This window comes from Meleagris gallopavo, chromosome 5, assembly GCF_905368555.1.
Source record: "Meleagris gallopavo chromosome 5, MGAL_WU_HG_1.1, whole genome shotgun sequence".
NCBI lineage: Eukaryota > Metazoa > Chordata > Aves > Galliformes > Phasianidae > Meleagris > Meleagris gallopavo.
This window is the reverse complement of record NC_139408.1, coordinates 13458619-13580514: the sequence shown is the minus strand read 5'-3', so window position 1 is coordinate 13580514 and position 121896 is coordinate 13458619. Positions and strand designations below refer to the sequence as shown.

General features: G+C 45.5%; 6 protein-coding genes across 40 annotated transcripts; 5 read left to right on the top strand and 1 right to left on the bottom strand.

The window, feature by feature from the left end:
* The first annotated feature begins 521 nt into the window (after nt 1–521).
* On the top strand, nt 522–9145 carry LOC116216647 (uncharacterized). Of its 2 annotated transcripts, XM_085224313.1 has the most exons (7): nt 535–610; nt 1599–1790; nt 1877–1975; nt 2794–2883; nt 3562–3740; nt 3936–5524; nt 9111–9145. In XM_085224313.1, exons 2-6 carry the CDS (start codon nt 1781–1783, stop codon nt 4734–4736), a joined length of 1179 nt encoding a protein of 392 aa, XP_085080439.1. In that variant the 5' UTR covers nt 535–610; nt 1599–1780; the 3' UTR covers nt 4737–5524; nt 9111–9145. The 2 variants fall into 2 exon arrangements, with proteins under 2 accessions (XP_031409297.1, XP_085080439.1); XM_031553437.2 differs by lacking the exon at nt 1599–1790 and having other exon boundaries at nt 522–610; nt 9111–9140.
* TNNI2 (troponin I2, fast skeletal type) lies at nt 7448–11842 on the top strand. 2 transcript variants are annotated; one of them, XM_085224317.1, is made up of 7 exons: nt 7448–7515; nt 9111–9140; nt 9930–9971; nt 10288–10416; nt 10827–10916; nt 11038–11214; nt 11542–11842. In XM_085224317.1, the coding sequence occupies exons 4-7, from the start codon at nt 10294–10296 to the stop codon at nt 11638–11640; spliced, it is 489 nt and encodes a 162-aa protein (XP_085080443.1). In that variant the 5' UTR covers nt 7448–7515; nt 9111–9140; nt 9930–9971; nt 10288–10293; the 3' UTR covers nt 11641–11842. The 2 variants fall into 2 exon arrangements, with proteins under 2 accessions (XP_085080443.1, XP_085080442.1); XM_085224316.1 differs by lacking the exons at nt 7448–7515; nt 9111–9140 and having other exon boundaries at nt 9910–9971.
* A 1539-nt stretch (nt 11843–13381) lies between these two features.
* LSP1 (lymphocyte specific protein 1) lies at nt 13382–52929 on the top strand. Of its 2 annotated transcripts, none has more exons than XM_085224314.1 (11): nt 13382–13544; nt 33556–33708; nt 35613–35702; nt 38175–38376; nt 38958–39080; nt 41326–41369; nt 41489–41570; nt 41938–42078; nt 42719–42799; nt 43502–43616; nt 52049–52929. In XM_085224314.1, the coding sequence occupies exons 1-10, from the start codon at nt 13465–13467 to the stop codon at nt 43589–43591; spliced, it is 1086 nt and encodes a 361-aa protein (XP_085080440.1). In that variant the 5' UTR covers nt 13382–13464; the 3' UTR covers nt 43592–43616; nt 52049–52929. The 2 variants fall into 2 exon arrangements, with proteins under 2 accessions (XP_085080440.1, XP_085080441.1); XM_085224315.1 differs by lacking the exon at nt 13382–13544 and adding an exon at nt 23305–23484.
* On the bottom strand, nt 44481–61273 carry PRR33 (proline rich 33). 2 transcript variants are annotated; one of them, XM_085224311.1, is made up of 3 exons: nt 61073–61273; nt 55802–55929; nt 44481–48588 (listed from the first exon to the last, which is right to left on the bottom strand). In XM_085224311.1, exons 2-3 carry the CDS (start codon nt 55820–55822, stop codon nt 46966–46968), a joined length of 1644 nt encoding a protein of 547 aa, XP_085080437.1. In that variant the 5' UTR covers nt 55823–55929; nt 61073–61273; the 3' UTR covers nt 44481–46965. The 2 variants fall into 2 exon arrangements, with proteins under 2 accessions (XP_085080437.1, XP_085080438.1); XM_085224312.1 differs by lacking the exon at nt 61073–61273 and having other exon boundaries at nt 55802–55995.
* Nucleotides 61274–62201: 928 nt separating this feature from the next.
* Nucleotides 62202–97689, top strand: TNNT3 (troponin T3, fast skeletal type). Of its 31 annotated transcripts, none has more exons than XM_085223788.1 (27): nt 62202–62334; nt 66490–66524; nt 67604–67617; nt 68340–68357; nt 69773–69784; nt 70608–70625; nt 71872–71886; nt 72662–72676; nt 73477–73491; nt 74019–74033; nt 74825–74839; nt 75642–75656; nt 76345–76359; nt 77235–77249; nt 78134–78151; nt 79529–79543; nt 83034–83048; nt 84230–84256; nt 88027–88045; nt 88909–88954; nt 89762–89878; nt 90169–90246; nt 90494–90607; nt 90796–90905; nt 91733–91823; nt 94819–94859; nt 97293–97689. In XM_085223788.1, the coding sequence occupies exons 2-27, from the start codon at nt 66505–66507 to the stop codon at nt 97339–97341; spliced, it is 942 nt and encodes a 313-aa protein (XP_085079914.1). In that variant the 5' UTR covers nt 62202–62334; nt 66490–66504; the 3' UTR covers nt 97342–97689.
* A 1138-nt stretch (nt 97690–98827) lies between these two features.
* On the top strand, nt 98828–110300 carry MRPL23 (mitochondrial ribosomal protein L23). Its single transcript, XM_010711006.4, has 5 exons — nt 98828–98868; nt 98953–99075; nt 100251–100333; nt 102087–102160; nt 109955–110300. The coding sequence occupies exons 1-5, from the start codon at nt 98843–98845 to the stop codon at nt 110114–110116; spliced, it is 468 nt and encodes a 155-aa protein (XP_010709308.2). The 5' UTR covers nt 98828–98842; the 3' UTR covers nt 110117–110300.
* The last annotated feature ends 11596 nt before the right edge of the window (nt 110301–121896 follow it).

Below are 121896 nucleotides of genomic sequence, written 5' to 3'. Positions count from 1 at the left end.
CCAGCTCAGATTTTTTGGCTAGTCTCACAATTTTTGAGCACTGGAGACTATCTAAGCTTCCCTCACAAGGAACAAGCCTGCCTGTTTTATAATGATGCTAGTTAATGAATATTTATCTCACCATTTTATTGTGAAACTTTGCCATGTGACGTGTTTCTTTTTTAAAACTTCTCAGCTCGAGGACTTGCAGGATCTTATGCCAATTGCAGCTTTTTCTTTTAAGGAATATTTTTAATGTGGTTGCAGAGAGAGAAAGGGGAACAAAATACTCAGAGCAGGATGCCTTCTGGCTTGAAACCTGGAGGCAAAGCACAGTTTGCTTGTTTGCCTGGAAAAGCAGCGAGGGCTTGTGGGATGGGTGGGCTCGGAGCAAGGGGCAGGAGTGAAAGGCAGGAGTTGGGAAGTCAGTGCCCCCATATGGAGGGGAAGTGGAGGGCTGACTCCCCTCTGGGCCATGCTTAGCACCGAAACTACGTCTCCCAGGCTGCCCTGCTGCTGCTGCTCCCGGGAGGGGTGCCGGGGGGGGGGAGGGGAGGGGAGGGATGGGGGAGGTTGCATGGGGGGACGAGGGTCCCGGCCCTACAGTGCTGGCTGCGTGCCCCTGCCCACGGTAAAACCCGCCTAGGGGGGATGCTTTGGGGCAGGGTCCTGCGCGGTGTGGGGGTGGCTGCCCTGGGGAGGGGGAGAGGGAAGAGCGTGGGGTCCCGGTGGGAGTCGTTGTGCTGCAGCTGTGGGTGAGTGGGGAGAGGACTGCTGCGGGTGCGCCTGTTGGTTTCTCACACAGGCAAGGAGCCCCTTTCCGTCCCCCCTATTTCCAGATCCCCTTCTCTTTTTCCCATCCCTCGCCCCTTCCCCCATCGCCTTCCCTTCCGGGTGCCTCCATAACCGGGATGCTGCGCTCTCGGCGCCATGCGTGACTCGCACTTTGTACTTCGAGGGAAGTGGGCGTCTGGAGAAAGCGATTCGTGGATGTGTGATCCATAAAGATTTTGAGCTCAGATTCTAAGGGACAGATAGGCTGAGCCCTGTATGTGGTTTCTCTGAGGATGTATGTTCAAGGGAATTAAAAGACTGAGTGCTAGGACAACAAATTTTTATGGGTAAATAAAACTAACCTCTGTGCAGGTGCACTGATCTGGATTCTGTTAGCCGTCACCTTCTTGCCTAGTTACAGAAATACTGTTCAATTGCAGATAATGAACATTTAAAAAACAATTCTTACTTAAAAATAAAAATTCTACCCCCTGCCACTTCTTCTACCCCCATTCCTACCCTTTTTCTTATCTCTTGCCCTCTCCATTGCAGTCTAGCTGCTGCTGTTCCAGCCCTAGCAGGGTTTATGCAGAGGGCTATAAGAAAGTAGGGGACAGACTCTTTAGCAGGGTCTGTTGTGACAGGACAAGAGGGAATGGTTTCAAACCAAAAGAGGGGAGATTTAGAATGGGTATAAGCAAGAAGTTTTTCACAATAAGGACGGTGAGGCACTGGTGTGGGTTGCCCAGAGAGGTGGTGGGTGCCCCATCACTGGAGATGTTCAAGTTCAGGCAGGATGGGGCTCTGAGCATTTGATCTAGTGTAGGTGTCCCTGTTCATTGCAGGGGAGTTGGACCAGATGGCCTATAAGGGTCCCTTCCAGCACAAACAATTCCATCATTCAGTTTGCTTCTGGATCAGTCTCACGACATGGAGGTGTCTTCAGGACCCCTTTACTTTGGGATCACTTCCATATCTACAGGCTGGAGAAAACCTCCTTCCCCAAACAACCCATGACTGATAATGGATGCAAAGAGGTTGTTCCTGTTCCTGAAAAGCTCCTTTGGTTCTAACCTTGTAGTCCAACAGAAAAACCTAGACCTCTGATTTTTATATATCTCAGGCCTCAGAAGGATGGAACCATCAGAGAAGCAGCATGAGGATGCAGTGGCTTTCATGCTGCAGGGCAAAAAGTGCCCCCCAAAGAAGAATGGTGTCACAGGTGGGTGAGTGCCTGCATGCCAACAAGGGGGGGATTTCTTATCAAGCCATGCTAGTTTCACACAAAATGGGCACTCACTGGAGTTCAGTTTGAACAGATCTGACACCTTGAAGTTAATTGGGAACAACTGTTTTGAAATGAGGCCTCAAGCTGTAAAAAACAAAACAAAAACAAAACAAAATGAAAAGCAAACAAAGAAAAACCCAGGCCCATGTTTTATTTGAAATTCCGTGAATGGTATCTGGGAAGATGGTGGGTTTCCATACAAGTGTGAAGCTGAGTCAGGGCTCCATCATCCTGCCTGTAACTGTGGACATTGCAGACATCCCTGTCTGAGCCAGCTGGCTGGTGGCAACAAGCATGGGCACCTCAAGACATGAACCCTTCAGCATTTGTTTGGAATGAGGAAAACTGCACATTTTGATCCCCCTTCCCACTGCCTGAGGCGAGTATGGAGTTTACTGGCCCAGATGGAGACCCAGCCAATGCCTGAGCTTACCTGGACTGAGGAGTATTTTTCTCTTCACTTGCTTAAAATTCAGAGCACAGGAGCCACAATTTTGGCAGCCCGGTTAAAATACTTGGCCTTGATTTTACGAAAAGCCAGTGGGCAACTTTACTCTGGGTATGACAAAGGACAGGTTTGCATTTGCAAAGTCCAGAAGAAAATTCCTGAAGGTCTCTGTGCTGTGTTGCTATGATTGCACTCGTGCCAAACCACCTATGACTTTTGGATATGGGCAGTGTTCTTGAAAGGTGCTCACTGGGGCTGGGTGCTGGGTTGTACTCCAGTCTGAGATCATTTCTTCCCTTCCCAGGCTGGATTCTGAGGAACCTCCAGAAGACCTTTCAGAGGCCGACCTCCCTGCAGCTCTCTTCTCCCATGGCTTTTTCTCAGTGTTGCACAGGTAGGTGAGGCCATTGAATGTCTCCATGGCTGCCAATACAATGAGGTTTCTTGAGTTCTGTTTTTTTTCTGTTCTTTGTTTTTTGAGCCTTATGGTCACTTTTTTCTTCTTTTTTTTTTTTTTCTCCCTTAACACAGTATTCTCTGTGCTGCTTTGTTTTGGCACAGTCCACCTAAAAGACATTTTGAGAGCAGAGATGTGTTGAAATCGTACTCATTTAAGCACACGACTGTCTCAGTCTGTTCTTCAGACATGTTCTGGCTCTCATTCTGGTCTTCAGCAATGTGTGAAGTTGCCCAGATCCAGGAAGGACTGTGATCAGGTGTCAGGTCACTGCAGTAATTCTATCCCAAGGGAATGCTGGATGGATCACCTCCCAGGCACATCAGCTGCTCACGGCATCACTTCAGTGTTGGGCAGAGGTGTTAGCTGTTGGCTTTTCCAAGGGTAGGGACTAAGGTACATTCTGTGTTACGTGCCTGTGATGGAAGTGGGAGAAGTCCTTGTGAGAAGTGAGATCTGAGCTTAGGGCTCCTCACTCATGAGTACGACTTCTCATCAATGGAGGCTGAGGTTCAGGAAGTAGATGTTCCTGCTGCTCATGAAAGCACTCAAGTGTGTATGCCTATACTATATGTATAGTGTGTATGCCTATACTAACTTGTATTATTCCTACAGCCTCTTGTCCAAACCTGATAGTAAGTAGAAGTGAGGCCCATGAAGAGAAGCACGGGGATGTGGTATCTGTTGCCCTTCAGCGTGGTGGGACTCGCTGCTCCTTATTGCCAGCATCAGCAGGAGATGGCTGCTCCGACAACACAGCACTCCGGGGCTGGTGGAGCAGTCTGCAGGTCCAGGTGAACACTTAAAGTGTATTTGTGCTTCCATCCATGGGAATGGGCTGGGTGTCTGGGATGATGATGTGCAAGGCCTTTGGAGTCTCTATTATCTACTGATGCGTTGGAGTCTAAATGCCAGCTCATGTCTCCTTGCCCCCTTGCAGCTGGAGAAATGAGTTTCTGCTGACTCACCCATCCTTTCCTGTTTTGCAGATGGCATCCTGTTCCTGTGCCTTCAGACCCAGTCTCACATCTCCTTCTCCTCTGCCTTGTTCGGCAGGCTCCCCTTCCAAGGCCAAGCTCTCCAGCCTCTTCTCCCTCTTCTCACCACCATCGCGAATCTCTGAGCCTGATTACAGCTCTCTGCCTTGTGCTGGCTCCAAGAAGTCTAGCAGAGGGAGCTGGAAGAAGAGCTCTCATTGTGAAGAGCCCCCTGGTCCCAAATTAGAAGAATCTGCACATTTCCCCTTCACAGGACCCATAATTGCTCAGATAACTGACTACATCTACTTGGGGAACCTCAATGCAGCCTACAGCGGCCGGGCGCTGTGCACAAATGGCATTGACAGCATCATTGACATGAGCAGCCTGCCCAGTGACCACAGCCTGAGCATCATCCCCTGCACCTGTGGGAGGGGAGGATTCAGGCACAACTGGTCACGCCTCAGGGTTGACATCCAGGCTTTCCTGCATGGAAATCTTCGTGAAATAAGACAGCCATGCTTCCTGGTCATCAACGAGTGCATTGAAGCCTTGATGGAGAAAGGGAAGCGTGTTCTCATTCACTGCAGGGATGGTTACTCCTTAGGCCCTACCTGTGTCATCCAATACCTGATGGTCAAGCACAGCATGAGATTGCTAGCAGCCTATGAGCTTGTGAGGGCACGGTACCTACTGAAAATCCAAGAGTGCCATCAGGACCTACTGGTGGGTTTGGAGATGTCCCTGCAGCCTGGTGGTGTCAATGTAGCATGCCTGAAGCACTCCCTGTCAAGAAAGATGGCATGGAGCTAAACAGGCATAGTGGCTGAAGAAGAAAAGCCAAAAGGAAAATAGCCTTAACTCCATCTCATGAGTAAATTAGATGATTGTCAGTGTGGGGTCTGTAGGACAGTGCTGACAAGATGCATAGGTGGTGGCCTTTCTTTGCAGTTCTTAGAGGCTGGTACTGGCAGAAGTATAGCATGGGAGCTCTTAGGGACACATTAGAGGGAAAGGGAAAAAGATTCATTTAAGCATAGGCTGAAGGTTCTTCAGGAAATCCCCTGTGCTCCAGGTTGAAGAAAACTTTTCTTGGGAACTTTTGTTCCTAAGGTGCAAGTACATATCACCTCCGTGTCAGGGGGTTAGAACTGCATGATCTTTTAAGGTCCCTAACCCTAACCCAAGCCATTTTATAATTCTATGTGCCTCAGTCTCATATTCTTTTTGGGAAAGAGGAACCAGCCACTGGATTGCTCAGTTGTTCTGTCTGAGCTTTTACTGTGAGCACAGTTGCTGTTGGGCTGCTGGGCTTGGTTTTTTGTTTTTTTTTTTTTTTTTTTTTTGCCAACAGTATCTTCCATGGAAATTAGACGTAGTCATCTGGTGTCATGTTGGACTAGTCACTGCATAGTCCCTGTCCACTTGGTGCTAGTAGGATGCCGAAGGGAAGAAAATCAGTGTAAAGGTGGGGAGATGGCTATGAGAGGCAGCTTGCATGGATCCATCAGCCCAGTGCTTCCATCATGTGGTGGTTCTCTGGAGGAACCTGGTCCAGAAGTGTCACACTTGAGTGTCTACAACACAGTGCAGAACCTCCTGTAAGTGCGAACCTTTGTTTCTGAGCAGCTTTGCAGGCTGGTGGAAGTGCTCTGAGATTGGTGGCCCATGTCCCCGGTGCATTGCTCTAGCATGAGGGGAGGGGAGCAAGGGATTGAGTCTAGTCATCTACTCCTTGGGAAAGGTACCCAAACTTGAACACTGTGTCCACTCTTGGTTCCCATGCAACGCTCGTGTTCGTGTTTCATGTTCACAGAGCTAAGACAGCTGATTGCTCCCAGTCTTCCCTGAAGGACTTGCCTGAAGTTTGCTTATGCTCTCCTTGGGTTTTTCTGCAAGGAACTCATTCATCTGTCACTCAAGCACCTGCATTACTTCACTTGGAAACCTCTGTTTCTCTTCATGTTAACTATTGCTTTGTGTTTTTTCATTTTTTTATTTTTCTTCCTGCTGCTCACTGGGTTTCTTCCTCATTCTAGGTCTAGGGCCCCTTTCTTTTTTTGGAGGACTGCTGCCCTGTGGTTTAACCTCTTTGCAAGGCAGCTCCAGGGAAATGTGTTTGCAGACTGAGAGGTTCAGCCCTTTGCTCACCCTATTACCACATCGCACCTCTAGGACTCCTGTATCTTACAGACAAATCTGCTAACCAACATTTGGTTCATGGGACTTTTCTTTATGTTCTTTCAACCCACTCTCTGCACTGACCTGAAGCAATGAAGTGAAAGGAGAGCTGCAATCTGGAGGACTCGGTGGTAGACAGCAGTGCATGTAGTTCTGTAGAGAGCTGGGGAAAATGACTGGAGAATCTTTGGAAAGGGTAATAAAGAGATGGTTTAACTTTAGAGCCAAATGTGGCCTATGGATTTGGTACTGAAGTAAAAGTGAAGTGGCTGAATTTCTCCTCAGTGGGTGGATGCTGCTCCTGGCTGCTGAGGGTGGCTGCTGTCTGTTTCTGAATGTACTTTAATCTCTATTTTTCTGAGAAACTGGCTTGAACTGGGAGAGGCAGGCAACTTAAGAGGATCTGCAGGGTGATACCTCTCATCTACAGGCTGTGAAGTGAAACCAAGAGTCCTGATGTAGCGGAGTTGTGATTTCACTACCCAAACCATCTAGCTCTCAACATTTCAGCGTGGCTAATCCTGAGCAGACCCAGCCTTGCCCAAACAGGTCACCAGTTCCCATCTCGAGCTTAGTTTTTTTTTACAGTATCTGCTGTGCTGTGTGCATGATGCTACAGGAAGTTTGCAGCAGCATGTTTGCTGCTATCTGTAACATCCAAGAAAAAAATTTGTCGCAGCCACATCTGAATTAGCTTAAAACCCTTTGGCTGACAGGGGAGGGAGCGCCTGGGCTGTGGGAGGAGGACAAGAGCTGTTTGGGCTCTTGTCTCCATGGGATCCCCTACACACACACGCTACATCTGCTGTGGATAGGGCTGGTGAATATTTCCAGTGCCATTTCCATCCGCCTCTCGTTTTTGCCGTGGGTATGTGGGTCTGGGGTGCACCTCAGCAGCTTTGGGGTTGCTTCACTTGCTGGTAGCATGGGGCTACCCAGCAGCAGCTCCATAGCTTTGAGCGGTTTTGTTTTTTCTTAATAAAAACTTAACATCTAATGTTAAAATATTTTACGTGGGGAGAAGCTGCAAATATTTTCCTGTATGGTGACTGAGGTTAAAAGAAGATGCTAGCACTGAATGGCTTGCTCAGGGATGGCTCTCCTACATGCTGCTGATGGCTGAATGCTGGTGGGGTGATGCGTATGCTGCGGGTTCCTTCCAGCCAGCGCTCCCCAAGGGCAGAGCTGCTCCTCTCCTGCAGTGCTGCCTGGTCTGTCCCAGCCAAGGGAGGTGCATGGGGGCTCTTGCACACCATTGGTCTGAGAAGGTCTCCATGCCCTTAAAGAGAAGGTGGATTTTCTGCTGAGCCACCCGAGAAGCCCTTTTATACCTCCTTCCCGGCCAGCTGCTTGCGGCTTGCCAGTCAGTCCTGGCCGGCCAGCGGGGCTCTCTTTCCTTCTCCGGATTTGGGTGAGCCCTTATGCATGTCTCTTACTGACCAGCTTGCTCTTACTGGGGTGGCAGGGAGGCAGATTTGCTCACCTGAATGTTGGGGAGGTAAATGCTGGGTGAGATGAGCTGCTTGGAGAGATGGGGGTGCTGATAAATCCACCTCTGTCCTGTGCCGGTCAGAGGGTCTGTGCATCGGGAGCTCTCCCTCTGCCTTTCCCAGCTGCCTTCTTTCCCTTTGGTTTATCCTCACTTGGTTTTGCGCTCTGCTTTCATCTCCCTAACTGCTCCCCAGTAGGAAAAAGCATCCTCCACTGTAGCAACTTCAATTCTCCCCATTTGCACCCCTCCCTCTGCCTGCTGCGTGCAGCTCCTTCCTCCCCAGATTGCTCCTCAGCACCCGAGTTTCCGTAATTCAAAGGCTGGAGTCCCTGTTACTGACCATACCTTGCTATGGGGCTGATCTGGCATTGCTCCCCCATGCCCTTTGCGCTTTCAGTGTGGGTACGCAGATATGGGAATGCCAGCAAAAATAGCTCCTGCTCCTTATCCACCTGTGGTGACTTTTGCCTCGCGCCGCACCAACCTCCCTGAGTCATGGGGCCTGGCTGCATCTGAGGAGACAGCTGCAGCTCCTTGTGCAGCTCCCCAGCCATTTTTAGAAGCACTTTTCCTCCCCCCGCTCTTCCCAGCAATGTGTTGTGCCCGCACATTTTCCAGGATAAGGTTTCCTCGGGGAGCTTGGCCCTGCAGTCTTTACCTCCTCCTTGGCCAACGACCGCCGTTAACATTTTGCCTCCCAGGTCTGCAGATTGCTGTCTATTAGGGCGTTCACTTCTCTATAAAGGACTGGCTTCATTTGGGTTTGGCCAGTGCTCCTGCTGTACCCATCGGTGGGTATGAGCAGGAAACACTGCTCTGATAAGTAAAGCTGCATTTATGGGGAAGAATTGGCATCAAAAGGAACCTTTCCCTGAGAAATCTCTCCATGCTTTTGCCAACTCAGCAATAGCTTTCAGCACCGTGTTTCATTATCTGTGCTGAGCTTTCTCCCCTGCCCCATGCAACGTACACATGTGCTGGCAATCCTTGTCACCTATGGTCACTGCCTGGCTCTGTTCCCTATGCCAGAAGCTTCCCCAGTCTTTGGGATGATTCTTGACCATGACGGTGTCAGTGCAGTTCTCCTCCGTTGGTAGACAACAAGATAGAAGCCTAAAATATTTGTGTTGAGTTTGCTACAGGCCTTTAACGTGAGGACTGTATGAAAGAACAACAGATGTATAATAGCTTTTTTCCTCCTTCTTCATTGTGTAAAGTGGCATATTGTCGAGTCAAGGAAAAAACAAGCCTATAGGGAGCACTATCACAATCTCTCTTTTTCCAGCCACGTGCACTTGTCCCAGTGCACGTCTGGCTGTGAGCTGGCACATGTTTACCTTTCATCCACTGACTGCAGCTCAGTTTCCTCTGTGATGGAAATTTGAAGAAGTTGGGAAATACAAGCAAAGCTGTTGTTCCTCTTTTTGGTGTCTGGGGAATCTTGTTTTGTTCTTAAACCCAAGAAAACCAATGCTAGCATGAATAATTGTGAATTATTTTGGTTCTTGTTGCAGGTTCACAACCATCTAAAGCAAGATGTCTGAGTAAGTTCCCATTTTCTGTCTCCAGTATGTTGCTGGTGTTCAAACTTTTGTTCAGCTGCCAACTTTTACATACATACTCCTCTGCTTGTTTCCAATGAGGATGCTAACTGCCTTCTTCTCCCCTTTCTCTTCCTTCCCTTTCTCGCCCATCTGCTCTCCCTGCACAGTGAAGAGGTAAGTGTGTCCTGATGGGCTTTTCCCTTTCACAGAGCTCATAGCATTGATCCTCGCTTTGTAGTTCCTCTGTAGCAAAAGCAGTTGTAGAGTGGTGGGAGGAAAGAATGTCCCATGACCTGGCTTTCTGATGCCTTTTGGAGAAGAAGGGAAGGACGAGCAAAATCCCTTTTGAAGGGTCTTTTTTGGCACTTGGATGCTTTCCCCCTTTCCTGCTTCCCTAGCTGGCCACGAGATGGTGCTGGGAAGCGCTGCCCAAACAACTCGAGGGCCGCATCTCGTTTGTCAGCAGCGGGGATGCAAAAAATCCCACCTATGGTGCTGATATTCAATGGATGCACTGGGTGCCCACTAGCTCAGTGACCCAGGGAAGGCTAGGAAGGCACTCTGAGACAAGGTAGCACTTTTCAGAAGGAGAACAAGCCCTGGGCTTGGAGACCTCGAGGAATCTGAGCAAGATTCCTCTGGTTAATGGTGCATGATGTCTCTAAGCTAGACAAAGATGAAGCTGGTTTGGGGACCAAATGTGTGACAAGCTGTGGGATTGTGTAGGCAAGAGGAAAAGATGAAGGAATGCATCATAACTTACCTTGTTCTCATTTTTCCCTGCTGCAGAAAAAGAGGAGGGCAGCCACTGCCCGGCGGCAGCACCTGAAGGTACGTGGCACTGCTGGGGCTGGGCAAGGTATGTCCCAACCATCCCATCTCTCATCCAGCCATTGACACTCTCCTGTCTGGGAAAGGCCATGATGCACAATGTGGAGTTTCCCATACCCCTTTCTGCACCTTACCAGGTCGCACAGCAAGACTCTGGTGTGGGGGGAGGCTGGGGTCAGCATCATCCTGAGTTTCCCAGAAGTCCCCATGAATCCCCTTTGCTCAGAGATGCTGGTATTTTGGACATGGAGAGCTCCCATCCTGTTCTTCTCCTTTGCCCCAAACCCATGTTGATCTCCCTCCTGCTGCTTTCCAGAGTGCTATGCTCCAGCTTGCTGCCACTGAAATAGAGAAGGAAGCAGCTGCTAAAGAAGTGGAAAAACAAAACTATCTGGCAGAGCATTGCCCTCCTCTGTCCCTCCCAGGATCCATGCAGGAACTTCAGGTAAAGATTTCTTTCTCCAGTTCAGAATGTATAGGGCTCCACCCCACAGACTGCTGCATTTAGATTGTCCTTCCCATCTTGGCCATTTCCCATCCCTGGGTGCCTTCCTTCACTGTGGAGGCAGAGACAGGGATTGGCATCTCTGGGATGTGTTGGGTGGTAGATGGCAGTACAAGGACACCAGGGCAGTATTTGTGTGAAGGTGGTTGCTCAAAGACCAGAAGCTGGGTTGCAAAATACCTTTCATCATCTGCAATTGGTTGGTATTGAGTGGTGGTTTGATCCTTTTTTAGCCTTTGAGATTAACAGAGAGATAGAGGGGTCTTTCAGAGACAGAGAAGGAAGTGGTCAGGAGAGAGGAATTGCATGGCGTGCTCTATTACTTAACATCTGTCTACTTTTCCTCCCAGGAACTGTGCAAAAAGCTTCATGCCAAGATAGATTCAGTGGATGAGGAAAGGTATGACACAGAGGTGAAGCTGCAGAAGACTAACAAGGAGGTGAGCATCCACTGGGGTGTCCGGCTCATCCTTCATTCCTCTCCATGCTGCTCACTGGTGCATGGTCTGTCTCACAAAACTCACGCTCTGCTCTTTCTGCCCACTTCTCTCTTCCCCACAGCTGGAGGACCTGAGCCAGAAGCTGTTTGACCTGAGGGGCAAGTTCAAGAGGCCACCCCTGCGCCGGGTGCGCATGTCTGCTGATGCCATGCTGCGTGCCCTGCTGGGATCCAAGCACAAGGTCAACATGGACCTCCGGGCCAACCTGAAGCAAGTCAAGAAGGAGGACACGGAGAAGGTACCACTTCCACTCCCATTAAGGCATAAGCTCCTGGCTTTTGGGAATGACATCTCCCTGCAGAATAGACTGGCAGAGCATGAGCTTATCTCAGTAATGTCCTTCCTGCCCCATGTTTCCTCCTCCAACTCCCATGCGGTTGTAAACACAGAGTCCAGCCCTGAAAGACATACAGCAGGGGTGGAACTGGGAGTCTCTAGCTAAGTTTTCCAGGAGAGGTGAAATGTTGAGCACTTGTGGTGAGGTTCCCGTGGGTGGATGGGCACTGTTTGGGTCAGTCGTTGCCCCATGGGTCCACCTCTTCATGCACACTTATCCCTTCTGCAGGAGAAGGACCTCCGTGATGTGGGTGACTGGAGGAAGAACATTGAGGAGAAATCTGGCATGGAGGGCAGGAAGAAGATGTTTGAGGCTGGCGAGTCCTAAGCACTGGTCTCTCCACTCTTGCCATTTCCACCCTCTTCCATCCCCTCCTGAGCATGGCCACGGCTGTGAGCATGGCCACCTCCCTGCCCTGAACCTCAACATGTCCTCACCATGCATTGAACCCACTGACTGGGTGCTGTTTCTCTGATTTTGTGAAGAGCTGCAGTCTGGAAGCAGCAGTGTAAATAAAGCTTTCATGGGAGAGGGGGATGTGGCCTGCCGTGGTGGGGCTGAGGGTGCTTAGGGCTGTGGGAACACACTGAGGACACCCATCTCCATTGGCGGGCTGCTTGACTTGATGGTCAGCAGCACAGGGAGTTCCCCCCCCTCCCTCTCTCTTGGCCTCCATCTTGTCATAGGGTAGAAAGGCCTCTCTTCTAAGCTGGAGATCCATTCTCTAACTCATAGCTCATGTCCCCCATTTCAGGAGCTTCCCTTCAGAAGCTACCAGGGCAGACAGAAGGGAGGGATGGAGACTGGGGGGTGGTGAGGAACCATCTTCCAGAGGAAGGAAACGGGTGAGATCATGCCACAGTGCTGTCGGCTGCTCTACCTCCTCCTGCTTCTGCTTCTTTTCTGAAGGAGGGGGGGTCTGTCGCTCAAGAGGTGGCTCCAATTTATCCTTGCATCAGAGTTTGTGCACGTGATGTTGTGCCGCGTTTCCTCTCCATGTCCTTCATCTGGCCCAGAGCAAGGAGCATCTTTCTTCCTTCTCTCTCTGGATTGAGACCTGCTGCAAAGGTCACAGTCTGAGCAGTCTCCAGAAGCTGTCCCCATCCAAACCACTTCCCTGGGCACCTTTCCTGGGCCAATAAGCTCTGCACCGTATCTTGAGGCACACAGCATCTCATGCAGCCCAGTTCTAGAGCTGGGGATAGACAGACCCCCTCTGCCGGGAGCTGAAGGGGTCTTACAGGGCTTTACTTCTTCTGTATATGAATAGGGTATTTGGGTTCTGCTTCCCTGTAGATAAAGATGAGTTCAAGCCCTGGGAAATTCCACTAGGCCGCCACGCTTGATGGCAGTGGTACCTGGCTCAAAGGGCAGCAGAAGATGAGGGGAAGGACTACTAAAATCATCTAGTCCGACCATCAACCCATCCCACCACGCCCCTAAGCCACATCACTCAGTGCAACACTTATCCTTTTCTTGAATACCTCCAGGGACAGTGACTCCCCCACCTCCCTGGGCAGCGTGTTCCAACACCTCGAGCAGGGAAGGAATGTTCTAGAACAAGATGTGAAGGGTGATAGCTGAAAGGTAGAAGCTTTCAGCCTGGTCATGGGGGGGGATACAGCCTATGCTGGCAGTGCACAACCACCATCTCCAGAACTGCAGGACATGTAAGGGGCAGCATATGCTGAGTGCCTGAAGAAGAGTGGGTTGTTATTTTGAGAGGTGTGTGACCAAGACTACCTTCGTGCGTGTGGTGATGGTGCCCAATTCACAGTAGGGTGCTGCAGCTTAAGGCTGCTGTATTATTACAAATTGGCCATGCCTGAACCATGAGTGACTCTGGAGAGTGATGGGCTGTCCTTCTTACTGCTGTCAGTGGGGGGGGGGGGATGACCATGCCCCTCGCTGTCCCTTCATCTTAGCTTAACACTTCCCACTTTCAAAGTTTCTGACAGGCAAAACCTTAAAGTAATCCAAACGGTTGTTAAAAAAAATAATAATTTGCATTCCCTCTGCTCCTCTCCCATCCCCCCCGAACCCTCAGCCCACAAAGTTTCCGGCACAGCTCACTTCTGCTGAGCGCAGGAAGAGCAAAGCAGCGGGGGCAGAACCCTCTTGCATCATCCTCTGTGCCAGCCAGGAGGGGATATGTCGGACTCTGAGGAATGCCAGGAGGGTGCAGGAGGCACAGAACAAGCGGGAGATGAATCCTACCAGGAGAGCGAGAGGTGAAGCTGGGGAGCCCAACATCCGTGAATCTGGGAGGATGGGGAGCCGGGTTTGTTGGTGGGAAGGAAGTCTGCGGGGCTGAAATGAAGAGGATCCATGGGACATAAAGGTGGCCAGATGCTTTTGGAGAGGCCTTCCAGATAGGGTGAGATTTAGGCTTCTCCTAGGTCCTATCTCCATTGAACTTCAAGGCCAATGGGATGTTGATCCAATGGAAAACCTGGCCTCCACCACATGTAAGGTCAGCGAGGGGTCTGGCTATGAGACTCAGAGCTGCCTTAGTGCTTTGCTATTGAAACCTAGCTTTAAGATGAGGTGGGGACAGACCCTGCTGTTCTCACTGTGTGCAGATGAGCGGAGTGCTTTTGCGAGAAGGAAATTGAAAGTGGGAGATTTGCCCAAGCCCCTCTTGCTTTTACCTGCTGTCTGCTATGGCTTGAGTGACCTTCGCTGGGCATGTCCTTGGAGGCATTCAAGGTCAGTCTGAACATGGTTCTGAGCAACCTGATGTAGCTGTAGGCATCCCTGTTCATTGCAGGGGAGTTGAACCAAATGATCTTTAAGGGTCCCTTCCAACTCAAATGATTCTATGACTTGTGACTGTGGGATGGGGGTGAGAGTATGCTTCTCTGAGAGTCTGATTTTTTTTTTTTTTTTTTTTTTTTTTTTTTGTGTTGACTATTCCTGTAAGCTGAATTAACTGGGACATTTTTCAGGCTGTCTGCTGCCTTTTGTCAGTTTACACATCTCTCTCTTCCCCTCATCTGCTTTTTTTGCTTTATTAACAGAGATTGTAAAATTCTTGCTCTGTTCACTCTACAATGGACAGCTTTTTATGGGGGTTAAAAGGGAAAAGAGTAGCAGCAAAGACCAAATTACAGCTGCCCCTAATAAGGGAGGCAGAGATAAGCTGGGCTGAAAATCACACAAAAGAATTCAGACCGGGACTCACTGGGTTTAGTCTGAGCATCCATGGAGCTTGGGGGGTTGCCTGGTTTTCTCCTCCAGCTTCAAAGCTCATATTAACATTTCTCCCAGAGACAGCACGCTTCACGTTGATAGAAAAACACCCCCTGAGTGACAATAAGAGGAGAAAGGTGTGTCATCTCCCATCACTAATGATTGCAGTGTTTTGGCTGACACCTGACAGCAATTAGCCTTGGCTGAAGCCTTGACTGGAAGCATCAAAAGGTGCAAAGCCTCAGTACGCTCAGCTGCCTGCAGAAATAAAGAGGGTTTGCTGCTGGGGGGAGTGGGGTGATGGTTCAGCATGGCATGTGTCATCTCAGGCAGAGCTCTGTGCACCCAGCAGGAGGATGGAACGGTTGTTGGGGTATCTGGGACAGCCAAGCCTTCAACTTGTGTTGTGTTGTCTCAGGTGGGGTCATGTAGCAGCATCAGCTGCGAAGGTAAGGCCAAGTTTATCCTTTCTCTGTTTCCTGCTGGAGTTTCCTGTAAATAAGGTAGGAAGTGGTCTGTTCTTTGAAAACAGTGAAATTTTATTAAACTTGCTGCAAAGTTGTGTTTGTGAGCGTTGATCAAAGGGTGGTGCAGACCTTTCTTTTCACTTAATTTAAATGAAAAAAAGCTAAATATGATGGGGGGAAAAAATAGAGAGCAAAGTAATGTTTGGTTTGGAAAAACGAGAATTGATATCCTTCCCGATTTTTGTAATGATTTCCTATGCAGTTCTGAACTTCTCCTGCTTTTGGTTGCAATTAAATGTTGCTAGGTTCTCATGATTTCCACTCCCAAAATGAAGGGAGGAAGTGTTTGTGTGCTGCTTGGGTCTACCTTTTCTCACCCTGAGGCTAGCTCCGCTTCCTGATCTCCTCACTTTAGGCAAAAGCTCTTTGCAAACTGGGGTTATGCTCTTCCGTGAGCTGCTATCACTCTATGGGAAGACTGAGCAGCGTGAACCTGATGCCTTGCAGGGCATCCCCCTGGAGCATGGCTCACAAGCAGGCTTTGATGTGGGGCTACAGGCTGTGAGATGCGAGATCACCTCCTAAATTCCCCTGCTTCCCTCTTGCTGGGTTTGCAGGAAGCCCTCAGCAGCCCATGTATGGTCAGCAGCAAGGGAAGGGTGATGCTGTGCCAGCAGCCTCAGGCTTTTCCTTGCCCCAGCTGTCTCAAATTCTCTGGATCATTGGAGGAGCCTCAAGAGCCCTTGCTAAGATGACTCTTGTTGCTAAGTATATCCATAGCTGTAAGCAGGTTGGCCAGGAAAACTGATATGGGGAAAGTCCTCAGCACGTTGAATTCCTTGGGGGAGGATGGCTGATCCCTGCTGGGGAGTAACTGGTCCAAGACAGGTCTGACCCAGACTTGGGTGCATTGGTGTGAAAAGGAGTAGAACAAACAAAGAAGGGCCAGCAGAGTTCAGCTGGAAAATTCCATGAAGCTGGGCAAGACTTCAGTATTTCCATATTGGATATAGGTGCTCTGGCTGGGTTGTTAGGGATAAAGAGCTGCCTCTAATTATAGGGACGTATCAGGTGCCTTTACTGCCCCTTTCTACTTTCAGGAAAGCTTGCTTCTGAGCCTAGTTTGCTATGTAAAGCTGTGGGTTTGGTGTACTAGTTAAGTAGGTGATTGCCCTGGAGGTCTTATTTGAAATTTTTAACTGCACAAGACTGTGCTGGCTGGAAGACTGTAGAAAAGTGGAAAAAAGGTGGGAGTTTATCCATCAGGTTGTTTTAAAACGTTCTGAGGTGAAATCTGGCTCTGAAGCCTGTGGGATTCCCTTCTCTGCGGATTATGGAGAGAGCTTATTGTGGAACTGAGTGTGAAGGCAAAGTGGGGGAAGGCTGGGTTGGGAGAGCTGGAGATCAAGAGAATGCCAGGAGGAGGCTTTGCCAAAACCCACTGTTGTGATGGGATGAGACTTCTGGCTGGCGGGACACCAAACCCCTCCGACATCCAGCCTTGCACCCATCATCCCTATCACCCTGTTTCCTTATCTCTATCCTGACAATTTCCTCCTAGGACTGAGCCTCTGAACTCACTGATGTGGTGCCTTGGCATCTTTTGAAACCAAATGCACAAGGAATGGGTTCTCATGGGGTGCCTCTGTTGTGTTTCCTCAATCCTTTCATGAAGAGAAACCCTGAGGCTGTGCTGCAATGAAAGCAAGCACAAGGATGTACTGTCTAATAGGGAATCTGAGGCCTTCACTGCTAGGAAGTCAGTTCCGTGTGGTGTGACTCCAGTGTGATGTGTACTAGAATAGCACTGGTATCATCTTGGTGAGTGCTCTTCAGTTGGCAGTCTATACCCATAGCACACAGTGCGAAGAGGAAGGGTTATCTTTACTGTAAGGTCAGGCAACCAAGGTTGGCATCTTTACGAAGGGAAAGAAATGCCTTAGCCATGGAATTTGTACTGTGCCAGTTAACAGGTATGGGTAATCCCTTACTGGGACACCTGACAGGGCTTGCATATCTCCAATGACACTTGAAACCTATGTTTAGGCAACAGAATTGCTCTGAGCTCCCTAAACTGCTGCTGAGATTTGAGTGGAGGTCTCCTGATTACTAGCAGGTGTTTCTCAACTCTCGTGCTCTCTGGGTACTCCATGGAGATGCAGTCACCAAAGGGTTAACCAGCCCTGCTTGGAGCCTGAGTGCTGCATTTTCCCTGCCAGTGTATTCCTCCTAACGCGCACCAGATGTGTGAGGAAGCTGCTGAAGTGTCTTAATCCCAGGTTTCGGCACTCAGAGTTGTCTTCTTCATGGGCAGGTCAGCAGAGGGATTCCTTGGGGCTTTGCGGGGTGGTGTGTGGGCAGGGCAGCTGGCAGCACCCAGGATTTTCCCTACTTCGAAGGAGCAGTGTGAGATGACTGTCCAGGGACTACATGGGCAAAGAGGAAAAACAGATGGGCACACCCCACTGAATTTATTAATGGATGGAAATAGAATCAGAGCTCTTCTATTACTGGTGTGATTGGTGACTGACTCACTTGCACCAGGGGGCTGAAAGATTGGAGCCGCATGGGAGCACCTGCTCTGAGATGTGCAAGGCTTGCTTCATTTGGAGTTGAATTTATTCAGATTTCTTATCACATGGAAGTATAGGCCCAAATGTTTTTGTTAGTGCAAATCAGCACCATCCCACTGTCTGCAATAAAGCTGTGCCAATTTGCATCAGCTGGAGGTCTTTGGTTCTTTCCCTTACAAGCTCATTTTGCAAGCAGATCCTTTGTGAGGGATTTTTTTCTGCATTAGCAAGCAGCCCCTCTCCTAGCTCTAGGTATCTGTTGCTTGCTTCTGTTAAATAGACAGTATGTGCAATTTGTTTTATCGAGTCCCTGCCAGATGGGATGGAAAATATGAACTCTTCCCCTGTGCATGCATGTGCCTTTTCTGCTCCAAAAGCAGTTTCCTTTCCAGAGAAATGTTGCTCTAGAGCCATTAGCATTTAAAAAAAAAAAAAGCTGAACTATTGACCTATTCTAAACAATCACAACCACCATCCATTTATGAAGTGCAAGTTCCCTCATCCCTAATAAAATTTATAACACTAATTGTTCCAATTATTGAAACACTCTCAAAATCAGTGCCTCTTTGCAGTTGACACTCGCCTCCATGTAACAGGAGTTGACAGCAGTGTGCTCCAAAGAAAGACTATTGGGATATTCAGTTTGCTCTCCCAAGCTCTGGTAGGGCTTCAGGTTGTGCCGGGGAAGTTCAGGTTGGATATTAGGAACAAATTTTTCTCCAAAAGAGTAGTTAGGAGCTGGAACAAGCTGCTCAGGGAGGTGGTTGAGTCACTGTCCCTGGAAGTGTTCAAGAAACATTTAGATGTTGTACTTAGGGACATGAATTAGTGGGGAAATATTGGTGGTAGGTGGATGGTTGGACTGGATGATCTTAGTTCTTGTCCAACCTTGGTGTTCCTATGATTTCTTGGAATGGTATTTGTCTCCCATTTCCTATTCCAGTGGACATGGTCCTTCATTCAGCTCCAGGTGCCCCTTGTGCCTACCTTGATCCATCGCTCTTGATGCTATGACAGGAAGGCTTCTCTCAGCTTGCTATGAGGGCTGACTTTGGGAAGTAAAGACTATCCTCATCTTTGTGGAGTCAAATATTCGGCTTCAGGCTTTTTGGATACGCCACATCATGCCACTTTTCTCCATCACAGAATCGTGTCCTTCTATAGTAGCTCCCATCTTTTTGCCCAGTAAGGGAAGTATGGATGGATGCTGGCAATCTGAGGTTATATGTCTTCCCAATAGATGTGTCTTGGAAGTGGAGTTGGCAGGTGGTACCCAGGGATGCCTTCCTATCCCTTAGCCTACCCTGACCCCCTCTGGAGTAACAGCCTGGCAGCACGAAGCAGGGATTAGGCAGGGATCACCTCTGTGATTGAAAGCTAGCAACAGGACAACGTGATCCTGTAAGAAGGCCTTTTATAGATATTTCTTAGTGTCCCCAGTGAGGGGATGATCTTGGCAGCAGCTGTCTATAGCATATTCATCCAGGCTGGAACTTTGTCCTGCTGTGTGGCCCTGCAGTGGAGATGGATCCTGTAGTGGTGACACTGGCTTCAAGGAGACTGAAAGTTCTTTTCTTGCCCTGTAATGTCCAACCTGCAGGGACCAGGAGTGCTTTATTTACACTATTTTGTTTTCCCATCTCTTTCCCAATGGTTTTCTTTATTTAATATAGCATAAAGATATTGTGCATGCTGCAGGAGCTGTGCTGGCTCTACATGCCGAACTAGCTTGCCTGAGTCACTTGGCTGCCTCAGGTCTTAATGGTGCTGGGCTGCCCTAATTTGTGCTCACACCCTTCTGCTTTGTTGGCCTCTTTCTCCCTGTTATTTTCCTTTGGCTTCCTTCTCCCTCAGCCCCCTCATTATTTTTCTGATCTGTATCATCACTGCAGCAAAGCATCTCCTCTCTCCAGACTCATAGACTTGCATTTCCCCTCTCCCTGTGGGATGAAGAGAACCCTTGGTATTTTAGTTTTAAGGTCTGCCCATGAAATGCTCCATGGGGACAGAACAGGGTGGGTCCCTCCTCCATCCTGCATTTGGATGAGAGGGCAGCGGTGGGGTAAGAAATGAGGGCTGCTCCTTCTTTCTGTCTCTTTGGATGTCATAGGAAGAAAGTCACTGTTGTTCCTGAGCCAAGTGCTTTAGCCCAATGACATGGTATTTGTTGACTCTCTGGACTTGGCCCACAGTGCTACGAGCTCCTCCTTGCGAGCCAGCCCTCCTGCAGCCACTGACATCCCTTGCTTGTGGGGCTGTCCCATGTGCTGCAGGGTGAGCCCAGGGCCATGCTTGTATCTGCAGAGCCCTTCCCTAGCTTTCTGGATCTTCAGAGCCTGTGGGCCAGGCTAATATCCTTGCTGGGACAGCTTCTACCCACAGCATCCGCTTCCTTCAACACCCAAGGGGTCATGCTTTGGCTTGGGAGTGTTCTTGCAAGTTCAGAACATCTACGGGAGCTGGTTGTTCTGCCTTCTGGTAGTCCCTTGAGTACAGCTATAGATCCCTCTGCTCCACTCCAGGGTGTTTTCTGATGCTCACCAGAGTTGCTGGGTTCTCTGTTTTCAGATCTTGCTCCTTCCTCCCCAGAAATCAAGCACCACCACCTTAATCACACAGATGAAATGTACTGTTCTCTTGACAGCACGCTTCTGGAGCTTGCAGGTAGCTGTTCATGCAAGAAAGGGACAACGTGCTGCTCTTGGCTGCTAGACGCTTCATTTCCTTGGGATTATCTCTGACTGTTTTGGCTTCTGAGTTTTACTGCCTGAAAGTGAGTGTTGATGGAACGAGTTGGGCTGCACTAAGTGGGAGCCAGTGGTGAAACTGTACATCTTGTGGAACCTACAGAACATTTGGGGGAAACTTCTTGGGATGTATTTCTTTGTTAGCAGTAAAGTCTTTTCTTCTGGTTTTTCTTTTCCCTTCCCTAGATCACGCGTTAGCCTCCAACCGATTTTGCAATCAGTCCTACATAGCAGACTGATTGTGTAATTAACGGGAACTGGTGCGGCCCTATCTCACTGGGACTCCCCTCCTCCTGCCACAACAGCCCAGCCCCACATGCTCCCTACCAATCTCTCACCTTCTTCCTTTCCTCAGCTGCTGGGGAGATCTCAGGGGAGCTCTCTGGTGGCCTGCAGCATGTTTCTGGGTGCTCTGGGCACCTCTGCTCCTTTACTGTGTTTAGTTCTGCTGCAGCAATTTATGTCAGTTCTCCTAGCATGTACTGTGCCAAAAGGAGGAGAAAAAAATAAGAGATGAATGAATTCTTTGTTTTTCCTTCTGTATCTATTGCACTTCATCCTGAACTCATCCAGCTAAGTCTCCCTGCACGGCTCACTGAAAGCATGCATCTCTAGTGTGGTCATGCTTCCACCTTGCCTGCTTGGTTGTCTCAGATCATGGGCAGGTTTGGGGGTGTTTTCTAGGTAGGACAAGAAGTAATGTCCTTACGTTGCATCGGGTTGGATATTAGGGAAAATATCTTCTCAGAAAGAGTGATGAGACACTGGCACAGGCTGCCCAGGGAGGTGGTGGAGTCACCATCCTGGGAGGTGTTCAAGAACTGTGGAGATGTGGCACTGAGGGACGTGGTCAGCGGGCATGGTGGGGTTGGACTGGATGATCTTAGTGGTCTTTTCCAACCTTAATGATTCTATGATAAAGGAAGTTTGGCAGGTGTGTGTTTCATTTTAAATGTGTGGTCAACTGTGATGTTAGAAGGAGTGTTCACTTGCCTAAGACTAATTGCTCTTGTAAGTGCCTGTGGGGCTGGGACGTGCTCTTTCTGAACATCAGAGGCCTTTTTTGGTAAATCCCTTGTGTCTTCTCACCAGCCCCAAATTTAGAAATAGAAAATACAGTGGGACAGCATCTGAAGAGCCCGCAGAGCTAGGCCAGTGTCAGCCCCTGTGCTTTGAGGGTTCTGTTGTTATGATCACCAAGGGGAAGTTTGGTAAATGCCTGCAGGAAAAAAAAAAAAAAAACAAAACAAAAAAAAAACCACCAAAACAGATTGTTTCGAAATGAAGCTGAGAAGGGGAGGTACATCCCTCTGATCTGCGCTGGGTACACTTCCTTTTTATTGAGGTGTCTGGGTGTACTGCATGGGCAACTTCCCCGTTTCAGGCAGCAAGAAGCAGCTCTGCAAAAGTGGTTGAAAACAAATGAGTAAATAAGGTAAGAAGGGCTGAAAGCAGGAAGAAGGTGAGGTTGAGAGCAGGGGGGCTTATCTCAGAGACAGATGGGTATTCCCATCCACCACAGGGGAAGAAAGACGAGCTGTGCTGTGAGTAATGCGGCTCACAGGCATGGTGGTGATGGGTTGGTGGTTGGACTAGTTGATCTTAGTGGTCTTATGTGTGGTTGTAAGGTAGGGCTGGAGTAACCTGTACAAGTCCAGGTACCTGTTAGCCCAGTGCAGGGGATGGTCTTTCCCTGCAGTCGGAATAAGAGGAAAAGACTTAATTTATTTGCTGATCTATTTTTCCAAACACTAATCCCGTGATGATGCAGTGTGAAGGCAAGAGCAATCATCTGCTTGTGGCAACGCAGCAACACAAGTGGCAGTGTTGTTGGCTCCTCATCTATCACTCGCATGATTCTTTATTCTCCTGAAATATTGGGGTTTCCCAAAAACAAGCCAGACTACTTACTCCCCCTCTGTTTGACAGCTGAGGAAACGGATGCATGGGAAAGTCAGCCCCTTGAGCAGGTGAGGGGAGCATCGGGAACAGGAATGGGATGCAGCTCTTGGCATGCCCCCAAGTCCAGATGTTGTCCTCATCTCACAAGAAGAGCTTTCCCTCAGTACAGGAGAGATGCAGACATGTTAGAGTGCATCCAGAGAAGGGACACAAAAATGATCTCCTACTAAGACAGGTTGAGAGAGCTGAAACTATTCAGCCTGGACTACAGAAGGTTCCGGAGAGACCTAGTAGTGGACTTTCATTATTTAAAGGTGGGGGTGCTGTAAGAAGGAAGAGGACAGACTCTTTAGCCAGGTCTGTTCTGACAGGACAAGGGGAAATGGTTTCAAACTAAGAGTAGAGATTTAGATTGGATATAAGGAAGAAGTCAGAGCAGTGAAGCACTGCTGCAGGTTGCCCAGAGAGGTGGTGGATGCCCCATCCATTGTAATACCCCAAGGTCAGGCTGGACAGGGCTCTGAGCACCTAATCTAGCATAGGTGTCCCTATTCATTGCAGGGGAGTTGGACCAGATGGCCTTTAATGGTCCCTTCCAGCTCAAATGATTCTAGGATACTAAAGCCCACTCGCATTAATTCAGCTCTTGGTTTGTCTCCGGGTGCACAGGGAGTTGCTGGGAGGCGAGGCTTCTCCCGATGTGAATGGACCAGCAGTGATTTACTGCTGGCTGCTCGAACACAAGCTGCCAGCCCGGGCTGCAGCCCTCGGCTTGCTTTGTTCCTCATTTTTATCACAGAAAAAGCAGTGGTGGAGGGAGGGAAAAACGAAGGAGTGGAGGAAAAAAAAAAAAGAGAAGGAGGAAGGGAGGGGGGAAGGATGAAGATAGAAGGGGAAGCAGGGTGGGAGAAGAGATGGAGAAGATGAATGAGAGGTGGGAGAGGAGCGCGTAGCAGCCCGAGGAGAGCTGGCTTTGTACTGTGCTCACAGGCAGCACCCAGCCCGCATCCAGCCCTGCTCCCGGAGCTCTCCCTGACGTTTGCAGCAGGCAGAGGAGGAGGAGGTGGAGGTTGAGGAGACACGAGGGGGTGGAACGGGGGGGCTCGCCGAAACAAAAGGAAACCAGCTGCAGAACTTCCTGAAGACGGGGCGGGGGGACGCGCGGCGCCGGGCGGCTGTGCGGGCAGAGAGCGGCTGCGGGAGCCGGCAGCCGGCCGCCGGGCTCGGCACCATGAGCAGCGCGGTGCTGCGACGGAACTCCAGCAAACAGGGCCTGCAGAACCTCATCAGGTGAGTGGCGAGGCACGGGAGCGTGGGGACACGACCCTCTGCCCAGGTTTCGACTCCTCGTCCCCCGAAATCCGCCGGGTTTCTGCCCTACCCCGCTCTGCCGTGAATTGGGAGGAAGGAGAATAGATCCCCCACCTCCTGAACGATATGAGAAAAGCAGATCAGAACTTGCTGATGGCTTTTCCAGGAGAGCGCAACTGGAGTAACTGAGTGCAACCGCGCTGTGACACTCACCTGAGACAGAGGGGTTTTTTTCCCCCCTGAAATGTGTATGTGCTTGAGCTGATGTGCATTTGTAATTCTGTGAGCTGGTGGTGCTCGGCTGATGCAGTGCATCCCAGCAGCGCTCTGACCCTTCCTCCCCACCTACAATTGCCGGGGCGTGAGGCAGCGATGAGCTGTGCGGTCTGTTCCCACCTACAGCCCAGGCTGAGCCCAGGAGGATGGCTACGTTGTGTGCTGGCACTGGAGTTCCATCTGTGCATTCACTGCTGTTTGACTGGAAATAATCCCAGGACCCTCCTCTAACAGCTGGTGCTGGTGGGGTTTGTTCTGTGCTCTGTTCTCAGCTGGGCTACTCACCTCAGTGCGTTTAACTGAGCTCCTGAGACAGTGGAAGGTAGAACAAGGAAGCGCAGGGTGAACATTGTGTTGGGCACCTCTGGGCTGCCCTGTGCTGCTGGGCTTTAGCAGGCACTGGGAGATGCCAGGGTGGGGTTATTTGGACATGCTTCTCGCAGTGGGATCCCCCCCAGCCAGTAATGTAGGCTCTACACCTCGCCTCTCAAATGAACTTAGTGCTGTGGAAGGGACATGGGCTCCCACAGCCACACCATCTCTGCCCCCTGAATATGGGGCAGTGGCACGGAAGCTCAGTGAGGTGGGAAATGAGCAGGCTGAGGGGAAGCACAAACACCTTGCGCACACAAAGGGTGTCCAGAATTGGCTCAGCCCGAGCCAGAGGTGTTTTCCTCTCCTGAATGGTGTCTCCAAGTTCCTCCTCCTTCAGCTTGGGACTTTTGGCGTCCCATAAACTCACGCTGGCTTCTACCAGGGGAACTTTGTGAAGATATTTGTCCTGATCAGGGCTTTTCGCTCTTCACTGGGCTGAGGTCTGACATTGGGGCTGTGTTCTTCTCCAGCTCCAATGCCTCCCTCCTCTCTATGGAGGGGGGGGGAGAGTGTGAAGATGTGCAAGGGATTTAATCCACTCTTTACATCCAAATAACCCCACTAATGCTCACAGGAATGAATAGGAGAGCAGGCAGTCTCTGTTCCAAGCACAGCCTCTTTTGCAGTTGTTTCCTCCTTCTTGAGCCTTGCAGCAAGGTGCAAGCTCCTTCAGTTGGTGAATGCCTCGAGGCTTCTGGCTTCAAGACACAGAGCTGTGAAGACTGCTAAGCTTCCACTCTGCGTTCATCTATCCCAAGGTGACTGCAGACAGAGCAGTTACACTGCACAGGTTTTAGGCTCTTCTGATGTGCATGAGTACAGAGCTGACACAGAAACAAGAGTGAAAATGGCTGTTTGGAGCCACATCTGTAAGCATCAGGGATTCCAGTGTGATGCCGGACATACCCTCCTGCTCCTTGGTGCAAAGTGTAGTGGTCCCTCCTGAGCCTGCTGCGAGGCTCCACAGCATCCTTGGCAGGGTAACTTGTTGGCTTGTGCTTTGCTCAGCAAAAAGCAGAAGGATGTGCCCTCTGCATTGCTCCAAGGGAGCCATGGAGTCTGCGAATGTTGTCTGTCTCACTCATTCTTCTCCCCCCCCACATCCCTCTTCCTATCAGGCTACCCCTGGAGAAATATTTGTCTCTTTGTAGGAAGGTAACAGCAGCAAACCCTCACGGTCCCCCAAGACTTCATGTTTTTGAAGTCCTCCCCAAACATGAGCCTCCCTATCTTGTTATCTCGGTCTGTTCTCCCCTTATCCTCCTAATGAATTCCTATAAATAAGATAGGGATCCAGTGCCTGCCATGTCAATTCATTCAGTTCATTATCAGCTCCTGCTGGAATTCTACTCTCCCTCTATTTATCGAGCCTTGAGTGTTTCACAAAAGAAGATGGCTGGTTAATTAACCCGCAAATCAGCCTCTTTGTAAATCCGCAGCAGCGCAGGCTGTGCCACTCCCTGAAACTGGGTGATGGAGCCTGGATGCTGCTCCCCCGTGGGCTCCATCTCACTGCCACGTAGTGTGTGAGTGGATGAGTACTTAGTGTGGCGGGGACCTGGGGTTTTGCCCACCTTTGTGTTCTGATTCCACCTCTGTTACCGTGTGACGTCTCCTGGAGCTGGCCAGGATATGTCTCGGCAAGGAAGATGCTGCTCTGCTATTTCCACTTGACCTCTGGAACAATGAACTGGGAACAAGGAGCTTGGAGGCCTTGGGAGGAAATAAGAGGGGTGGTGCTTTGGAGGGAAAGGAGATTGGGAGGAGAATGGGGAGCTGATACCATGGTTTGCTGCATGGAAAGTGGTGGTTATCACGTGGGTTATCGCAGCTTCTCTTTGCTGATGTTCACCCCCTGCTCCCTGGGTTGTGGGCTGATGTGGGGAGCTGATTTTTTTTTTTTTTTTTCTTCTCTGCAGCAATGGCTGAGCCATCTCTCTGGCTGTTACGTGGGTGCAGGCCCTAGGGCTTGTCTGGTTGGGAGCACCACACTTGCCATGTGTTCTAATGTTTCTTTTCTGGAAGGAAAGTAGTGTCTGTTTTTAGCTTAATTGTACCTCATGTGTCTTGGGCTTCTACCTGCTCTGAAGCAAATGGATATTTAGGGCTGATGAAAATTGTGGGAAGCTCTTCAAGGGTCAAGATGAGCTGCACACTCTGCAAGGGTGAAGTAATGCCATGTGTATCAGAAGGGTATGGCCAGTAAAGGCAGCAGACAGAATCTGGGGATTGATGCTTTGGTGATAGGACAAGAGGGTAATGGCTTTAAGTTGTACAAGAGGAGGTTAGATTGGGTATTAGGAAAAATCTCATCTCAGGGTGGTGATGCACTGGCACAGGCTGCCCAGGGAGGTGTTGGAGTCCCTGTCCATGGAGGTGTTCAGGACCATGGAGATATGGCACTGGGGGGCATGGTAGGGGTGGGTTGGGGTTGGACCTGATGTCTTGGTTCTTCCTAACTTTGATGATTTTATGGTTCTATGATTTGCAGCTTGGCTGCTGTGACAACAAGTTTTCAGCTTCCCAAAATGTTTTTCCCCTTCTCTCTTTGTGTGACTTGGCTCTTCCGATGGAGAAAGTGAGAGCAGATACCAGGCAAACCCAGGAGCTGTATCCCTTAGTTCTATGGAGAGACAAAGGACAGCCAGTGATGTGCAACACCTCTGTCCCCCTTGCCTACAACGAGAGGCTGTGCTGACGTGCTTTAAGGCTAACATTTTCACTCAGTATTTTTGGGGCCAAGCCTGCTTTCCCTTGAAGGCACAGCAGGGGTAGAGGGCTTGTTGCTGACCCTGGTTCCTGTTGCGGCTCCATGCCTTGATGAGGGCCATAAATGCAGAAAACCTCCTCTCTCCCAGAGACTCATTCCCACGGCCTCCTTGTTACCTCCTGTCCCTGCTGGAGCAGGGAGCTCCCTCCTGCTGCTGCTCCAGGCAGCAGGGCCTGGGGAAAGAACACCGTGAAACAAGTGACTTGTGACCAGTTTGGTGGGTCCCATAGGAAGCATCATACCTAGTGTGAAGCTGGCCTTTAATCCCAGCTTTGAGCAGCAGCAAAGTGTTTTTCTCCTCCATCCTTTACAGCACAACATAGCAGAGGCTGTGGATGCTTTCCTATCCAACACAACAAAAACAAATAAATCCAAGTTCAGTAAGCCAAGCCGAACCTCTCTGACAAGTCTGCTTTATCCTCTGGCATGCCTCTCCCTTCCAAAAACAGAGCCCAGACTTCCTCCTCTCCAGGCAGACGCCAGTTTCTCGAACAGTGCAGCTGAGATGGAGGGAGCGTGAGAAAAGGCCACGTTTTAGGGTCTTACACGACACCAATTTCTCACACCTACTGAACGCTGCAGCCTGTGCAGGGTGCTGGGAGGGCTCCAGCTCCAGCCCTTTCTCTCCCCCGCTCTGCCTCCAAATTCCAGACCGGTGATGTTAATACATTACCGCACCAGCATATCTGTGTGCAAAGGACACACGATCCTGGGGGTGCAATTCATCATCTTGGAAGTGAGTTGGTGGGAGTCTGCCTGCCGTGGTTAAAACTAATTAAGAAATATATATAAAAATGGGTCATTAAGGATAGTGACCTCAGGATTGCTGCATGGGTTGGCTGCTGGTAGGATGCTCCCACCAGGCAATGCATAAACTCCATTGCCTGGGTTTGTGCATCCAAGTTGAGAGAGGGGTGGTGTTGGGATGGAATTTTATTCTCTGCTGAAAAGTCTTATTGAGACCCCCTGAAAGTCTGTTGATCTCACCCGTGTCCAAGAAAATGGTCATCCTGGCAGATGCTCCTTGTCCATAAACATGTGATTGTAATGGAAACGCCCTTCCTGGTTCTCCTCCATCCACCTGAATGCATTCATTTCTGGTCCTATCTTCTGCCTGGGCTCTGATGTGAGCTTCTATCTCTCCCAGGGACCTTGCACAATGGTGTAGCTCACCTGCACCTTCTGGGTGGCACCAAGGTTACCTGGTATGCATGGCTGTGTATCTGCTTGCTTCACTCTGAGCAGAAACAGGATATGCTGTTGCAAAGATAAACCTAGATTCACTTTAAAAAAAAAGAAAAAAGGAAGACAAGTTGCTTTTGTTTTTAAGGAGAGGCTATGTCCCTGCCATGCTGCCTATGGTATTCTTCCTTTTCTGCTTGATGAAAGTTCAGGCTGTATCTTATAGCTCAATTGCCTTGGCATGCCCTTATCAGTTCCCTCATGACACCTTTCCACACCGCAGCTCCCCCTGGTCAGTAGGGATGGGAGATGGAGCTGCTTCCTTGTAGAATGAAGTGAAGAAGTGACTGAAGTTGTGGAGCTATGGATGGGTGGGTAGGTTTGGTATGAGAAGTAGGCTTAGGGTGAAGCATCTATGCATTTTTCTGTCTCTTTCCTCCCCCCTTGCTGTACTCCCTCCTTGTTCAAACTCTGGAGCCTGGGCTGTGAATGGAGCAATGCAGCCGAGGAATTACATGAATGTATGGGAGGGAGAGGCTCGTGCAGCATTGCTGTCTGCCTTCAAATGACAAGGCAATCTCTCAGAGCTGGAATCACCATATCCCCTGAGACGACACTGAAGTAAGCTCTAGGCTGTGACATCACCATTTCTGGTTTTATTTCTTTCCCAGTTGCCTTATTGTACTGATATCCATGACCCCATCCTTATCCAGGCAGATATAATCTTTGTAATCTTTGTTATCGAGCCGTGTTACATCTTAGCCCCAGAAACATGTCCGCCAAGTATCCTAACTGCTGTTTGCCATCTGCCTTGGTTATTTCTGTATCGGATGTGTTTTGCCTAGTGTCATAGAAGTCACCCATACTCGCTGCTGTTCAGCAGCAGTCCTTTGGCAGTGCAGTAATGGACCTCTGCTCAGTTCCCAACACCTTCACGGTGAGCCCTTGGGTGTGGGGACAGATTTCTGAAGGCTTCTTGATACATGGAGATAAACTGGGTCTTAGATCTTTGAGAAGGGCTGAGATGCTGAATGGTGGGACATTGCTTTTAGCCAGTGGGTTGCAGGAATTGAAAGAACCTGAGCACACAGCATCAAGGCTGTGAATTGAGGATGTCCTTTCCCATTTCATGTGGCAAGAGTGAGCAGTACACTTTGGTCCCCTTGCAGTCACACATGGCTCTTCATAAGCTGATGATAAATGCAGTATGAAATAAAGCAGCCCTGATGTCAGCAGGATGAACTTGGTGACAGTCCTAAGCCATGTTCTATTTCATGTTCGGTAGGCTACTTTTGTTGCTGGTTGCTGGGTGGCAATGGAAGAGTTTTACCTGGAGTCTATTGTTCTCTCTCCATGATGGGCAGTAGGGCACTAAGGTCATAGCTGGCACCGTGGCAAGGCAAAACAGGCTGAAAAGAGTGATGGACTGAGTTGGACCAGACTTGGACCAGGCTCTTAACAACATGATATAGCTGTAGATGTCCCTGCTCACCTCACAGGAGTTGGACTAGATGGCCTTTGAAGGTCCCTTCTGACTCAATTCTCTTTAGGAAGGGGAAGAGGTCTTGCATAGGTGGCCTCGTCCTCTCCCTTTCCCTAAAATTCAACAAAGAGGACAATGGGTTGACTGCTGGGGATGCAGCCCTGTTTCTTGTGGGGGATTTTGTCAGAGGTGGTAAGTGTGATCCTAGCCCTGTCACTTCTACAGGTAATGGGAGTTTTACCCTTGAGGTTGCATTGGGATGCCCTTTGAGAAATACCAACCACTTTGCCAGGATTGTGTATGACTCCTCTTAAATTCTTTTCCTGAAGCATCTCTCCCCATGACCCTTGAGTATGCAGGGCAGCCTACACGACAGAGGCCCGGACCAAAGTCAACAGCGTCCTGGCCCAGCACCCAGCAAGCTCAGGAGGCAGGAATGTCGAGTTTGCTGGTAGAGGGTTGCTGTGTTCTGGCACAGGTCTGCAGTGCCTAAAGTCTCTGCGAGGCATTTTATTTTCCTTTCTGGAATTAGCTTTAGTGCTAAAGGTTGGTTTAGGGCCAGCCAAACTTCCTCTGTGCTATGAGCCATGCAGAAGCCTCCTCAAGTCTGCACTGTTTCCCTTAAATACAGCTCGGTGCCAAAAGTTTCTCTCACATGAATGCTATAAGCTCCTCAAGTGCAGATGAGGAATTGCCGTTAGGAAATGTGACTTTTCTAGAAATGCTGGCTTGTTTGGAGCGGGTGTTGGTGGCCATGAGGAGTGTGGTTGCCTGTATCTGTTCTGCAGGAGGTATGCAAGAGGATGAGTGGAAATAAAACGACTCCCTTGGTTGGGGTCCGGCAGGAGATGAGGTCAAGAGCTGGCTGTGAAGCAGGCAGCCAGCCCCAGAGCAGTGCTAGCATCCCAGCTGTTCAGCCAGCTGTGGCCATGTGACCAAACCCAGAGCTGGGTGCTTCAGCCCTTCCTTAGAGCTGCAGGATTTCCTCACCTCCCTGCTGAGAGATAATCCCTTCCACAAAGAGTGTTTCAAATATGATGTAGGATGGGTGGGAGGAAGGAGGCTTTTGATCCCGACAAAACTCTGGTAGGACCTTGTGCTCTTGCCTTGCCCTGGGGAGAAGGGCTGATGATACACCTCTATATGGGCAGGAGGCTCAGGGCAGGAGTGCAGCACACCATGCATTCATTTTGCAAGCCTGAAGCTTTCCATTTCCTTGTTCTGGGCTAGGTGAAATGGTTACAGCATTGGAACAGGATGCCCAGGAAGGTGGTGGAGTCACCATTCCTGGATGCATTCAAGAACCATGGAGATGAGACACTGAGGGGCACAATTAATGGGTATGGTGAGGATGAGCTGTGAGATGGACTAGATTATCTTAGTGGTCTTTCCAATCTTAATGATCTATGAATTTTAATGGGGATCTCTCTATTTCCTTTCTTTGAAAGAAAATTTAACAGCTGCTCCATGCATCAGAGTGAGCTGATGAAGGTTTGGACTGCTCTGAACCAAAAGGGTGCAGTCAATTTGCAGTTCAACAAATTGCTGTAGCTGACGCATACTTGATTACTTTGCCAAGGTTTTGTTTTCCATTTATTTGTTTGTTTTTTACTGGAAACAAATATTTGTGCTACTAGATCAATTGAAGAGGAATAATCATTTTCCCTCTGCTTGCTGTCTGGATCACTGAGCCCCTAAGCATCGCTTATTAAACATCATTCTGCTGCCAGACTGTCTGAGCATGAAAAAGCGTTCTGAATCTGCCAGTAAAGTGAGTTTGGGTGTTCAGTGGTGTTTCAGAGCCCAGGGCAACCATGGGCTCAGTGGGGACCTGTTTTCTGCCTGCTGCATGTGAGCAATACCCAGCATTGCAGCGTCACTTGGGCTCTGGGCAGCTCCGATACCAGCTCGCCCTTTGGCAGCAGGAGTGGGGGTGATATTCCCCTACAGAAAGCTGCATCTCCACGAAACAGTCACTCTGGTGTTCTCCTGGGCCCACTGTGAAGATGCAGTGACAGAATAGTGAGCTGATGAGATCATGAGGAGAGAATTAGTCACATCCCAGTGGGAAATGCAGTGGACTGCAGGCCGAGGTGATGTGCAAAATGTGTATGGCTCAGACGGGACACCCCTGAGTTGCTACAGCTCCTTGCAACAGCTTTCTGGGGAGCTGGGGTGTGTGGAGTTGAATGAAAATTGAATTCAGTCTAGGGGAAATGTGGACTTCGCTGCTGGTAACTGGGGCAGTCTGGGAGGGAGGGGGTTAAGAGCCATCCAGAACTGGAGGCTCTCTGGAGCTGTCACACAGGGGAGGGAAATCATGGCAGAGTTTAATGAATGACTTCATTTATATATTAAAAAAAATAAAATGCATGCACACACACAAAAAATAAAACAACAACACGGTGGCTTCCTGCCAGGCCCACAAACAAGGGTTTCTATGGGAACCATGGGGAAAACAATAAATACGATGGGGGACAAGGAGGGGGCCTGGCTGTGGTCCGGGTGGCTTTGGGCTATTTATTCCCATCAAGAGCAGGGGGAAATATCCTCCTAGTCTGCTTTGGGGCTGGGAGAGTGGATGGGTGAGCAAGCATCGGCACCAGCTTTGGCTGTGGGTACCGCAACTCGTGCAGCGGTGTTATCGCTAGCTGGAATGCAGCAGCCGCCTTATCGCTTCCTCGGGGTGGGCGGCTGTCCCGCTGGCAGAGGCACCCTGAGGCTGTGAGAGGCCAGCACAGGTTTCTGCTCCGTGCTGGAGTAGGAAGCGGAGTGGGATACAGCTCCTGCCCTGATTTAGAGAGGGCCGTCTCAGTTGTTAGGGATATGGCTCCATGGTGCAGATTTCTCCAGGAGATCTAGGCCATGGAGCCTAGATCCAACATGTGAGGTTGGGCCATGGGATTTCTTGCGATATCCTCGTATTCCCGTATTCCCGATCCAACTTTCAGCCCTTTTCCTGGCATGCGAAGCAACATCACAGGGAATGGTGCTTTAGGATGCACCGTCCTTGCAGATAGGCTCTCCTGCAGGCAATGCCAACCCTTGCTCACACATCACCCATTCCTTTAAGGGTGTGGCATGCTCCTGAAATCCTACTCTTTGGAAAAGGGGCTGCAACAGGGCAATCATAGAATCATTAAGGTTGGAAAGATATCTAAGGCCATCTAGTTCAACCACCAATCCGTCACCACCATGCCCACTAAATCATGTTCCTCGGTGCCACAGCTACATGTTTCTTGAACATCTCTAGGGATGGTTACCTCACCACCTCCCTGGGCAGCCTGTGCCAATAACTGACCACTCTTCCTGAGAAGAGATTTTTTTCCAAATATCCAACCTGAACATCCTCTGGTGCAACTTAAGGTCATTCTGTCTTGTCCTATTACTTTTAACAGAGAGAAGAGGCTGACCCTCACCTTTCTACAACCTTCTTTCAGGTCACTGCAGAGAGCAACAATGTCTCTCCTGAGCCTCCTATTTCCAGACCAAACAATCCCAGTTCCCTCAGCTGCTCCTCACAGAATCACAGAATCACAGAATAGCCATGTTGGAAGGGACCTCAAGAATCATGAATCTCCAACTCCCCCCGCCACATGCAGGGCCACCAACCTCCCCATTTAATACTAGACCAGGCTGCCCAGGGTCTCATCCAGCCAACATCCTCATCAGACTTGTGCTCCAGACCCTTCATAGCTTTATTGCCCTTCTCTAGACACACTCCAGGGCCTTGATGTCTTTCTTGTAGTGAAGGACCCAACACTGAACATAGCACTCGAGGTGCAGCCTCACCAGTGCCAAGTACAGAGGGAACTGTGCCAAGGGACAGGACCACCACTTCAAGGACCAGCACTCATCCTGAGAGCCCTCATGCAGTGAGCTCCCACCTCACAGGGAGGGGTGTCCTAGCAGCTCGGGGGGGTATTTTCAAGCATTAAGATGAGTTTTCCTTCTGTTTTGGCAGGCTGACGGCACAGTGGAGCGTGGAGGATGAGGAGGAAGCAGCACGAGAGAGGAGGCGGCGGGAGCGCGAGAAGCAGCTGAGGTCCCAGGCAGAGGAGGGCTTCAATGGCACTGGCTCCTGCATGGAGAGTGCAGGTTCAGCACAGGAAAACCAGTAAGAAATACCCATGTGTATACAACTTACAACAAAATTTAACTGAGCACCCCTGTGCCTGCTTTGGCCTCATGTTTACCCTGGAATTTTGGTGTCCCTGGGAAGGACACTCCTGTTCCTCCAACCGTCCCCTGGTTTCTCTGCAGCTGCTGACAGCCACCTGGGCTTGCTCACACAGCCGAGGTCAGCCTGCCATTAATCTTCCCATAGCTTTGCTCTCCCTCATGTAAACATGGCCCCCTCCTTCCCTCAGAGCTTCCTGCGCCAGCACACATCCCATCCACATTGCTGCTCTCATCCCTTCCCCCATTCAAACAACAAAGGAAAGAACCAACAAAATGGTGGATTTGCAAACCTGAGCTCTGCAGGGTCCTGAATGCAGACCAGGCTGGTTGTACCCATGGGCTGGCTGTATCTGTTCTCTCCATTTCCTGTGCATTTCCCCACCATCATGGTCAGCAGTTACGCATGGCCTTGGGAGTGAGGGGGATGGATGTCCCCAGTGCAGTCCCACCCAGGCCCTACAGCCAACATCCTGATGTCCATCAGGACCAACATCCCATCCTTGGAAAACCCTTCCTCACTGATGTCCCTTCCTGTCCATACCAAGGTTAACTCAGCTGGGGGATCCCTAAGCTACTCTTACACAAGCAGTGGGAAATAACCTAGTTCTGAATCAGCATATCATCACTGCTCAGAAGTTTGAGGATGGCAAGCTTCCCCATCTCTAGAGCCCTATACTTCAAGTCACTGCGGTTATGGGGATGCTAAGCATCTCTTGACACCTCCTAGGAGTCCAAGCAAGACCTAGAAAGGCAAAGAAAAGGCCATGCTTATTGTGTATTTCAATACCTGAATTGTAAACTAACCCATGTGTCCTATCTGCTAATTCCCATTCCCTGGAGATGTGACCATGCCATGTCCCATAACCATGAAATCATCTCTTCCAGCTGATGCTTGCTATGTGGGTGCTTATCAAGGAGTCCCATCCTGGTGGTGATTCTCCCTGTGAATATGAGGAAAAACAATTCCCATGCATGACCAGGCTGCATCTGGTGCTGGCAGCTGTGGGAGCCAGGAGGGCTTCTGCTCCCTCCATCCATACATCTGCAAGCTGGGAGGGATGTCATCACTTCTTAGGAATGCACTCCCAGATTAGAGGGCAGAGGGCTGCAGAATGGACATATTTCCTCCTTTAGAGAGGAGGAAGATGGTTTTTCCCTTCTATCCATTCTCCCAAGGCTGGTAGCAAAGCAACTTTTGGTGTGGCTGGAGTTCCCCAACCAATTGGGGCCAATAGGAGCTGGCTGAGCATGCCAGGAGCTTGAGCTGCAGGGGCTGGGGAGGGTGCAAGATCGAACAAATCTGGGCTCTGCCCACCTCTGAATCATCAGCATGAAGCCAAGTGAAGAAGAATCATGTCAGTGCTTGGGATTACAGTGTGGTGAGCACCTCATTGCAAAGCTATACGTGCTACTCATTTTCACCTTCTCAACTCTCTCTGCTTTCAGATGAGGCTGGACCAGCACTGTTTCATAGACCAGGAGTCAGTCCTCAGAGCTCTATGGGAACCTGAGGAACAAGCCTAGGACTTGAGTCTGTGTCTCAATCACTGAGTCTTCTTGCCTTCCTAATCTATTCAGGCTGGTTCCTGCAGATTTCTTTTGTTTGAGGCTGCATACAAGTGCAGGATAAGTGGGAACCAAGTCTGAAACACTTTTAGTCTAAATGAGCTGCAGTGCAGAATAAAACCATGGGACTCTTTCATTTTGATGTGCTGCTTTTCTCTCCCGCTTGTGGTCTCAGAGATCAGGCAGGCAGTAGGGTGTTCCTGCTGGGGATACTGAGCTGATCAGGCCTTTTGTACCGTTCTCATCCCAATTTTCCTCCTTGTTGTGTTTCAGCTATGACTTTAAGCCCTCTGGGACCTCAGAATTGGAAGAGGACGAGGGGTTCAGCGACTGGTCCCAAAAGCTGGAGCAGCGCAAGCAGAGGTGGGTAAGGCAGAGAGCTGAGCAACCCAGCGCCCCAAGGAGAGGTGACTGAGCCCAGGTCATGCCTTGAGAGCTAAGGGCAGGGTCTGGAGCAAAGGCTGGAATGGGGGTGGATGGCCTCTGCCTGCAATTTGAGCTGCTGGGGAGGAATGGACATAGGCTTTGGGGTGTTTGGCTTCAGCTCGGTGCTCTGAGCAATGGCAGCTGGCCAGGACACCGGGGTTTGGAGGAGTGACAACAGCGGATTTAAGCCACCTGAGCTGCTGCATGGGCCAAATCAGCCCCTAACATAATCCAGGCAGCTGAAAAAAAAAAAAAGCTGTTCTACGTTATTGCTGCTTCCTGGCTCATGTCAGCATGGTGGGTGTTATGGCCCCAGCCCACCTTGTTCTCAGCAACTCTTCCAGCAGTAGAAAACAGTGCTGAGGGGTGTCTGTGTCCCTGACCAGGCTGAGGACCAGGTCCATCTTCCACTCTCTCCTCTCACTGAGATGACTGAAACTCTTGCCCCATCTCCTGCTTTGGGCACCACATATCTACACATGAACTCTGTGACTCAGTTCTCCCAGCAACCCAATTTTATAGGGAGCTTTGTTCTGCAATGACACAACCCCTTCTTTACACAGGGGATTGAGAAAAATGCATAAGATTAATATTTACTTCTGAACAAGTAAATAGATCTTGCCTCTTCCTTGATGCAATCACTGCAAGCTGTACCTTCCCAGCCTCAGCCCCAGGAGGGCTGCTGGAGCAGCTCGCGGCAGTGCTGATTATCACAGCTGTGGGAGCAATTAGCAATCAGCCCCAGCTGCTTTTCTGCAGCTCCCTCCCTCCCTCCCTCCTTGTAAAGAGCTCGGCCCCAGAGAGAGGCTGCTGCTTTTGTCTGGAGGGGCCGAGATCCTCTAAGTTTCTTGGAAGTGTGGTTTTGCAAAAGGTAGGCTCCTCAGTTGGTGATTGTGCTTTATAAAGCCTGTTCAGCAGCTTTACCCTTTCTCCTGGCTCACTGAGGACAAGCTTGGAGTGCGAGAGCGGGTAGGAGTTACCTGATAAGAAATGTCTCATGCTGGGACAAGTGGTGCTGTGGGCAGGATTTCCCAAATCCCTTTTCCTCTTAAATGAGCACGAGTGCCAAAGGCATCCTATAGACTACATCACATCTACTGGCTTAGATCTTTATTGTGAGCTTTCTCTTTAGCTGGAGGCATTCCTGGCTGAGGCATCCCAGTTAGAAGAAAAAAAAGTCACCTGGACCATGAGCCCTTTGGAGTTTGTTAGTAGTGACTGTGCTGTTGTGGGAGGATGATTAGTAGCAAGCTCAGTGAGCCAGTGTATGCATCAGCCTTCTTTCCGATGTGGTCAGTGAAGAGGTCTGGAAGGTGGCTGTCCTGTGAGCTGCCTTCCCTGCTGCAGAGGGGTGGGTGGAAAAGCATTGCCTGAACTTTCCTTCATGTTCTGTGCTGGCTGCTGAGGCAGGAGCAGTGAGTCAGCCCTCTACTCTGTTAACCAGCTCTTGCCTTGCTGCTGTAACACAGGCAGTTTTCTAAGAAACAAATGGGAGGAGAAAACTATTCTCCATCTGAGGCTATAAGACGGTAATAACATCCCAGGATGTATCTCTGAGCCACTGAGGACTCTGGGTTAAGTGCTCTCACTGACTGTTCCCAAAGGCATGAGCTGCTCTGCTTTTGCAAAGCTGATTTCTGAAGTGTGTGCAGGTGAGACTTCTCTCGACAGCCTCTGGGGCATGTAGGAACCTTCCTGTGAAAGCTCCTTTCTGGTTTTTCTGTTGAGATCTGGTTGCTCTGGGACTGATTTGGTAAAGCAGAGGTGTCATTCATTCAAGTGGCAATTCTAAGGTTTGGGGAAAGATGTAGATACACATAATACACATGTAGATATCTAACTGTATTCAGTTTTGGGCCCCTCACTACAAGAAAGTCATCGAGGCCTTGGAGTGCATCTAGAGAAGGGCAATAAAGCTGTGAATGGTCTAGAGCACAACTCTGAAGGAGAACAGCTGAGGGAAATGGGATTGTTTGGTCTGGAGAAGAGGAGGCTCAGAGGAGACCTTATCATTCTCTACAACAACCTGAAAAGGTGGCTGTTGAAAGGTTGGGGTTGGCCTCTTCTCCCAGTTAATGGTGGTAGGATGAAAGGGAATGACCTTAAGTTGTGCCAGAAGAAGTTCAGGTTGAGTGTTAGGAATAATCGCTTCTCAGAAAGAGTGATCATGCACTGGAGTTGGCTGCCCAGGGAGGTGGTGGAGAAACCATCTCTGGGGTTGTTTGAGAACTGCTGAGATATGGCACTGAGGGATGTGGTCAGTGGGGATGGGTTGGGACTGGTCTAGATTATTTTGTTGGTCTTTCCTGACCTTAATGATACTGTACCATTACCTTGGAAGACACTAATGGTATATCTAGGCTCATAACAAAATGTTTTGGTTCTTTGACCTCTCTCCCCCACCTCTAGATCTCCGCAACAGTCGTACGAAGAAGAGGATAGCAGTGTGAGGGAAGCAGAGATCAAACTGGAGCAGATTCAGCTGGACCGGGAGGGCCCGGAGGAGGTCCAGGAGGAGAATGTGGTTGTTAGGGAGGAAGAGAGGCTGTGCCAGGAGGAAGAACATGTCCCAGAGCAGCATGAGGAGGAGGAAGAAAGAGTCAAGCAGGAGGTGAGATCAGGAGGAGCTGGGCTGTTTACATTTTCAACTGGACTGCATACAGAATCACAGAATGGTTGAGGTGGGAAGGTCTCTCTAGCCCAACATCTGCTTGAGCAGTATGCCAAGGACCGTGTCCTGGTGGCTTTTGGAGGATTCCCAAGAGGACCCCATGACCTCTGGGCAGCATGCCAGTGCTCATTCCCTGCTGCTGAGTGTTGAGCCCATGTGGATGTACTGCCATGACATAACATGGGGATGATGCTGCTTGTGTCTAAGTACCTTTCTGGGCTCACTGATGCAACCTCTTTCCTCTTGTGAGAGAGTGTCTCCTCTCAGAGCTTGGACTATGTTAGTCATACCCATGCAGTGCTCAGATGGATAGTGCTACTGTTTCTCCTGTGTTTTTGTCAATGGTGAGTAGATCTTCAGGAGCACTCAAATCTGAATTTAAAGCTTATTTTGCTCTCCTCAGCCTTTTCACACCTTTGGCTTGACTGCATTGTTGAATCTTGCATTGCTTTGAAAATCAATTTTGTTGAATCCCAAGTGCTGTGACCAGTCTCACTTCTTGGCTTGTTTTCTGCACTCAGGAGAAGAAGAGAAGGAGAAACGAAGAAGAAGAAACCCCAGAAAAACGCCCGAGGGCCCCAAGCCCCACCAGCTTGGATGAGGAGGAGCTGTGCTCAGACCACACTGCAGTGTGCTCCACCAAGGTTTGTGGCAAGGGGAGGTGACCCTGAGCTTATAGTAACATGGGTTTTCCCTATCTCAGCATAAAACGAAGTATCGTTTACCCTTCTTTTTAAAGTGAGGCTCTATCTCTGAAACATTTTGCCCTTCCCTAATTCCATCTCTGTGAATAGATGCTCTTGTAAAACCTCCCTCTGAATACCACTTGCATTGCTCCATGTGACTTCAGTTGCGCTATGCTCAAATCCTGCAATCAGCACATGTGCTTTTGCATACAATAGATAATCCTAAGTGGTTTGTGTAGCAATTGTCTTTTGTCTCTGTAAGCCCTGGGCTCCTTGATAATTGCATAGAGGGAAATTATGAGGACTCTGGGTAATTTGTAGCTTATTAATCTGCTGCTGATGTTATCATTTTTTTTTTTTTTTTTTTTTCCATTCAGATCTATGCTGCTTGTTTCTTAGCATTTCCTGTGCAGGGAGGATTGTATAAGCACTTCCTCATGCAAGAGTAAATAGACATTAAGAGGAAGTTGTCGTCATCTATGACAGCCAGAATCTTGTTTATGGAGAAGACCTTTAAAATCAAATAAAAAGAGGGAAGAAAGGGTGGTTCTGGATGCAGACCCAGTGCTAATGTCACTGGGGATGACCAAAGCGGTTCCAAAGAGTGGGGAAATAAGATAAAATCTCCTAGCACCTTTTATGCACTGAAATTCTTGTTGTTGCTACTCCAAAGCACACACAGTTTTCTGACCTGAGCTTAACTGCTGTTGCTAGGATTAGCCCAGCGAAAAGTTCAGAAATCCAGTTGCTGTGGCTCTGTTTGTTTATTTGTTTTCATATAACGGTGATGCCAGAGGTCACCCATATGCAAAGCTGAAAGCTAAGCCATTCAGGAAAAATGAGCTTGGGATCTTTCCAAGGGATGGAAGGAGCAGAGGGAAAGCCTTGTACCAGTCCCATTTTGTCCTGGGCTTTATGAGCTTGAGTTCTGGGGTTGGCTGAGTGAACTTGCGTGAGTTCTTCTGGCCTTCAGAGTGTGCTTTGAAACAGAGAAACACAACTCTTGCTGCAAGAGTGGGCAGCCCAATCTCTGAAGTCCTGGCTTGGAGGCAAGCACCAACTCCTCCAACACTGAGCAGACAACCTACCTGCAAGAAACTTTGGACTGATGGGATCTGTCTCACTGTTGTGCTGGGACCTCTTAAAGTAGTTCTCCTTAATAGCACAGTCCTTGCTAATAGAGATGCACTAATTGATGATGGTGCTGTTCTTTAATGGGCTATGAGATTTTGGCACAGCTGTTAAGCATGTCCTTCCTATGACAATTTTTGTCCTCTTCTTAGTTAAAATTTAGTTCTAGCATTCTGAAAGCACTCTAAAGTGAGCACTTGGCACTGCTATTTATCTCCAACTGGGAAGGTGATGCTTCCCATGCTACAGGCAGTGGTATACAGAGGGAGGATGCTTGTCACTTGGTTGCTGCAACTTGTCTCTGTAGGAGATACCTTTTGATTTGAAAGTTTCTTGCTTTCTGGGGCGCCACACACACACACACACACACACACACACACACACACACACACACACACACACAAAAGCTGAGAGGTTTAGCATGCTTCAGTCTCCTCCTTTCTTCAGTGCCAGTGATTGACAGTGGTTGCTTGCCTTCCTGCCTTGGTCAAAGAGTTATTGCACAGCAGACTCTTCTGCAAAGCTCTCTTCCCTGAAACCTTGACCTGAAGAGTTGCTTTGCAGGTGGCTCCACATGCTAAATAGCCTGTGTGGCTAAAGATAAGCCAGCATAACTCATGGCTGTGCTGCTCTTATGCTTGGCTCCATTGCTGCAGCAGTTGTTGACAGTGCTTCTAGTTTCCCTCTATCTTTCTATGCTTTTCACTTTCTCTCTTGTTTGGCAAGAAAACCAAGTGTCTGAGAAAGATACATGGTCCTTGAGTAGGGTTGTCTCAACTGCCAGTCAAGCTGTGTGCTGCTGCTTTGTACCCAAAAGTGATTGGTCTGCTACTGTGTCCTGGCTCTTCTGGTTGAGGATCTTCATGCCTGCCTTGGGAAAGAGAAGAAAATAGGATGCTCGCTGTCTCTCTGAGCACTATGTAAATACAAGACTGAGGCATTTGAGCCCCACATCTGTTTGAGGGAGAGATGGGAAGGAATGGCTGCAGAAGGTCACCTTGGCTGACCATATATCATCCATATGAGGTCCACAGAGATAAGTAATATCTGTATCTTTTCTCTCCCACTTCAGATCACAGACAGAACTGAGTCTCTGAACCGTTCAATAAAGAAAAGGTATCTCCAGGGTTGCTGTGGGATCAGGGTGAAGGGAGTCCCTTGCTTCAAGCTCTTGAAGCTCTCCCATCTGCCTGAAGCTTCAGGATATTGCCTTATCCTTTTTCTCTTGTCTCCAGTAACAGCATAAAGAAGTCCCAGCCTCCCCTGCCTGTGTCAAAGATAGATGACAGACTGGAGCAATACACACAAGCCATTGAGGTGAGCTGTTGTGCTATCTGTCCCTATGCTCTATTGAGCTCCATTTGCAGGGTGTTGCTCTCCTACCATGGCTCTTAGTCTCACTACACAGGATTGTGACAATAGAACCATATCCCCTTGAATGGGAGCAGCTGTTTTTCCTTTCTCTGCCTCCCTCAAAAGCATAAGGGTTCATTTTGTGAATGGCCCTGTCCTTTTTCCTCATATTTCCTGCCTACTGGGTGAGAATTAAATCAGCAAGACCCTAGGTCTCCTTTTGCAAGTCCTTATACCTGGGCAACACCAACTGGGGGAGGGGGAAGGAGGGGAGCAAAACACGGTTAGGGCTGTTAAGTTCACTGATGATAGTTTTCTATCTCTACTCTAGACATCCACAAAGGCACCAAAGCCTGTCCGACAGCCCTCTCTTGACCTTCCCACCACCAGCATGATGGTAGCCAGCACAAAAAGCCTATGGGAGACTGGAGAGGTTGCTGCCCAATCTGCAGTGAAGACCCCAGCTTGCAAGGTAAGGCACTGGCAGGATGTACACTGCTTTATGCATGGCAAAAATCTCAGCTAGTGTCCTGAATATGTCTCAGTGGTGCAGCTAGGAAAGCTTCCTAGATGCTGATTGAGGCTCAGCTTTGAAGTGGGAATAAATGGAAACTGTACATCTATTCTGCAGAAGTTAAGAATGAATTCCTTCTTTTAGTGCAAAGTTGGATCTATCACCAAGGTGATAAATCTTGTGAATTTGGAAATTGTGAAGGATATTATGTGCTGCTCTTAATAACTTTTGGTTTTTTTGGTTGCTGTAAGCACGTGTGGTTCTGTAATGCATGGGTTGTAAATCTGCGTTTATGAGAGTAAAATTCCTTCTGCATAAAAATGCCTTGATGTTAACATGTCTAAAATAATTAACAAACTTGAGAAGATAAACATGTTGGATCTCTGATCCAGGCTCTTGTTGAAGAGAGAGAAGAAAACACAGGATATATTGCTATCAGGAAGAAGTTTTCAAAGTCTTGAGTTTTAGCTGCAGTGCTGTAGCTCAGACAGTGTAATACTTCAAATGTAAAAGGAGGTCAGACGTGTGGGGTTGAATGAAGCCATGTCCAGCAGCGCTGATGGCGAAGGGTAATGAGAACTTTGTATATCCTTCTCAGGATATCGTGGCTGGAGACATTGTGAATATAAGAAGCCTTTGGGAACAGAAGGGTGGTCCCAAACCTGAGACCAGTATCAAGGTAAGTTAATATCTCTGTGAAGGCAGAAGTTCTTTTCTTTTTCACAACATAGTAAGGGCTCTGAGCTGGGTTGAAAGCATTGAGGAGGCAGTGATATAGCAGGAAGGCAAGGGCTGCCTGTATCTATAAATGCAATTGCACATAGAAGATTTGGAAAAGCTCTTATAGCTCCAATCCTAGTGAAAATGGGGGCACAAATCCTATTATAACAAGTAATACTAAAGGGTCTCTTCAATGCCTCATTGTTCTCAGACAATGAGTTGGTAGCCCTGACCTTCTAGGTCAAAGTTGAAACTGCAAACACAATTTACTTTACTCTCATTATACTTGATCCTGAGAGTAAAGAAAAGCATCTACAGTGAGGCGTAAGATAGTATCAACAGTTGTAGATGGATCTGCGGTCTTGTGCCTACTGGTATGCTTGTGGGAATGGCAGTTAAAATGAAGCAAGCAGCTGCTACTCAAGTTGTCCAGGCTGAGAGAAGATCAAAGCATTTTGCCTGTTCTTGGATCTGTATTGCTGCCAGGATGCAGTCAATGCAATTGGCTTTTGCCATGTGTGAAACCAACTCTGCAGAACCAACTGCCTTCAAGCCCTCTGGGGTTACAGGCAATTATTGCATTTTTCCTCTGGCTTCAATTATTTGGTATTGACTACTTGGAGAAAATTGCAAACTGGCTATTTCTTTCTCTCCTGTTCAGCCCACTCCTCCTGGCAAGAAGTACAAGTTTGTTGCGATGGGCCATGGCCAGTACAAGAAAGTATTGATAGATGATGCTGCAGAGCAGTAGCATGCCTGGAGAACCCATTAACTAGGTAGGTAGGTTATGACCTTGCAACAAACTCCTAGCGCTGCTTTGGCGGGATGTTGGGGGTATTTCTGCCAGCTGAAATTGGGGCAACTTGGAAGGTAAGGTACAGTAACAGCTGGAGTCTTGCTTCTGGGCTATCGCATGGCTTGGGGCTGGGAGGAACACAGTGGGGTGTTGGTTTGTTTTCTCATTTCTGATACTTCTAGGTTGTTGGATACCTACCTTAGTTTAATTTGCAGGACAAGCTGTTTATATTTGCTGGTTCAGAGGAACAGTCTCTCTGCTGTTTTCTTATGGTTTTATCTTGCAAAGAGAAGCTTGTAACTGGACGTCACTCTGGCTGAGCGTGAGGGCTGATTTAACCCTGAAATTTAAATGCTTTGGGGGTTTAATTTCCTGATATACTGAATTAATTAAGGGGAAAAAAATTTGTAACTATTTCAGTGACCTCTTGGAACCAGTCCACAGAAGGGTTGTGGTGGGGAGGATGGGAGCATCTGCTCTGATGGGTGGATCAACAGAACAGAAAGGGCTTTCCCTGGATATTTGGCAATAGGGAGAGGCGATGTTGGGTCTGTAGCTTCTTGAAATGGCCTTTGGAGATCATGCTCATATCATGTTTATGCTAATAGATATCCTGGTGTTATCTGGAGTGATTGAAATAGAGGGTTGTGGCAGCAAGGAGGAATGGAATAGAGGGAGGAAATAGCTAGCTGGATTCAACTGGGCAGCATCTGGCACTGAGCAGAGGGGATGTTGTTCGGGTGAAAACAAGCTCGTTCTTTCTTTCTAATATTAAAAAAAAAAAGTTTTATTTCATAGCCAAGCTTATAAATAGCTCAGTCTGCTACAAAGCACCTTTGTTTCTGAGTTCTTCTGGGGATTGAGCTTTTTTTTCCTTGTTCAAGGAGCTAAGCTCTAGTGTTTGCTTTGTTGTTGTTGTTTTTTTTTTGTGGTGCCTGCTTAGTAGAGGTCTCCTGAATGCTGCCTTGAAGTGAGCAGCAGTACAAACCCAATGCAGCTACCTTTTTAGATATAAGGAAGAAGGAACTAACAGGACTTGCATCTTCAACTTCTCTGCCTGTGGCTTCCAGAAATCTGCTTTAAGGACAAGTTTAGCTGTCTATTTCACTTGTTGAGAGGTTCCTGCTCCCCAGTTCCTCTCCCTTGTGATGATGTCCATCCTTTTTCCTTACTGTACCATCTGTTTGTGCTTGCTTTTCTGCTCCCAAACCCTCTGGCTCACACCCACATCCCTCACTCAGCACCACCTCATCAACTTGCACACACGTGTACAACTTTTTCTCTCCTCTCCCACCCCTAGCTGCAGCTCCTCTGGGCAGGCTGCAGACCAAAAGGTTTTCTCCAAGTGGCAGTTTAGGCTCTTTCCATCTGCCTGTGTCTGGACACTGCACAGCAGGCTGGGACAAGCTGTGAAGGCTTCTCATTTGGAGCTGAAGGTGATCTCCCATTGCCTCTGGGCATCTGTTCTCTTGTCTGCAATGCTCTTCTGCCAAGGTCTGTCTCTGCAGGACTCTCTGTACCTGCTCTGTGCCTTTGCCATTTTTTTCCTAAGGGCTGAACTAGAGTAAGTTCTACCTTCCTGTGCTTCTTCTCCATTTCTCTCCCCAGCAGCAGTTCTCTGTCCTCCATCCCTTTGGGGTTGGAATGTGGACACAGCCTGGTAGGAAGCCCAGCAGATGCGAGACATAAACCTCTCCTCTTTGCATGGTTTGTTCCTGGTCATTGAGGAACAGAGTGGGTCAAAGTGCAACTGCTTCCAAAACCATCTTCTTTGGCCAAAATCAGTTAATTCTCAATAATAATCAGCTTGTTGCTTTTTTCTTTTTCTTTTTTTTTTACTTGTGAGTGCAGACTTGAGCATAGTTATCCATCTGTTTGTGCTACTACAAGGTGCCACTATCACTGTGTGATAATGGCATCTTTACCTACCTTAACATTAAGCATGTCACGTGTTTTAAGCTATAATCTATTTGAATTTCTGTTCCTGTGGATTCTTCTCTGTAACCTTGTGTTGTAGCATGTCAAATTATCCTGTAATGGTCTAATTTGGGATCCACTTGTCATTGCTGAGGTATTTCCAAACTAGCTTATCTCAACATTTTCTTGTAGAACTAGAGTTGGAGGAGAAATCTAAACTCTAGACACTTGGGCTTTCTCTTCTATTTTTTTTTTCCCCTTGGAATAGAGAAGATTTTCCAAAAAATAGGACTAGACCAACAAAGTTGAAACTTCCATGAAGGGTTGGTTATAACAGCTCTTCTGATAGCAGTAGAAATTTTCAAAATGGAAAAAGGATCTCCCCCCTCCTCCCTTTACCCCTAAGTCTATATACAGTTCAGCTTGGGGAAGTTTCACTCAGCTCCATATCCTCTGTATGGGAAGAGAATGTAAAGAGTTACATATCCAATTTCCTATGGGGCTAAACATAGCAATCCTATATCAGCTGTGTAGGAACATCCCAGCAAATGACAAAGTCTCCTGAGAGACAGAAATAGCTGGCCACCAGCTTTCTTGCTTATAAGCCTGGTGATGATCAGATGTGAAGAGGTGACTAATGCTGGAAAGGACAGTTGTTTCTATGAATGGCTGGTGTCAGGGATTTTGTTTTAAGCAATTATTTTTCAAGACACCAGGCACTAATAGGCATGTGAGTTGTCATAATCTTGCCCCCGAAAATGAGACTACTTGGACCTATTGGGATTCCCCAGAAAACAGCACCTTAGTAAGTACACTGGGGCTGATCCTCACATGCTGAAGCAGGCTTTCATTGTGAAAACATAATCCCACCTGTACTAAAAACCAAATAAAATATGTGGCAGTACTTGATTACTAGAAAAAAGTTAATCTTGGTGTGCTATGACTTACTAGATTGGCCCAACCCTTTCAGTGGGGGAATGGCTGTGTGGAAGCAGAATGGATTAGATCTCATGCAATCCCTTGCCTTTGCTTTGGGTGAAGGGATGCATTCCCACCTTCAGGTTCTATCATCTCACTCTAAATGGGGCTTTTTCCATGGGCAAATTGTCTTTGCTGTCTCATCCCTCTCTGCTCTATATTACTGCTTAGTGTTTTGTTATTGGTTCTTTTGAAAACGTGTATCTGTTTCTCTGGTTTGTACATGTGGATATAGTATGTAAGGCATGTAAGCTTATATACAGAGTAACCCTTACATTCTCAGCATGAGGCTGCTGGCTTGGAGGTGGTTTACTTTTATTTTATTTTTTTCCTTACACTTGGCTCTGCCAGGCAGACTAGCTAGTAGCAGGTGCTCTCTTGCATGGTGCCCTGTAGACCCTCTGGAGTGGTAGGTTTCCTGGAGTAACTTGGCGTCAGTTCACTGACCATCCTGATGCTGTTCTGTTAAAGCTCTTGGTGTGCTCCTTGTCTGTCCTGGATCCGTATCGGCCTACCTCAAACACAGTGGTGATCTTTGACATGGGTTTGGCAGCCAGCTCTCTCAGTTTCCGGGCATCGAAGCGTGGCTTATGCAGAAAGATGGGTAAACGGCGGGGAAGAAAGAAGCCTTCTTCCTTCTGTGCTTTCTTCTCTTCTGCTTGCTGCTTCCTCTCCTTGTTGACTGTCATCTGGTATAAAATGGCATCCCACATCTTTGTGGCTCTAGATTTAAATGGTCTATTGTCTTGACTGAGGCTTAGAGAGGTGTCCTTCTCCTTGTTACTTTCCTCCTGTCTTTGTTTTTCTGCTTCATGCTCTGGGAAGCTGGGTGCTTCTGGCTGCAATATCAGGTGCTTCCTGAGACGATGCCAGCCACTGCCCTTGGCTCCCAAAGGCCTCGAGTCTTCCACTGGTGTTGGCCCGGCTTTGAGAGGAGGGCTGGTGTTTGGCAAGCTGGGGGTTGGCTGAGCTTGCACAGTGTGTTCTGCCTTCGTGTCAATGGGAGTAGGCCCAGCTTGTGCAGGGCTTGCTGTTTCAGGGTGTTCTGGCCTCCAAGGTGTGCTGGCTGTCAATGGTTTTAGCATGTCACCATCTTGTCTGTGCGCTTCAGGAGCTCTCTCTGATCTGGATATTTCTGCTTGACTTCCGTGGGCTGTAATTTTACAGGAGTGGACATCAGGGGCACTAGGCTTGGGTGAAGGGTCATTGCTAGTCTCTTCAGGAGAGGTAGGCCTGGGAACTTGGTTAGGAATCTCTGCCTTTGCAGCAGGAGGGAGAGCAGGCTGCAGCATAGGAGCTGGTGCCTTGCTGCTGTCAAGGGGGACAGATGTCTGCCCTGGGAATGGTTCAGAGCCACTTGTTTCAGGTGGTGGAGAGGAAGGCCTTTTGTCTTCGTGGCTGGATGTTGCTTGGGTCTGATATGATGTTGGTGTCTTGGCTCTCGGTGCCTTGACGCTGCGGAAATAAGTGTGTACCTTGGTGATATAGGTGGCCTCTGGTGTCCCTTCCTTGCTGGGTGTGCTGGAAGGAGGATGGGGGGAAATGAGTACTGAAACGTGTGGAGAGGGAAAGCGTGCATCTGTGCCTTCAAGCTGCTGGGGAGCCTTGGGAGTACCTGGCTCATGCAGTGGGGACTCAGCTGTGGGGGTGGTGAGCCTGAGGTGCTCAGCAATGCGTCTTTGCTCAGTAACCTTCAACACAAAGGGCTTGCTCTTGCGCAAAGGGGAGGGCACACGATGGTGTGTGATAGGCTTGATGGAAAGGTGCACTGGGAGGCTGGTGGGGCCAGGTGCTGCTGCTTTGGGGGGCTCTGCTGGGGGAACATTCTCACTGCGTTCTAGGTCAGAGCTGGCCTCATTCACTGGGGAGAGGTTGGACCGGAAAGACTTAGCTTGCTCTGCAGCTAGCATGGCATTCTTCTTGGCAGCCTTCTTCAGCAGCTGCTGGAGCCGCAGGTTGTCCTTCTTGGGCTTTGGGAGGGTGGGAGGGGGAGATGCATGGTGGCGGACGGGAGTGGGCTGGATGGAGGATGATACTGTGATCAGCATGGTCATCTCCTAGAAGAAAGCACAAGGCTTAGAGTTGAGATGATTCAGACATACAGCCTCCTCTTCCTCTCTAAAAACAAGCACAGAGTCAGTACTGTGTGAGTAAAGCATCAGACTGGCTGAGGCTACCTTGGGAGAATAAGGAAGCCAAGTCTCGAGGGTGGTGAGCCAGGGCAAGAGATGCACTGGGAGAAGCTGTGTTGCTAAAGCTGGAGCCCTCCTGCTCCTGGTATTAGCATAAAATCCAGTGAAGGCACTTTAGGACCCTTAATGTTTTCATTTTGGCAAGTCCTAACATGATCTGAAGCAAAGCATTAGGGAAAATGGAGCAGTTGTAAGGTATTAGAGCTCTGAAACTTTCCTCAGGGGCACAAATTGGAAGTATCTTGGAGCTTTTCAGATTCCAGCTATTAATACTCTGATACAGTGTTGTGTACAACAGAACAGCCTTAAACTTACCTGCATCGCTTGAGTCAAAGCTGATACTGGCTTTGGTTTTTAGCTGGCAGATAGGGATCCCTATTGTGTAAGGCAAAACTTAAGGCTGTGCTTATCTGGTGAAAAAGTGCTTTGTCATAATCATAATTTAGGTGTTTCTTTTCTGTGCTGAGCACAGTGGTAACCTCCTCTATCTGCACTCATCAGCCTTTGAGGAAAAAATTAGTTTTCTCTTGATGTTGAAATGAATCTTCAGTGGAAGAAGAAGGGATTGTAGGCTAAATTGGGTCTAACTTGCAGTGGGAATTGCACCTGGAACCCCTTTACGCCAAAGTTGTATTGCCCCTGGAGGGGATAAATATCTGTTTTTCCAGCTCCCTGGAGCAGTGTTCCCCTAGTGCTGCCAACCGCTTTCTGCTGAGCACTGTGCAGATTTCCTGTTGAGAAAAGCAGGAGAAAACTAGTCCTGGTTCTCCTCTTTCTCCTCCTCAGCAAGTCTAGGTAACACCAAGCACTCTGCTTCAGCCATGACTCTTTGGCAGCCCCTAGAAAGAAATCTGACTCTGTTCTGGCTCTTGCTCAGTGCGGAGTTGCTGAGTTTTGCTATGAAATGAGGCATAAATCAGAGTCTCTTAATCCCCAGTGCAGGATATGACCGAGCATCCTGAATAAGGAAGATGAGAAGGAAGGATGTCAGGGTTGCCCACTGGGGCTATTGCATGCTTTCCAGTCTGGTTAGTGAAATTGCAGCCTAAGCATCCCCCCTGAGATGGGGGGCTTGCATTGTGATACTGACGATGAAGGTAGCCTACCCCAAAATAAAACTCTCAGATGTGCAAAATGGGTAATTCTGCTTGAATGCCAGGTGTTTCCTTCGGTCTTGCAGTGTTGCTGCCAGCACTGGGCTGGGAAGTTGATCAATACCTAGTAGACACTGTACCTGCTAAAGTTATTGGCGGAAAAGCAGGGAGAAGGATGATTTTTTTTTTTTTTTTCCCAAAAAAGGGAGGGGAGGGAGAGTAAAAACGAAAGCATTGAAGTAATGGGTGAGCTGTCCTCCAGAGCATTAGCTGTGGTGGACATGGTCTAGGCAGTGCCCAGCAAATGCTATGCTGTTTCCAGCCAATGCATTTGTTCCAGCTGTAGTATGAGAAACCTCCCAGCATTTTGGCAAGGGGGCTCAAAGGGATTTGGGCAAGCTGGGGTGACAACTGTTGGGCATTCCCAGCAGCTTATCAGCTTCATGCCTTAGGCACAGGGCTGGGATTAGGATTTGTTCTATTCTGAGAGCTGCTCCTGGAAACAAGTCCACACTGGCTCCAAGGAAGGCTGAGAGCTCACTCCTTCCAGGTATCTTGCAGATATTCCAATTTTTCTGGCTCAGTGGAAGAGGTGTGTACCTACAGTGGTGCAATTCTATTCTAATTAGTAATTGCTCGGGTGGTTTTTATCTACAGAAATGTGATCTAGTACATTCACCTGGTGTAAGGATTGAATATGGAATGATTTCATACATCTCAGATTGTGGTCCTGCAAACAGCCTGTATCACAAGATGAGCTGTGGTCTAGCTGCATTGCTAAGCCAGAATTATGAGGCTGAACTGCTCAGACTTGTGTTGGGAATACTAAATAGCAGGGCGATGAACTACCCAGCTACTGATCAGTTCTAAGTGCCTCCTTATCTTATGGATTGCTGCATCCTGAAAAACTGCGGCTTCCTGCTTGGGTCGGAGTGGGGTCTGGCTTGGGATTTGCTGTGAACTGCACGATATGCTGCTGCGGTGGGCATGGAGGTTCATGGAGCAAGCAATATAGGACTAGTCTGCATGCATCAGGAAAGCTTTCCATCTGTTTTGAGAGTTAGAAGCAGGCTTGTGCCCTGTAACCTCAGGGCTTGTGGTCTATGCTCCTGAAATCACTCTTGCTACTATCTCAGCATCCCTCTGAAACCTGCTGTGATGTGGATCTTAAAGATTGTATGGATGGCAAGCTTCCACAGCACATGACTGCGCTGGTATCTGTGAGCTGGGACGGAAAGGCAGAGATGCTATGAGGCAGTAAAAGGAAGCTGGCTTTTAATTTACTTGCCTTCTCTGTCATGCTCGTGCTTTTTTTCCTGAGTCTCCTTCAGAGCTCTGTACGCAGAGACTGTAACTAGCAAGACTTGTGCTTGGCTTCCCCCTTGCTGTATAACAAAGTAAAAGCACAGGAAAAGATAGATCTGCTTTCTTTGCCAGCAGAAAGGCTAGAGCAGAAAACCTGAAGAAAAGCATACTGTTTGAAGAGATTGTCTGGGTTCATGATGGACTGGGAAGCAGCTGAGCTGAGAGGCTTCCAGAGGGTCAAGCTGCCCTAGGGCTGGTTGAGGAGGGGGGCAAGTCAACCACCTGGGGATCCCTACCCTTCTGCCCCACTTCATCTATAATCGCTCCAAAACTGGGAGCAGCATGGAGCGTCTCGGCACGAAGGAGCCATCCATCACGTGGCAGAGAAGTCATTTTTCCCTCAGCAGCACCAGCTGTCGCATGCAGAGTGCATCAAGAGCTGCAGGAACTTGATATGGTTGCAGATGGTCCTGGGTGGAGAGTTGTGGCTGCTGGGGGAATGTGCTCTGTGCTTGAACGGCTTTCTTGGGCTTGGGAGGAAACCTGCTGATTGCCTACTGGGTCGGGGAGGCTGGTGGGAGCACCTCCTTCACTCTGCCTGGCATCAGCTGGGTGGAATAAAACTGCCTTTAACTGTTAGGTATGATACAGCCCAGAGTGTTTCTGGTGGCAGAACAGAATCATAGAATCGTTAAGGTTGCAAAAGACCCCTTTTCTTCCAATCCAACCATCCACCTACCACCAGTATTGCCCACTGACCACGTCCCTCAGTGCCACATCTCCGTGTTTCTGGAACACCTCCAGGGATGGTGACTCCACCACCTCCCTGGGCGACCTGTGCCAGTGCCTGACCACTCTTTCAGAGATGAAATTTTTCCTAGTGTCCAACATAAAGGTATGTCTAACAATATTTTCTTGCCTTACAGCCGAGCTTGGTCCTGTCTCGATGCAATCCTCAATGCTACGACTTCCTCTGCTCCATAGAAGATAATCGAAGGACATTTCTCCTGTCTGATGTCAGTTTGCTCTGGTACAGCCTGACTCCTCTTGGGGTGAGCACACCCCACGCTGCCTCCAGCTGGCTGCGAGGGATGGATCATCTGGCCAAACCAGTCCCACTTTTAACTTTCTACAAGACTCTTTGGCTCTTTTTTCCATTTTTTTTTTTTTTTTTCCCTTTTAATTAAATCTGGTTCTGCCATGGAGATGGGAGGCTGTGGCTCACCTCCCTCTCTTTTTTTTCAAGTGCTGAAATAGAAGGACCTGCTGTCCTGCCCAGCTGGCAGGGCTTCTGCTGTGTGATGGAGAGCTTCTGGCTCTGGGTGGCTGGAGAGGGGGAGCTCATGAGATCCTCAGTGGAGGAATTGGTATTGGAAAGGAGAGTGATGGGCAGACTCTGTGCCACCCTCCTAGTGCCAGCTGTGTGAAGATGTTGCACTGCAACATCTGCTTTGAGGGACCTCCATCTCCATGTGCACATCAAACTGTTTAATTCAGTCCTGTTTATTTAGTTCCCGTATCATCCTTTAATCACAACTAAGTAGCCATGCCATGATGTTCCTGCCACTTTTCTGTGTTGATAGTGGCAGCGGCTTTGTTTCAAAAAGCTACTGCCTTCCCCTCTGCTGCCCATGGTGGGGGTGAGCATTCCTTCTCTAGGTAAGGAACTCCCCTTGAAGGTTTTTTTTCCTACCCCCTTCTCACAAAGGCTCTCAACATAATTTTGCTTCTGCTTCAATTTACAATGTGTTCTGGATTTAATTTTTTTGTAAGCATTTAATAAAATTTGAGGAAGATGTTGTAACAATGGTATCTCTGAGGGTTTTGATGCAGGAGTTCCATAAACAAAGCTGTTTTCACAAGCCTACAACTCTGAGCAAAAAATATGAGGAAAAGAAGCACAGGCTACAACAAGAAGAAAGAGAGCCTGATGCATGCTGGAAAATGGGCTTTTCTTGTGCTTGCTCAGTTTAGGAGGTTGTCTTGCTACTCTTCTTCTTATTGGGGAGTGGGAAGAATGACTGTAAATTGGAAGTGAGTGGTGTTTGGGACGAGGTGGAGCAGCATGTGGAAGACTTTCTGGAGCAAGCAGCTAGAAGTGGCAGAAAGCTCGGCTCCTTAGCTAATAGACCTGAGAAATCAAGCTTTAACCAAAAGTACTGGAGAAGTCAGCTGTGAAAATTTCTCTCTGGCTTGCTTGTGCATCTGAGATGAGGTCGAAGCAGCTGTCTGCAGGGGCACGCAGCACTCTAATGAGCTGACTCTCCTATCTGGAACCATCTAATGACAAACCCTTTATGGAGGTGACCTTCCGGATAATAACGTTTCTGTAGTGTAGAGACAGCATATAGATTGCAGTATCCTTGCCCGTGCTGTCCTAAAGTGTTAGGAATGGGAAAGCTCTCTGACATTTATATTTTTATGTGCAAGACAAGTCTCTTTTTTTGCTATTATCTTTGCCTGCTGATACTTTGTCCCCTGCTTCAACTTACTATGAAGGTAGGATTCAAGATGTCGTGGATGACATCTAGTCTTCTCTGCTTTCAACTCTTCCTCTGCCAAGCTGTGAGACTGGTGTATCAACTGTAGTATGGAGGCATCCCTAAAGCAGCCCTGTGTGGTGCCTGCACGAGTACAGACTAATTTCTTTCCACTCCATCCTGATGTTGGCTGGGAGAGTGTGGCCAGAAGTTTTTTGCACATCCTGCCAGCTTAGAGAACATAGCAAGGCTCTGAAGGCTGCTTCTGTGAGGTACCTGTGCTAAGGAGGGTTAATTTTCAGGGTGTATTTCTCCACTTACAGTCCACGTGGAACTCGTGGTTTCAACAGAAACAGCTGCAATAATTCAGGTGTTGGCTACGGCAAGAAGCAAGCAGATTGCATGGAAACCCTCTAGAGAAACCAGGAAGGGAACTGGCTTGGAGCAGGTGCGTGCAGCTCTTTATGAGGTATCTGAATCAGCCAGGGGAAAATTTTCCACAATTATATTAACTTTACGAAGTGTTGTTCCTCCTCCTGGTGTAATGTGGTGTGCACATGCTGCAGGTGCTGGTGGGGAGTGGATAGGGGTTACTGTAATGTATGAGTCTTGCTCCAGCTGGGAAGCCTGCTTCCAGAGCCTGGCAGATAACAGCCACGTCTTGTGGCCCTGTGTGGGTGGCTGCTTGTGCCCTGTGCTGTTGTTTTCCAAATTCACCACCCTCTTGGCAGGTCGATGGTGCCCTGTGAAAGGGCCTCGAACCCCAGCATGGGTTCTTAGTGCACTGCCTTTGGAGCACACCTCGAGGTGTTGCTTCTCTGCAACTTCTTCTGACCCCATCCTATTTGTTTGGATTAGGTAGAGGGGGAACATGCTGTTGCTTATCATCTGCTCTTTTCTACGGTACTACTGAAACATACTATTTGTTTCTCTGCAGTAGGCTCTGGGGTGTTTATTTTATTTTATTTTCAACCAGCTTTGATTCTACAGGAGTGAATGGGATGTGGAATTGGAAAACATGGCCCAAAATATTTGAATGCTTGTTTCTCACAGGCTGCAAAACAGCTCTGTTCAAACTTGGAGAAAGTTTAGCTGATGGAAAACTGAAGACTCTTTTGGATGTTACGTCTTTGCTGTGTTTGTTCTCTCTCAAGACTGGGGCTAGACTTATCTGCTTGTCTTTCCAGGCATAAAATAATTATAGGTCTATTTTATAATTGTATCTCTATATACATGCTGGCTAATTAAAAGATCCTTTCCTACTGCTTGAATGGGCCTTCAGCGAGGCAGTAGATGTAAAGGTCTAAAGTTTCCCAGTGACTTTGTCCCTTGAAATGTGCTCTCAGAAGAAAAGGTCAGGCTCTGAGGCATCTGGGCCTGAATGTCAGTGTTTCTCCTCCCACCAGCACCTCAGGGAAGGGCAGTAAACAAGCCGAAGGAACAGGGAGGCTATAAATAATGAGGCAGCAGCTGATCTGTTGCTGGACAAATCTGAGTTGGTCTATTGCTATCTCTTGCCTGCTCTACACCCCTTCCCTAATGCTGTGAGATTCTCTTGTCTTTTTCAAGTAGATAAAGGACAGATCTGACAGTGACAAAATGTAATAAGACTTAGTACTTGCTTAAAAATGATGGATTCCCTTACAAGGATCAGGCTGGACATTAGGAAAAATTTCTTCTCAAGAAGGGTGGTGAGACAGTGGCACAGGCTGTCCAGGAGGGTGGTGGAGTCACCATCCCTGCAGGTGTTCAGGAATCATGAAGATGTGGCACTGAGGGACGTGGTGGTGGGTTGATGGTTGGACTTGGTGATCTTAGTGGTGTTTTCCAACCTTAATGATTCTATTATCCTGATAGCAGTAACAACACAGACCACGCGTGATTTCTCTATGCCTTTGCATTGGGTCTGCTGAGGTTTTTGGTTGTAATGGAGCAGTTTGATGTAGATAATTAACTTCAGAAAAGTACTTAATTTCTTAATAACTCCAAGTGGCAACTGTAATAAAGGCATGAGCTCTTTGTTCTTCAATTAAATAGAAGAAGGTGTCACAGACTTGGAGCTCCTGAATCCTAAGGGCAAGTCTAAAGCAGATGGGACAAGAACATCTCCCAATGCAAACAACTGAATGATGGAGGAACAGAGCACTGCAAAAATCAAGGGTTTATATTAAATGAAGAGAGGTGAAATACAGTACTTACTGATGTGTAACTTGTTTCCATGTGCAATCACTTGCATGTTGGGTGCATCGTGCTTTGTTTGTGAAATTAATAGATGATCATTCCTTCAAGATCATTTCAGGTGCTGTTCTCTTGTGTTTTGTTGAGCCCTGTAGGTAAATTTAAAACACCATATGGGGAAAAAAAAGTATTTACAGTAGCCAGTAAGTGCAAGATATTTCTCAAAAATAAAGTGACTAGTTTTTGAAAGCGTGAGAAGTTCCATTGCCTAAAATAAGCATGAAGATGGGCTATTGAATAACACCATTGCATACTCCTAGCTTTGGCACTGCAAAGTTTGGCATCTGAAGCACCTGAGAGGTGAAGGGCAGATGATGGTGAAGCTGCCAGGATAGATATTCTATCAGGATTGCTCCAGGCTGTAAAACCATTTGGAGGCTTTTCAAGTTTACTGGTCAGATTTACTGTTTTGCAAAAGACAGGGTTGCAAAATGCAAATTTGAAGTTGTGCTTTGAATGTTACTATCCCTGAAGAGGAAGAGCGTGATTTCTGGCTCCGTTTCTGTTTGTTCCTGGCGTAGCATGTGCTGTACTTAAAGGGTACAATCTTGGGAAGTGCTGTGCTGGGGAGCAGAGGAGAAATGACTTGGAGCTGAGGGACTGAGCAGGCAGTGATGAATTTTGGGTTGTGAGTTTCTGTGGAGTTTGACTCTTGTTGCACTCACAAATAGGGCTGGGACAGCTGAAATGCACGGGGTTAAGCTTGATGTGTTTAATCTGGATTTTAAGCGTGGAAACATTGGTGAGATGTGCAAAAAAAGACAACCCTGAAGGCAAACTCTGTCTTATCCAGTATTTATCCTGCTGAGTCTTGTTGCTAATTCACCCCATGCACTAGTGCATCTCTCACCTGTCTTCTAGTCACTCTGGTTTGAATGGAGAAAGTTGAGTATTTCCCATGATCATCAAAGTTGTGGCCCATCTGTTGATACTAGTTTTCATGGTAGCCATGCAGATGCTGGTACTTTGAGGCTAACATGTTTCTTAGGAGTCACCTTCCATTCTGATCCTTCCACAAAAAGTGTTAAAAGCTACTTGTTGGTCAATAAGACCTAATATCCCATGGGTTGGGAAGGTCTGGCTCACCTGGGTTCTTCTCCTGAAGAGAAGCTTTGTTAACTTTCTTCCTCTTGCCCAGGGAGGTTGTGCATGCTCCATCTCTGGAGGCATTCAAAGTCTGATTGGATGGGGCCCTGGGCAGCCTGAACCTCCAATGGTAGGGGGTTGGAACTAAATGAACTTTAAGGTCCCTTCCAAACTAAGCCATTCTATGATTCTCTTGCTTCCCTGCTGATGGTAAAATCATGCCCAGCTCTGCACTGACCCACAGGAGAAATTGAAGGAGGTGCTCAGTCCTTCATGTGAATACTCTAATGCAATCAATTCTTCCTTGGCTGATGACTATAGTGGTCTTTTAGAAATGCTAATGACTTTGTGCATATCCAACACTGAAAACATTGCAGGGAGAAAAAAAAAATGGACAATAACAAACAGAAGAAATCATATGGGAATCCTAGGAAAAAGTAATGTATTGTGAGTAAGAAAACTTCAACAGGATTTGAAAATGCTTGAGAACATGTTGCACCTGCTCTGCTGCTGTCACCACTGAAGTCAGATCAGTCTAATGAATTCATTCAGAGCAGTTGTGAAGTATGCACGATGAATCATATGGATGATGCACAAGGTTGGCTTATGTTTGCATCTAATGCTCAAGGAGGAGGTCTTCAGATCCACCCCTGTTTCATATGTGAGCATGCAGGGTTTCTGTTCTTTACAGTAAGATGGGGGCAGAAGATCCTACTGGTTGAAGAGTTGACACGTTTGTGTCCTCCTTGAAGTGCTGATTGAGTTCCTCCCTACAGATGGAGGAAGGTGAATTGCAGAGTCAGGAAGATGGATGGAGGCGTGTGTGGGTAATTTGGTCACGAATATGACAGCCTATTAGTTGCCTTTTATCCTCCTTGTTATACCTCTGAATCTTGGAGACATCATGAAGCTACCATCAGGAGAAAATGTTGATACTATGAGGTGTCCCAGCCACCCTCTAGGATTCAGGGAGGTGATTTCACACCCTCACAAGTATTTGTTCTATCTTAATGAAATATCTTGTTTTGTACAAAGGCCTGCAAGTTTGAAGGACATGGTTAGTATGCGTGGTGATGTTGGGTTGATGGTTGGACTAGATGATCTTAGTGATCTTTTCCAACCTTAATGATTCTATGAAATTCATATGGCCTGAAAACTTCCCCATGCCACTGCTGCCCTTGTCGTACACTTTTCTGACTGCTACAGTTGCTTCTAATGGATCAAGTAAATGAAAGAAGGTATCAGGTGGCATCTAGAGGCTGGCTTCTGGATATCTGCTGTCAGCTTTCCTGTCATTTTGCATCCTGCTCCTCCTGCAGATCTGGACTTGAAAGCCTTCTGTCTGAAGGTGTGATCCCTGCCCACATCCCTTCCAGCTGGGAGAAGGAGAAACAAGCTGTGGGATATTGAGGGCTGAGACCCTGACCCTAAATGTCAAGCAAGGAATTAGAGCAGCCCAAGAGAAGTGTGGCCTTTGCTCATCCTGTGTGAGCTGTCCTGTGCATTCCCTAGCATCCCGTCATCATTGGTAAAATGGCAGCAACTTGCTGGTACTTAAATAGAGAAGCTGATCTTAAAGTTTAAGGCTATTCTGATTTCTGCTTGACCTGCTGCTTAAAACAGGTCATTGGATTTTACTCAGGAACAGAAAATATTTATCTATACTCTGTGCTTTCTCTGAGGCTATTTAGTCGCTATCTGTGTTGCCTTCTTAGGGGCAACTCTTTCAATTAAACCTGAAAGAGTTTCATTTCAGTGAAGGTAGGGCATCTGCTTTAACCTTGAGCTGATGATCAAAGCCCTCTGCAGAGATTCTTTCTCTAGGGTGGGAGAAAGAGAAGGAGAAACCTGGATAAGAATTTAGAGTCCCTTACCAAATGCCTTCTGTGATTCTCATTTTCTACTTGCCCTAAATCACAGTTAGAAGTGTATAATTGACAGTGTCACAAGCCAGAAAAACACCGCATCCCTTCCCCAATGAGCTCGATCAGCATGTTTTTCTGGAAAACTTCAAGAGTTCCAGTGTTGAAGACTGTACATGTGGACAAGTGTGCCAAAAGCAGAATCATGCAAAAATATCAAAATTCTTTGTTTTGAAAGCATTCAAATAGGAGTTCAGAAGGGAAAAACAAACTTAGTAAAGAAACATTTTAAAGGTGAGTAACGGAAAACGCAAGTAAAATGCCTTTGCTTTGCACGTAGCCTCACTTTGGGTGACTTAACCATTTTCATGCCATTGAAAGTTCCTCTAGCTCCTGCATGAAGATGCAAGTGCAAGATGAGGGGCAATGCAGTCTGGAGAGAGACCTTGCGAGGACCTCTGGCCAGGCATGATTGGCTTTGATTTTTTTGGCTTTTTGATTTTGCTCAGGATCAGAGGTTGGTGAATAGGAGATTCATATTGAGAATAAGGTCATTTCTTTTTAACCCTAAATTACTTGTTCTATTTCAAGGGTGTAACGTTTTATTTACAAACTCTATAGCCTTTAATGAACGTGAAGTTGGGCTACAGGCAGGACTTTGGGTTCTGAAGTCTGCAGAGGTTTCTAATGGAAACTTGCCTGGGTTTTTGTCCTAGCCTCTGCTCCAATTTGAGGAGTAATACTGTTGGTTTTGTATTTTCTCCCATGTTGAAATAATGTTGATGTGAAAGAAAAAGAGGCCTTGGTTTGAGGGCTTGTGCCTATTTTGTGTAGTCCTAATACCATCCATGATAGGTGAGGTGGTCTCCAAAGACTGGTGCTTGCTGCACCCTCATCTAGCAAAATCCAATAGAAAGGTGGATGCAAGAAATCTCCTCTTCCCTTTTCTGGTCAGTGCTGTGAGTAGGGACTGCTGGGTGGGTGGTGGTGTTTTCTTGTTGGCCATGATGGCTGTGGATGGAACTGGCATATGGCAGCAGGAGGTAAAATAAGGAGTAGCCATATGGTATGTGTGGATAGCATGAAGTATGTGGCTAAGGCTCAAATTAAATACTGAAGAGGGTTGTGGTTACATGCCAAAGGTGATGGTGAGATCCACTAAGAGAAGGAAGGATGAAGCACTGAAGTGGGCTGAGGGAAATGAGCCTTGCTTGTGAGCCAGGTGATAGCAGAGCAGAGGAAGAACGGAAGAATCAGACAAGCCTTTGCACAAGTCCCCACAGTCAGACCAGGCTGGCAATGGCAACACAGCACACAGCTCAGGGCAGCTAGGACAATGTGAGCATGGACATGAGCACTCCTGGTGGAGGAAACCCATAGGATGCACAGGCATCCCTTAGGGACAGTAGCAAGCATCTGGGTGATGGGGGAGACAGTATAGATGTGTTACATAACACCAAGGTGAGTGCTCATCTGAAGCAACATGTCCACACCAGCGCAGACATGCATATGAGATCGAAGGGTGTGCTTCAGAAACCAAAGTTTGCATATAATTTATTTTCCATTAGTCAGCATGTCTCCTGCATCTCTATGCCTATTGAGCTGCACAGTATGAAGTATGGCACCAAACTCCAGTTCCTACAACCCAGTAACACTGTAGAAAGTCAAGAGCTACAGCAGGTCAGAACATCTGGCTGCCTGTCTCTCCCACAGCCTGTCATTGCCAATTTTGCCTTTACGCAGCTTTGTCAGCACACCCCAGTTTGAGAGACCTTAATGGAGATGCCCTGTTAGCAGCAAGAACAATGCAGAAGGACAGATAAGTGAAGGAGGCTGGTGGCACCTTTGCCAGACAGGCTCTACAGCTGATATTAAAAGGAGAAATTGATGAGGGACTCCTCTCCAGTACATCCTCGCTCTGCTGCCAGTTTGGGCAAATACACTATTGCTTGGAAATATGCCCAAACAGTGGAGTGCACGATGGGAACGAGCCAATGCAAGATGGCAAAAATGTGTAGCAATGCCCAAAATGTGGCACGAAAGCTAGCTGGCTACACTGGTATTTGGGGGGATGCAGGCTATGATTCCTGGTCACAGTCACCATGCGGGTGCTGCTGGGGCTCTGCCACCACCAGGCTCCTCTTGTCCAAAGCAGGGCACTGAGTATGGATGCAGACCTGACAACATTGTCCCCTTCCCACCCAATGGGTAACACAAGCATTGTTGCAAGCCAGGCTGCAGGAGGCAGGGAGGGGATAAGGGGATTTTTGCTCGTGCAGGTTACCTGATGCATGGGAGGCTGCAGCGCCCTGCTCCACGTCTTTAAAAGCTGCACTCTACATCCTCACTCGGGGAGTCCTTCCTGCAAGTGGCAGGGAAAGAGAGGGCAGGAATCGATCCGTGAGCTGAGCCAAAAATATCACTTGTCCTGCAGCTCCGAAAGGTTTTCTCTGCTCTTACAGGCTGCGAGAAAGGGGTGCCCCATCTGCCAGGCACACTGTGGGCACGGTCTGTGTGGCAGGGGCTGCCTGCCAAGGGGAGATGGGAGGAGGGGATGGGGGCTGAAGCTGCAAGAGGCAGTGAAATGGAAACCGTGACCTGCGGGTCGTGCAAAGTGTTGTGAGCCTTTGCTCATGTGTCTGTGCAACTGGTAAAGCTTTGCATGCATTTGGGCTGCCCATTGGGTCCTTCTGTGCATCTATAGGCTCCTGAGCTCATATTGGGATGACTGGGAGGCTCAGACACTCCAGGCCTGCTGTAGGATGTCCTTACTTAGATATCACTTCTTTATCACAGTGAGAAGGCTCTGAGTGTGGTTTGAGGTCAGGCACACTCTTGGGCAGTTCTCCTGCTCTATTGTATTTTGGTCTAGGTTTCCTCCAATACTAATGCTTGGCAAGACCCTTGGCAAGAGATCGGTGAGTGTCAACACGCACAACGTCATGCTATATGCTGCTGACTTTTCATGCACCTTCTAAGCATCATTGGATGTCCTTAAGCTCTCTGCGGACTCCAAATGAAGTCACTCATGCTTAAGGGCAGCAGGCAGAACCCCTGCCTGGCTGGGGGTGCAGAGGTGGCTGCTGTGTACTAAGCTTGCGGAATGCAGTGTGCCATAGCCGTGTTTGAAGCAGCAACCACACACCATGAAGTTCCAACAGCCCTGCATTTCATTTCTGAGGTGCCTTTGCCTCAGATACCCCTCTTTAAGCTTTGCTTGCCTAGTGGTAGTGTAAATATAGAAACACAAACCCCGCTGTTTTTTTTAATCCAAACACGTCCCTCCCATCTATGCATCATCTGTGCAATCCCTCCAGCTGCTCCTATACATGGTATGACTTTTTTTTTTTTTTTTTTCCCACCCTTTCCCTCACTCCTTGCCCCACTCCCTTCCTTTCCCTGCCCATCGTGGGGGGCTGGGGGCCAATCGGCTCCTGCAGACGATCAAATGTCACTATAACTTGAGAGCAGCAGCACCCCAGGACGCCTGCAGATCTCAGCCCGTCCCCTCTGCAGGGAGTTCCGCGCCTGCCTCCACAGCCCCAGGTAAGTGGGATCCCACTGGGAAGCATGGTGGGGCTGAGGTTTGGATGAGGGATGATCCTAAGCGGAGCGATGGAGGTTTGTGAGGTCTGGGATCCTGCATAGACAGAGTGTCCCCACTAAGGAAAGGGCACTTTTCCTTACTCCCTTTGATGGGGTGTTGCACGAGACTGGTGTCACCTGTAGGGACCTGGGTTCGAGAGTGAGCAGTAGGGAACGAGACACCTCCAAAGCCCAGGCTGGGAATGATGCGGCAATGATGTTTGGAGTCAAGGAGATGTACGTAGCGTTCAGGAAAACTCCAAGGCAGCAACGTAGAAACACTGATGTGTCTCCAGAAGAAAGGGATGGCCAAGACAGGGGACAAGGAGGGTGGAAGAGCACTAATGCAACCACTGAAAACTTCCACTCCTTGCACAGAAAGAAGAAAATTAGAGAAGTAATCTCTGCAGGAGGTAGATGAGTAAATTCAGCATGGCTATGGGATGTTTGCTATAAGTGTGGCTTCAAAGCCCTGTGCCTTGCTGGCCTGACTGCTGGTGTGGGTGGCATGGAGGATCTCCAGTGTGCTGGGGGGGCTGTGGGTGACTGCCAGGCTAGGCACATGGGGACAGGATGGGGCAAAGGTAGGGGGCGTCAGTTAGGCACAGCTGATCTCTCTATTTTAGCCTTGTTGCTTCTGGCTGCCTCTACACAACAAGTAGACAACACCGAAAGATGAGCTTAAAGGGTGTGTTTTAGGGCAAGAATTGGCGTTTTGCTTTGTGTCGGTGGAGGACAGGGAGACAGGTGAGATCCACTACTCAACCCCAGTAGTGAGAGAAGCACTTATTGGTGGAAAATACCAAGCAGTTCAGAAACAAATGAGGGGACAGGTCAAAGGTAGAAATGTATATAAATATATACCTGTGTGGATAATATATTATTACAAAAGTAAAATTAATAGGTGTGCTGAGTTTGCAGCAGTCTCTGCTAGGAAAGCATGGCTGTTTGGTGGATTGAACCCTGCTTCTTGTCTGATTGCTGTTTCATTGCCCGTGCACAGCCAATTTATTCCTTCCTCCCTTCTGTAGTGCTCCTGCCACCTTGCCTCCCTTGTATGGCTGGTGGTGGGCTTTTTCCAAGGATGGGCTTAGGGTACAAGGGAGCCCGTTCCTCCTCCCAGCTGGCAGGCAGCAGGCACATTCCCAGCTGCTAAGATGCTTCTTGGGACGTGATGGCTTTGCTCCTTTGGCCAGGGACAGAAGTGTTTGGGGTCGAAGAGGACGAGCTGAGCTGGCCCCTGGCCATTTGGGGTTGAGGAGGAAGGGGGCATTTGCTCTGCCAGCTGGGAGGGCAAGCAATAAAACTGCCACATCCCTATGTTTATTGGAAAAGCAAGTGAGCATGTGTGGCTTAATTTTTGAATGGAACAAGCACTAGGACTTGAAGAAAGTAAGCAAATAAAACTAAAAATGAAATGATTCAGGGTTTTTAGCTTGAATGAAATGCAAAAGGTAAGCTTTGTTTTCACCTGAAGGGGTGAGAGGAGGCAGGAAGCTCGGGCTGGCAAAGCTATGTTTTGCTTTACTCCCAGATGGTGGGCATTATTAGCTAATTGATTTTATTACATCCTTAAACCTCATTCAAGTCCAAACCCCATTTTTCTCTGTCACTGTACAAACAAAAACCAGTTATTGCCTCAAGGTGCTAACAGCCTTAATCTCAGGCTGCGTTCACTGCGTGTAATGTAATTTCCACTGAAGGGCAATCCTGAGCCAGCTGGAGATTTTCCATTGCCGTCAGTGAAATAATATATAGTGTTCTTAGTGAATTGCTTTCTTCAGTCCCTTTTGGAGATAAATACGGATCTGTTTTATTTGTATTTTTCTTGCTATGTGGTTTTGTCCTTGTCTTTTTTTGATTTGTTTTATCCAGGGCCTGGAAAGCCCCTCTGGTTTGGGGCATTTGGGTGTCAGAGATTTTGGTATTCTCATTTGGCTTTTCTCGCATGTGGGCAAATGCCATGCCAAGTCCCACTCGCTGTCACAGCACTTGGATTAACAAATATGGAAGAGCGTAGGGGAGTACCAATGTGACAACCCTCAGCAAGAAGTCCTGAGAGCTAAATTGGAGAGTGGATGAGCTCATTCCAATAACAGTTAATAGCAAGCCTGATTGCAAAGTGTCCTGTAGACTTCAATTGCCTTGGAAAGAACAGTATGCCCTGCATTACATGCCCACCCTGCACCAAACAGGCATTTTCATTTCCACATGTAGGGCTCTTGGCCTATTTTCTTCTCCTGCACAGAGTATGTGCCATGCAGTGAAATTGGAAGTTTAGTCCAAAGCTCTTCAGCCCATCTTTTTATTTATTTTTTTGTTTTATTCCATCTTGGGAAGAATGAAATTTCCCTTTACAAACTAAAGCAGAATGCATGGGAGGATTGGCCATTGCCTTCAGTCCTACAGACCACATACCTTAGTATAAGCTAACAGCTGGTCATTTGAAAGGTTCCCTCCTTGGGCCTTTGCCAGGACAATCTCTACTAACCCACTGCAGAAAGCAACATACTGTTAAGTGTTATTGCTATTAGCTCAAATAATTTTTGGAGGCCAAAGAGAGATTGTAAAGCGATCATACTGCTAGCCCCTCTGCAGACAGTGAGAGGAAGCCTTAATTCTGAAGACTGGATGGTCTAGATAAAGAGAGATGAGAGGTGGTGTTATACTTAAGCAAGCACTTGGAGCTCAATGATCCTTAGGGTCCCTTCCACACTAAGCAGTTCTGTGATTCTAAAAGCCTTTTGCAGAGCTGAGGTTACTCCAATACAGGAGTCACGCCGTGGGGGGAGCAATCATAGCTACCAATTAAATGCAGCCTTGCGCCAAGTGATTATAGAACCCAGGTCTTGTGTGTCCTAGCAGTAGGCCATCTTCCCATTTCTAACACAGCCATTGCTGTCATGAGTTCCAGGGCAATGCTGAGTTCTTATAAATAATAATAAAGTATATGGGGAGGTTGAAAATGCAGCCTGCTTAGAACATGAATTTTTAAATCCTGTTGGTGTCAACGAGTAGCATTAAAGAGTGGTGTTCAGGGTCACTGCTGGGGAATGGAAAGGATCCCTTATAGGGCAGAGTTGGAGCCTCTGGGATTACTGCCTTCCTCTGAAATAGAAAGCTTCTGAGCTGCAGTTGTTCCTTTTGAACTTAAATCAGTCCACCTGCTCCTTCAAGACATCTCTCATATATCAGCTGAGTAATGAAGTTGTGAAAGTCACGGTTTGGGTTTCCCAGCCAAGAGGAGCCTGGCTTTGTATTTTAAGACCTACTGCCAATTTGAAGGAAGTCTGGAGGGGCCCTGACTACCTCCTGCCCCCAGCTTCAGGGCAGACAGGACTTTTAGAAGGGTGGGGGCCTTGCACTGCAATGTGCTCAAACATAAGCCAGAGAAGAGTGGCTTGAGCCATGGATGGATTTGTCTCACATGCGTTGTGAGATGTGTTGTAATAAGTAGAACTGGCTGGGTTGATATAGGTTACTTAACCATGCATTTGGCCAGTTTTCATCCTAAATTAATCAACAGCCCATTGTTCATGTTTTAATCAACTATGTAAGCCAGACATGTTAATGCACTTAATGACAGTTTCTGCATGCTGACGATTAAATAGTTATCTCTGGATATATCTGTGGACTGGTTGGGTTTTTTATTACTACTATATTTTCTTGCTCTGAGTAATGCTTAAAAGCTGGGGTCTTTCCATTTGTAGTAGCATAAAAGAAGGCAAAATTTCTCTGATCTTGCTGAAGTGATGGAAATGTCAGACAGGTGCGAGAGGGCAAGGCCTGTGCCCATCTCCCTGATCCTTGGAGGTTTTGTAACCCAAACCCAGGTCCAGATTTTCCCCCCTGAGGGTGGCTGACTTGATAGGCACATCTTGCCAGCTGATCTTTCCCCTTTGCCACTTCTCCTTCTCATCTGACCTGGCTGGCAGGGGTCTGTAGCACTCCGAAAATGGCAGTGTTGGTGGGGGATTGGCTGCCGTGTGGGAAAGCAGATGCCTGGCTTTTTTCGTCTTCAAATGTCAACCCATCTGCTTCTGCCTTGGAATTATTTAGGAAGCTCTCTCACTAATAACGCTTTTTTTCTTCTTCTTCTTTTCATCTTTTATCTAGAAACCCACTGCCAACATGTCTGATACCGAGGAAGTGTAAGTAGAGAGCGATCCGCCTGCACGTTCATCTGTTCTGCTTGAGTCCGTAGAGTGCCCAAGGGCATTCCCATGGGGATGGGAGGCAGCTGTCACCCCATGCTCAACCCCCAAGGCGTTGAGCAGCAGGGAAAGGACTCCAAGTGTCAAACGGTCTGTTGGAGTTCGTGCAGAAGGGAAAGTCTTCCTGGCACCTTGACCCAACCCCACTTGTCCTTAGAGGCCATGGTGCTACTCATAATGGAATCTGAATGAAGTATAGAGTGGTGGAGTAATTGCTTTCTGCCCTGATGTAACAAGTTCAAAGTAATGTGTCCAAATGCAATGAGATCAGTTGGCATTTCTACGTCAGTAAGTAGAGAGGGAAGATTTAAGGCAATCATAGGGTCAGAGGCTTCAAGTGTTGACCTGCTGAGGTCAGTTAGCCTCTTTGCTTACTACAAGGCCATTATTTCCAACCAACTCTTAAATAATAAACACAAAAAAATTTCCTAAGATGAAATTCAACACTTTTTAGAGCAACATCTATTCAAAACATCCCTTGCTTGGTCTCTTTCAGCTGTGCCCTGTCCAACTCCTTCAGGCATGGCTGGTTCAAGGTTTGGGGTTTGTGCTAGGTGACGGTGGTGCAGGAAAGGCTAGGGAGCAGAGGTGAGGAATGGGAACAGAACACGAAGTTGAGGTGATAACAACCATGGTATAAACATCAACAGCATCTGATTTATCCAAAATTTTTAGTAGGCACCTCTAGAATTAAAGGCCATCATGCACAGTGCATTGGGGCTGAAGTCCATCAGCCTTACCAGCCTCTGCAGAGTGTTTCCTTGTAGTTATATGATGGTAACATTATGCTGGGACGTGGCTCCATGTGCACCAGCAGAATCAGGAACATTAGTAAACTGACTTTTAATAATCTTAAAGTTAAGCAACTCTTCTGAGAGCAAAGAGAGAATGGGGGAAAGAAGAAAAAACATAGATTTTAAACAGAAGTGTATTGGATTTCTTCAGCATAGCCTGCAATAGTATGGAGTGGAAGAAAAATTTAGTTTCAGTAACAATTTTTTTTTTCTTTCTCACAGGGAGCACGGAGAGGGTAAGTCCGAATCTCTAATTTCTTCTGTGCAAGTCTGTAGCATTCACTGACTGTGTCTATCTTTTCCTTTCTGCTTATCGTTGGTCTCTTACTGTAATGTGCTGGTGCAGTTAGCTTTACCTGATGTCTAAGTATATGTCGTTGTCTTTTTTGCATGTCAGTGTTTGCCTGTCTCTGTGCTGTGGGCCAATATTGGGATTTCAGCCCAAAACTGATGTCCTGACTGTGTGGGGATGCTCCTCTTTTTTTTGTAGGGGCACTGCCATCTGCTGGCAATTTATTTTGATAGTTTTGCAGACATATAATTTCTGTTTTAAAACATAGAAATGCAGCATACTTAAGCAACATAGAAACGTGTATTTTTTTTTAATTTTCTGTTGTTTGTTTCTTTAAATATTTCTTGGACCTCCCTGCTACTTCTTTCCCTTAACGTGTTTGTACACCTGAGCTTCCATTGGTCAAGAAAAAAATTAAGTACAGTATTACCCTCCTCCCATTGTACAGCATTTTCTCAAACAGCTTGTTTGCTGTTTTTCTTTTTGATTTGAAAGTGGATCCTTTGAGTGCATCTTGCCCATATCCATGTGAATTTAAAGGGTTCTGTAATGAGTGACATCCTACTGATGTGTGACCTGTTATTGGCTTTTTGTGTTGGATGCTAAAGTTGATGATTGTCTGCTTTTTTTTTTTTCCCCCCCCCCACCTCCTCTATTTCAATGCAGAGGAATACGAAGAAGAAGGTAACAAAGTACTTGGAATGTAACTGATCTTTCCTGGATTCTTGGTTCTACCTTTCTCTTGTCTGTATTTGACCCTTCTCTTTGACACTTGCCACTAAAGGTGATCTGAAACACTTGATCTGTCAGTCAAAACATGGCCAAGCTGGGACCGTGATCTGCAGACATGTTGTGATAAAAGATGATATTTGTAGGAGCAATTGGAGATGGTGATTAAGCTGAATCTTGAAATGGAAAAGCAGAGTGGGCTGTCTGGCTCCAGAGGAGCACCAGGCACAGGGTACTGGGAAGTCTGGAAAAGGTGAGGCAAGGAATTAGCTGGCAAAGAGGAAGTCTTTCAGTTGCACCATTAGCTGGCAAAAGGTGATTTGACAAGCTGCTAGAGACACAGAGGAAGCTTTGGAAAGATGGAGTATGAAAAGCCTTTCACACCCCTGAGCTTTTTCACCTGACTTGTTTCAGAGTCTGCAGTTAGCAGGGAGGGGAAGTGTATCACTGGTTTTGCTGGGCACTTCTGACATGTTCAGGCAAGTGTAGCTGTCAGTTGTCATCCTTCATTTTCCCATGGTATCTGGAACTGAAATGAGGGCAAAACTCTGGGGCACATCCGTAGGAGTTTTACTTTCTCCCAAGAGCTCACTTAGTGTCCAAGACACTTTCTAAAGGGTCAAGTGAAAGCCTTTTCTGGGAGGTGGAACTGCCCGTATTGCCCACCTTCGAGACACTGTCATCTGCAGAAAAGAAATGCCCATCTTGGGGCCTTTATGCAGAGCAGCTGGTTCCCCTCAGGTTGCTGCCAGTAAGTAATTCCCATCAGCAGTGATGGGAACAGAAGGGAGCTTGCTCAGAATAGTTCCTGCTCTAAGGCGTAGCTGTATTTCCCTCAGCATCCCTACCAGGGAGATAAGGAGATCAAGGGCCCAAGAGCAGGTGCCAAATGCATTGTAGAGGTGTCTCCAGTGGCTGCTGCCCAGAGAGGCAGAGCTGGGGAGATGTCAGTGCTGCTCATACTCCATCCTTCTTTGCACCTTGTCAAACGTCCAAAGAGTGAGCAAAGGGTGTCATTCCTACAGACAAGCCTTCCTAAAAGGAGAAGTACTGCTTTCCTCTCTCCTTCTTTCCCTTACTATCTCCTTTTGAATTTCAATATTGTAATAATTGAAATTAAAAGGCAGGTGACTACAGTCCTACTTTTCTTCATCTGCATGACCATCTCCTCTGATGTATCTTGCATTGTTCTCCAGTTTTGCTTGATTTTTGTGCTATCTTCCAAAGCAACCCATATAACTTTTTCCCATCACTTTCTAACCACTCATTCTCCAGGCCTTTCCTGACTAGAATACCAGTTTCTAACAGTTTTCTGTTTCCATTTTCCTGTTTGCTGTGGCTTCTTGTTCCGTGACGCTTGCCATCTGAAGCTCATGAAACAGGTATGTGACATGGCTTCTGCTTTCTTTCTCTCTTGGTGCAGAGGAAGAACATGTACAAAGAAATACAGAGCAAACAGTTCACACTTGGTGGCCAGGATGTGGTCCTGAGCCACAGACATCAATGCAGTGACAGCTATTGATGTCACTTATTGAGCTGGTAGGAAACTGTGTCTTTTATATATAGATGCACATACATAATGTGTGTTTATACATAAATATGCACACACACATACAAGTGGGTAGTTATATATGTATATGGAAAGAAATACTTGGTTTGTTCTATCTTTTTTACTACAGTGTAACTTTCTTCTCCCAGAGGTGTTAAATCCTCTCTCCAAAATCTTAAATTAAAAAAAAATAAGGTGGTGGAGAACTCTGGGAAATTAACATCCATTTCTTGAAATTCAGTGATGAATTTCTTTAACGATTCAAGATTTGAAGAATCTAAAATCTAAATTTGTAGCTGTTCAAGAAACATGGATTAAAAAAAAATAATGGAGAAATTTTATTTGTGGTTAAAATTTCATCAAAACTGAGCTTTAGGAAATGTCAACCAGCTCTAATAAAGATAACTTAGTGGGTGACTTTTTAATGTGGATTTTATTTGTGGTCATATTTCCATATTTCAGTAACATTTAGAACACCATAAGATGCCCATGAAGATGTTATTTTTATTTCTCTCTCATTCTGTGACTTCATCACTGTGTATTCTTACCCTTGGTAAGAATGGGGTGCTTGGAAAACCTCAAGGATGTTTAAATAAGACATTTCTGCTTTAATTTTCTTCTTTATTCTCTTCACTGCATGATGTTGCCACCCACAGAAGAGGTCCATGAAGAAGGTATGTGGAAGGATACCTCTGCTCTGCTCTTTGCAGGGCTCAGTGTAGAAGAAAACAACAGGCGAGAGAACGATGCTGGAACAAGGGATGCCTCACCTGAAAACACTTACTTCCCCTGAGCCTCTACATTCCCACAAGAGGATCAACTGGTTTAGGAAGGCATCTGAGGAAGTTTTGGGGTCCCACCATGGGTCCCCATAAGTTGTGTATCCATCGACACCTCCACTGGTTTTGGGGAGGGAATAGCATGGGAAATGTGGGCACCACCCCCTCCTCCAGACCACAGTAGGCTCTGTGGCTGGTTTTTAGCCCTGGGTGTTGATAACACCAGCCAAAGAGCAGCTGAGGTCTAGCTCTGAAGGTCTATATCCCATATCAACTGGTTTCTCCTGCATAGCTTGGCAGATAATCATCAGATGGATTTTAAAGTCAAAATCCATCTCTGGCAAGGTATGTGTGTAGCCACGTGTTACACAGTACATATTCTATAATATGTAATATTATATATAGTATGTCATATATATTATGAGTTATAGACTATAATATATAGTATTATATATAATATAAATAATAACACCTGCATTCTGTGGTGTTATTAGTTACATCTGTGAGGATACTGGCAAATAACTCGGCTGGCTCTCTGCAGGGTGTGTGGTATCTGCAGGACCAGGCAAGGAGCTGGAACAGAAACCCACCCTTTGTACTTTATTTGTCTGGGGCTTGGTGCTCCGGGTATGAGGATCCAAAGAGTGGGTTGGTTCCCTTTGCATTTGCAAAGCTTTGTGCTGTTGGCATGTATGAAAAACCCATGAACCTGTCTATAATGGGAGCAGATTAGCTCGGAGCAGCTGACAGGGTTTTTGCAGATTGCAGGTCCTGAAGGATTGACACTTCTTGTATCCATGCACACTCTGATCACCTGTCACCATTTTTTGTCTCTCTATTTCACACCCCTGTGTGTTCTATACTCCCCCTATTGCTTTCACATACCCTTTAGTCTAACTGCTCTTGTTTTTCCATCTCACTGTTCTGGCTCTCTGCCTATTTTTTCTCTACCCTTTGGTACTTCCCACCTAAAGCTCATGGGGAAGGTAATGTACATTTAAAACAAACACATCTGATGTGGCCACTTAAATCAGCTTTATTCTTTATTCCCTCCCCCCTGTTTTGTATGAGGTTGTTTTGCAGTTCCTAACGCTCTTGTCTTTCTTTGCATCCTGCTCTGTGACTCTTCCACTCACTAAAGCTCATCATGGGGAAGGTATGTGAGATGACTCCCAAATTCCCATTGTACAGAGTAAGCTCAGATGTAGCCAAGACGACCCGAGATGTTAAAGGGAAAACAGGAGCTGAAAATAGTCATAGGAATGCAGATTTAAACTTACAGCTGTGTTGGGTGCTGTTCTCCCATCATGTTTGGTCTTGACACTTAATGTTCTGATGATACTTTCTAGGAATCCTTGCATGAAAACAAAGTGTCAGGCTAGTGGGAAACATAAAACCCTTGGGCAGCTTGGATACCCTGTGCTCCAAGGCTGCGTGTTTCTCTTTGGGAGGCACAAATTTTTGTACCTCATGTTGAGTTGGGCCAAATGTTGGCCAACCTGTGGGTGTGCCCATGGCAGCCTTTCCTCATGCCCATTTCTTAGCTTTGATGTCTGTTGTGTAATAAAGCAACTGGCAATGATTTCTATATTATTTAGCTTAACAAATGATTGAAGATGGCTTTTGTCATGTTGATCTAAAGCACTTACTTGTCCTCTTGGTATTAAGTGCACGTTTAATGCAGTGATGTTCATTTAATACAAATGACAGTCTATACAGCAATGTAAATAGGGTTTATGCTCATAATATCTCAGATTGCCTGTACCCTCAATTTCAGTAGTGATTTTTTGTATCTGTATTATTTAATTTCCCCCAATACTGTCTCAGAAATTCCCTCTCCTTTGTTTTGTATGAGTGCAAGGTTGTCTTTCAGTTCCTAACGCTCTTGTTTTTCTTTGCATCCTGCTCTGTGACTCTTCCACTCACTAAAGCTCACCATGAGGAAGGTATGTGAGATGATTGCCAAATTCCCTTTGTTCAGGGTAAGCTCCGATGTGGCCAAGAGGAAACCAAGATGTTAGGGGGAAGCAGGAGCTGAAAATAGACATAGGAGTGCAGAATTAAACCTACAGCTGCGTTGGGTTCTGTACTCCCTTCATATTCTGCCTTGACACTTAATAGTCCTGGTGATGCTATGTAGTATTTGTTGCCTGAAAACAAAGTGTCAGGCTGCTGGGAAACACAGAACTCTTAGACAGCTTGAACAACCTCCGCTCCAGGGCTGACTGTATCTCTTCAGGTTGCACAACACTTGGACCTCCATTTGTTGGCCAAGTGCTGACCAACCTATGGGTGTGCCCATGGCTGGTGTTCCCATGGCAGCCTTTCTTTCCTTATGTCCATTTCTTAGCTTTGATGTCTGTTGCATATTAAAGCAACTGGCAATGATTTCTGTATTATTTGGTTTTACAAATGATTAAAGATGGCTTTTGTCATGTTGATCTTAAGCACTTACTTGTCCTCTTGGTATTAAGTATTAAGCTTTATCCAGTAATGCAGTAATGTTCATTTAATACAAATGACATCTAATACAGCAATGTAAATAGGGTTTATGCTCATAATATCTCAGATTGCCTGTACCCTCAATTTCAGTAGTGATTTTTGTATCTGTATTATTTTTTTTCCCCTCAATACTGTCTCAGAAATCCCCTCCCCTCTGTTTTGTATGGATGCTAGGTTGTCTTGCAGTTCCTAACGCTCTTGTCTTTCTTTGCATCCTGCTCTGTGATTCTTCCATTCACTAAAGCTCATCATGGGGAAGGTATGTGAGATGACTCCCAAATTCCCTTTGTTCAGAGTAAGCTCAGAAGTGGCCAAGAGAAACCAAGATGTTAAGGGGAAGCAGGAGCTGAAAATAAACATAGGAGTGCAGATTTAAATCTACAACTGTGATGGGTTCTGTACTCCCTTCAAGTTCAGTCTTGACCCTTAATGTCCTAATGATACTGTGTAGTAATTGTTGCCTGAAAACAAAGTGTCAAACTGCTGGGAAACATAAAACTTTTGTTGGTATTAAGTCTATGCTTTATCCAGTAAAGCAGTAATGTGCATTTAAGACATGCCTGCTTATACAGCTACTTAATTCATGTTTGTGTTCATAATTTCTCAGGTTCCCTGTACCCTCAATTTCAATAGTGATTTTTTTGTATCCATGTTATATAATTTTCCCACAATGCTGTCTCAGAAATCCCCTCCCCTATATTTTGTATGGATGCAAAGCTGTTTTCCAGTTTCTAACTCTCTCAACTTCCTTTGCATCCTGCTCTGTGACTCTTCCACTCACTAAAGAGCATCATGAGGAAGGTATGTGAGATAATTCCTAAATTCCCATTGGGCGGAGTAAGCACTGATAGGGCCAAGAGGACGTGAGATGTCAAAGGGAAACAGGAGCTGAAAACAGACATAGGAGAGCAGAATTACACCTGCAGCTGGGTTGGGTTCTGTACTCCCTTCATGTTCTGCCTTGACACTTAATGTCCTGGTGGTACTGTCTAGTAATTGTCGCATGAAAACAAAGTGCCAAGATAGTGGGAAACATAAAACTCCTAGGCAGCTTGTTAACACTTTGCTCTAGGGCTGGCTGTATCTATTTGGATTGCACAACATCTTGGACCTCCATTTGTTGGGCCAAGTGCTGACCAACCTGTGGGTGTGCCCATGGCTGGTGTTCCCATGGCAGCCTTTCTTTCCTCATGTCCATTTCTTAGCTTTGATGTCTGTTGTGTAATAAAGCAACTGGCAATGATTTCTATATTATTTAGCTTAACAAATGATTGAAGATGGCTTTTGTCATGTTGATCTAACGCACTTACTTGTCCTCTTGGTATTAAGTGCACGTTTAATGCAGTAATGTTCACTTAATACAAATGACATCTATTACAGCCATGTAAATAGGATTTATGCTCATAATATCTCAGGTTGACTGCACCCTCAATTTCAGTAGTGATTTTTTGTATCTGTATTATTTAATTTCCCCCAATACTGTCTCAGAAATCCCCTCCCCTCTGTTTTGTATGAGTGCAAGGTTGTCTTGCAATTACTAATGCTCTCGTCTTTCTTTGCATCCTGTTCTGTGACTCTTCCACTCACTAAAGCTCATCATGGGGAAGGTATGTGAGATAATTCTGTAATTCCCCATATGCAGAGTAAGCATTGTAGTGGGCAGGAGGACCCAAGATATTAAAGGGAAAACAGGAGCTGAAAATAGACATAGGAGTGCAGATTTAAACTTATACAGCTGAATTTGGTTCTGTACTCCCTCCACTTCATGTTTGGTCTTGACTCTTAATGTCCTATTGATACTTTCTAGTAATTGTTGCCTGAAAACAGTGTCAATGTACTGGGAAACATAAAATTCCTGGGCAGCTTGAACACCCTCTGCTACGAGGTTGTGTGCGCCTCTTTGGGAGGCACAAATTTTTGGACCTCGTGTTGGGCCAAGTGCTAGCCAACCTGTGGGTGTGCCCATGGCTGGTGTTCCCATGGCAGCCTTTCCTCATGTCCATTTCTTAGCTTTGATGTCTGTTGTGTAATAAAGCAACTGGCCATTCTTTCTATATTACTTAGCTTTGCAAATGATTGAAGATGGCTTTTGTCATGTTGATATAAAGGACTGACTTATCCTCTGTCTGTTGGTATTAAGTGCATGTCTTATCCAGTAATGCTGTAATGTGCAATTAGGTCAAATGGCATCTTATACAGCTAATTAGTTCAGGTCTGTGTTCATAATATCTCAGATTGCCTGTACCTTCAATTTCAGTAGTGATTTTTGTATCTGTTATTTTATTTTCCCACAATACTGTCTCAGAAATCCCCTCCCTTCTGTTTTGTATGAGTGCAAGGTTGTCTTGCAGTTCCTAACGCTCTTGTCTTTCTTTGCATCCTGCTCTGTGACTCTTCCACTAACTAAAGCTCATCATGGGGAAGGTATGTGAGATGACTCCCAAATTCCCTTTGTTCAGAATAAGCTCAGAAGTGGTCAAGATGACCTGAGATGTTAAAGGGAAAACAGGAGCTGTTGCATGATAACAAAGTGTCAAGCTTGCGGGAAACATAAAACCCTTGGGCAGCTTGGATACCCTGTGCTCCAAGGCTGCGTGTTTCTCTTTGGGATGCACAAATTTTTGTACCTCATGTTGTGTTGGGCCAAATGCTGGCCAACCTGTGGGTGTGCCCATGGCTGGTGTTCCCATGGCAGCCTTTCTTTCCTCATGCCCACTTTTTAGCTTTGATGTCTGTTGCATATTAAAGCAACTGGCAATGATTTCTATATTATTTAGCTTAACAAATGATTGAAGATGGCTTTTGTCATGTTGATATAAAGGACTGACTTATTCTCTGTCTGTTGGTATTAAATGCATGTTTTATCAAAAATTGCATTAATGTACATTTCGTGACATCTTATACAGCTACCTAACTTAGGAATATGTCCATAATATCTTCAGTCTGCCTGTACCCTATTTCATTAATGTTTTTTGTATCTGTATTATTTTCCCAAATTACTGTCTCAGAAATCCCCTCCCCTCTGTTTTGTATGGATGCAAGGTTGTCTTGCAGTTCCTAACGCTCTTGTCTTTCTTTGCATCCTGCTCTGTGACTCTTCCACTCACTAAAGCTCACCATGAGGAAGGTATGTGAGATAATTCTGAAATTCCCTTTGTTCAGAGTAAGCTCAGTTGTGGCCAAGAGGACCCAAGATATCAAAAGGAAACAGGAGCCTGAAAATAAACATAGGAGTGCAGATTTAAATCTACAACTGTGATGGGTTCTGTACTCCCTTCAAGTTCAGTCTTGACCCTTAATGTCCTGATGATACCTGGTTGTAATTGTTGCATGGTATTGAAGAGTCAAGGTGCTGGGAAAGTAAAACCCTTGAGCAGTTTGGAAACACTCTGCTCCAAGGCTGTTTGTCTCTTTGGGAGGCACAGTACCTTGAATGTCCTGTTGTATTGGGCCAAGTACCAGCCAACCTAGTGATGTGCCCCGGCTCATTTTCCTACAACAGCCTTTCCACCTGCTCATTCCTTAGCTTTGGTGTATGTTGTGTAATAAAACAACTGGCCATTATTTCTATATTATTTAGTTTTTCAAATGATTAAAGATGCAATTTTCTGGGCTATCATCTGGTAGTAAGTGCAGCTTTATGCCACCAAAAGGCTGTAGGCTTCAGGTTGTAATTCCACTCTGAGCCTGAGAAAGCATTGGCAGTGTGAGACTGTGTGCTTTATCCAGAAATGCAGTAATGTGTATTTAAGACAAATGACATCTGATATTGCCACTTAAATAGGGTTTATGATCATAATATCTCAGATTGCCTGCACCCTCAATTTCAGTAGTTATTTTTGTACCTGTATTATTTTATTTTCCCACAATACTGTCTCAGAAATCCCCTTCCACCCCCCACCCCTCCCCCCTCTGTTTTGTATGAGTACAAGGTTGTCTTGCAGTTCCTAACTCTCTCATCTTCCTTTGCATCCTGCTCTGTGACTCTTCCACTCACTAAAGCTCACCATGAGGAAGGTATGTGAGATGATTCCGAAGTTCCCATTGTTCACAGTAAGCTCAGATGGCTGCAGGAGGACCCAAGATGTTAAAGGGAAACAGGAGCTGAAAATAGACATAGGAGTGCAGATTTAAACTTATACAGCTGCATTTGGTTCTGTACTCCCTTCATGTTCAGTCTTGACACTTAATAGTCCTGGTGATGCTATGTAGTATTTTTTGCCTGAAAACAAAGTGTCAAGGTGCTGGGAAACACAGAACTCCTAGGCAGCTTGAACACCCTCTGCTCCAAGGCTGCGTGTCTCTCTTTGGGAGGCACAAATTTTTGGACCTCATGTTGTGTTTGGCCAAGTGCTGGCCAACCTGGGGTATGCCCATGGCAGCCTTTCCTCATGCCCATTTCTTAGCTTTGATGTCTCTTGTATAAAAAAGCAACTGGCAATGATTTTTATATTATTTAGCTTTGCAAATGATTAAAGATAGCTTTCTCCATGTTGATGCAATGGAGTTTCTAAGCTATCATTTCATGATAGTAAGTGCAGCCTCATGCCACCAAAAAGCTGTTGGCTTCAGGTTGTAATTCTACTATAATCTTGGGCGAGCTTTGGCAGTGTGAGATTATGTGCTTTATCCAGAACTGCAGTAATGTGCATTTAAGACAAATGACATCTGATAAGGCCACTTAAATCAACTTTACCTTCTTTACCTTCTTACTATCTCTACTACTGCCCTCATTTTCAGTAGCACTTCTTTGTTTTATCCATATTATTTTGTTTCCATGCAATATATTCTCAGACTTCCCCTCCCCTTGATTTTGCATGGGTGCAAGGTTGTTGTATGGGTGTTCCTAACGCTCTTATATTTCTTTGCATTTTGTTTTGTGACTCTTCCACCCACTAAAGCTCACACTCATGTGGAAGGTATGTGCCATTGTTTGCAAATTCCTGTTTATGTCTGGAGCAGTAACATGTGCAGGAATTCTGGAGGTGGCCGAAGAGGAGAGGATGTGAAAATATCCTCTGCGTGACTGCTGGGAGCTGCTTTACTTGTGTAGGACAAGCTATAATAAGTACTAATTGCTGTTCTGATCTAGCTGTCAGCCTCCTGATAGCTCTCCTGGCTGGAAGGCAGGGGGACTGAACAAGATGTGAAGAGCATGTGGTTTTTATATTGAGCTAAGTGCTTTGTCCACACCAATGCCTTCCACAGCTTGAGCAGAGAAGGTCCTGTAATGCATGCTTGTTAACGGAATGCAACCAGTTTTTAGCTGTCGCTGTTGCAACAATTGGTCTCTCCAGCAGTTGCATGCTGTGCTGGATTGGACTGGGCATTGCTTTTATTGCCCTCATGCTCTGATTTCCTTAACCAGGCTGTGTGTGTGGACACCAGTTGGGAAAGGGATTGTGCCACATGTCACACACCATCACACCTGGTTTTCTAAGGGTCAGAACAAGTAGCTTCATTTTGGCTGTGATGTATTTATAGAAAAAAAAGCACATTTAGGAAAAAAAAATAAAAATGTGGTTGCTTGCTTTTTTTTCCCCCACCACTACACCACTAGTGGTATTTTCATGGGTTAATATGTATTTTGAGAACGTGGGGACAGCAAGATCGCTATTTCGCTTGATTTTATAGTGTGTATTAAATGCCAGATCTGGCAAGGCAGAGTGTATGATTAGCAGAATGGTAATACATCATGCCCACCAGAGCATCTGCCCACCAGCCCAACTCCACTGACCTTTAAATGCCCCTCCCAGCCCCTCTCTGGATGCCCGCACTTGATCCCATGAGTCTGAGAGCAGGAATGTGTTCTGTTCACTGTCCTGCACTGGTGTGCCCCATATAGATGATGAAATCCTGGCTGCTTGGGAAATAGGTGCCAGCTCCTCCAAGCCCACTGATTTCTGCAGGGGCTAGGATTTCTATGCACATGAATAAGAGCGGGTTGTCTGCGCCCTTCTCACATGTTCAAACCTATGGGTTCTAATGGACCTGACTTTAATACAAGTTAATCCATGTGCCAACTGATGGTACTGGATTTTTAACATGACTGTGTCATTCACCTGCATTTCATCTCCCAACACCCTGCCTCCTGCCTCCCCACAATTTTCTGATAGAAATCCATTTCCCTTCATATTTATCTTTTAATCTTATTAATGTCTTTTATCCCTTTACTCCCCTCCACCCTGGCTAAAAAACTTGTGACTTGTTTGTTTCTTTTTTAATGATCCTCTCTTTAGTGCTCTAATTCTCTTATCTTTCTTTGCATCTCCTCACCTGCTACTTTCCTCTTAAAGAAGTGCATCATGCAGGTATGTGACTTCTGAATTCCTCTGCGTCAATGTGAAGGGTTATTGAGTGCTGGAGATTCAATTGCAATTGGCCATTTCACAATTGGGTTGTGTTCTGAAATGGGACAAAGTGGAAACATCACCAAAAAAAAAAAAAAAAAGAGAGAAGCCTATCAGTAACTCTGATATTATACTCAGGAATTCGAAGATGGTGGAAGGAACCAGATAAAAGCACAAACATTAACGATAAACTGTAACTTCAGCTTCCTTACACCTTCCATCAGTAATACTTCCCTCTACCTTGTAATGAATAATTATGAGGACGAGCTAATTGATGCATGAAAAATGTAATAACATTTCTGTAAACAGTATTCTAAAGTTTAAGCTGCAGCGATGGCCACTGAGAGGACTCAGAGACTTCCTTGGGCTGCTGACAGGAAAGTTACAAGTTTTATTCTGTGGAAAAGCAGAAACTGAACTTGTAGCATCCTCTACAGTGTGCAAGTGATTCCGTGCCATTTGGGGTAGCTTCCTGAGACCTGTCACATCTCAGTACAGCCCATCCCGCCTATTCCCCTTTGCTGTCTGTAAAGGGATACCAGCTCAGCTTCCTTCAGTGTCTGAAGCTGGGAGGGATGTCTGATTGATTTTGCATGACTGAATGCTTCAACATTTATGTGCGTGCTGCTTACCAGCTCCCTCCTATTCTCACATCATCTCATTTCCCATCCCACTCTTCCCTTTTTAGCTATATTTGTTCATTCTCACCTGCTCCTAAATCTTTTCTAAGTGTGGCTTGCCCAAGCTGGGGCATCTTGCTGCCATACCAGCTGCTCTGCATGCTCTTCACCTTCTTCCCCTGCAGCCCCAAGCCAACTGAGCAGCTTCCCCAGTCCTGCGTGTCGGTCTTTAACACACTTAGTGGCTTGGAATCTGCACAAATTATTAACAAGATATGATTAAGTCAGGCCTTACCTACAGCCTTCCCTTGTCTTTTCCATTGGAACTGTCTGTCTGTAACAAATAGAGAGAGAGAGAGGTTTATAAAGGAGATGCGAACGCAGTGAGAGCCTCTGGCAGCTCTTCACACTTCTCTGTTAGTATTTAGATTCTGTGCTATTAATGCTGCCATTGTCTCGCACATCTCTGCTGTTGCAGCCTAGGTCCTGCATGAGATCAGAGCTATTGCTGTTGTGTTTCTTGCCCTGTTTCTTTTACTTTTCTTCACTGTGGTGTTTTACATCTAACCAACAGTTCATGCAGTATCTAAATCCCTATGTGTTAATCTGAGGCATTTCTGCACATAGAAATTTGAAGATGTTGAAGCAAACCAGAGTCATGAAGAATCAATCCATCCCCTAAAATTCACTATCCCTGTAAGAAACAGATAAAAATACTTGTACCTGCAGTGGCACCTTGCCAAAAGCTTAGGAGAAACTCTGTAGACCTGAATATTTCCTTTTCTGTGGAGCTAAGCCCCAAATCTGCCTGTGGCGGATCTCAGATGGGGCAGCTTCATAGGGAAAAGGAAACATGCCCATAGAGCAAGACTTCCCTGCAGTCACTTCACTCTCATACCCTCATACTTACACTCTCACAAGGGCATGCATACAGCTGAAACAGGTCGCACTGCACAGTTGTGAAACTGTTTTATTTAAACTTAAGGGTCATGGGTGATATTGAAGTTGTCCAGTATTTCTATATTTGCATGATTAAATGGCTGCAATCCATCGACATTCAAATTCCTTCTATCCTTCACTTCTATTACATCCCCTCCCTGTGTTCTTCACACTCAACTGTAAATGCTCTCCTCTTCCACACTTATTAACAATCTCCCTATAACCTATTATGTAAAAGATACCCCTCTCAACCTGATCTTACCAAAGTTTGAGGTGATCCCTTCCTGAATAACTTCTAATTCTTTTATCTTCCTTTCGTATCCTTTTCCCCTGACACCTCCTACTAAATGAAGCCCCCCCTCCAGGTATGTGATTTAACTTCTAAACTCCCCAGTGCCTACCTGCCTGCTGGGACAGCATGCATAGGAATTGAATACAAGGCGACAGGAGATGATAACCAAAGCTGTTAATGATAACTTGCACCTTGCATGCATTTTGGATTTTTTTTTTGTTTCTTTTTTTTTTTTTTTTGGAAATGTTATTAAAAACTGGGCAACACGTGCTATTGTGAAAGGGTAGATCAGCAGAATGCATCCTTGTGGAATGGGTTAAATTCTGTGCTGTGATATGAGAATGAATATTTCATCCTACGGTGAAAGCTTCATTTCAAATCTCAGGGCAGAATTTGACCCATTGACTAAGCATAGGAAACATAAACATAGAGAGATTTTGCACTGTTTTTTATGCCTGCTTTGCAAAATATTCGGTACTGCATGTATGGCTGGAATTCACAAGCTGTCCCTCAGATCTGCACCACTAATCAATTCTTGCCTTGTTAAAATTAGAGGAATGAATTGTAGACCCGCACAGACTTTAATCAACGTTTTCTTCCTCTGAAGTAATCAATTTGAAAATCTCCATTGCAAATGGATGTGAAGCAGAGCAGTAAATTTACACAACCATCCAGACAGCCTTCAAGGAAGGAAATGACACGGGCCATAGATCCATAACAGAGAACCAAGCTTCTCTGAAAGTTAGCTGAGTGCTGATGATGAGTTACAGCAGGTATTTCAGCAGGTTACCAAACACATCATGTTAATCTGAACGGGCTGGAATGCTGCTGTAGAAAAGGATGGATCTGATAGTGCCTTGAAAGTGCTCTGTTCATGTGCATATTTCAAACCAAGGTAGACCTTGCTGTCAGATTGTGCTTTACGCATAAAATGCTCGTAAGTGCTTTGTTTAAAGCATTGCACTGTTATCATAAATCATTTTCACTTGACCAAATTCCTTTCCTTTCCTATGACTTCTGTTTACATGCTATTTCAAATGTAATTAACTTATTTTCTCTCAGGTTTACTTCTCAATGTTATTTCCTTCTCCTCTCTACTTCTCCGCCCCTTTGGCTTGAAAGCTCTTTTGCTTTGTGAAATAACAGGTTTCTCGTTCTCATTCTCTTATTTTCCATTGCATCTTGTTCCATGACACTTCACACGTGAAGTTCATGAGCCAGGTATGTGACATGACTTCTGATTTACTCTGTGTATTTGCAACACAGGTGTGAGTGTGTGTGAACAGGAGTCCTGGTCTGGTAGAAGAGAACAAAGCAAGAGAAACAAATATTAACCATAATGATCCCTTGCAGCCTTCTTCTCCTTTAATCTCCCTACTTACTACTACTTTAACCTTACAGCATCTTTAACTCCCAACAGCCTCTCCAGATACCTTTTCTCTTTGCCTTAATTCACTAATCACTTCATCTTTTCCCCTCACATGTTCCCTTATTTCTTTCTCAGGCTTCCAAGAACTTTAAATATCTGTTCTGTTTTCTTCCTTTTTTCTTTCTTCCCATTTCCTGTCTTTCCATCGCTGCTCACCCCATGACGCAGAAGAAGCCCCTGAAGAAGGTATGTGATGATACCTCTAAAGACTCTCATCCTTTTTCATTTTCAGAGCTGGGGAAACAGTGTTGAAAACACTGACCTTGTTCAAGAGCACAGGTAGCATGGGAGGGAAGCAGCCTCTCTGGATGGCTTTGGACAAACTTGGAGAAAAGGGTTGTATGCTTGCTAACCAAAAATGCTCCACAAAATAGGTACAGCAGTGTGGATCCTGTGATCTTAGCTTCACTGCAGTGACCTCAGGCTCTTTGTTCTTTGGAGCTTGTGGGTCAGCAAATCCCTTGGGTATATAAATATGCATATATATATATAAAGCCCTGACTAAATAATGACCACAACATGTGGCTCAGCAGGGCTCAGGTCTTCTTCACAAATGGCTGCTGTAGTTTTATTGTCCTGGAAAGACAGAATTGAGAGACAAAGAGGTGAAAGAGTGAGTCCTTAGATGATGGTTCAGGGACTTGGATATTTTGTTCCCATTCACATGAAAGTTTCTAGCTGCTGTTTGGATGCAAGAAGACCCAACATTGTTGGATTTGGGTATGAGTCTGAATCTGGAGCTATTGCTTTGTTCTTACTTCTACATAACTAAAGCTGCTGCTTTCATAATTCAGGAAAGCCTACGGAAGACGGATATGTTTTGTTCCTGTTCTCATAACACCTGCCCTTGGGCTCCTTACAGGATGATGCTGGAGACCAGAAGCACAGTACTTCAATGTCAGATAGAAAAACGAAGTTTCTGTCGGGGGAACAAAGATATTTGTTGAGTTCAGTTTACAACTTGTTATTTCCAGGTGTGCTGGGCAATGTAGGGTGAAGTACATTACAGGACACACTTTTACCTGTTGTGAACCATTAAATGAATAATACAAATCTGTACTTACGTAACTGGTTCATGATTTGGCATTTTTCTAGTGGGATGAGATACTGTATTAAAAGCAATCGTGTCTGGCTAAAAAGTCTTGCAAATGTACTGCAGCTTACTGTTGCCTTGTATTTACGTATGGCTGTTGTAAAGAGCTAGACACCCTTCTCTCTTTGTTTCCTCTTTTCATTCGATCTCCAGAGAGCTCCAGGTTCCCAGTGTAGTGGGGTGGGAACAGGGACAGCTGCTTTTAGGACAACACTGCTGCTTGTGGACTGACTACTGTGCTTCTTTTCTTTTGCTTTTATCCTTCCATCTACAGCTGACGAAGAAGGCGGATACTATGATGGTAGCTCGGTGTTGTCTTAGGACAACAAAATCATCTTTCTAACATCTCACTCTTTTTTGTTTGTTTGTTTTTGTTTCTCACCTGATTTTAAACTCAGGAACTGGGCCAAAACCTCTCTGCTGCAAAGAATCACTCACTGTGTATATCCAGTCACTCTTGAGAACTCTGTACATCCCCATTAGGGAAGCAGGTGGTGAAACCCAAGCTCTAGAAACTTGTTCTACTTTTTCAGATAGATCCCATGTATCAAATCTCTCATTATCATAACCTTCCAATCCAAATGATTAGTCAGGTCTCTCTTAAATTCCATTGGCATGATTAAAAATGGAGCTTGGCCTTGTGTGGATATGCCTCTCTCATCCACCCTCTTCAAGTTGGAATCTGCAGATATTTAAATTTCTGCTCCAACCACACACTTAAAATGGTCCTTAGCACTGAACATACAAATAAATTTATTCAGACTGATGGAACAACTCATTTGCTGCTTAAGACAGTAAATTTTAAAAAATCTGGTTAAATAGGCCCTGAAACACATAGATAGAAATGAGAATCACAAAAGGACCAAATCTACGAAGGATCAGTTTTGCTCTGGTATGTGGGCAGGTAACTTCAGCCCCCAGAGCCAAATGCAAAATCAGTTTAAAGGTATAGGAAGACTCTCGTGAACTTTAAAAAACTTTGAGGTAGCTAAGTTGTGTTCCGATGGCCTCAACCCCTAGAATGTTTGGCCAGATGTTTCCAAAGACAAAGCCCAACATCACTGGGAACGATTTTTCTTTCTCTGTCATTTCTTGTTTTGCTTTTGTTTTGCACTTTGTTTGTTTTAATTTTCTTGCTCGCTTTTCAGGATTTTATTTTTTATTTTTTAATTTTAGGGATATCTTCTGAGGACTTTTCAGAGCCTCTCACACCACTTTTCACTTCAAAATGTGATCTTTTCCTCTTTCTTTCTCTCCTTTTTCTTTCCTCTTATTTTTTTAATAGCATACTGCTTTTCAAGGACACACTAGGGGTTAGAGATGTTGTTTCTCAGCAGTCGGGCAAAGGAGGGTGTTTAGGGATTTCTGATTGAAGCAAAGGCAGGTCAGATGGATTTGCATAAAGAGGAGTGTGGTGGGAATATCTCACAGACTGAGCAGGAGAATGCAAGGATGTGTTTACTGTGGTGTGTGTTGTCTTTGAACCAACTCTTTTGGAAACCAGAAATTCAGAGACTCTACCTCTAATCACCATGTCAGTAAACTTGGATGTCCAGTGGTTCTTGCCTTCTTTAGGCAGGAATGTGCATGGGGATTTTCTCACAGCCCTATGCTCCACGGGCAGAATGAGCACAAGATCAATCAAAATCCACCACCAAGAACAGGAATTTGCTACAATAATTCCTGTACATCAATAAATTTTGGCCCAGTTCCTTGACTCTCTCATGAAAGATGGGGTATCTCAAAAGAAATCACATCTCTGAGCTCCTTTTGATGCATTCAGTATGGACCATGCTGGATCATGCACTGAAAAGGACATCTTAATTACTGCTCATTTTTAAATAAATCCTTCTGTTTCTTCATTTTCCCCTTTTCTGGTTTTCTGGAGGCACCTTTAAATATCCTAACTACACTTTTTTTTTTTTTTCCCCCAAGAAAACTAATCAACCTTTTATTCATACATTTATTTATTTTTTACCATTGTTTGTTGGTTTAATTACATTGAAAACGCTGATTTGGTGGAAGCTGAAGCCAAATTCACCCAGTCATTGACAGACAGATGTCAATCCTGGCACTCAAGGTCAACAAACAAAATCCATCATTTCCTCTCCTCTTTTTTCTCTCTGAAGTGTTACTAACTGACAGCCTTACGTTAAACAGGAATGTTTATGAGAATTACCTGGCTATGTCACGAGGGAAGGGAATCCTGTGTGAATTAACATCCCTGTTAGACTGGTTAATCATGACTACTTCCACTGTCCAGTTTGAAGAACAAAAATAGAACCATGTAACCTATGTTTTAATAAGCTCACTGGCTATTTGAAAACCAAAATGATTTGAAAAAATAACTGGAGAAACACAGAAGTACATTTTTGCCTATTTTTCTTCAGGAGTGATTTGTGGTTTCCTTTATAGAAGTGCTCTAAATCTTTTCTAATTACATATTGTGTATTTTATTAGCACTGCTCTGGCATTTAGAGGCCTCTGCTAAATTACGTTTTAATAGGCAATGTTCTTGTAGTAGGTGAGGAAAGTGCCTACCTCAGAAATTTCATTTCTGAAATTGATATGTGAGAGAAAGGAAAGCTTTGCTTCTGATCTCCTTTATTCATTACCCACATCTTTTCTCTTAATTATCCCAGTTTCTCATTTTCAGTCACTTCCTCCATCTCTGATTATCCAATATCCTTGCAAGCATCTCCACTAAGTATATTCTAGTATTAGTTTTTGCTATTTTCTCCCTTATTATTTTTGATTTTTTTAATTCTGTTTCCATTCCCTTTCACAGTTTCCCCAGTCAGTTCCAAAGTAGATGCAAATGAGCACTTGAGGAAATTAATACCATACAGTATAATGTAATATATTCTATTAGGTAGTATAATATCTCTATCTTGATATGGATAACCAGGCATTCACTCCTGAGAGAGGCAGGTTTCATTTTTCCTTTACAAAGCCGCCTGTTTTTATCAGTTTAATAGGCTGTGAGCTTTTTACCTCCGTTCCTCCCACTGAACCAACACAGGGAAAGTCTTGTACAGCAAAATCCAGCATCCCTGAAAGTTCAAACGTAGCATGTGGTTATGAAAGTCAATCTGAGCCTCTGTGAGACTGGGCCAGGATAAATACATAAGTTTAATTCGCTTCTATTTGTGAGAATAACAGTGTTGAACTTATTGGCATTAGACTGGGCTAATAACTAAAATATAAAAGGCATAGCAGGGAGGGGGATTGATCGCAAGCACAAATGTTAAGCAAGAAACTCCTAAAGACAGCACGTTTCTGAGAGCCAGGAAAAGGTAACTTGTTGCAGGGAGACACCTCTGACTGCCAGCCTCTGTGATGGCTTAGCCCTCGTTACAGGGTATTACACCTTTCCTGGAGATGCAAAGATTATTTCCATTACCACTTCTGGAAATTTTGCTCACTAAGAGAGGATGGTCTTTCCAAGCTGGGTTTGTTGGGCACCACACGGTACAGAAAAAGAATCGTCCGCACGGCACCAAGATATCTCCAAGATATGTGTCTTAAGATGTCTTAAGAGTCTGTGGGCACAGAGAAAATACATGGCATCAGCCTTTTTTTCCCTCCTGGCCTCCATGTGAGGCCTTTAATCTAAATCGGCCAAGCCTATTTTATTAGTGACTCCACTACAAATCCAAGCTAACTTCTGTGAATGAAGGGCTGATTGAAACAGGCAATGTTTTCTTCCACCTGAATGCCCAGCTGTCCTCCTTAGAAGTCGGTCAGGACATGTTGAGAAAAATAATTCATCATTTACATGAAAGCACTGCCTTCCAGATGCTACGTTTGGGACTTTTATACAATCTCTTGATTCTTTTCTGCCAAATTCTGTTTTAAGGATAAAAACAGATTCACTCCCAGCAGAAGGGGTATGTGAGCCTGTATGTTTCTTTTGGAAGTGTTTGTGATTTAACCAGTTTCTTTGGGATGTTTCCCCTAAGATTGAATTTCCCTTCCCTCCTTTTACTTTAGCAGCTGGCATGATCTCTGTTGTTCTAACTGTTCTCCTTCTTTTTCCCTTCCTGTTTTGCTCCTTGTTTCCAAATACAGAGGAGAAGCCCAGAATAAAGTAAGTATGAAGGGTAGGGAAACCTTGTGATCGTATTTCTGATCCAGCAGAAGCCTGTAGTGTCTATTACACAAATGGCCATCAGAAACCTTTGTAGAACCCTCCCTCATGCAATTCTCTGCGTGCCTTTCCAGGACGTTTGCTCCTGCCAGGGGACACCTTAACAATTACTGGCCAGGATTTTCAAACCAGTTCATCATAGAGTTGGGGAAGTGACAAACTGTCCATGTCCCACAGCTTTCAGTGGAAATGAGGTGGCTTGGCAATAAACTCTTTGTGAGAGCCAGTAGCTGGGAGCAACCCTTCCATCTAGGATTGCTGGCTGCTGGAGGAATGGCAAACATTGAGCTGGGCTGGCTAGAGCTTAACTAAGTTTTCCTAAAGATTATCTGGCTCTGGGTTCCGGCACCTTCCCTTTCCCACTCTGCTAAATGCCCAGAACAAGAGTGCATAGATGACAACCTTGTGGGCCACTGTGTTTCTGTCTAGTAGGGAACGGCCATAGATTTGGGGAATGGAAAGTGTTTTCACAGATGACTTCCTGTTTTGCACAAGCCTCCATGAAGTTCAAAAGTCTCTAGTGCTTTCTGGACTTATTTTCAATTGACTTGCTATTTCGCACCTCTGCATCTCCATTAACATCTCTCCTTGTCAGCATCATTCTCAAGGGCAGTTCAGTTTGGAACATGACTATTTTCTAACATTAAAATTCTTTTTTTCCTCTCTTTTCTCTCTTTTCTGTCTTTTCTCACTTTTTTTTTTCATCTTATTTCCCCTTTCTGTTTTCCCTTTGCCCTTCTGTTATTCCTTTTCCTATTCCTTCTTTTCTCTTCCTTTTCCTTTTTGATTTTGTCTCTCTGCAGGCTAACTGCTCCTAAAATACCAGAGGGTGAGAAAGTAGATTTTGATGTGAGTATTCCTGAAGCTATATGTGTTTGCTTGTCTGTACCTGAGCTATATGTATGTGCAAACCCACGTAAGTCCATCTGTATTGAATATAGCTGAAGATACTGTCCAGGATGGTGTTTTCCATCCACCCTCTGCTCTTTGAAGGCCTCTGGACATATTCGTGGCTAATATAGCCAAGACAAAATCGTTATTACTTGTTTGTTTGTTTGTTTGTTTGTTTTTACTCCTTGAATGTTCAGAGCAAAAAGGAGCAAGAGGCTTAGGATCTCTAAGATCCCCTGTCCCACCGCTATAAATGATCCAAAAGTTACTGAGAAGTTTGAAATAAAGCAGGTCTGTGCTCAACTGGTGCTGAGAAACTCCACCTGAAATGATAGCAAAAGATTAATAACAGAGATTCAAATACTTTCCTAGAAAGTTGACATGAAGTTGAAAAACTTCTGGTGTTGAAAATCCCTGCAGAAATGTCTGCCTTACTCAAAAATGCAGGGGCATTTTTAGGTAAGGTTAGCATTCCAGTCCTTTGGCTGAACTTTGTACATAGCAGGATGCTAAGCTAAGCTAAGGATAAAACTCCATGCAGTGAAATAGAAGTTGTGGATTCTGTTCCCTTCTGGGCTTCTGACCATCACCTGGGTGAGTCTCTGAATGTCTCTGACCTGCACCAACATGTACTAAATCCAGCCCATAGGTAACTGCAACACTTCCTGCTTTTGTTTCTGTGTGTGTTGGCAGAATGCTGGGAGTCTCCAGGCTGTGTTCCTAGTGCATTACGGGCTTACTGAAAGCTTTTCACTGCTCTTCTAGGACATCCAAAAGAAGAGGCAGAACAAAGACCTGATTGAACTGCAGGCCTTGATTGACAGCCACTTCGAGGCCAGGCGTAAGGAAGAAGAAGAGCTGGTTGCCCTTAAGGAGAGGATTGTGAGTCCTTGTACTGCTCATCAGTGGTGCTATATGAGAGAAAGATGAGAATTTAAACCATTAATCTTGTTACTTTGGTAGTATTGCCATGCATAGAAATAATTTGTCACCCCAAATTGCTTGTTGTCTGTTTTCTCACTCATCTCCATTTTACATCTGGTATTTGCACATCAGCCCCATCCTGGCAAGGGAGCCAATGGCTCACTGTGTACCAAAGCTCTTGGTGGGGACTGCTAGAGGCAGATGAAGCAACACAGCTGAGTTTAAGCCTTTATCACTGCTTCTTGCAGGAGAAGCGCAGAGCTGAAAGAGCAGAGCAACAGAGAATTCGGGCTGAGAAGGAGAAGGAGCGTCAAGCACGGCTTGCGGTAAGCATCCTCATGTCTCTTTTTGTTTCAGCATCTAGGTGGAGGAGATTTTTAGAGATGGAAACAGGTTCTGTCTGTCTCAGTGCAGAGAAGAGATGGCCATCCTCTTAAAGGAAGGGCAGGACATGAGAGTTGCCAGTACTCACATGTATTTTACCTGATCACACTCCCTGTAGTGACATGGGTGGCTAGAGAAGCTGAGCATCTCCCCTAAAGTAACTTGCTTCTATGTCTTGCTCTCTTGCAGGAGGAAAAGGCACGGAGAGAGGAAGAAGATGCCAAGAGAAAAGCTGAGGATGATCTCAAGAAGAAGAAGGCTCTGTCCTCTATGGGTGCCTCATACAGCAGCTATCTGGCAAAGGTAAATGCATGGATCAAGTGTTAAACCACTGGGTTAACAAGAAAGAGTCTGCATTATAAGTTGAGAAAAAAAATTGACTTTCCTTCTTATGGATCCCTAGCAACTTGTCTTACCATGCTCTGTTAATGAACTTATTTCGTTCAGCCTGCGTTTCTGCAGTCTGACATGAGTTGATGTTCTGAAAATAGGCTGATCAGAAGAGAGGGAAGAAGCAAACAGCTAGAGAGACAAAGAAGAAGGTCCTGGCAGAGAGGCGCAAGCCCTTGAACATTGACCATCTTAATGAAGACAAGCTGAGGTAACATACTTACCCTCATGTACTGCAATGTAATCCATTGAAATTTGGACTTACTGTCCTGGGGTCTTCTCTAGCAAAAGAGTGAGGGAGAGGAGGAGGCTTTCCTTGAAATTCTTCAAGGGACAATATCAAGTTCTGCTTTTGCTTGGTCCGAAGAACAGAGGGGGAAATGAGACATGAGATATTATTGAAATGGCCTGTCAGCTTGTCTTAATTAGAATGTCAGCTAGTGGACCAGGCACAAACTTTAAACTCAGCTCTGAAGTAAGATGAACAAACTCACAGATTGATTTCTACTATCACAGTGTTCCTGGTATATACTATGAAGTAGTTAGAGCTGCTAAGTTATGAGTAAGAATACCACTGAGGCTGGAGGCTTGGGAGCTGAGTGCTCAGGTGCAGAGCAGTCTTCACTTGTGCCCTGGACTCTACACAGTGGCGTTTAACTTTGGCCCTGAAGCAGATGAGATTGCACAATGGCAGCTGCTGTGCTCATCTCCGAGGGATTCAGACATTCCTCCTTTTCATCTAATTCCCCTGGATTCTTCTTTATCCTTGTAAGTTAAGGGGAAAATTAAATCTGGCAGAAGTCTATTAGTGATGGGTACATGCAAAAGTAGAAGGATAAAAGGTTCTCATCTGAGGAAGTGTGACCTTGACGAACTTTCAGAGTTAAGTAGCTTTCAGAGGCCAGAAGAAGTTGGCAGGATAACGCATGAATGGAACTGAACAAAATGTAAAATACCTCACTAATAGCGATGTGAAAACTGTAGAAAATACATGATGTGATGTGTTTCTCCTCTTGCCCTTTCTCTGTAATCACATAGAGACAAGGCTAAGGAACTGTGGGACTGGTTATACCAGCTGCAGACTGAAAAGTATGACTTCGCTGAGCAAATAAAGAGGAAAAAATATGAGGTGAGTGGAAAAGCCATTTTTCTAGTGATACCAGCTCCAAAACTTTAAAATCTCCAAGAATCCTCTGGCAAAAGCCATACAATAGCAAAATCATTTGATTATTCAGTGACCTTTTGGAATATTTAAGCAGAAATGCACCTGGAACTATAGTCCCCCTGATGCACTTGGACTGGATTTCACATTTTAGGCTGAAATTTCATGGATTATCCTCAAGGCTTTCAGTGCCCTCTTGGAAAGCCAGTGTCAATGGAAAAATGCACCTACTCAAGCACACTTTGTTCATTCTTGTTTATCTTCTAGGTAACAGCGGTACAAAAAAATCAGAGTCTCAATTCACTCATCTCCATCACAAAGTAATGTTTTTAAGTGTCTTTGATTTCACACTTGAATGTTTTAAGTTTTATACCTTCCCAGACAGAATCTCTGTGGACTGAGTTCTCTGGAGTTACTGAAACTTTCTCCAGACAGGAGCATCTGACTGCATTGTCAAATGGTAACATAAAGTGGATAGGTTTCCTTCACAACATGTTACCTACACCAGGTTTCAGTGACTGAGAAATCCTACTGGTTCACTCTGTCTTGCTCTACTTTTAACACCCAATTACACAGACAATCATTGACAGGGAATGAGCAACACCAATGTAATTATCTCAATCTCTCTTAGATTTTAACACTACGTTGCAGGCTGCAGGAGCTTTCCAAGTAGTAAGTACGATGAACTTGTCTGTGTAACAGCAGCAGCAAAGGCTACCAAATGCATGAGCCTGCAGCATGGTCAGAGGTCAGGCACCTGACAGAAACTGGCACTTGGCTCCAATTGCAGAAAGAAAAAAGAAAAATTCATCTTGTGTGAGTTCCTTCACTTCCTTTTTCTCTCCCTTTGTGTTCTTTGAAAAGAGACAAAGTAATTTAGGAGAAGAGTCAGGATCTAACAGGGTTGTAGCTGAAGAACTGAGCATGTGGCCACTCAGTTCATCTCTACAAATAATTCTCTGTCCAAAGCTCTGCTTTTAGCTGTGTGCAGGAATCGCTACAACACACCTGAGATAGAAGCAGAAGTTTAGGGATGCACAAGAAGCATCCTGAACCTCACGGAACCTCACAGAAAAGAATGGTATGGAGTGTGGGAAGGTTCTTCACCTCATGGCTTAATGGCTACCCAGATCCAAAATACTGAAGAGAGTTAGCTTAAGGATAACAGGTCATCTGAATGTTAAACAGCAGGAAATAAGGCAGTGGCAGGTGTGTTGTACATGTTATGGTAATGAGGTCTCTATGCAGACAAATGGATGGGTAGCCAATAAGGAAAATCAAGGCCATGGAGTGCAAATAATGGCAAAACAGAAGGAAAATGCAAAGCTGAGGTGTTAGAATTGGGATTTCTCAGAGATTCTCAGAGAAGATATAGCAGGAAAAGAAAGTGAGGAGAAAGGTAAGTGAAAAAGCAAAGAGAATGAGGGAGAGATGAGTGAGAATGAAAGGGAGAGATGAAGGAAGGAATCGGAACACACTGGAATGGAGCTGTTCTTTGGCTCTAGAATCCATTGCTCTTTGGTGCTTCCTTGGAGAGTGAGTATAATAATCACTATGGCAAGGTTGTCAGTGAAGGTAAGTCTTAAGTCCTTGGGTCAACATGAGGAGAGAGCTGGTTTTCCTCCACACTTGTGAAAAGCAGCCAGTTACCACAAACAGTTTAAACTGCTGCAGCAGATATTAAAAATTCCACGAGTAAGTACAAAAGCAGCTGATGAGCTGCTCTTTCCTTCCTTGTATTGTCCTGTTCCTGCTAATGTTTCAGTCTCTTATTTTGTCTGTTTGCCCTGGAAAGACACAACCCAGGAAATATCAGTTGTCAGGCCAACCTGAATGTATGATTTTTTACTTTTGTTCTGCACGTGGGGAATATCAAACACTGCTTTAATTATTCAAATGCTGGGTCACTGGTTCTTGGACATGCAGAGGCAATGGAAAACTTTGAAGCATACCAGAAGCAGGAGCAAAATGTATGTCTTGACCAAAGATTTTTCTACATGAGAAAAGCTAGGTAGAACCTTGACTTAGTTACAAATGAGAAGGTGAGGAGGCAAAAGAGGATTCACTGTTGCACTCTCATTCTCTGGGGCTTTTCCCTGCACTGGAGGTCCTGGGATTTCAGTAATGAGTCCAGGCCTATTGGCCAGGATTATGATGCTAAGGCAGGCCAGAATGTGCTTACGCTGCAAAAGGTAGGTGTTCGCTTTCCACGCATCATGTTGAAATCTAAGTCTACCCACGGCAAAACAAAGTTAGACAACGTCTTGTCAGACAGACACTCCAATGGCTTGCAGTCACCAGCAGAGCTTGGGAAGATGTTCAGAGCCCCCGCTCCAACCTTTTCTTCTGTGGTTGTTGAAGCTCTCCTTAATATTGCCATCTTCAGCATCTTTAAAATTAGATGAGTAGCTCTAATTAAACGAGTAACTAAGCAGGTGGTGACTTCTGCAGGCTTCTCACCTCCTGCTCTGCCAGCTAACAAAGGTGTTCTGGTAGAATATATGGACTCCATTCCTGATGTCCCCATCCAAAGTCTACCGGACTTCAATCTTATGTTTTTCCTAACATGTAGGAGTAGAGAAAGAGTGAGATCAACTCATACATGGGGTGATGCCATAAAAGAGCATTCCAGTTGGTCAGAGCGACGCTCATTCCAGTTCATCTGCCTGCAGTTTGACTTGTGAGTTTACAGTAGATCAATTTGTATGGATAGGGACTTTACTAGAAAGGACTATAAAATTCTAGCTCTTCTTTCCCTTGAAATGTGAAATTGGCTTAAAGATTTATTGCCAAGCAGTAACATTTCTCTCCTTCAGGAAAGAGTAAGCTTTTATCTCAAAGGAGGCATTAATCCCTATCACAGGCACCTGTTCCCAGCACTTCAGCAGGTAAAAGTCTCCTCTCTGTGATGGAACAAAGTTTCTTTATCCCTAAAAACCCTAGTCATGTGTGTTGTTTTCAGATTGTCACTCTCAGGAACCGGATTGATCAGGCTCAGAAACAGTAAGTACCTATATCCCCTTCCAGGCTCCTGGTTGGGGATATCTTCTAAGTGTTCAAAGTAGTCACTTCAGCCTCAACAACAACATTTTCTTGTTGCAACGAAATGAGGCTAAAGATGGAAGGATAACTCCTATTCTGCCTCACGCTGAGAAAATGAAGGGCAAAATGAAGTGAACGTAACAGCTAGTAAATAAAAATCACATTTCTTCATGCCATGCCTGCACAATTTCCATCTGCTAATTGCTGGGATTTTCAAACACCTGACTAAGATGCTTTGAATACACAAGGAGATAAAAATCTTGTTTATGAAGGGTAAACAAGTGACTGCTAAGAATGGTGTGTAACAAAACTAACTTCACAGGATTGTACTGTTGTAAGTTCTTTTCACTCATCTCTCTCCTCCCACTTTCCCTCTTCATATGACTTCTATTTAATCTGATTTTTCTGAGTTTTGTGTCTTTAACTATTTTACATGTTTGCAGTGAGACTAGGGCTAGAAGAAATCTGGAAGCTAGAGCACGTGGAAAAGTAACAGACATAAAGGAGGAGCTGCAGAGAAGCAAGGGAGAACTCTGCACTGATGGGATGTGGTCTTCTCAGTGTTTCCTAACCTAAGCAAAGCAATGTCAGGATGAAATGGTGGTCTGAGATGACAGCATTGGCTGACAGGAGTGACCAGACACTGCCTCCCCACCTCACCACATAACCTTGCCTTATCAGATGAACATAGCACTGGGAGTTCAGTTGTCTGTAGATGCCAAACGTAAGACTGGATCTCCCTGTGGTATTTTCTGTACAGAGCTGTAGACTGATAAGCCACATCAGAATGTGCAGCTACAGAAAGGTGCAGTGGTTTGTCTGGTGTTGCTGCTCTTTTGAGGGACACTGCAACCTGTACTAATAACACATAACTGTTCCCCAAAAGGTATGATACATTCTCAGCACAATATTTGAAAAGGTTGCACCGGGAAGTCCACAGCTCATGAGATTTCTTTGTATTTGAATTTCAATCCAAAACAGACTGTAACATTCCTAAGCAATGTCTGCTGATGTGTTATAGGAGGATCAAGTGATCCTTTTGCTTCAGATTTTTATTAAGTCTCCTTAAGCACATTCTAAAGGTTAGGCATAACATCAAACATTACAGGCGTTTGTGGAGATAAAAGGACTCTGCCTTCATTTGAGGAGCTATAGAGTTCCTATACTGGATTTTGAACCCGTGGGAAAGTTGGCAAAAGCAACACAAAGATGAATTTAACATAAGCAGAAAACTTTCAACTGTCTCTCATGCAAAAGGTCATTTTTCAAATAGGTCAAGTCTAAGTTGGTCTTAAGGTAAAGTACCCACTATATGTACTGTCTGTGTCACTGTGTTACATCATTCTATAAACACAGCTAGCGTTCTTGAACAGATGGGGCAGCACTACAAAAATCTCCCCAGATATGTCTTCCTCATCTTTCTCTGCTCTCTGGAGAAATCAGTGGTTCCAAAGCAGGTATCTTTAATGACAGCAAGGCCCTACTATGTTGTGCCTGCCCCCAACTCCATGTTCTTCCATGTCAAAGATGTGCTTCCATTTTGCATGTGCTTTGGGTTCAAGAAGCAGCTTCACTGTCCTGTGTGTGTGAGATGGGTTTGGTGGTGCGCTGTGCCCCAAATGCCAACATTTTGCCAATGGGAGCCAGTACAGAATCTAACCCAACTAACTTCATACCTGGTCCCTCTGTGGCTCCAGGTGTGCCAGTTTCTCAGTCAGAAGGTAAGTGGCTTGCATGCAGGATTGTTCTTCTATATGCAAGAAGATAATGTTTGGAGAGAATTTGCTTTGTGTGGGGACTGTAGCTGGACTGCTCCCACGTACAATATGAGCAAGATTGGAATATTGGGAGGTCTAAAAACTTTGAATTGTTTTGGAGACTTGCTCTAAGAAAGAATTTACTCTGCTTGTGCTAGAGTGAAACAGTTCTAATTGTATTTAAATTACTGTTCAGCCTGTTATCTTAGTTACCAGATAGCTAGGACTGGGGAACTTGACAAGAGCTCCCTGATGAGAAGAAAATTTTCTTTAGAAACACATTCAAATCCAGATCAAAGCAGATCTGAATTCAGGAGACTTCAAATGTGTGGCAGGATAGTCTCATTGCTTAGTTCTGAGATTGCTTGGACTTCTGTCCTGTTAATGCAGGAATCTGGAAGGGTCCACCTCTTCCAGGAATGCACATCCTGGCCTTTCTCTAAGACTGAGAAGTAGAAAATCTTTCCACAACATCCACAATGTTTTTCTCAGGATGTACTCTATAAATGGGTGTGCCCAGCATGTGAAAAGCAAAAGCAGCTTGATGCTAATCTGAGAGTCAGAAATGAGTAGTGGTCACAGAGTGCCCTACTGCTTCCTTCAAACTGACATGTTTTTCTTGCCTTTTGTATTGCAGCAGCAAGAAGGCAGGAGCCAAAGGCAAGGTTGGTGGGCGCTGGAAATAAAGAACCAGGCAGAATGGCCCTTAGTGATGTGCCGAAACCCTGCTGGTCTCTTCCTTCTTCATTCACAAACCACTTGTGTTCCCGTGCCTCAGCGATAATTAAAATTGCAACATCAGCCTGGTTTGGCTATTGCTGCTGCTTTTCTTCTTCCTGGAGGGGTCTGGTGGCTTCCTCAGTCAAAAGGAACCAGGTTCCCTTTGGAACTGGGGACTCCTTGCTGGCATCTTCAATTCCTGCTGAGCGTGTCCTTTATCCTCCTGACACCAGCCCTATGCTGTCCTGTAGATTGCTGTGTACAAATCTCTGGATTTTGTAAATAAAGCGCAACCAGTACCTACTTCAACAACAGTTGAATGATGTTTTGTATTTTACTTAATGGAAACTAAGGGTTAAACCAAATGCTTATCTAGTAGTACTTGACCTGGCTCTACAAACGGGAATGAGGTTCAATATCATTAACCAAGGACCAGGACTCAGGGCCAGATTTACAGCCTCTATGCAGGCAGATAAGAAAAACCAACTCTGTTCGGAGGGAGCTCATAATCTATGTGCCTGTCTGGAATCCAAATGCAGTTGAAGCAGACTTAAAAATGTGAGTGATGAAAGAATCAAAGGCTTGGGTGTGGGGAAATGAATCCACAGAAGTACTAGCTTTCAGCACACGGCGTCTCTTAAATGCAGATGTCGCAGCACAGCAACAGAGACTTTTAACTCAAATATTACGCTGAAATGTTTATTGAGGCAGTTAATCAACATATAGTATTGAAATCCAATGGAGAGACACAGAACAGCTGCTAACAAATGTGGGTTTTGAGCTGCTCTCCTCACCAGCCTTGGAGGCACTTCATTGGAAGGAAGCCTTCCAGAGATTTCTCACCTGGTTTCCTACTAAACTTATAGTGCCAGTTTACGTTCTCTGGCTCGCATACATGCTACAGTGACCACTGAGGAAAAGAAAATCATGAAGACAGCAGGACAGACATCCAGTAGGTTTCAGAAAGACTTGCTATGGTGGTAGAACTAGTAAAAGTGAGCCTGCTTATGGTCATCCCTGTGAGAAGTGATATTTCGGATTGAGCACTAGACAAAATCTCTTCTCAGAAGGGATGGTGGGGCACTGTACAGGCTGCCCAGGGAGACGGTGGAGTCTCTGTCCCTGGAGCTCTCTGAGATGATCGCCGTGGAGATGTGGCGCTGAGGGATGTGGTCAGTGAGTGTAGTGGGGATGGTTGGACTCGGCGATCTCAGTGGTCTTTTCTAACCTTAACGATTCTACGATAAGAGCTGGCCTCCAACCACCAATCGTCCCCCCTCCACGGGCCGGGTTTGTGAATGAGCCCCGCTAAGGCTGTAGAGGGCAGCCTTGAGAGGAGCGCCAACGTAACAACGCCGAATCCCACCCTGCAACCGCTCCTCCGCGCCAGCAGGAGGCGCAAGCGGCGACATTCTCCCCGCTGTACGCCGCTCTGTGGTCGCAGCACTTCCGGGCCGGGCGGCGGCCATGGCGGCGGGCGGCAGGAAGGCCGTGTGAGCAGGCTGGGCGGTACGGGGATGTGGTTAGCGGTGTAGTAATGCCGCTTGGTTGCTTATCGGGCCTTCTTCTCCCCTCAGGTACCCCTTATTCCAGCTGGGCGGCCCCCAGCTGCGGATTTTCCGCCCCAACTTCTTCATGTTGGCAGTGCGGCCCGGCGTGCCGCAGCCCGAGGACACCGTGCAGTTCCGCGTCTCCATGGAGTGAGTGCGGGCGGAGGGCGGCACGTCGGCCAAGGGAGCGAACGGCTCCCCGTCTGCTTTGTCCGACGTGCTGCTCTTTACTGCCTGTGGGGATGAGGGCGAGGGACTGGAAGGAGCGGTCCTGGAGAGCAGCCCTGCGGAGAAGGACCTGGGGGTCTTGATAGATGAAAAGCTTAACATGAGCCAGCAGTGTGCCCTTGCAGCTCGGAAAGCAAATGGTATCCTGGGCTCCATTAAAAGAGGGGTGGCCAGCAGGGACAAGGAGGTGATTGTCCCCCTCTGCTCTGCTCCTATGAGGCCCCATCTGAAGTACTGCGTCCAGGTCTGGAGCCCCCAGTACAGGAAAGACAAGGAGCTGTTGGAGAGGGTCCAGAGGAGAGCCACGAAGATGATCAGGGGACTGGAGCACCTCCCTATGAAGACAGGCTGAGGGAGCTGGGCTTGTTCAGGCTGGAGAAAGGAAGGCTGTGGGGTGACCTCATTGCAGCCTTTCAGTACCTAAAGGGAGCCTACAAACAGGAGGGGAATCAACTTTTTGAAAAGGTTGATAACTGCAGGACAAGGGGAAATGGTTTTAAGTTGAGGGAGGGAGGATTTAGGTTGGATGTCAGGGGGAAGTTCTTCACAGGGAGACTGGTGAGGTACTGCAACAGGCTGCATAGAGAGGTTGTGGATGCCCCATTCATCCCTGGAGGTGTTCAAGGCCAGATTGGATGGGGCCCTGAGCAGCCTGGTCCAGTATTAAATATGGAGGTTGGTGGCCCTGCATGTGGCGGGGGGTTGGAGCTTGGTGATCCTTGAGGTCCCTTCCAACCCTGGCCATTCTGTGATTCTGATGGGGCTGAAGGAAGGGCCTTCTGTGTGCCAGAGCTTCCAAGGCAGCTGAATGCAGAACATCCTGCACGTTTTTACTGCTGAGGCTACAGAGAATGAAGTGTTTACAGCTGTTGCAGTTTATGGTTATGAGTTGCTCCAGCGGTATATGGATTTATGTTGAGTTTATACTCCTGTGCAGTGAATCTACCTTGGTTTGGTTAAAGGGGAAGCCAAATTTATCCCTCTGGCTCTGTTTGGAGTTTAGTTAAATATTTCTACTTTTGCTTTTTTCTTTCCCTGTAGTTAAATATTCATACTTCTGCTTCTTTCTTCCCCTAAAATACTGTCTCCTTGCTTAGAATGACAAAAGTGGATATCAGGAATTACCTTGAGAAAATCTATAATGTGCCAGTAGCTGCTGTGAGAACCAGGATACAGTATGGTAAGTGCAGTTGAACAGTTCAAAGGGGTGGTTACAGTTTCCTTGCTCATCTGTTTATTCCTTAAAACAAGTATGTGCCACTTCATATGTACCACTTCACATATGAACACTTTGTTTAGATTAGAACATCAGCTTTTTCTTTTAAAAACTTAATTTAAAAAGGCTTAAAATCTTGACTGTTTTCTGACCTGTACCAAATGCTTTGGTACCATTTCTTTTGAAGACCAGTGGGTGTTTCACTCACTTCAGAAGGACCTGCTTCACGAGTTTACCTAACTTGTAGAGAGGAGGTGTTATGGTTTGACAAAGGCCAGATTGTGTAGAGGGAAAAAATACTCAATTAGACAAGTAGATAATATCAGAAACACATCTTTACAATTTTTTTTCCCCTTGTAGTTACCACATTTCTGCTGTAGATTTGTATGTATCCACTTATTGTGTTTCTTCACTGCACTGCACTAGTACAAAAAAATAAAGAAATAAATAAACAACAAACACAAAAAGCCCCACAAAGAAAGAAACAATGTTTTCAAAAAAACAACTTCCAAAAAAACAAAAAACAAAGAAAAAAAACAGCAAAAAAACATTTGTAGTTTTGCTGAACTCACACTTGATGCACTCTTCTCCAATTGAGCTGGGCTAGGATTATGTACAGTCACATCACATGTGAATGCTTCCTTTCGCAGAGCATCTCTGAATGCATTTTGTATGCTGTACAAAGTCAGGAATACCGTTTTTCTGTCATGCATGTTTTAGATTAGCAGGTAGCTAATTAATCACATGGACAGTGACTTGTTGGGTAGGGCATCTTTGGCTGGATTCTTCTTTTTCGTGCACTGACCAGGAAAGGAATTGATCGATGTGTTTCTAATCCCAAGGGCAGGGCAATTTTTAAAAAGGTGTAGGGTAAAAAGGGCTGTAATAGTGAAAAATGGAGAATGAAAGATAAAGCATCAAGAGAAGGTTGTAAAACTCAGAACACATAGAAGAAGAGAAGGGAAACAAAGATCTTCTGCAATATGCCTTTGTAAGAAGTAAAGTCTTAATACCAAAAACATTCCATTTTCAACAGCACTGAAAAATCTTTTTGCTTGTTCTTGTAACCTTGTTTTGTTCCTCACTACTTATGGAAGTGCTGTTAATATGTGTATAGTCAGGGATAGAAGAGGAAAGGTTTAGGATGTCTCATAATTCAAGAGCTTTAATTCTCTTATATGCAGGGAGTAAAATGAACTTCTGAAGACAACTTGCATAAAGTGAAGATGCTTTATTTTGTTTTGTTGTTTTTTTTTTTTGGGGGGGGGGGTATGGAGTGTAATTTTCTGATTTGTTTGACAATAGATCATTCTCATTAGCTGAGCAGTAAAAATTGACCAGTCTGAAGCTGCTCAGTGGTCATTTCCCCATTATTTGACTGAAGCTGTTAATGTTGGAAGGGCAGTTTGTTTCTTCTGGCCCTCCGCTCAGAAGAATTTCCACTTTGCTGCTTTGCAGAATGTGTTGTGACCATGAAAGCCTGTCAGCAGTTAGAGTCTGGTGATGTCTCCTCTCCTTACATGTGAGCAGTGTTTACCAGCTTCAGTACGTTCTAGAAATTGAGCTATTACTGTGTAGTATGTATGTTGATATTGAAGGAATAAGAGGAATCTTAACAAAAAATCAAGATTGGTGAAGTCCCTCCCTTCAGCCTGCTCTTGCTTTCGGGTACTTGGAAGTCCTGTGTAGTTACAGATGGGCCTCTTCTATTCTGCAGGTGCAAACAACAAGAGAAACCATAAGAATCAGAGAGTGAAGAAGCCAGATTACAAGGTCGCCTACGTACAGCTGGTGAGTTAACGTGGATGCTTGCAGGGAAAGAAGGAGCTGTTAATCAGCCAAGCTGGAAGTAATGCTTAGTGAATTGTCCAGTTGGCTGGCTATTTCTTCCAATCCTCTAATGTAGATGTTTTTTTTTAATGTGTTCCAGAATGTATAAAGACATTTGATGACTTAGTTGAAAAACAAATTCAAACAAAACATTAGTTCTCAAGTCCCATTTTTGTCTGAGGTTTCTGTGTAAGTTATGGTCTGATGTCATACAGTGCTGCTTTGCCAGTGAGTTTCATACTGACCCCGTACTCTGGAAAGTTCATGACTTGTGTGGTTGATTGCTAAAATGTCCAGTAAGTAAAAGAATATATTGTAAGGATGGGGAACTTTTTATTAAAGCTCTTTGAATCTCAGAGAAGACTAAAGCGTGTCTCCTGAGGAGCTTTTAGTCATGTCTAGTAAGTGTGCTTTGTGGCTGAAGTGGGTTCTAAAACGTATGTTGGTTGCCCAGTGGAAAAGGAGCTTCATGTTCTTACGGGTTTCTTTCATAACAGGAGCACATTATAGTTCAGACTTCTCTTGGGCTTACCTGGCTACAGGGGAAAAAAGAAATGCCACCCGTGAAAGAAAAACCTTTCACATACCAAAATTACATTAAAGGAATGCTATTTCTGGTTGTAAAACCATAAGTTCAAAGTTGTTGTTGGCAACACGACCTCAATATTACTCTGTCCTGGGACACTGAGTTAGTGTGGGGGAGCGTTGCGTGGTCTTACAGTTTAAAGACTGTGTAAGAATTCACACAGACTTGCAATGAAATGAAAGATGCACAGACAATGGGAAATAACAGTATTTATTTTTTAATTGTTCAGACTTGACATGGTCTTAGAAGTTTTCCTTTAAGCCCCTTTTAGGAAGGGGTGTGAAAGGAAAATTGAGAATTCTGTTTTTTGTAGGCAGCCCTTATCTATAAAAGGACAGCATGAAATGCAAAGTCAGTAGAAAGTAACAGTTTTATGTCTATATGAGGACTAACCTTCATTTACTGTGTTGGAGTTGAAGGCAACCACCTCCGGATGAAGGCTTGTGTTTTGATGACAAAGAAAACATGCCTTTTTCAAGAAGGAGTCTCTGATTTGTTGGACAAATTCCCCCTCTTGGAGGGAAGGCTATTGTCTGTGCAAGGCTTTTGTCTGCAAGAGATTAGGTATGACTAATGTATTAAGAACAGGGCTGAGGAATTGAATGTCAGGAGTGATTTTGTCTTACGAGTTACATTCTCTGGATGATGATCCTTAGTAGGTAATTGGAGGCACTTTCTATTGTCACAGCTTCTTGGTGGTGATGGCTGTGCTTTTGGAGTCTTGTTTCCCAAAATTGAAGCAGATGTGCATCTCTAGTGAAACTTGGTCAGTTCTCCAGCTTTACTTGACTGTATTTAAATACAGTCTTGTTTCTGTATCTGCTCAATTGAGGATGGGGTTAGTCTGCAACCCACAGACAAATTCAAGGGGAAAGAATGGAAAGCAAAATGTTGTATTTCTGTGGAAAGCCACTCATTTAAGACAGTTCCCATGTGCATTCATTTCAGGTTACATTTCTGAGATCAGAATAGTTGTCATCACCACATACGTAACTGCGGTGTGATGGGGAGCTGCATGGTGTAGTACTGGAAGCAGTTGAATACCAACAGTGCTGGGAATTGTTCTCTAGCCCCTATTTTGTCTGCTGGGCAAATTGCCCTGTGCAGACCTCTGTGGTACTGTGGCTGAGAAGTGTTCCTGGTTCTTGAAAGAGCAAGTAGCCCTTGGTATCCAACAGTATCATTCTAAGTTTCTATACCACGCTGAGTTTTCACCTGTGCCATGAATGGAGTTAGGGGTTCACCTTTAAGCTTTTGTTGTGCAGCATCCTAGGTGAGAAACTGACCCTTTAAGTAGATGTGTGCATGCTCTCCCTTCACCTCATTCCTGAGCCCTTTTCTGTTTCTTCTTCTGTTGTAGCTGTCAGTGAATTCTAATCTTTAGGTTTGTCCTTTTATTCCTCTTTTCTTTTTTCTTTTTTTTTTTCCATTTGTTCTTTGCTTTTCGTCACTATTTCTGGTGTCTCAGACAGTGAGCTCCCAGTTCTGCATTCACACCAGCTTTCAATGCTGGGTGAGGCCAGAAAGCCAGCGTTGTTTCTGAAATGGAAGGTTTTGCCTTGGTTCTCATTCACGGTTTGATTCAGGCCAAAACAGGCCCTATGCAGTCCATTGTTAGTATCTGCCTAATTTAGAAAAGTGTGGTAACCACTGTAAAATCCTTTTTTAATGAGAATTATTTTGCATCTGCAGTGAGTCAGAGTAGCAGGGCTTTCCCACCATTTTTCCCAGCTGTGTTTTCTCTCATTAATCCAGTTTCAAGTTAGAACTGCTTATGACTGGAAAAATAACTGTTTTTGGAGGGACTTGGGCTGGTCTTCGTGTTGCCCACTAGGTGGAAGTGTTGCACTTCCCAGTGAGACTCCCTAGCAGCTCTTGTGTGGGTTTACCTGAATGAAATGGAGCGTGTTTCTCATGACTGCTTTTGCTTGCTTGCTTCATAAAACATCATCTTATGTGTTCCAGCACAATGTGCATATCCATTAACTTACTGCAAGTGTCTCAAAGGTGGAAAGTCATAGCTGATACACCCTTAAGTGTCACAGTAGTGCCCCAGCTGTTCCGCATGTAAGGATTGTTGTCCTTTCTTTTCCAAATACTATTTCTTGGAGATTCAGAGCTGTTTACTTTATTCTCAGGCTGTAACTGGACAAATACGTATCAGTCCAAGCATAATATTTTCACACTAAAAAAATACCTCAAATCATAGAAGGCTGTGGATCAACAATATCTTGCCATTCCAGACTCTGCCTGCCTTTTTTTTCCCTTCTGGAATGTGGTGAGAAAGGTTGAAGTTGGAGATTTTTGCTTTTGCTATCAAATCCTACTTTTTAATGCTAATTTATTTTTTTTAACAAAAATGAAATCTATCTGTCTTTGCCAAGTAACTAAAGCAACAACCTTTTATCCGATGAAATTATGACTATCCTAACGTTACTTAAAAGAACCAAAAGAAAAAAAAAGAAAGAAGCCACTGGTAAACTTTACAGTTACATCAACATCATGGAAATTAAAAAAAAACAACAACATCCCTTCCTCCTCCTTCACTGTTCTCACTGTTTAGCTCAGCAGGTGTTAGCACCCGTGGGAGCCCAACTGTAGACAAGCCTCTGGAATCCAGACCTATTTTTAATTAAACCTGTTTTGAGAAATCTAATGGAGATGGCTGTAAAAAGGAGTCTGACCTTGTCAACATTAGGACTAACACCTATTTAGCTACATGAATGATGGCACCGGTGGGAACATTTTTGCAAATGCTTTCTCCTTAGACCCTGCCTACAGTGTCCTGTACATTCTTAGTAATTAACCCATTTGCACATCAGATGTGACATGTAATGAATTCAGAGTAAACTTGGATGCACTGTTAGCAGTACTATTCCTGTGTGAGCTTTGAAGCTGTTTCTGCGTGCTGTTTTTTCCATACGTTTTAATATCAGATGTTACCATGTGCAATAGTAGGAAAATTGTTGAAATGCACTGGATTATTAAACTTAACTGCATTTGCTGCTACTGCTGGACTGAGTCCTGTGCTGTTGGGAGTCCAACATTTTTTTAGTTAATGATACTATAAACATTACTTTTCTACTAATTCTGAAGGACAGTAGTAAGTGCTTGAGAAGACCTCACAGTTGTTTACATGAGCAGTGTTTGCTGCGTCATTCCTACACAATAATATCTTTGTTGACCTCCTTTTCCTAAACTTTTGAAGGGACTCAAAGGTCAGAAAAGTACAAGTGAGTTTGTGCTGGATAATCCTTCCAGCAATTTTCTGACATGAGGCTCAGCAGTGGAAAGGCTAACACTTGACTTCATAGGCCTAATTACGGTCACTTAACCTCCCATTAAAATGAATGGAGGCAATTTGTACCACTTGATGTCGTAACTCCTTCTGCAAACTCAGGGAGCAAGGTGTGTTTAAATCACCCTTTGTAACCACTAAGACTTGAAACGTAAGTTAAAAATCTATTTTCAGTGTTTAGGTCACTTGTTATCTTGAAAGATGTTAGTATGTAATGAATGAATAATGACTCTGTATATAAATCAGTTTTACATTGGGGTACAGCTGAAATGAAGATTAGATTTGTGCAGGAGAAAAGTTGAATGGTTCCCAATTCTGTAATCTAAACAGAGGACCACACATCTCACTTGTGTACAACCTTAGAATTCCTAGGAAGAAGGGAGGTCTCTGGGAGGACCCTAAATTGAGAATACCAACATGTGAAAACATCACATTGACTTTATTTTTTTAGGTACTGTTGTAATGCTTCTATGACTTCATCGCTTTATTTATTTATTCTTTAACATTCTTAGGCCTCGTATGAGGGGATGTGGAGGGAGAGCTCATCCTGACAGACTCCAAAGATATCACCTCACATTGCTACAGTGTCAGTAAAACAACTTTTTCACCATCCAATTCCAAGACAAACTAAATTATCTGAGCAAAATTGCCTGGTGTTTTTTTTTTGTTGTTGTTTTTTGTTTTGGTCAGTGTCTGTCTTTTTTACAGTGCTTTCTTTTAGCAAAACTGCCAGATAGAGGAGGGTGTTCTCACTTTCTCCCACTTTCCCTGTGCTTCCGACTGAGGTAACCGTGCTGGCAGGAGTTCCACAGGAAGACCAGATCTTAGCTTTTTTAGAGTCCATGCCTGTTTATGAATTTCAGTAAATCAGCGAAAGGGAAGACCTCACTTAAACGGCTTAGAAAAGGTAAAATGCTGAATGAATGTAAGGTTTGGGAATAAGAACACAAAATTTTGCATCCTGGTTGGATATGCCAGTAGTTCTCCTTCTGACAGTTCGGAAACCTTGTAAAATCCTTGCTCTGATGAACTAAGTAGAAATTCTGTTGTTTGCTTTATTTTGGTTAGGCAGATGACTGCTGTATAGAAGGGAAAACTTTTTCAAAGGAAAATGTATATCTGAAGCAGGATTGCATAAAGGAGTGAGGATCCCTCTGTTTCTTTGGTAGGCATTGTTTTGAGAAGGTGGCATATGAGCTGAAACATTGGTGGCCTCTGGCACCACGTTGAAGATGCACCAAATATAAATATGCCTGGATAGACTCTCAACACATTCTGTAAGCTGATCCCTCTTGGTATTTTTGAGATTTTGAAATACCCAAGATACAGGCTTCTTTTGAAAACTAGCTACTGAGCATGCACTACAGCCATTTTTCATACAGCTTTCATCACTGCAGAGTCTTACAGCGCAGTATTACTGCATAGTATTGTTACTTAAGATTTATCAACCTTCAGTTCTCAGGGTGTAATGTCTTGGCTGTTTCGAATCGTGTCTGGCTGCCAGCCAAAATCAGAATTTCTTCACAAAACAAGAGCTGGAAAGAGCCAACTTGTCTGTGCTGATTTTGATTTATTAAAAGGCTCCGATACAGATTGACGTTTTTCAGCTCAATATTTGACTTTCACCAGCCTTGAAATGGGAACTGTGAGCGCTTTGATTAACAGCTGAAAGGTTTGCCTGGTTTCACTACACCCTCTTTGCCGATCTTTTTACATTTTTTATTCCTTCTTTTAAAAATAATAACTGTTCTGCAATGCTTAGTGAATTACCAGGAACGTTGTTAGTATGCTTTAAGGACGACTTTCCTTCATTTGCCAATAAGAGAAGTGCTTTGGTGTTGGAAGCATACCAGAATGGAAGTGCTGCATAACAAGAACCCCTTACTACCGTGTTACCGGTATGAACAGTTCTCACATTTTCAGTGTAGGTGGTATGCCTGCCATGTTATTCTGAATTGTTTCCCAATGTGTTTTACTAAAATGGCTTCCTCTCCAGGATGGATGAGTCCTTAGAATCAGAGCCTTATCTGTTCTATAGGTACGGCGGGGCTGAGCAACCTGCTTGCAGTACAGCTTAAAACACAGTAATTTTTTGTAATGTAAACAAATTCTTTTCCAAATGGTTCGGTTTGCTAACATCTTGGGCAGCCCTTGGCCTCAAGGGTGTTTGCTGCTGATCCCACTGCAGGAAGAATTTCAGTAGGGTACAGCTTTGGGATTGTTCAAGGACATTGATAACACCTCTTTGTGTACCTCATATGGAACTATGCTTCACTTGTCTTGGACAGCTATTAAAAGCATACCTGTTGGTAATTGAAAGGTACAAAAGAGTTGAAACTCCCGAGTGTACGTTGTGGAAAGGAAAACCATGATTTGTTCCAGTTGATCTTATCCAGGCTAGAATCTAGGAAGGAGCAATGTACACAGCAGCTCCCTTGTTGTTTTTGTAGTATGGTCAGGCTCTTAGGAAACCCCCAAGAAGTATGCACTAGAAAAACAACTGAAGCATTGCTGGGTATGAGTTGATATTTCCTAGATTCTAGTCTGGATAAGTTCAACTGGGATAAGTCATGGTTTTTCTTTCCAAAACGTATGCTTGAGGTTTAAATTCTTTCACACCTGTAAATGACCCTGTTGAGTGTATATGGCTAAATGGAACATAACACACATTCAACAGGGTCAAGGACACAGTGGCAGGTTTTTGTTTTTTTTTTTTTAATTTAATTATGTCATATTTCTGATCCCAGAATGTAGTATAGATAGCTGTGTTGTGGAAGGCTCATTTCATCTCCTTTGTGGAGCTGTTTCTTAATTGTGCTTCTGATTCGGTTTTGCTTATTGCACAAACGTAAAGAGTAGATGATCTGAAAAAACTGTTTTCATCCAAGGCAATTAAATGCTATTGTTGAGATTTCTGTGTAGTGTTCTGCCAATGAAGTTAATGTATGATAAGATTTGTAGGTGTTTTGGAGAATAATTTTAGAGTTATGAATTATGAGCTATCGCTTATGAGCTTCATTATGCAAAGTCCCATATGGAATGCAAGGGAATGGAAGGGCTGATATTGAGTTTAATGAAGTTGTGCTTAGTGCAAACACCACTAGAAAGCAAACAGATAATGTTAATGGGATAGAACATTTCCACAGAATAATGGTTTCCTGCTGTTAGATAAAAACCAGAGACCAAGCAAATGTTTATTTTCCAAGTGGGAGACATAGATCTGATGGTGATGTTACACTAAAATGACTTGTCTTTTAGGCAGAATGACTGATGCAGATGTAGTCACTTTAATCTCATCAGTGATGGATTAGACAGATTGTTCCCACTGTAATTATTTTACACTGTAGACTTTATTCCAATTGATAAGAGACCTCTGCTATCTGTTATTCTGTGTTCCCACATTGCACCCTATAATAACAGCTGCTAGATCTGTTCTTCCTGATCCCAGACGAGATTTAAACAGCTATAACCTCTACTTGTATCCTAAGTATTAACATAATGAATGCTTGCTCTGCCATGTATTTCCCTGATGGTATGACTTTAACAAAATTGCTTATTTTGCTACTCTTGCTTTTATATGACTCCTACAACATATCTGAGCTGGCTCAATATCTTTGAAGAGGTGTCTCTCTCCTGACCATTCGTTCCGTAAAGAAAGTTGCCAGTATCTTAATTTCTGCACAAAGGAGAAGAGGCAGAAAGCTGGTTTTTGATGGGGAGGGATAGGTGTGTATCTCAGGGAGAGCACTGGGAAGAGGCCTTTTGCACCAGCAGAAATTTCAGGATGGTCTTTGATTGTAATTTTAAGTATATGCGTCGTACCTGTTGCAAAGGCTGGAATGCCTTTTTGACTATTTGTTTTCTCTTTTAGGGTCAAGGGAAAACCTTTCAGTTTCCCAACCTATTTCCAGAGAAAGAAGACTCGGAAGCTGAGGCTTTTGATGACTTCAGGAAAACGTTCATGGAGAAAGAGCAGCAGAGCCAGAAGGGTGACCCCAGACGAGGTGGAGTCCCCGATTGGTTTGGACTTTGATGCAAGAAGCCAGCTGCCTTTCTTTAGGCCCAGAGGGATTTTAATCAGTAGAACTTCCACTCTTCTCATAATGACTGCGGGTTTATCCTTGAGCAGTGCTTGCTAGGGTGGTTGTTTTTTTTTCCTGGCTGTTTATGCTCAACTGCAACAAAATGGCCTTAAAGAAATAAAAAGGTAAAATAAATCTGACTGCATCAGATCTTTCCTCTGAACTTGGGGACTATTTCTGCAATGTGAAATTGCTTCTGACTGTGAGAGTGTCAGTGTACTTACTTTCTTCTTCCTTCCACAGGTCATTTGTGTAGAAGTAGGAGGCATTTTGTTTCCCAGGATAAACGTGTTTTGCACTGAATAGAATGTATAAAAGTCGTGACAGGACAGCTGAGGTTGGACAAAAATTTGTAGATAACTAGGCTGCAGGCTCAGGACATGAGTTTCCCTTATTGTCAGTTACTGTGTTTCGCTGTCCCGTGGACTGCCTTCCTTCCAAAGCTGCCCCATTTCCTGGAGATGTGTGCATAGTTTGATTTCACTCCTCCCTGAATGGCTATGTGGTATTTTGGACGTAGGTTCTTTTAGATAGACTTGTGGCTGTGTGTGTGTGCGATCCTCAGAAGCCTTAAGAAGTGGACAGAGGTGGTGCACAGTGCTTGCTAGCTGTTGTGCAATGCAGGTAATTGCCTTCTGTGACCAGTCTGCCCCCAGGAACATTTAAGGGCTCAGTTGTGCTAGTGTTCCTTCCCCTGCCCACAGCTACCTTGCAGTGTTGGCAGGAGTCCTGTGTAGACACAGTTGTATTGGCATAAAAACGATTCTGCAAGTGTAGACTGTTTTGTGCTCTGGACTAGTAAAAAGACTCTTTTTACTTAACTGGTGCACCTCCCTTTAGTTCCAAGTTGCTGGTGCCAGGGCAGTGGTAGAACTTTTTTAGTCCTTCAAGGCTGCCACGTTTAGGTTTTTCATTTCTTGGCTCTGCAGCTGTTTCTCCTTGCTTTGATGAGGATATTTTCTCTTTCCCTTTGTCAAGTAATATGCTCTGCTAGTGTGTCAGGAATGGCAGGCGAAAAAAGTGTTCTAGGGAGGACTTTATCATAGATAGAAGGAAGGATGTGTTTCTGCAGGCCGTTAGGTATAATGCTAGCGTGTGCAGGGTTAAATGTATGGTTCATGTTTCCTCAGCTTCTGAATTCTGCCACTTGGAGCGATTGGGAGGGTAGTGAATGAGCTCTTGCCTTGAACACATCTACTCAGGTGCTCTCCATTATTGTTCCGTGTCTGAACTTTTTGTTTGGACAGCTAGCAAGATGTTTATAAGGAAACAGCTGTTCCCCAGAGAGGCGATCCAAGTAAGATTTTATGCACCCCCTTCTGTTAGTTGCCTCTTTCCCCCGGCTACATCCTCTCTGCACAACAGTCTGTCTCCTGCAGTTTGTTGCTTACAGCTTTGGTGTTTCTCCCACCCCCATCTTTATCTAGCATCCGAGGGGGATTGTGCGTGACGATCTGTGTAAGTAAGCTGATGCTTAAACAGAGAGATGCTCTCTGAGAAGAGGGAGATAAAGGAGGATTTGCTACTCCTAGCCTGCCAGGAGAGTTACAATAGTAGATGTGGAAAAGTACTGAGTTCACTGAAAAAAGTTTTTGTGTTTGGCATATCTGCAAAGCCAACACTTCCAGAGTTTTGTAGTGACGTAGAACTTCAGGTTAAATCGGGTGCTGGCCTGCAGTTTTAAAGTGTGAGGACTGAATTTGTTTAGATAAAAGAGTCTCTCTTCTGCTGTATATAGTTTTCCTAGCATTCCCCCCCAGCCCCTCTTACTTTTTTTTTTTTTAATTAATGGGCTTGTTTTCAAACTTCCACCTCAGTTTGAAGTTGATCCATTCTGGGTCTGAATCTTTGCTCCTACTCTATAGTGTCACAGAGTTTGCTGTTTTTTTCATCATTTTCCTTTGTGTTAGCTTCCAATTTAGGTAACTCCATTTTTACCAAAGTGACAGTGAAATGACAAGAATTCATCTAGTGCTGCCATATAACTTCCTAGCTGATTGGTCAGCCTTGAGCGAGCGAACAGACAGGTATGTGGTAGTTCTGGATAAGTGAGGGTGTATTCCATATGTTAGGTTTAACAGCAAATTGAGATATTAACCACCAGGCTCTCTGCCTTCTGTGTTGTGGTCCTCAGGAGAGTGACCAGCTTCTGTACTGTCGTTGAGAACTTAGGCTGAGAGGAGTTTATTTGCAGTACCAAATATGCACTAGGCTGAGTGAGCATCAAATGTTACAGGGCTGGTCTACCATGCTTTGCTACTCTGATTTCTCCATGGGTGATTAATTTTTAGCTCATGTTCAAAACAGGTTTCTGACTGGAGTGGCACAAAAGGGAAGAAATAGAGAGATGAGTGTACCCATATCTATATGAAGTTGCTACAACCAAATTATGGCAGATACTCAAGCAAGTTAAGAGAGAGAACTTACGTTACCAGCTTCCTCTAAAACAGTGTACCTGTGAAATTAAGGTAAGATTAAAAAAGAATAAAATTCAAAGTCCCATTTGCTTTAATGCTCAGATTTCCCAAGGAAGTGTGACTATAAAGGTGCCAAGTCTTTCCTAGTCCCTTGTTGACTAGTGTTTCAGAGGAGGTGCTAGATCTTTATATACGTGGTGTTTCACAAATCCTGTCCCCCACACTGTACAGGTAGGTTAGGAGATAATGGAGATAACACTCGTATATGAAGTCGGGGTTTGTGTCATGAACAGAGAAACATAGCAGATGAGTGGTGAAGCAAAGACAGTGAGGTCTCAGAATTATGTAGCTGTGTTGATAAAATCGTGCTCATTCCAGCACATCTTGATGTTCTGGATGATGCAAGGGATCAGCAAATCCTGTGAGGTCACATGTAGCCCTGCTTTCAGCGGTGTCAAGCTGTCCTTGGCAATGTCAGTAGCCATACCTGTGGCCAAGAGTTCTGATGTACGCATGAATAACTTCTCCAAGGACCAAAGTAAAGACTTGGTTGAGGCTTTAGTGCAGGAGAAACCACATCCCCCACTTGGCGTGCACAGCTCTGCAGCTGCTGGCTTCTCTGACGTGCAGGGGAGATGTTTCCCCTTTGTACGTGTACAACCCCCCAAAGAGAGCAACATGCTGGAACAGTCAGCTGATGCGCAATTGCCTGCGTAGGCCACTCTAGGTGGAGAAAGGCACCCAGCTATGATGAGAGTTGTTGCAACCATACCATTAACGCTTCAGAGGGAACACACAATTGCTTTTTGTTTACTTGTATTATTTTTTTACATCAAACCAAAATGAGTTGCAGAGGCAGTGACTTTGTAAAGTGACTTCTTTGACATTATAGCTTTGAAATGAGATTTGCACTGTGGCTCCTGCTCCGTTGGGTGCTAGAGATAGGTTCCTCGTGGATCATGTGAAAAAGAGTGGTTGTGTGCAGGTGGCAGGTGACAGAACTCCTGTCTGTTCTAACCGTTTATCACCTGAGCCTCGCTACATGACCTCAGAGAATGGAAATGTTTCTCTTCAAGAGTTTGAACTAGGAAGGCATGTGCAGCTCAGCTGGTAAGTGGTTAGTCTCAGAGTTCCATTTTCTGCATTTAAGCCACGCTGTGTCAAAGATGAAGTGTATCCAGCAGATCAGTGGCTAGTTTTATGATCTTTGTGCATCATCCCCTCTCTGTTAGGCTACTTAATGGTTAAGAGAAAAGGCTAAGTAAAATAAACAATAGAAATGAAGCAAATACAACTTCAAGGTGTATCTAGCAAATATTCCATAGCACATAGCTCTGTACAGTGGAAAGCCAAATAGCAGGGAGGGTAAATGGCTCACTTTTGTGGACGGATAAGACTGGGAATGGGTAATCTGGATCTTCAGATGTCTGCTTCAGTACTGGGACTCCATAATTACACATCTGCCAAAAGAAGAGTATTCAACAGTCTGATCCATTGTTGTCCCACTGTTGCTAAATATATGAATGGATGAAACAGTGGGGAAATTGTGCTTGCTTGATCCAAAGTTGTCTTGCTGTGGGAAAGTGTTCATAACTGGAAAACACCTGATCTGTTCAGGTTATCTCAGCTGTATGAAAAATCTGGAAAATTATAGAATTTTCACATTGTAAGACAGACTGCTGCTTTTTCAGCAGTTGCCCGTTCATTGGCTTGAAGGGAGAGGTAAGGGTTGGGTAGGGGATGTCTGCTTACTGTGTGAATCAGGCAGGGTGCACAAAACAAGCACTATGTTTGCTAGAAGGGCTGAAAGCCGTCAAACTCTTGTATTGACAATTCTGCTTTCTCCTGAAACAGAGTTCAAGGTCTGCTCAGAGTCCAGTTCACAACAGTTCTTTGAGAATGGCTTTCCAGCCATGAGCCTTGGCTTATATGCCAGTGCTCCTTGGTACCACGGCTAAAAAGCAGCACTGTGATAATCCTTTTTGACCTCCTGAATAACACAGACCATAAAATTTCATGCAGTAGTTTCTGTGTATGGGCTAGAAACTTGCAGTTTCCATACCTGGCATGGATTTCAAGGCTTGAACTTGACAAGCATCGCAGGCTGAATTATATTTCTTTAAATAAGTTGGGTTCAACCACCATATTGTCATCTGACCTGTGAATTTCTTAAAGTGGTTGTAATAGGGAAAAATGACCATTACTGTTTAAGATTCATGCGTTTGTGGAGAAGAGAGGTAATTCTTATAAATATTATTTTCTTTAAATGGGAAAGGCTTTAGAATAGCTGAGATGATATCCTAGGATGAGGCGTTTCTTCTAGAGTGACTTATGGCTGTTTAGACAGAATTTAGCTCTTTGTATATAGTACGGCTTATCAAAGTGTGTGCTGCTGTTGTGGGCACACCCAGCTTGTAGAACTCAGGAGATATCTTGTTTATTCTGTGGCCTAGAGTCTGCTGCAAAACCAATCGTTTTAGTTTCAAAAAGTAACTAATTATCAGTCTCTTAACCTTTTCTGCCTTCAGCTGTTAGCAAGTGCAATGAGTGGAAAGTGATTACAGCTTTGGAGGATTTGTGCAGCACTGGATTAGGCATTGCATTTTCTTCTGTGGTGGTCAGTACTTCAGAAAGCATCTTGAGGCCACACGTAGTATTCTAGGTACGTAGGTCTTGGGATCTGGTCCTTACATAATGCCATCAGTGCTTCATTTTTCCAAAGTTTTTTGGGATTAAGAGTCAGACCAGTGTCAGTGATTCAAAGCTTGGAAAAGATCCTTTTCTAAAAAAGGCTGGGGAAGCTCCCTCTGTTGAATCAGTGTGGTTTAGAAGCATTTTTACTGTTGTCCATTTGAACGTACCTTGAAAAAAATAATTCCTGAGAGGCAGAGCATACTTTAGCGTGGCAGGCAAAGGTGCAGCAAAGCAAAGGAAACGAGTATTCTGGAAATGAAATGACTGTGGAGTGGGCAAGTGAGAACCTTATTAAGGGAGGGCCAGGGAGTTGTTCTGGATCACATGGTGCATTTCCAATGAGCCTGAAATGAGTGCTGAAAATGCAGAACCGGTGAAGGGCCTCCTAGGTCAAACAGTCCCTCTCCTCCAACAGAGACTGCTGCAGACCGAGCTGTGCCAATGCTTGCACACATGGCAAACCCAGTGTGTGGTGTGTCACAACAGCTGTCAAAGACTGGTCATCATACCCAGAGTCTCTAAACATCCTGTTTATCCCTGCAAGGAGGAACACTTGATTGAAAGATAAATACCAAAAAAAAAAAAACAACAACCACCCAACAACCAAAACTGGTGCTAGAAACAACATTTGCCCTTGGGCTAACAAACCTGAAAACAAAAGAAAATAAACATAGGATGGAGGCAAACAGATTTCCACACAAGGCCAGATTCTAAAAGGGATTTAGGAGCTTAGCTTGTTTTGGCATGCTTGAAAAAGAAACAGTCGTCTGGGTGCCAGGATTCTTTGGGCTCTGTATGTGTGCGCGTGCATCGGGGGGAGGGCCTGGGGAAAGGCGAGGTGGCTGCGGTGTTGTGTGGGGGACTGGAGGACATTGGAACTGCCAGAAAGCTTTGTGCAGGGTCACCCTGGGGGCATAGCTTGTACATTTAATTTTTTTCTTATTTTCTATTTTTTTGGGAAAATGTAGCATACTGAAAAGATCTCCACGTTGGCAGTGAGATTTTTTTTTTCTTTCTTTCTTTCTTCTCCCTCTGTTTGTTTGTTGTTCATTTGTTGCTGCACGGGAGGTCTGTTTACTTTGCTCAAGAGAATGAGGGACCCGAGAGACGTTGCTCTGCATGCAAAGCTTTTATGGAAGGGGCTAGGGGAGGAGAAGGGGAGGAACTTTCCAGGCCTTATGAAACACAACTGAGGGAGTCTGTGGGTTGTTTCATTTGCTTCTTTGCCTGGTCCATGTTGGGCTGGTATTGCTGTTGGTTCTGTCACGGCTTCAAAGGTGGGTCTCACTGTTAAGGACCCATGGGCAAATCTCTACAGAGTTGTGTGAAGGGGTCTGAGAAGCCCTTTGACCAGATGTTAAGGCTCTGAGTATTTACTGCCTGTTCTGCAGTGTGTAACATCCATCCCATCTGCCTGTGGGGTCTTTACTAGCAGGTTGCTTTCAAACTCGGTCTCACCACCTTCCTGTTAACCCTTCTGAGTGAATTTGGCCCTGAACACTAAGATGAATTCAGCTGTGCCATTAAGAACCTCCCACAGATAATCCAGCTCAGCCCTTTGGTCTAGCATTGTAGTGCTTTGAAGGGGACTTTTCTGGAGCTGTGCATTGCATGATTCAGTCAACTTCTGAATGCCCAGTTTTTGCAGCTGGGCTTAATAGATTGTGTCCCAGCTGGAGGAAAGGAAATGCAGGTCTGCATTGCTCTGCTTGCTTCCTGTCAGCTGACATCTCAGTGGTTGAGGCAGTTTTGTTTAGCCACCCTTCCTTTTGACCTACAATAGGAATAACTCAAAAAGGACAATAAGGAGAAAACTAAGGGTGCTGTGCAAAGGAGGTGAATGTCTTCAGGTTGACAAATGGAAATGTCCCCTGGGATGCTTCTTTTGCATGTATTTGCATCTCAGTTCTGAGCACCGAGAGCTCATGAAGTGAACAGCTTACTGCAGTATGCAAGAATTCCTGATGAAAATGATGGATAATTCAAATGGAACAGACTTGAGAGTAATACCATGTTCTGCCATTTGTAGTTTTCTTACCCTTTTTTGGCTTATAAAATACCAGAAACAGATGGGTCTGCCTGTAACTTCAGTCTTGTTTTTGAAGCACCTTTTTCTAGCACTGGTCTGTTCTTCTCTACATCCTTGGTGCACAGCAGAAAGGATAAAATGCTGACTGGCAGAAGGATTTTGTCTGCTTTTGAGTTGACAGTCCGTAATTCTTTTGTCTGGTTCCTGTTTTAACCAATAAGAAAATTGCCTGATGTCCTGGAACATATTTCTGTGTTGTAAAGGACACACCATGTTGTGTGCATCCAAATGGAAAGGGTTTTGAAGAACCAGCTGTGACTGTGGTTGAGGAAATAAAATATGACCTATTGTGAAAGGTGATTGAAAAGCCCATAAGTTATCATTCTAGTGGAGGGGAGAATGTGAGGGAATGTGATTAGAGATTGACTATCAAGAAATACCTTACTTTACCATGCTTGTGAGTGGGGACTGTCAAAGAAACAAAAGAGAGGGCAAGAGTGACACTGTTACAGAATTATTTTCACTCGAGGTTGAGTTTAGTGTTGTGCAATTCTTTGCCACAAAATGTCAAGGCCAAGAACTGCTGCATGCAGACACACTCTGGCTGTTTCTGTGGATGACCAAGATATCAAAGAGCTAATAGTAATATTAAAAGAACAAGAATTATGGGAAGTCATCAGTGTCACATCAGGGCATAAGCCGACTCCAGCAGATGGAAGTGGGGGTAGGAAAAGACTTGTTTCCTTGGGAAACAAAATAGCCAGTGAGCTGTCTCTTGCAGGGTTTCTTTTTCTGACCTCTGGATCAGCCTCTGTCATGTTTCAGAATCCCAGCCAAGACAGAGCTTTGGAAAGATGGCAAGTTTGGCAGCTGGCTTACCTAGAGTATGTCTAGCTGTGTGTTAGACCATGTGAGAAGGTGTAACACCTTCTGTATTCTTCAGCTGCCAGTTGTGCACACCCTTCCCTGGAAGGAAAGGTTATTTTTGTGGCTTGTGAATCAGGAGAGTCAGCTTCCCTTGTAGACTACTCAGCTGAGCTTGGATCAGTTCCTTAATCTCTTCTTCTACCTTGGCTTTGTGTTGTAGAAATTATTCAAGGACAGTCACTTCCCCAACACCCTTGCTGTCTGGCTACTGTTTAGGGGTCCATAGTGAAAAGTGTCCCCTCCATTCCCTCTATGGTTGGCGATGTTGCACTACACAAAATATCAATATACTGAGGTCGAAGTCTGGCTTTCTAGTTTCCTTTTATTTATTTATTTTTTTTATCTTTTTGAACTGTCAGGAAGAAGTAGTGTGGGAGCTTTGAACACCTTAGCTGCAGAGACATTCTGTTCAGTAACAGCTCCTCAATAAAAGAGCTGTTTATTTTTATTGCATTTTCTTTTCACTGTTTTTAATAACTATAAACAACCTCAGTGCAGAATGTATCTTGAAACTCACGACCAGCTGGGTGAGGGGCCTTTGTATTGATTTCAGGCCTGGGGAGAGAAGAACATAACAGGTCCCTGACTGCTCCAGCCACTTCCTGCCTGCCAAGGAATGCTGGAAGCAGAGGTCCTTATTGCACAAGTAATTAAAGGTTCATTAGCCCTACCTCTCTGATTGCTTAAGGCCATTGTAGTAAGGGACAAATACTCCTGCTTGCTCACTGTTATTTGTTTTCTGCTTGCTCTGTTTTTCTTGGCCTGTAAAGAGGAATTATGAAGACTCTTGAGTAGGATCTGGGAGTGCTGCGGTCTAATGCATTTGGCTGTGGCTCTGGGCATGTTGTGGAACACTCTAGTACTGAGAAGTGTAATGTCTTTAAGCGCTCTCCCTCTCTTCCTGCTTCTTCCCCAAACCCACACACCAAAGATAAGTGCTTTGAAGGTATTCAAAAAGCAGGTACAAGTTGCTCAAGTCATGGCACAGAGTGGATGAAGAAGCCAGATGTGGGAATCTCTATAGAGCAGTACATCTGAATGGCTGAAGTATCTTCTGCCTTCATATAAGCAGATACAGGGATCTTACTGTAGCTGAGTTGGACTCCAGAAATGTAAAGGGAGGATTTCCTTTGGATTTTATTTAAGGGTCTCCATTTTTTCTGTGGATTGAATTCTGAGGTCAGGATTTTTCTGTATTTTCTCTGCATTATAGGTGAGAAATTACTTTGTCTATTAAATAGACATTGAGACATACATATGAACAGGAATCTCTTAAAAACAAAAATCACTCTACCAAAGACTGTGAGTCTTTGACAGAATCACAAGAGCAGGGCAGACTGAGCCACCCTTTAACCATCTGTCCCTTAAGATCTGGTGTCTTATTTCTCTTGGGAGCACAGCCCACAGACATGAGAAGTCATGTTGCTATCCTCCAGTTTTTCCGTCTATGGATGAATGATCACCAGCACCATCAACAAAGCAAGCGCCCATTGCACAGGCTGTCCTTGTGCCTCGAGAGCAGTGGAAGAAACAGCTGAGGAATGAGAAGAAAAAGAGAGTTGGCTTTCAGCCCTGTTGATCCAGGAACACTGTGAGTGAGTCTGGGAATATGGCTGGCACAGGGTGAGAATTTCACTCACTCCTGGGGAGTGTACAAGGGGGTTGAGCTTGGACTGTGCTTGCTGCCTGCGCCCCAAAAGTCTCCTTGTTGCTCAAGATTGCCCCGGGGAGCCTGGCTGTAGGGGTTTGGCTGTTGCTCAGGAACAGCTTGAAGGGCACATGTTGGGTGGGCAGATGGAGCGGGTGATGGAGATGATCTGATGAAGAAGGGGAAGTGCACAGTGAGAAGCGGAATGACAAAAGGGCAGCCGTGTGGGCGACCCAGTGGGAGTGGAGGAGGGCAATAACTCATCTCAAGAGGAGTGAGAAGCCAGCAGCAAAATTGCCTGGAATAATCAGCTGAGGCAGAAGAGGGCTGATGGAATGATGAGGTCTGGCAGACCTGAGGTTATTCTCCATGTGTGCCTGTGAGGGAATCAAACGGCTTCCTGGTCAGTCTGCAAGGGCTGCTGGTCACAGCCCTGCGTGGTCCAAAGTATTGTTAACCACGCGACAGAGCAGAGGGGCGTCTTCGGAGTTCCCAGAGGCACGGCATCTCGACACACGAATGCAGCCCCCGATGCAGCAGCCTTACAACAGACACTGCGTAATGGCCTGTTTTGCATTTGTATTTCATTTGCCTCCCATATGGGATCAGTTTTTCTCTTCTCTTTATTTTTTTTTAATAGTGTTTTTCCTAGTCATAATAATCAGTGTTTCCCCGCCCTCCCTTCATTTTGCACAGCTGGCTTTGATTGGTTTCAGTCCTACAGATGCTCCTGCGGACTGAGAAGAAGGGGCAAAGGTTCCCTTCCTTTTCAACACGAGGCAGGCGGCCTTGCCGGAGGGATGAGGAGGCCCCCACACTCCCAGACCCATCGGCTCTTCACCCCAGCTGGCCTCTTGTGCATCTGCTGAGGTTTGCCAAATTGCGAGGTAATTTCTCTGCCGAAGGCCTGGAGAAGATCACAAGTCACTGATGATGTGCATGCCCATTCTACTGTGCTGTTTAAAAACAACTGTTCTGGTAAGCGAGAGGGGCAGGATCCCCAGACGCCTCGTACTTGCAGGATGTGGGTACAAAGGGCCAGAGTGCATCTGTGATCTGGCCTGGCAAAGAGACCTCGGGGCTCACTGGGTCTGACTCACGTTTCTGTGAGTGTGCAGTCAGGCTTGCGGCAGCTGCAGCCTCTTGTGTCTGACTGTGCAAGGTATGTGATACTCGGTGCAGAACACATTTAACCTGTGCAACCCCATGCAGCATACCATCAGGAGGAATTTTTCTTCCTGCGAACATGTGAGTAAGAGGCAGTCTGCGTGCATGAATTGGCATGGAAAACAAATTGGAGGATGGATGGGCAGACTTTCCTGATTTTTAGGGTGTGAGTCAAGCAGAAATTGTGTGGCAGAGAGAAGAAACTTCCCTCAGAGGCAACCTAATCCACAACTGCCCAGTATGGGGTTTCAAGCAACTTCCTTTGAAGCAGCTTGTGCTGGTCACTGTCGGAGACGGACAGCTAAGTCAGTGGTTGCTCAGCCAATGTGTTATGGCTATTCCTGCATTCCAGGCACCATCCAAGAGAATGAGACATAGCATTGCACAAGACCGAAAGAAAGTAAATGTTTACAGGCACAACGTACATTTCAGCTTGTTACATGTTCCTGAGCAGTGAAAGAAATGAAACAATAATTAAAACAGGTCCCAAGTCTCAGTGTGTATCTTGGCTTACAGCACAGTCCTCTTGGAGTGCTGCCTCTGCCTCTCTCTGATCCCAGCCTGAGCAGCACCACTGGGCTGTTGCATCCAGGTCAAGGTCTTTCCAGTTACTCCAAGTATGTTGTCTTTCTGAGAACTGCAAAAGCCTTTTGGTGATGAGGGTTTATGGCTTGCAATAGATGTGGGTGCTCTTACCTCTGGCAGAGACAGTCATGCAGGAATCTGCTTGGGTGACAAGATGCTTGCCTCAGATATCTGAAGTGCAAGGGAAATTACAGATGGACTTATTACCATGGGAGCGGGGTGGAGAAAGTAGAAGAGCAGAGTGGGAGAGGTGTGGACCATTTT

Bases quoted from the DNA above. Each gene is read 5' to 3' on its own strand.
- MRPL23 (XM_010711006.4), top strand. From the start codon at position 98,843: ATGGCGGCGGGCGGCAGGAAGGCCGT. The intron at 99,076-100,250 runs GTGAGTGCGGGC...CTCCTTGCTTAG, and splicing joins CAGTTCCGCGTCTCCATGGA to AATGACAAAAGTGGATATCA. The intron at 100,334-102,086 runs GTAAGTGCAGTT...TCTATTCTGCAG, and splicing joins GAGAACCAGGATACAGTATG to GTGCAAACAACAAGAGAAAC.
- LSP1 (XM_085224314.1), top strand. From the start codon at position 13,465: ATGTCGGACTCTGAGGAATGCCAGGAGGGTGCAGGAGGCACAGAACAA. The intron at 41,571-41,937 runs GTGAGCTGTTGT...TCTCTACTCTAG, and splicing joins AATACACACAAGCCATTGAG to ACATCCACAAAGGCACCAAA. The intron at 42,800-43,501 runs GTAAGTTAATAT...TCTCCTGTTCAG, and splicing joins AACCTGAGACCAGTATCAAG to CCCACTCCTCCTGGCAAGAA.
- TNNI2 (XM_085224317.1), top strand. From the start codon at position 10,294: ATGCTCCAGCTTGCTGCCACTGAAATAGAGAAGGAAGCAGCTGCTAAA. The intron at 10,917-11,037 runs GTGAGCATCCAC...TCTTCCCCACAG, and splicing joins TGCAGAAGACTAACAAGGAG to CTGGAGGACCTGAGCCAGAA. The intron at 11,215-11,541 runs GTACCACTTCCA...TCCCTTCTGCAG, and splicing joins AGAAGGAGGACACGGAGAAG to GAGAAGGACCTCCGTGATGT.
- PRR33 (XM_085224311.1), bottom strand. From the start codon at position 55,822: ATGGAAACAAGTTACACATCA. The intron at 48,589-55,801 runs GTAAGTACTGTA...GCTTTCTTCTAG, and splicing joins TGGAAACAAGTTACACATCA to GAGATGACCATGCTGATCAC.
- TNNT3 (XM_085223787.1), top strand. From the start codon at position 66,505: ATGTCTGATACCGAGGAAGT. The intron at 89,879-90,168 runs GTGAGTCCTTGT...TGCTTCTTGCAG, and splicing joins TTGCCCTTAAGGAGAGGATT to GAGAAGCGCAGAGCTGAAAG. The intron at 90,906-91,732 runs GTAACATACTTA...GTAATCACATAG, and splicing joins CTTAATGAAGACAAGCTGAG to AGACAAGGCTAAGGAACTGT.
- LOC116216647 (XM_085224313.1), top strand. The intron at 1,976-2,793 runs GTGGGTGAGTGC...TTCCCTTCCCAG, and splicing joins AAAGAAGAATGGTGTCACAG to GCTGGATTCTGAGGAACCTC. The intron at 2,884-3,561 runs GTAGGTGAGGCC...TTATTCCTACAG, and splicing joins TTTTTCTCAGTGTTGCACAG to CCTCTTGTCCAAACCTGATA.